General features: G+C 41.1%; 1 protein-coding gene across 4 annotated transcripts; it reads right to left on the bottom strand.

Moving 5' to 3' along the window:
- Window positions 1–5,850: 5,850 nt before the first annotated feature.
- On the bottom strand, window positions 5,851–74,622 carry LPAR1 (lysophosphatidic acid receptor 1). 4 transcript variants are annotated; one of them, XM_041486349.1, is made up of 4 exons: window positions 74,570–74,622; window positions 49,617–49,788; window positions 37,419–38,166; window positions 5,851–6,905 (listed from the first exon to the last, which is right to left on the bottom strand). In XM_041486349.1, exons 2-4 carry the CDS (start codon window positions 49,674–49,676, stop codon window positions 6,604–6,606), a joined length of 1,110 nt encoding a protein of 369 aa, XP_041342283.1. In that variant the 5' UTR covers window positions 49,677–49,788; window positions 74,570–74,622; the 3' UTR covers window positions 5,851–6,603. The 4 variants fall into 4 exon arrangements, with proteins under 4 accessions (XP_041342283.1, XP_041342284.1, XP_041342285.1 ...); XM_041486350.1 differs by lacking the exons at window positions 49,617–49,788; window positions 74,570–74,622 and adding an exon at window positions 48,845–48,878; XM_041486351.1 differs by lacking the exons at window positions 49,617–49,788; window positions 74,570–74,622 and adding an exon at window positions 46,601–46,661.
- Between the last annotated feature and the right edge of the window lie 69,557 nt (window positions 74,623–144,179).

Here is a 144,179-nt window from a genome sequence, read left to right on the forward strand (position 1 = left end):
CACTGCAGGCTCTGGGCACTGTGATCTCAAATGTGCTCTGCTCTCAGAGCTCAGCTCTGCGCGTCTCCTACTGTGCGCTGAGGCTGAGAGCTGCAGCGCTGCACGTGTTGTGTATTTAATGTTAACAGATCGCCATATAAACAGTCTGGCTTTCCCAGCAAATGGTGATCCAGGGCTCAAGCAGAAAATCCCAGAGGTATTGCAGTGCATTTTCATGAGACATGATTTATTTTGCAATTGTATGTTCTGGCTTTCTGCTCATTATGTCCAGTAATCAAGCTCTATGGGGCTGCTTTACATTACACACGCCATGCCATGGAAAGCCCAGCAGCAAGGCATTAGCCATGAATCACCAGGATCTGGGGAGATGAAAAAACATGAACTCTTCTCATTTTTTATTTTTGTACTTAATAATGCTTAGAGTGATTAGGAACAACAACTTCTTTTTCTGTTGTTTTGCTGAAGCAGACACTTGGCTCCCATCAGTGTGTAAGTGACTGGCTTCTCTAACAAAAGGCCGGGGGCTAATGAACCTTTTATATAAGTCCTCTTTTCTTCAAAATGTGAAATAGGATTTAGCAGAAAAATAGTCATAAAGACCTATACTCAAACAGCACTGAAAGTATAATTTTATTTCACTTCTGTCCTCTTCCTATGGCAGATCTATGTGTGGACATATCCATTTCTATACATAAGCCAACCAGATTTGGTTTAGTTAATCTTCTGTGGTTAAATCCAAACTGGGGACACATTGTAGAAGAAACATGTCCATGCACAAAAAAAAAGGAAAGGAAGGTGAAGAGCAAAAGGAAAAGGAAGAAAGCAGAGGGAGGAAGGAAGGAATAGGAAGAAGGAAAAGAAGCAGTAAGCTTGTTTTCTCTGTGCAGGAAATGTTTTCTCTATAGCAACAAGATGAGTTCTGAGGTTAAACAGTGCAAATGTGGACTTCAAAGAAAGAAGGGTGGGCATATAAGAATCACAGAGTGGATTAAGTGATTTACTAGAAATAACTTGTCCCTGTGCTGCCCCTGTGTTTTAGCCCTATGCTGTCTCCCAGAAGAGACAAGCCTGTCTCTTGATACAGTTTTTGATTAATTCCGCTTCACATTCAAAAATACCAGCTCTCCTGAAAAAGGGTATTTCTTTCACACTCCATATTACACATGCCAAATACTTTATTGTACTAGATACAACCTCTAAACATTTACAGTAAGTGCACTTAGTAACAAAATTGTTTGCCAAAGCTCATTGGCTCTCTCAATACTTTTGAATTACAAACACTGCTTTATTTAAACAGGAAAAATTAACAGATTCCTGAGTCTCCCACATACACTTCTGGTTATCAGAATTTTATCACAGGCAAAAGGGAACATTTCATGGAGGCTCTTGTTAAAATGCTGGCAGCTACCAGTGTGTTGGATTTCCATGTACCGCAGAAGACAGCAGCATAGCTTAAAATCCTTGTGCTCCGTGTTTTTTTGTGGCTTTTGTTTTGTGAGGTTTTTGTTGTAATTGTTTTGGTTTGGTTTGGCTGTTTTGTTTGTTTTCTTTAAATATCAACCTCTTTTTAATCTTCTTGATAGATTTAAAAAAGAGGAGCTGGGTCAATAGCTTCTTAGAAAATCCTCTAAGAGAGGAAAATGGAAGGAAAGATAAGGGCACATTTTCTTAAGGAGCTGTGGCTGGACAGGTGTGGATGTCAGTAAAGCTAACTCTCTATTGGAAGTGGCCTTTCCAATCAAATGGAAAAGCCAAGCAATTTGTCTGTACAAATCAGATTGCAGTTGCAAATCCCCTCCTTACAGACATCAGTGTATAGCACAGACTGATGCCTCACAGCAAGAACTGGTTTGAAAGGACACGACAGGTACACTTGCAATAACAGGAAAGCCCTTAACAGGACCAGAAAAAGGAAAAGCCTGTATTTCCCTCTGCAGCAAGTGGAAAAAATTAGCCAGTTTACTACTGAACTTTGCCAGCTACATCCAGTCTCGAGGTCAGAAGAGACCCAGAACAATGACAGGGACACCAGGGACGGGGTCACACCTCCGTATGGGGTGGGGACAATGCCCTAGAGAAACGCCTTTGCCCACTCTGCTTTGCATCACCTTTTCACACAGATTGAAAGACAGACCAGGGGTGTTTGCATCAAAGCCTCTCCATTTGGTGGTGTTCTTTTTAATCCCACCTGGTAAGACCAATCTGTATGGTGAACTTTTATTTCTTACACAGAAAAATCTGCATGTTTTTTGTCTGTGGATACCCACTGCAGACAGGTCTGGCTGCTGCAGTGTGTCACAGACAGAAACCCTAGATGGCTTTACAGTAGTTAAGTAAGGTATCTGGTAGTTAAATATGGTATCTGGTAGCATACTTCTGGAGCAACACAAAGGTCAGAAAAAGCTACAAAACCTACTTCAGAAGCAGAGCCCACTTCGGTTTCCCTTGAGACACCACTCCTGGGACCCAGACTGGCCATGGTTAAACCCTTGCCCACCACACTACTACAGACCAACAGATAGTCCATGGAGCTTAATTTCAGTGCAATCCTATACTGGGACAAATTTATGTTGATATCCAGAAGTTAGCAGAGGAAGGAGAACGAAAACACTGGACATAAGACATGTCCCCTCCTTTCAGACATCCAAGTTACCCAGGCTTAGTTTGCCCCATGAAGGTAGCAGGCCTGCCCTTACCTTTTCACCAAGTGGCCTTCTCCGAGCCTTTGTTGCCCGATTGTTTAAATGCTGCTACAGCTGTGACTATTTGCAAAGGCAGAGTTAAAAAAACCCCATATGGCAACTATTAAAAAAAACTCCATTACTGGTGCACTATGGAGAGAGAGAGGTATGCTTAACTTTAGGAATCAGCAAAAAAGCCTTTTTTCGGTCTGCCCTCTCTTCTATCTGCCCAGCTCTAAGTATCTCAGTCAGAAGCCAGCCTGAAGCTGCCAAGGGATCCCAGAAACCTCAAAACAAACAAACAAAAAAAAAGGTGCTGAAAAAAAAAATCAGTGTGTCAAACATACATAGAATATATTTTCAATCTTTTATTAAAAAAGTTGTGCTTTTTCTGACCAATGGGTTACCTAGCTACTGTATACATCACAGCAACAGGGAATTAAAATACAAAGGCCATCTTTTTAGTTAGTTTTCAGATTTATACTGCCACTGAAAATACAATGAAAATACATTTTCCTTGATCTGCAAATGATATACCTTTTAACACACAACTTCCCACCACTACAATTCTGACACAAACACCATTACATTTGAACTTCAAGAGGATTTACTTGGACCAGAAGCAATCAGCAACAAAAGAATTTTAATGACTGTGGGAGGATTGTTGGTATTTTAAGAAGTCTTCTAAAACCTTCTGAAGAATTTGAGATAAGTAAAAATAAGTGGGGCAATCTTTTTCCCTAAGTACTTTGCACCATGTTTTCACATAGCAGAAATGAGTTCTACAACTGCACAATGAGGCTGGAAAATCTGAATAGAAGTGCAAAAATTAAAAAAATTCTGAGATGACAACAAATGGCTGGGAATCATTCTAAGGAACACAGCAAATGAATCCTTCTATTCCAGGCTCTGGTTTTTATTCTCTTTGCTCACTGGAGCTTTAATTTCATTAGCTTGCAAAGAACTACTCAATTCACAGATCAGATTTCTTAAGGATATAGGAACAACATGGCAACAACACAAAACACTAATTAAATTGTTACACAGCAGCCATATGCTCAGCGAGTTCCTCTAGCAGAATTGTACAAGCAATCTTCCTTCTGCTGCATTTGATCTGAAACATTGCACGTCACCTTTTAGAAGAAAAGCCACCTGTTGTCAGACATGCTACTGGATTAATATACCTGACAACTGAAATTTGACTGCTGCTAAAAGTTCAAAAGGTTCACTTTCTTGAACTGTTGAGTGCCTCCTTGGGTTGAACTATGTACCTGGACAGCAAGTGCCCTCTGTCACAACCACAGTGATGACAGAAAACCTCCTTGGGCATCTGTCTTCACAAGAGGCCTTTGGACCCACCCATGTTCAAACAGCCACACCACTCCTGTTTTCAAGTTATTCACCCCTGGCTTCTCAAAATCCACCAGACTTCCAGCAGGTTAAACTAGGGTGAATGATTTGCTGCTGTTTTGTAACATCATCCTCCCACACTATCCGGATGAGATTCAATAAAAGCATGCAAATAGCAGTGAAAAGAGCACTTGGAAAGGGCAACCCCTCAGCTCAAAAACCCTCAGACCCTAGACTAAAGTGTCTATGATCTTCTACTTTTGTGGGGATGTTAGGGACAGGAAAAATGTTCTTGCTGGGTCCAAGGAAGAAAGGTACTCCAAGCACTCTTGACAAAAAGAAATTATTTTTCACTCAGATAGCCTCTGTCTTTGGAGGCAGTCTTACCCTCTCCTTTCTTCTGCTTACCTTCACTAGTTCAAGCATCAAGCAGGCACTAAGGAAAAAATATGAGCAGATTAGCAAGCAGATGCTTTTAAATGAAAAGGTTCATACAGCCTATTCTTCTGTTTCCCAGTACAATTCTGTGAATAAAACCAAATCAACCTGTACATTCACTTGCTCTCAAATACAGTCAGAAGAAAGACTGGTTTTGTTCAAAGCAAGTGGATGTATTCAAAACCTTGGTCAACTGGCAAACAATGTAATGTCTACCTTCTACTCCACCTTCCACAGTGTCCGCACAAAACTAACTTGACAGTTCAGGTGGATTTCAGTTTGACTGAAAGCAGCATCATAACTCCCACTTGATTCAGTGGAGGCAGGATTTGTTAACTTGTTTCTCTTTCCTCTCTCAGGAAGGAACTGCCTATTCCAAGCAATTTTCTGCTTGGAAGCATAAAATCCAAGCACCTCCTCAAAGCAAGAGATGCTGAAAACACTGGGTTTTGCTGAGCTGACCCTCCACTCTCCATTTTTTCCCTGCACAAATGGGAGAATATCATCCCTTAAGTTACATTCCAGTATGGTACAATGAAGGATATATATATCTCTGGGTTTTTTGTTTTGTTTTGAGGGATTATTTTTTTGTTAGTGTGGGGTTTTTTCTTGACTTTTTTTTTTTTTTGTTTCTTTCCCTTTTTTTTGGTGTTTTTTGTTTTTTTTTTTTCTTCTTTTTGTTATAGAAACAAATTATGACAAGAACAGTGCCAGGAATTTACTGTTGGTATATTTTACATTGTTAGGAGAACACACAGTTTCCTGGACAGAAGTCCCAAGTTTTTTTATCAGCAAGGTCCCACCTTTGCCTAGATTTACCTCTCTTGATGAGTTTTGTTTACTATCAGTGATTCTTGGTAACTGATATTTACATGAGTGACATTTCTCTTCAAAACAGTCTCATACGAAAAAACCACCTGTTAGCTTAGGCATTTATAACAGTGTACATGTATGGCTCTGTAATATGGTCCAGTCATTTGCAATGGATTACTATCTTGCAAAGTGTCGACTTTACAAAATAAAATTGTGCCTTGGTTCTTAGTAGCCCACTGCTTTTGAAATGAAGGAGGCATAATTTGAATGGTACCCTACAAATACTTCTCAGTGCAAAAATGCAGAATGTGTTTTGTTTTCAATTACCAGAAAGGTTCCATAAAAACATACCTTTTCTTTTTCCCCATTAGAAATGTTTTTTGCCATGAACAAGAAAAGCATTCCAAGAATATGCCAAAAATACAGTTTTTGCAATCTACCAACCTGACTGTAGCCCTTCAAGGGCCTTAGGGATGTGTCCTACTTTAAGAACTTATCCATAAAAAACTTGGTACCCCTCACATGTTACAAATTTCATACTGTACTTCAAAGAAGAACCTTATATACATTGTGACTAAAGTACTGTTTATTTCATAATCTAAACAAACACTGGAATACAGTCTATGTTTTTCTACTTTCCGGCAGACTTTACAAAGAGCTTTTTTTTTTTTTTTTCATAATTAAAACAATCTGCATACACACAGAACATGCATTCTCTAACACCAGTAATGAAGGTAAGAAGAGTCAGTTTCCCTCATCTTCCTCTTGCCTGTGTTAGAAAAAAATACTTTTCTTTTTACTGTAGTTATGACAGTGTGGCTAAGGATACAAAGACTAGAGCACAGTTTTACTCCCTGCACAGAAAATGTTCATCACAAGCATGCTGATGGTGATACATATTACATGTCTATTAAATGATAGGCATAGTTTTATCCCCTTTACTCCCTTTTTAAAAATACTAAGTGGCTACATGTAAATGCAGTGAAGCAGGTATAAGCTTAATTAATCAGAGTTGATTCAGACTGGCACCAAGATGCAGCAAAGTCCAACAAAGTCTCAGCAAGGCTTTCCGTGGTTATTGATGGCCTCTTCTGCAAAGCAACTACTTTCTACTTTTTCAAAGTAGAAATCAAAGGCTTTGCAGCATGGCCAATCCTGTGGACAGGGCAGTCTGCGCTGGTACGTCGCCCCCAGAAAAGATGCACTTGTAGTCCATTAGTGTTTGAGAAAACGTGAGTGGGTTACCTTCCCTGGGGCCACGCACCTGCCCCGCCCGAGCGTCGCCCGCTGCTCTTTGTCGGTGAGGCGGCTGGCTGTGGCTTCACACCACGGAGTGGTCGTTGCTGTGGACGCCAGCCAAGATGGTGTGGTTGAGGGAGGAGGCTGAGCGGTCCGAGCCTTCGGTGGGGCCGTTGGCGCTCTCGCTGCGCTGGCAGCACAGGATCTGCTTGAACGTCGCACTCATCTCCTTGTCCCGGTAGGAGTAGATGATGGGGTTCATGGCAGAGTTGAACTCTGCCAGGAGAAGGAAGAATTTTTCATAGGCCAGGACGTTGCACTGGGGACAGCAAACATCGAGGAGCAGCAAGACTAATCCTGGGGTCCAGCAGATTATGAAAGCACCTAAAAAGAGAAAGAATGGAAAAAACACAAAGTCTACAAATATACTTATGTACCATTACTTGTCAAAATATGACAAGAACCATCCAGACAGAAGCAGCAATGGTTAATTTTCTCTTTCAGGAGCATTGTTCCCACAGTCTCTTTTCACTGACCCGATGAGAGGGATGCCATTCAAAGATCTGTAAATGGTTATAGGCAGCACATCAAAAGAGCAAGGAACACCCCCAAGCCCCAGGCCCAGCCCCCCACCATCTGAAACTCTGCTTGGCGAATACATTTACATTTAAAGTTGATAATGAGGAACATTTTTTCCCTTCAGCTAGGGACCTCTGACTAATCAATCTCTTGATCAGAAGAAACAATACTGCAATTTACTTCTCAAACTAATAACAACAAAGAAAACCCTTCTATGAGTGACTGCAGCATCAGTAATAGAAAAAGAGTGGTGCAGGCAGCAATTCTCAAGAAAAAGAAAGCCTGGGTCTTGTTAACCCATTTCAGCCCCATTATGTAATGGAAAGTCCTAAACACACATCCTTCTTGCACTGAAATGCCGTCCTTCAACGGATCTACTTCTTTTCTTAGGGCTCTATTCAATCAAAATTCAGAGGCTCATCAGGCTTCAATAGTGTCAAAGCCACAGAGTCTAACACCGATTAAAATGCTTCCCCCCTCCTTTCTCTGTTTTCCAAAGCTCTGAGGAGAATAAAGCCCAGAATTCAGAGCTCAATGCAGAAATTAAATCAAATACTTTGTACTTTATTGGGAGTACTGAATTAAAGGAAGATTGTAACTCCTTGCAGGAGTTACAGGAGGTTAGAGAGGCTTTAAATATAAGCTCTGCTGGGGAAACCCTTACACACCAATCATGTCAGAACAAAGACAGGGCTCCTGTGATTTTCCAGGCTGCTTTACTGAGGTGGAAACAAATGTCTTATCATCGCTGAGCAGGATTAGCATGGGCAGCAGCAATAAGACTTCCCAGCACTATGCTGAGAGCGCTGTTTTCAAACTGGTTCTCCTGTCACTGTGGTATTTATTTGTTTACGTACTGCTCCCGTTTTTATTACAGTGATGGTCTCTTGCAGTACTGGCACCGAAGTCAGTTCCCACACCAGGCAGACTTTGCCATGCCTGCCAAGAAGGTACCAGCAATTTCCAGCTTGGGCAGTGACAACTGTAAGCTGTGCAGCTGTGCAGCTGTTGGACAGCAAACCCACCTAGATCAAATAGAAGAAGATTTTCCAAAGGGGTCTGCAAGCCTGCAATATACGCCAGGTGACAGACAAAGGTTAGCAACCAGGAGACCACACACAGAGGCTTTTTACACACCAAAAAGCATCTCTAAACTGAGTTTTCTTGCAGCTAATGGTGCCACTCAATGCCCATCACTTTGCTGACCAAGAAAGCTCACCAATGGAAAGAAGCTGGGGGATGTGTGAATTGCCAGCTGCCAGGCTAAAGCGTCGAGCTCTTTCACCAAATGACTCTGTTAGGGTCTCTGGCAGCAGTTTGACAGCACGGGGATGAAACTCTCCACGCTGAGGTGGCATCAAACATATGAACCCACTTCATAGCGTTTGTCTTTTTGTAGCTGTTTCAGATTCCAGTAGTCCTAGAAAAGGGTATTTGAAACCCATGCAAAGGACTACAGGCTTTTGTCCCTTCCTAGTACCTGTTGCCATAAGAGTAGAAAACTGTATCTCTTTATTTGCAGTATTGTCCATGCTCATGGAATCTTCCCCCTGCACAGAAAACTCTGCTGAGCTGCTTTTTGCAGAAACAAAGTCATCAATTCAAATTCAACCACTCACTGTTGAAATTGTGCATGTTGTGTTCAGCCTCCTAGCTAGTAAGGCAGCAATGGACTTTGTTCTAGCTTAAGCATCTATTTTCTTCACTGTACGCTGCCTTGGGAGAACATCAGAAATGGGAACACTGCAAGTCATGGGATCTACAGTGAAGGACAAAAGACAATGACAGCATCCTCACCAGGCCTGTAGCAGAAAAGTCCAATGTGGAAACAATGGAGCTAGCAGGAAAGCTCTCATAGCATTGTTCAAAGTTGCAATTGAAGGCTTCCAATTTTCCATTTTTTTTTTTTTTAATCTGTTGCTAAGGAACAACAGAACATTCTGTTGGCATAATTTTTGATATGTTAGAAACAGCAACAAAAAGCTCTATAGTGAGGCAGATTGGAATTTGCTCCTGAGAAAGCCCCAAAGTCATCCAGAAAAAAATCCACATGCAGATCACTGAACTGAACACTTGTCTCAGATGGAGCTCCTGAGCTCTTTGGGCTCCTCAGTATCTCAGACAGGTTCTGACAACCTATGTGCTGAGGCTTGATTGCCTGCAGTCAAGAAAAAGTGGGCTGTGGTTGAGCAACCAACTAATTGCTCTGTGCAGCTCAAGCTACACTGAAAAATGATAAAAATAAAAGTTGCCTTCCTGCCCAGCTCTGGAAGGAAGTCACCACTGTGCAAGTTGTCACCTTTCTGCTCCTAGCAAAACATCCCCCCATGCTATCGGCTCTGGCAGCTTATTGAGTGCTTGCAAATGGTGACCAAAAAATGCCTCAGGTTTGCTTACTTTTTATTTACTGTCGGTACACTGGAAAATACTGAGAAGCATCACTCACGGTAAGGATGTGTTTGAGTTAGGTACAGAGGAAAACATAAATGTCAGGCTCTTAATACTTCAGATTTAGGAAACTTCATCCATTAAACATGGAATTCTTTTTCTGCAAGGAAAACAAGGATTGAATTTTTTTTTTTCCTCTTAGAATATTTGTTGAACTCAGCTGGAAGTGAGATTAAATTCTTCCCCTCCCAGAAGTCTGTTGTGAATTGACTTCACCAAGAATGAAGATCTAAAAATACCACATTTAATAAACCAGAGACATCCAAAAGCTTCCTGCTGCCATATACTGGAAAGCCTTAAGCACACACCAAAATATTGATGTTTTTCTGCTCAGAATCAGAACTGAGAGCAGTCTAAAGTACAGTGTTAGTAATTTCCAGGTGCATCTTAACATTTTACAAACTTGGTCAAATCTAAATTACAATGACATACAAAGCAGATCTGTTGCATTTAGTGCCTTGAAGCTTTGTGGACATGCCATAGTCATACCATGGCATAGGAGAGCCCAATGTACTTGAAAAAAAGTGCAGACTTTATGTCTTTGGGCAGCTAAAGAGCACTGTTCCCTGGACAGAGAGCACTTTGGGATATTACCTCTAGCCCTGGCAGCTCTTCAAAGGAGATGGAACTGCAAGAAGCTAAATGAGCTCTTCAGTTGCAGCAGAAGGAACATTCCCATGGAGCATGGCCAAGGTCTGTCCTGAGGCTCAGGCCACAGAGGGCTGGGTGAAGAAGAAATGCCAATCAGGCTGAAAGCCCATCAGGGGTGAATGGCTAGCCATTAGACAGGAAAGCTTGAGGAAACCAGAGAAATAGCACATCTTAAAAGACTGAAGGGTCCCTACAGACTAGAGAAGCATGTCTTACATCAGGAATGAGTTACAAAAAAAGCATTTATGACCTAATCTAATTTTCTGCTGAGGTGTGATACCTCTCATCCCAGTAAGAAAAGAAACTCCAACTCCTTGTGCATTGTCTGTCTTGCAGAGTTGTGGTAGAAGTCTACTGGAGGCTTTTCAAGGTCCATGATATGACTACATCTCATCTGTCTTGAACCCTTGTCTGTTGCATCAGTGCAGATTATGTTTCCATGGTAGCTGGATGTTGGAAACCCTTAGGTAAGTGAGACTAGGCCTCACAGCAAGCTTTGATTGCAAGAAAAACTATTGTAGGCAATAGGCATATGAAACCAGCCATGATAAATCACACAAAAATCAGTGAGTGCAAGAACAAAAGAGAAAACAACTCCAAAACCCAGCACCAGAAAAGAAATAAGATACACAAGAATAAACACTGATGAGCTAGTCACTCATTACTAGGATACCAGACTGGATGGCTACTCATGAAACTTCTTGTGTTAGCAGGCAAAGTGTTTCCTAAGCAGCACTCTTTTTTCTTTTTTCTTTTTTTTTTCTTTTTTGTCTTTTGCCTTGGAGAGCCTATGTCTGTGTTTATTCTGTGAACATTTGTTTTCCTCTAACTCAAAAGAGCAAAATAAAAGAAGCACTTTTGCTTCTGCCAAGTCATACACTGCTGTCCTTCAGAGGCTCCAGAGGGATGCAGCTCTAGTCAATGCACACCTATTCTGAAACACTCCTCTGCCTTAGCCACACTGTGTCCCTTTCATGTGCTCTCTTCTATTCATCTTGTGTGTTAACCCTGATATCTGGCATGGGCTCACACTCACCCTGCAAATTCCTCAGTCTACGCAGAGAGGGAAAATATTGAAAGGGCCTCTTTTAGGGAGTGAGGGAAGAAAAAAAAAATCTCTCCTGTATTTGCAGTTTTTTAAAGATTACAGGAATAGGATAAGGAACTAGCATATCAAAGACAGAAAAGATCCATTCCAGTTGAACTGCAGGAACATTTATAACGTGCTGCTGTTGCCCTCCTACTCTTGTCCATCTGCTCTCCTCAGAGTGGTATTTGACAGGCAGCTGCAGCCCCTCTTTCTCTGGGACAACGTGACTGAGAGAGTAAAGGACATTGAACATCACTGCTATCATTGTTATCACAGCTACCAACAAGGAGAAGAGTCCTTCTGCACTTGGTGCAGGCTAAAAGCAATGCTCTGGGAGAACGATTTGTTTTAATTAACAAAACCATAGCAAAAAGGGGCTGCAGAAGTACCTGGCATTTTCCACATTCTGATGTAATCCCACCCCCATCAGGGAAAGCCACTTGCTATGCTAGCTGAGGTGCAAGCTCATCAGCTGCAACACAACTGCACTTCTTCATGTCCTAGCCATCTGTAAACTGTATCAATAGTCCTCCTTATCACACTATGCATTATCTTGTGCATAGCAAGAACAGAGATAAGTACTTCAAGCAATAGTGCCTATTTACAGCTATGTATTGTTTTCCCCTGACACAAACATGACAGCATGAAATTGAAAATGAATGAATGATTATAGATGCCAAAAATCATGAAGAGCATTTACCATGCTATAAACATACAGAGTGTAGGAGTGATTCTTCTAATTCTAGTCTGACCTAATTTTTCCCAATTTTGACACAACACTCTTACAATATATGCTAATTGTTCTTGGTGGATGAAAACACTGTTGTTGTTTTTTGCATTTTCTGCTGGAAATAATTAACATAGGGGTAATGTTTGCTTTGACCCATGGAATTTTCACGTGAAGAAATAAAATGTGACTACCACATTTGGATCAGATAAATAGATTTAAATAATTGTGTGCTAAACTTGACAAATTCTGAAGAACTTTATATAAAAAAGGTTTGCCTCTCCATCCACAGCCTCCAAAAGATTTGAGGAAGATGACAGTGAAGGAAAGTCCTTGAAAAATACCCCAGGTGGGGAGAGCTGCCTACAGGGTACAGGTAAGAAGGGCCATGTTGAAAAAGGTGCCATCAGAACAGCTTCATTTATTCAAGGTGTCTTTATTTAAGGAAGCTGTACGAATTCTGCAACAGTGAGAGATTCATGGCACACTCCTGCAGTTTTTGATTGATTGCAAAATGCTGCCTTCTTTAACATGCCTCTGGGAGACTTTAGTACTATGGGTGCCTTTGTTTTTCAAGCCAAACATTCATCTGGTGAGGCTGTGTGTGAAAGAAAGAGGAAATATATCCAGTAAGAAAGATGGGATAGCAGTGTAAAACAGGAAATGAGAAACAATGCAAACGTAAAAAACCCCTACATTAATATTAATGAAACACTATATTACATATACTTCTCTAAGATGATTTGAAGCAAGAGGATGTGAGCACATAAGAGAGAATACACAACTAGAGAGCATATGAAAGGAGCTGGGTGATACAAGCCAGCAGCTTGTCTTTCATAACACTATATATGCCCCATCCCTAGGGATCCATGTTCTATTCTCCCGAGAGCTGAGCGGCTCTAAATGTGCAAGTTACAGATAAAACCCCATCCTCAGCTTTATTAAATAACTCTGCATGAATTCCGTAACTGTCAGGTTTGGGAGATTTTTCAGTCAACTGTACCTAAGGTTTGTAAAGGGATTTTAGAATAAACTGGTTATGCTAGTATTGCATCAGATCCCTGATTTCCTACCTTTTCCACAGCTACATGAAAGTGCACAATTCAACCTCTTCCTGAATCTTGTTTTGGGAATTTCAGCTAGCAAGTTTGGTCAGACTTTGTACAAAATAATGGCTAGATTGTGTAGGAATAGAGAAATTATGTCTTGCTCAAAAATGTGTTTCCTCTTCTCAGCAGAAATTCAGAATGTGTCTGCTTCAAACATCTCTCTTCATCTTTGAAGGTGCACAGAATTTTTTGGTGTTTAAGGCAAGGCTATCTTTGTCAGCAAACCACCCCTTCTCTGAGGAGCCCATCTGCTTCCATCTTCACACATTTCTCTGGTTTAAAACATGTTAATGACTTAACAGCTTAAATGACTTAACGAAAGCAGCCTTGGGGCTCTGCTTATGCTCTGACTGGGCTGGGAGGAGCAGCAAGCCTTGATCCCAAAGAGTGAGGTGCTGTGTATGTTAGCACCACCTCTTTCTGGGCTTTAATATTTAGTATTTCATGTGTGTCCGTTCATCTAACCAATCCTAATCACCTTTTTTATTTCAGAAAAAATAAAGTAAAAAACTCTTTCTAGAGGGACATGCCATCTTGACTCCCAATGATACTTCTGCTGGCACCTAGACTCCTTTGCTACAGGCTGGCCTCTGCTCTACCTGCTTTCTTCCAGTACTCACATCACCACATTGCCCCTGTTTTGAAAAACACACAAAGATCTTGGCGAAATCTTTAGGTCAAAGCCTTCATTTTAAATCAGACACACTTTGGCACCTATACCTGCTACACAAAGGGTCAACTTAAGACACAATGGTGTAACACAGGGAGCTGACAACAACCATTAGCCAATAATTCCATTGTCATCACTAGCTGCATGACCACCATCTCTGAGCAGCATGGAGACAAGCAGACACAAAATGCTGTGGTCGTAGGGCTGCATCCACAGTGATCATACCTTCCCTTATCTCAGGGTGAGCCAACACCTTTCATCTTTTCTTCCTGCCTCACTTTGCAAATCCAGACCAGAGGTGATGAAGAGCAGGTTGCCCCTCAGCCAGACTCCAAAGTACCAGCTGTGGGAATCTTTGTGAGCTCGTTCTCTGCAGCACCTTGTGCTTACTGTCCCGAGTGCTTACTGACATGGGCTGGAGGCAGGACATGCTGACACTCAGACTCCTGGCTTTCCTTCTGGAGATCCTATCTGCTGCATGTCTTCCCACCTGGACACCACCAGGTGATCCTTCCACAGAGCCTGGCACCAGATGTGGGTGTTTCCAATACCACATGGTCTCCAAGCACTTTTGTATCCCTGCAGCATCTAAAGCTTTGACAGTGTGAAACAGCAAAAAGAAAAGACTGGCGAGGACCAATAATAAAATAAAACTAACTGAAGAGAAAATGAAACTGGGCAGTAGCAAGCCATCAGAAGTGATCTGCTTATTGCATGGGTACTTGCCAAACTCTAGCCCAGGTTAACACTTGACGTAATTCCCCACCTGATGCTTGCAGTCTTGCAAATGAGTGTACTGGTTTTTGGCCAGCTCAACCAGCCACCCTCAAGTATTCCACAGCTGACATCTCTGAAGGAGAACTCCAGTGCTAATGCAAATGGAGGAGACCAGGAGGGTTTCTCAATTGACATCAGCAAACCAAAGGTGTTTGAATAGTCCTCTTTCAGAACATACTTGTAATAGTTTTAAAGAACAACTTACAAAGAGGAATGTGCAAAACGCATTCCAAAAATAAAAGTAAAAGCTTAATCCTGTTGCAATTTATCTGTATCCATTTGAATCCTTTAAAACAAGAAAAATGGAATTTGCTCCTGATCTAGTAACTGTAGGAGAGAAATACTGCACTGCCCCTCTTCAAAGGGAGAAACTAAGGCTTTTATCTATAGAAAGCATTTTAGACAAAAACAGGAAGTCATTAAATGCCAGTGGTCAGCATTTTGACTGATTTCTAAATTCATAAAGATATGTGAAGCTCATCTGAATAAAAGCTTAGCTGTTGCCAAAGCAATCTGATTATTTATCTCTGTGCAAAGACAAACAGTAGTCCTCATGGAGTTTCTCTGTTGCCAAAAAAACTGACACACAGAGGAAATTTCAGTGCCTTTTTAATTTTCTGGTGTTCTAGACACGTCTTTATGCTCTAACTTGAAAACAAATACTCTTACAGTCCCAAATCAGTGCTGGTAGCTTGGCTGCAAAATGAACACGTAAGCCCAGCTGATAAGAGGCTCCTGGTACTGGTCTCCCTGGGTCTTAGGACAAAGAAAAGCAAGGCAAGAGATGTCTGGGGAAAACTAGAAGCAAGAATCATAGAATCCCAGAAAAGCTTGGGTTGGAAGGGACCTTAGACATCTAGTCCTAACTCCCACCGTGAGAAGGGATGCCACCCATTTCACCAGGTTGCTCAGAGCCCTGTCCATGAACACTTTCAGTGATGGGACAGCCACAGCTTCTCTGGGCAAACTTTCCAGTGCCTCATCACCCTCATAGTAAATAATTTCCTCCTAATTTCTAATCTTAATCTTCTCCTTTTCCACTTAAAGCCATTCCCACTTGTTCTATCCCTCCATGCCCTTGTAAAAAGTCCCACTTCAGTGCTCTTGAAGGCCCCTTTCTGGTACTGAGAGGTGCTATAAGTTCTTCCCAGAGCCATTTCTTCTTCAGGCTGAACAAGCCCAATGCTCTCAGCCTCTGCTCCAGCCCTCTGATCATCTTGGACCTTCTCTGAACCTGCTCTAATGGGTCTAATAAACAACCTTTAGCTCATACCTGACAACCTGTTTACACCTCCTAGTCCAAACTCAGGATTCTCTTTAGGGGCCCTGACTGTTCATTCGAATGACTTGGGACTTCAGGTGGGGGACATCCTCTCCCTGAATAGCAAAAGGACCCTGTCTGAAGGGTCTGGGTGAGGCTTTCAGGTCCCATATGTGGAGCAGCTGGAGGTCACCAGGTCTCCTGAAACATGAAAATGCTTCTGCAGAAGTGAAGGCTTACTCAAGAGGTCATGTGAGGCAAGGGCAGGACAGCTGGCACCCTACAGGGTTTGCAGACTGGACTCTCCTCTGCCTGCTTCTGCAAGGTATGTTTAGTGTGCTCGGGACTTGGGTGTTTCACTGCTTTCTTAGCAGCTGCAGTTTCCAATCACAGAAAAATAATTCACAGCCATGGTGAGAAAGCCCTGCTCTGCCCACTTTTTCCACAGAAATCCATAGAATTTCTGTGGTACTCTGCTACATAGTCAGAATGCTATGCTCAAACAATACAGCATGTTTAGTAGATATCAAACAACTTTGCTATGTGAGATTGTTTAATTGTATTTTCTTTTGTTGTTAAGGACATTAAGTGATACTGGTATTATGCTTGGATAAGCTCCATTTGCAACACAAGATTCCAAATGAAGCCTGGCTGGATGCAATTTAATATGTAAAGGACTGCCTTGATTCTTGCATAAGATTAAACTAATAATATTAGAAGAAAAATATTAGCCTCTGTTGGTTCCCTTAATAGGAATAAAACTTGTTTTATTCAACACGCTACTACCAGACTCTGAGTAGGAGAAAGTGTTACAAGTGTTACCAGCTCTACCCCAACTGCAAAATCTGTGTGTGCTTTTAATTTATATAGCCATACTAACATTTATCTGATTATAGCTATCTGGTTAAGCTGTGGTAGACATCCTTTGAGGGAACTGCATTAAGATCAGTCAAATAAAGTGATTTTAAGAAGCAGAATCCATGCTGACAGCTGTGCCTTGCTGAGAAAACAAAGAGCACAAGCTCCAAGTGAAGTGGGCAACAGGGTAAGCCCCCAAGAATAAGGGAATGCCCCTCTAGAATAAATCTGCTCAGAAAAATCTGCCTGCCTTTGGACAAATTGAAAAGCCTTTCTAGTCCTCACCTGAATATAACAAAGCAAATTACTGCCTTAGAGCAAAAGCAGCCTTGGACAGACTGCACATGAATGGCACTATTACCTGAGTTGCCTGCACACCTCACCACCCAAGCAGTGTTAGCGTAATTCAGACATTATTCAGGCTATCAGACCATCAGGGAGACACCTACAAATGGCACTGCTAAAACAGACGGGAGCAGACAGATGTGGCATTGCACATCACAGAAGTACTGAGTAAAGAACCACCCATGTTTTGATTGTGTTAAGTATATACTTACCAATTATCAAAAGGGTAAATTCTAGGTTTTGGCAATTAATTCTACATGTACCTGTTAAAAATTATCTAGATGAGGCTGGTATCTAGGGCAGAAAATATAGGTTTTGTTCTGCATTTCCACACTGTGAAAATGAGACATTGTTGAAAGGGATGCAGCTACCTTTTGGCTCTCACAGATTTCTCTGGATTCCCCATTGGGATGCTTGCTGTCTTGCTGCCTATAATTTCAGTGTGGTAACAACAGTGTTTCCCATACTTCAAATGAGAAATTCAGTGAACAGGACTGTTTCACTGCTGCTGATGGATTCCAAGGGCAGCTCTCTGTAATTTTTTTTTTTTAAATAATTTACCATATCAGAATCTAGATTGATTTAAAATTTTCAGACAAACACAGAAGAGAACTCTAATAAAATCTAGCCTTTCTTTCAAGTCATATCATCAAGAATCACATTGCCATGCATTATGTGGGGGAAAAAGGTGTATCTTCAGCTAGCTCCTTCTCTCAGCAGTACACACTGTGTAAAACCCTGGGTATGTAACTACACCCTCATGACTACAAATGAGGGCATCCCAGTCTCATCCACTTAGAGGATTAGTCACTAAAACTGCTCCTGGGTTAGACAAGTGTTATGTGTCTTCTCCCTATGACTTCTCCCTTCTCCTTACTACTAAGCTTTCCCAAAATCACTGCATTTATTGGAGAAATGAGCTTGATTCGGCTTACAAAACAGATCCTTGTGTTTCCATTGGCTTACATGAACAGTCTTCTACCTTTGGCAATCTGCTATCCTGTTCTAAATTTAACCTCTGCTAACAAAGTATGGCACCTAAAAGCACCCAAGAGTAGCGCTTGGACTATGTTAGTACCACATCCTTGGTTGCTTGGCTTAAAGATTGCCATATAAATAGCCTCTGAAACCACAAAAAAAGCACACTATCATGCTTTTTTGAAGGTTACTCAGTCTGTGTATTTCCGAGGATGTGACTCCTTTGACCTCTGGCAGAGAGTTTGCTTCAGTGTCCCTATAAAAGACTGTAGGTTTTGGCTATATATAACAAGGGACAACAATGATGAAGTCTAAAAAAAAAGGTGCTAAGTCTCTTAACTTTCAGTTCCCTTACTCCCACCCTCTCATGAAAGAGCAATTGAATAGCAATGGAAAACTGAAATAACTGCCTGTGCCGAAAATGGGCTGACTCCCAGCCACCTTCATCTCTTTCAGGGGTGTCCATGAGAAGTGCCAGACAGAGGTCGTTTAGATCCAGCCCCTATCTACCATGCAAGGAAAGCAGAGGTGTTAACACTGGTGCTTTCTCTGCAGCATGCCTTGCTTGCTGCTTGGCTTTGTCCTGGGTTTTCTGCTGCGCAGGAGCTCCCACTGAACTCTTGGCCTCTCTAATGAGGCTGTCAAAGACAACAATCATTCTCTTCTGTCACCTGTCTTCAGCCCAAGAGCAATGCTTGTTTCTCACAGTGACACAGAGAAGAGATGCTGCTGCCAGGGCAGAGCTCATGGCTGTGCTCACACAGGGGTTGCTCCCCGTGGATCTGCCAGTGAACGTGCTGCTTCTGCACGGCAAGAACTTCAAAACTCTTCCTTTTTAGCACTCTCTGTTTGCCATGAACTTCAGTCCTCAAGCGATGAGGGATTTACATGCCATCCAAAGTAAAATCTTTGCCAGCTGAAAATTAAACAATCTAGAATTTTTCAAAACAGAAAAGCCAGTTTAAACAACTCTTTAAGACGCAGACCAAGCTGATCTAGTAAAAAACCAGATCACCATTATGTACAGCAGGGTAGAACTCTACTTTTAAAAATAACCACTAGTAACAGTTCCATCAGATGTGGCAGATAGTGACATACAATGCAGATCCAATGGCTGCCAGAGACAGAAAATATTTGTGAAAGCATTTGCTTCACACTTGAAGTGCCTGAGACTTCGTGCAGACAGTGATGAGGCATCCAGAAAGTAAGCCTAATATGTTCTGTCTCATCTGATGGCCCTTATAGCTGTCTAATCCCCTCTGGCTGATCCTGTGCCATCTCCAGGCATGTCTGTGGAGCATGCTGCCCTGACCCCTCCGTGTGAACAGGCTCTAGGTGCAGGGCTGGGATGTCGGCTCCAAGGGAGGGGAAAGCATACAAGCTGGGAGTCAGCCATCAAAGACACTGTAACTCCACTGACTCCCACAAGCAATTGCAAAAACAAACAACTGCAATCGCTACAGCTGCATTGAAAACTAGCCTCTGAAAGGAAAACAAAAGGCTTCTCCACACTCTGTGGAAACCCACAAGAAGCTTTGGCAAAGTTATCAGTCCTCAAAAGGTCTTAGTATGCATAGGCTATCTACTGTATTGTGTCCTGCTTTAAACAAGAGAGTTGATGCAGGATTGTGAAATAGAAAACTAAACTAGCGCACATCAGTTGTTGTTGCCTGATGGAAGAGGAAGCAAAGGACCAAGACTGCTACCAAACCACAAAGACCATTTCCACTTGCATTACATTCAGCAGCTGCACATGTTTGCAACCCACCCAAGGGGCTGAGGAGGCAGTAAACTGACAGAGTAGCAGAAGGGGTGAAACAGGATCAAAAGCATTTTGAGAGGATAAAAAAAAAAAGACACCTCCTCAAATCCCTGCTCCCAGCTTTTGTACTGCTCCATGTTAAAAAAAAATAAAAGCACCACACCAAGCAGAAAGGCTGTGCCCAGCAGCACTACTTTATATTACCAGCACATGCCCAGGAGGTAGAACCTGGGGACATAGGAAATGTTTTATTGCAATGCTAACCAATCAAAACACTTCCACTGAGTACTCCTCATCCAACACCCCCCCAAAAATAGTACCTGTGGGATCATTCTTAGTTTTAATCCATGTTGATGTTTTAGTTCATCATTGCCCACAGTAGTTCAAGTCAGATTATTTTGGGACAGACATGCTGATATATGAATCCGAAAGACTTCTCCAGGATTGTGGTTTTTTATTTTGTTTTTGCAGATACTTGTAGGCTTGCGCCTAAAGTAAACAGGAAACTTCATGAGATAAAATGAGACCTTCCAGGCAAAAAGGCTGAGGATTTTTTGGGTTTAAAAAAAAAAGAGATAAACAAGCAATTAGTACATTGTAAGAAATTCGCTTGCAAAATCATTCTACTCAGCAAATTAATTGCTTCTAAGAAGTACCTCTGCTGTTCTAAATGAAATACAAAGCTTTTTTCTATTTTCAGAAAAGATTAAAACTCTCCTAACTACTCAACAATGCACTGAAGGGCACCACTCAGAGATTACTTTATTTTCTTTTAAAATGTTTTAACAATGGAATATTCAAGCAACACTGAGGTAAACTCCAACACAGCAGCAGTGTGTAGGGAAGATGCATAAAGAAAAAGTCCTGAGGCAAACTCAGATCAGCTTTTGCTGGACTTCATTTGAAGTTCCTGGTGATACTTGCTGGCTTCTCCTCATTTTTCTACAGAGCTCAGAGCTGCGGCCACACCAAAGTCAGGCTAGCTAAATGAGGGACAAACGCAAGGCAGAGGGGCCATTTCAGTGCTGTAGGAAAAGCCCACGCTTCCAGCTCCTTCTTATAAACTTTTTAGCCTGGAGATTGATCACAGCTGTGCCTTAAATAATAAGCTACACCAACCACCACTGCAAGCTTTCTATCTGCTGGGCTCTAACTGTTCTGCAAGCTACAAGGGGAGAAAAGGACCAGAGATTTCTTTGTCCCTGGTGTTTTCTAGGAGAGACAAGCAACAAGGGATGAGCCTGCTTATTTGCCCTTCAAAATAATGAGCAATCAGTTTCCTTAGGCATCCCGTGACACCACAAGCATTTTACTGTCATTGGTGCTCTTGCTGTTGTATGCTATCCAAACCTTGATACTGTAATCATGCTCATTAATTATCTATGAGCATGAGAATATGTAGTTATGAACAGACTGACCTACTGCAAATTTGTTGATTTCACAGTATTTCCAGTACATATTCTTCTGAAAACAAGCACTCACTAATTTTATTTTTTGTTGTCTGTACTCTTGTCTTTAGTTGTATTTATTAGAGAAGGCTCATTCAAGCTTCACCACCTTGAATTCCTTTAAGAATGCAGTGTCAGTGGCTAAGCTACAGGTGCAGGGCAAGTAACATGGTCTGTGCAGGACAGTTTTCACTCCCTGCTACTTTAATCCATTTTTTGTGGAGCTCCTGTACGAAGCTGGCTGAGCACTCTGCAAAGCCTGCGGTGCTGGGATGCAACCTCAGTCTCTTGGGTTGGTGAGTTCCGTGCTCCACTGCACAAGATATCATCCTGGTTACAATCCAGCCACCCTTCCCCCTTGTTGACACAGCTTTCATGTGAACTTTGCTCTCCTCCCACCTGAGCCATGGCTGGAGAAGCTTGCACCAGTACCTGAACCATGGGGTTTTGTAAAACCTGAGGGGTGTGTGCCTGGGGAAGGGAATGAATGAGAATGGGGAGAAGCAGTATTGCTGGACCCTCTTACCCTCGCCAAACAGGAGAGTTTTGTTCCGGTAAGTTATGAACAGTGTTACTGTCTCAGATGGTACTGGATCTCGTATTTTCTCTGTGGGCCAGGGGAGCTCCCTACAGATTAAAACTGCACCATTTTTATGTTCACTGGCTTTGATGTGATCCATGTTTGTGCAATTATGGCAGCATGTTACTGCAGGTAGGGCTATATGTTTCATTCATAAAAGAAAAAAACAAAAAACCAACAAAAAGGCACCTGTAACTGATCCACAGCCTGGATGTTCTTCACCTCTTATTCTGCATGACAAACTAATTCCCATATCCATAAGGGTTACTTTGTGCAGGAGTTCAGGGCTGATGGGAGAGGGCTGAATGCAGAGATCTCCCAAGGTTCAGTTGTGGCTGTAAAACACTGCAGCTAGCTGTGAAGTCTGAGCTTGCATGTTGCTGCAATGCAAGCTTTTTTCAGTGGGAAATTCACATGTTCACAGTAGATGGTGCAGTGCAAGGCAAGAGCAAACTCACCAATAAGTAAAGAAATGAGCTGGTTTGCTGATTGCAGTAGACATTGCCAGGAGGCTTTGATCTCACTGATAAGCAGTGAGATGACCATATACAGGGGTCACCATATGAGCACTGTCCATGAGCACAAGGAAAGAGAGAGGCAGAGGTAGCAATACCTGCAAGAGCATTGCACATCACTGCAACAGTCTCATGTAAAAGTTTATGGATGCAACAAAAACTCAATCTTTTACAGAGAAATGTTGTGTTGAGATGTGTCAGCCAAGTGGAAAGAGACAAACCCAAGAGTTATTTTATGGCAGAAGAGAGCCATTTGTAACTTGCCAACTCTCCATCTTTATCCATCTTTATCCCTAGCTGTCCTTTCTCAAAGCATCCAGGCATGGTCAATGGGCTGTACACATCTCCTCGCCCACGGGAACACCTACTGGGTCAAATTCAGCTATAAGGGGAAATTCAGAAAGCTAGCTTATGTTGTCATCACGCTTCTAGCACATCTCGAAACTTAGTGCATTTTTTGTCAGCTGTATTATTTGTATTTCAAGTATTCAAGCAAGCTTTCACAGAAAGTGTATTGATTATGAGCAATCCAAGAAGAACCCACATCTCTGTTGCTCATGAAATGACACTATTTTGTACCTGGTCATGAGTGCTATTGAATGCCATCAGACCTTTTTGTTCTGGCTGTGAGGGTTCACTGGGCATGACTAGGCTTACAGTGCATTGCATGGTATTGTTCTGTCTGTGAGTCTGTAACAGGAGTAGTGCTTATTGGACGTTGCTGGATTTAGAGTGCTGCATTCTTCTGCATTTCTATTACTTAGTGTGGAATTGTCTATGACCCCAAATCTAAACCCAGCTGCCACCACCCATTTGACATCTCAGGACCAGCTGGAACATAAGGGTGTTTATTTCTCTGTTAAATCTCTGTACTCTTCATGTGTCAGAAAGGTTTGCCTTACTCTTAATGTGATAGCACCACAGAGGTGCCTTTATCAGCTCTTGAATGCTCTGAACTCTAAGCAAGTCCTGGAACCAGAAGACACTGCCATGAATAAGGGGTCTCCTGGAAAACCCTCATACCAAGGACACAAACTGCAATATGCTTACACACCCTTTAATCAAAAAAAGGTGAAAATATTCTAACACAAGTCCTCCATCTAAATTAAAGAACAATTCATACATGAACTGAGCTACTGAATCTGAAATACCAAAATATTTCCAAATATTTCTCTTACTGATAGCTCTCATGTTGGTTCATCAAGTTTCCAAACATACTGCTAGCCTAATAACTGTTTTCACAGCTCTTAAAAAGCTGGCAATGTGCTTGGTGTTTCCAATAACTTTGTGTTTCATTTTTCTGAGGCATGAGAAATAGTGTTTCGACAACAAAAAAATACACTACCCATCTTCCAAGTAGGTGGACTTCTCTCGTTTTTTTGAAAGCGGTCAGTCTGTGCCACAGAAGTGGAGGATATTGTTTCAAGATGTGTCAACAAACATCTCTTACTATCACAGATGTCGGCACACACAGAAGCTCTACCATAATACACTGCTGCAAAATGCTGCCTTCAAAATTGCATACATGCAGATATTTAGGCAATTCTATCAGGGTACTAAAGCCTGTGCACTGTACTAACACTACTTCCTGTTAAAAAAATCCAACTTAACTGTTTACAACAGTATCAGAAGCTTTCTGCTTGGGCTGGCATTCTTACTCATTGCGCTTTCTGCTTTCTTACATACACCTGAGGAAACACTCAGCGAAACTGCTGCATCTGTAAGACATTTACCTCTTCTGTTTGAAAGTAACTGCATCAAAAAGAGGCAGTGAATGTAAATTTCAAATGGAAAAGATGTCAAGCTTCTCTAATAAAGGCAAGTATAATATTTTCTTTGTTATTTTGGGGAAAATCTGCACTCAACAGTGCAATATGCCATGAAGACATCCCATAAGAGAAGCTTTGCAAGATTCCCTGTACTGTAGGAGTCAAGGGTAATTCTTGGTAGCCTGTGGATGCAGGAGACCACTCTGCAAACTTTGAGAAGAAAGGTGAATTGTTTTAAAATGAAGTGCATAAAGCACAAAGCTTATGAATGCTTTGTGATCAAAGTTTTAATGTATTTCATCACTGTTTTCAAGGTCAAGGCCAGGTTTGAAATCTGGTTCATGTCCCTGCTAAGATTTCAACAGTACTTGTGGAGAAATCTGAGTGTTTATACAGACAAATGCAGAACTTGTGCTTCAGCCAGCTCTCTCAGCTCATTTTAAATGCAGGAGATTTTGAAATTTGAGGCACTGTTGTAGGCACTGCATCCTAGAAAATTGCTGCATCTCTGGGTGTGCATCCCTCCCAATGGTAAATACTCAAACAGGTGCAATTTCCTTATGAATCAAACCTTAATCGACCATTATTTCTGTGCAATCTACTTTTTGATTTACTGATGATCAATGAAATCCTGGACTTGGGAACTGGGAGTACAAGACAACTATAAAATGAAATAAAATTAAATAAAATAAAATGAAATAAAATAAAATAAAATAGTATCTTTTTGATGTTGAGTTTCCCAGGGCACTGAGAAGAGGTTATAGTCCTGGAAGGTCATATATCCTCTGCACCTTTAACCAGAGGATGTGTCTCAGCCCTGGTTCATTTCTCTGAGCTCCTGTGGATGCAGAAGGAGCTAGCCAAGGAAAAAACCCCAACCCCTACATCCCCAAAATCTCAGCAGCGATAGTAAATTGACCTGTGCCTGGCCAGTGGTCAAAGACAGCAGGCTATTTTGCATGCTGGTGCCCCCCTTTCTTGGATCAGCACAGTCAGGGAGGCTGGGAAGCAAATGGCTCCCTACTCAGCAGGCAAAGTACTCAATACTCCTCCCGCTGAGGTACTTGTCTCCTACAGTCAGAAAGATAAATCAATCAGAGGCCTAAATGGTGAACTGGCAGGGTAAAAATGGAACAGATGGGCCTGCCATTTCACAACCTGGTTCAAATAATTCAGGACCAAAACATTTGTTCTTTCTTCTAAGAGTAAATCTCTATATACGTGATATTTTTGCCTATGATAGTGGCTTGCAGGAAAGTGGCTACAATTTCTTTTCTGGAAACAGGCCTGGAATTGCTTTTCTATGCCATGCCACAAGCCAGGACAGTCTGGCAGTCCAATCCAGCTCAGAGGCATGTGAGATGGGGCACCAGTGCTCCAGGACAGGGTGGTCTCTACTGTGAAGGCTCCAGAACATCCTTTGACAGCTCAGGCTCCCACAAATTACCCTGGCAGTTAAGCTGGCTGTCAGAGGTGCTGATCCTGCCTGCCAGCCAAACAGGGGAGAGGCAAAGCAAAGAAGTAAAGAGAGTGGAGAGATGGGAACAGAGGGAAAGGAGAGGCAGGAGGGTGGAGGAAAAAAAAAAAAAAAAAAAGGAAAATCTCATGGGAAACAGCATCAATCAGTACTGTGTTCTCTGGAACGTGCTTAAAAGCTAGTGTTTCTGGAGTGCATATGGCTTTATCCATACCTCTCACCCTCCTTGCTGGGGCCAGGCCAGTGTACCTGAACGCCTTCTGCTTTATAACAGGACTACACATAGTGAGTACAGCACTAAGGTATTTGATGGGTGAATTGGCTGAAAGTTCTTCTAAAGAATGCTACATTACTTATTTCAAGCTAAGTACTTTGTTTGCTTACTTAAATTGATCCCTCCTCCCCACAGAGTGAACCAAGCCAAGCTTTCCTGCTGGAAAGACAGAAACCCACACAACTCATTTTGTGCAGAACTCTGGCTAAACAGGCAACGTCAGATGCAGATCACCCTCAGTGAAGGCCCATTTTCAGTCCCCATGGTTTACAGGGGCATTACAGTCTATTAACCAATATGCATTCACTTCACCTTTTCTTTGTGTGTGTGCCTGTGTGTGTGTGACAGCAATAGGAAAGAAGTTAAGCTACAATATACTCTGATATTACTCTCTCCTTGCTGTAGGAGGGTAAATACAAAATGCAACTGGAAGGCAAGGTGTGCTTACAAGGCTGGGTATCAGAGAGCAAGCAGGCTGCCAGCAATGATCCCTGAGCACCCAGGACCCTTAGAGCTATGTCCCCCAACATAGCATCTATCCATTTTCAATTTTAGTCTATGGAAAAAGTAGCAACCATTCTAAAAAATCACAATAGTTTTATGCAATATTTTTTTTACTCTCTATATACTGAGCTTTTACTTAGAAAATCAATCTATAAATTACTCCTTGTACTTTTCTAGAAAAGTAAAAAATGACCACCTTAAAGCAACTTAAAACAAGGGAAGATGGGAATTATCAATGCCATATGTCAGAACAAGTTCTTTCTAAGGTTATATCAATACCAGAAGATGTGAAACAGTTCCCTTAAAACTGCTTTTAGAAGAACAAGAAGGGTACTGAATCCAGGAGAACTTGGCAGCTTTTCCTCCTTTTAACAGCTAAATCCACTCCCTTTTCTTCAGGAGATGACTTCTTTAATGAAGGAAGATATTTCAAAAATCTTAACTGTTCTCACATATCTATGGTTATATTAACAAACTTGTAATCAGATACCAAGTACTTTATTAAAACAGAAGACCTAGGCAGATAGCTCTTACTCAAACACAAAAAAATGCAACAGAATTACTCTCTCACTCCTCTCAAACATGTCTCAACCTTTTTTCTTTATAGTAACCTCATAGGCTTTTAATGCCAACATCAAGGAATTAATTACTTCAACCTCTGCAACACACAAGAGGCTACTCTCCCAACAGCAGCAGATGGCCACCCCATGGCAGATATGTCTGGGGCAGTTTTACATACCAAGTTCTCACTTTCCCAGTTGAAAAACTTTACATAACCCTATCCACAAACTTCAAAGCACTCATCCCTGTTCTAATTCCTCCTGTTTGCTAGTGGGTTTGGAAATCAAGGATTTTCACTTTGAGCAATTCCCTTTGCTCCTGGTACGTCACTAAGTAGTGCAGTGGGATGGACAGCACCAGAGCATGCAAATTAAATACCTCAGATTTACAAATGATGTTACAGCTTCCAAAGTCTCATGACCTTCCATACAAGCTCTGAGCCCTTGCTGCTCTCTAGGCATTGAAGGGAGAGGATATGTGTCCAGCAGTGGACCTGTCATGCTACACAAGCGGCACACTTGGACATATCAGCATTTCTCCACATGGATACAGGAAAATGAACTTCAGAGACATTTTCTTATGCTGAGGAAAGTAGAAGTGTGACACAAAGTTTTCCCAAACAAAAACTACAGAAAGGATGAGGATCTTCTGCTGCGATTGCTGCTTCCAGCTTTAAAGAAGGGCATCAAATGTGTAAGTGTTTGAGAGAAACTTAAGGTGGACCAGCTGGGGAAGGAAAAAAAAAAAAAAAAAAAAAGGGAAGAAAAAACGCCTAAAAATATATTTGAATGAAAAAAAAGGAAAGCAAAAGTAATCCATCAATGAGGTCAGTGACAGCATCCCCATGAGTATGAAACATGAAAATAGGAAACTATTCTGCTGCCACCAGAAGAACTCAGAATCATATCTTCCTTCTACATTCACATTCTAAATACCTTTATTTCAAAAAATGCAGAAACTAAGCCTTTTTGATGAACAATCTTTTTATGCTGAGGCTAGAAGGATGGAACCATGGCTGCTGTCTGAAAGCTATCAATCACTGCTGACCATTTCCCACTGCACTGTTTGCTGTACCTCAAATGTCTCAGCAAGTTTTGCCATCAGCAGTAACTCTGTGATTTGATGTTAAGAGCCATAGTTTCATTGAAATTATAAAAGTAAAAATAATTTGATATTGAAAATAGTTTTTCTTCTGTTTTCATGGATTATCCCAGAAAAAACAAGCCCAGAATACTTAATCATACTGCTCATGTGCAATGAAGCAATATAGAAGGAGGACCACTGCTTCTCTTGCACAAAACAATCTGTTGTTGTCAGTGCTTTCTTTCCACTGGTGGAAACAAACAAGAATTCAGTGCCTCATTGAATGCAGTTTTACAATGAGACCAGTTAACAGCTGGCATTTTTGTTCGCTTAATTTCTGAAGCTGAGGTCCAGCTGTAAATTTGACTTAGCACTTGGGTGGTGTTTGCTGAAACACAGGAAAGACAAATGGTATCACAAAGGTGAAAACAGAAGCCAGTGGGTGGACATGGACCTTACCCCATACCTCCAGACTGCAAATGCTTTCCTTTAGGAATTGCCAAAGATGTATCAGTTTTAGCTGAGGGGGCAAGAAATATAACCTGGAAACCCAGTGAACAAAATAAGCAAAACATTTAGAAGCAAATTCTCCATGCAACTATGTGCTTTCTAGAGGACAAAAATGTTGTGTTGCGAGTAGCCATTTTTAAAAAGCACTATTGTTGCCTCTTCTAAAGAAAGGGACGGGTTCCCATCTTCTCTTCCAAAAAATTCAAAATCCAAAATTCTCAAATTTTGAGAGATCAGAGGGACTTGGTCATGTGCTGGCATTTCACTGTAAGCCTTCTTGCACATGCTGATTTTCAAAATTTCTTCTTGGTAACAACTTCTGCCCTGGGTATTCAAAGTTTACTAAGGCCTCTATTTTAGGGAAAATGTCCCACAAAACATGCCCATCTGCACTGTTTTGGAGAAGCCCAGGTTGATGATTACTTACTCGTGGATGAAGCACTGCTAAGTGGAGTCTGATCCCAAAGCAAGATAGGTTAAAAATTAATTTTGATTTGGTGTGGATTTTCAGTAAGTAAATATCGCTCTTTAGTTAGCATTTTGTTATTTTACCTGGATCCAAGTGAAAATCTTGGATTCTACTTTTCAAGGTCAAGATGTGATTTCCAAATCCTGTTATTAAATTAAAGGAAAATAAAAATCAATTCTCAGGGCCTGTTGAGAAATATACCTACTTTTGCCATTGCAATTAATTTTTAGAAGCTTCTTGGAAAAGGTCAAAACCTGTGCAAGCAAGAAGAATTAGCTTTTTCTTTATAATTTTTTTTAAAAATCAAAATGTGAAGTGTAGGAACTACTTAAGGTTTACCCCTTTCTGGCCATTCCTGGGCCTGGAAAAATGAAGAGAACTTTCATCTGCCCTTTAAATTTATTTTTTCCCTGAAAAGGTAATAAATTATACTGAAGTGAGGGGAAAGACTTTTATTAAACAAGGCCTCATTTTCATCATACTTAAAGGAATGTATTTACTAGAGACATTTTTCCCTCTCAAGAATAAAATAAAATAAAACCACATTCCTGTCTTGGGAAATGATGGAAGGTCCTCAAAGTGCGTTTTCAAAGGATTCTGAATGAAAATAAATAATTCTGATTCTTAACTGAAGGGGGAAAGAAGGAGAAAACTTCTAAATTGATTCCCCAGGGCAAAGCGTTGAATGCTGTAGGAATACCTGGAATACTTTAGAGAAAAGACAGTTACCTGGGATGTATCGGGTTTAACTGTGGATACAATAACATTAACTGAGTCAGCGAAGAAATTAAGCAAAACATTTAGAATGAGACTTTCAACATATCCAGCCATACTCTGGGTTCAGAGAGAGTTGCCTGCATACAAGACATCAGTAATTTCTGCTTCATCAAGTGGAGCTTGCATGGGCTTGTTTTGGAAAAGAAAGCTACTTATGAAGTTTATCCCACAAACAAACTGACCATACTCTAATTTCCAGATCCTGTGCTTCCTTTGTTTTTCCTTTCAGCATTCTCACCAGCCAACCAGTAGCAGGAAGAGATTTGGTTTGGGACTACTAGAAAAAATTCAAGAAGATCCACCAGAATTCATTTGCCGGACTGTAGATGACAATAAAAATGATCAGTGACTGAGACTTTGAGACAGAGCACACATAGTACTGCTTCTGCCAGCAGCATGAAATATATCAAGCAATCAAGAAAAATCATACAAAGGGTGCTAAATTTAAAACACACTACAACCACTGCATGATTACATACATATTGTACATAGGTCCTTGGCAAGTTTTCATGCCTCCACTATTTTAACTGGAAAAAGAAAACCTGACTGATTTTCAACAACTCTTTGTGGAAATTTGTCTTCCTGTTAGAAAACAGTGCTAGACCTGTCTAATGTAGTAATCAAGCTGTATTTATCAAGAAAATAGAATACAGCTATTTACATTTACACACATAAAAATATTAGTACACTTGTTACGAATCACTGACTAAAAGTTAAAGTTCTTGTTATTAAATCAGAATGATTTCACAATTAAACCTTCTAACAAATATATGCAATAACATGAAGACTTTTATTCCCCTTCATCTACTGCCAAGCTGTAAGTACATGGTTGCTTAAGTCAATTCTAAAATGTCATTAAGATGCACAGGGGAAATAAAAAAATACAACAACAAACCCAAAAGATAATACATAATTCACAATAAGTGGAAAATGGCAAGGCCTGGAAACCACTGACTCCCTAAACTGCATGTTTTTTCCTGCAAGGAGGCTTTTGAGCAGCAATCAGAAGAACTACTCCTAAGGCTGAGAGAGGGAGAAGAGGGAGAAGTCCAAGTCATCCAAACTCCACTAGGATAGATAAGATGTGCTATAAATAATAATAATAATCAAGATTTCACTTTTTTCATGCAAATATCTGATGTGTCTAGCAGTGGACCTGTCACGGTCAAATATTTGATGATACAGCTTGAATATTGATGCACACTGCATCTCTGAAAGCATTTGTTACAAACCTTTGCTCTCCATATTATGAAACAGATTTTATCCTTTAAACTTATGAGCTCTCCATTTAGGCTACATCATCAGCAACAATTTCCCAGTTTACTTGACTGTAGGGTTAAATTCACAGTTTATGCACATTTAAAATATACTGATCTAAAAACACTGGGACTGCACATAACTGCAACCTGTGTGCTAGAACAGAAAGTCATTGATGCTCAGACATGTATTGCCTGCACCAACTACAGAGTTTATTGCGCTGTTTTTCTGTCAGGATTAAATCAATACACAAGTGATATTTCTGTGACCTGGGGGTCAGGCAGGGTTGGTGACTCTGAACTGGCCCCCTGTGCAGACCACAGGGTAACACAGTATTCCTGGCTTCACATTGCACCACTTCCAGACAAAAAGCTGTGAAAATTGCTGCTCGCATCTCAACTCCAGCATGATGTTACTGCCCAGCACAATTCTCTATGGAAAATGTAATAATTACAAGGAAAACCACCTGACTGGATGCTGCTCTTCTCCCCATGAGTCCACTGCTACCTGGTGGAAGGATATCTCCAAGCTAAGACAACATTCTCAATTTCAGTCATGTCAGGAAAAATACTGCTGCAAAGCTCATCCCTCCCAACAGCAGCAGGACTCCTAAAGGAGGAGGTAAATAGGTGAAGTTTTCTTCTTACAGTAACGGGGCTCAGAGTTAAACCCTGGCTTCTCCAAAAGATCATCTTATAAGCTGCACTGTGCTAAGAGGGCTGATGCTTCCTTTGGCCCACAGGAATAATGTTCCACAGGTAGGGAAGCTGTGTCAAAGTTTGAGCGATACCATAATCAAGCTCTGTCTAGACATGATCATCTCCATCTCAGTCCAGGACCACAGCCTTGGTAACTGATGAAATGTATTTCATACTGTTTAAGCCTTAAGGCCAACAAAGATAAACCATTCCAGTTAATTACCTGACACTGCATGAGGGATATGGAAATAAAGACATGCCTCTGTCAAGACACCATGTGCTGTCAGTCAGGTTGCAGCATTATTTCAGTCTTTCTATATTCTACTGATAATCAAGTGCTTTTACTGCATGAGAAGAAAAATGGAGTGAAGATGCAGACTGCATGTCAAAACAACCATTCAGAAAAGTTAAAGTTGTCAATAATGTACTTTATTTGCTTCAACAGTGTAGCTACAGCATATGTGAACACTCATGTGCATTAACAGTTTTTTGCTGTTTTCCAACCCTATTTGGAACGTAGATGTGAAAGAAAAGCTACAAGAGTTCAAAAATAAGTCTCATGCAATTCATAACTGCTGCAGAGAGGGCAGGAAAAAAGTCCTTGCTGAGAAGTTCTACCCTTCCAGATGTTTATGCTGAACTTCCAGATGTTTTTCTTACATTTAGTTCTTCATTATAATAAGTAAAGGACTGTCTTCAAGCACTGTGACACAGACTCCTTTAAATCAAAATTTATAAAAAACTCAGAGTTTATACAAAAAGAACCTTCACCTTTTTTATCTGTGCCCACATTAGTGTCCCAATATTACAGAGTAAACCACATTCCTGCAAACAAAGTGGATGATTCTATAGGCAGGAAAGTCCTAAGTGTCTTTTTACTTCCCAGGAACATAAATGGTAAACAATTCTGAACTCATTGTTTGGTCTCCCTACATCCTGGGGGCTAGCTGTGGTTCTTGTCTCAACAGGCATGCCTAATTTTGGCCCAACAACACTGAGAACTCACCCAACATAGAAGGCTAATCATCAGGATTAGTAAAATACAAATAAGGAGGGCTGTTGGTATCGTGCTTATTTGAAATTCAGTTATAAACCCTCAGTATCACAATCTCACAGTCTAAATTCTAAATAGAGAGGAATGCCCAAAGATGCATATGGAGGTATATGGCAGAGTTATCCACACTGTAAAAACGAGAGGTGACAAATTAGGATGAATACTTAATCAGCATTTAGGCAGGAGAAATATAGGCTTTCTAACTAACAGCAACATTCTAAGCCAGTACTTCTCTAGAAATGCAGGTATACACCTAAAAATACCTGAAAAACCCTAGCTTTCATAACTGATTCCAGGCCAAGGAAATGTAGGCCAGAGCTAGTTTATCCAGGCCTCGAATCTGATATCCTTAATTTCGTGCTTTCACTACTTCTTAAAACAATAGTTAGATATTGTCTTCCTTTTTTGGGCCAAACCTACGACTGGCCCGACAAATGCTTTCAGAGTCTAACTATGATCCCCAGCAGAAAAACAGTTTAGCTTTGTTTTTAAATGCAACATGAGAAAAAGTGGAGAACAGAAGAGAGGATGCAAAGTTTCAGCTGATGTATCTGCTCAGTTTCTGCCTATTCCCTGATTGCTCATTTAAAGGGAACACATGGTGGTGGTGAAAGGCAAAGTGTCACTGAGCTGCAAGCCAAACCAGACATGATTTTATGACTATGTGCAGTACACAGATCAGTTCTTCCTTAGTTCCAATGCAAAGGAAAGGCATGGTTTAGAGAGAGAGCTTTATGTTCCTTGTTACTTTTGAAAGATTTCAAAAGCAGCCTTGTTAAAAGAAAAAAGGGCTCAGCTATGAAATCACTTCCTTCTGTTTAAACTATTTTACTCAAGGAAAAAAACAAGAGGGCATAAAAAAAAAAAAAAAATCTGTTCTCTGCTTTTGACTTTTTCCTAGGATTCAGCATCCCACCCGCTCTGTGGGATGACGCAGTGTGCCAGATCCCGACCGCTCCAGTCAGTGCGTCAAGCAGCCATAGCCCTCCCCACACAATCACCCTCTTGTCAAGAGACAGCTGGCACCCTCCCTGCACATGCTGACAGCATCACTGCCTGGAGGACTGCACCCCTTTTGGGGCAGCTCTTCTCCTCTTGGAGCAAGGCAGCAAGGCATGAAGGAGGGCAGGCCGTGTTAGGCAGCTAACAAACAAGAAGCTCTTGTGTTATTCCCTCCCCCTCCTGCCCCCAAACACAGCGAGAATGCAGACAGGGGAAAAGATGCTCTTCTGCTTGCAGCAGCAGCAACATGGCTTTGCCTGGGAGTACAGCCAGCAGGACAACTCCAGGACACCCGTTTATGGAAGTTTAAAAGTCAAATGAACAGTTCACTGCTGCCCAATTCACAATGGAGTTACTTACGGCTGAGCAGCATTTTAACAAAGATTCTAAAATGAGGAATGGTTGCCTCCCTCTGCCAATGCTCACAGGTTTACCCAGAGCCTCAGTTCTGTTTTCCTTTCAATCCCAGGGCACCCTCCCTCTCCTCCAAAATGAATTGTCTTCTGTGTATAACAGGCTGACACAAACCAGCTCCCTTCCCCACTCAGCTGTGGGGAAGGAGAGGAGGGAGAGGCATCTTCAGAATAAACTACTCTCCTTCCCAGCTCCACTTCCTGCAAAAAAGTTTGTTTCTGTCTCAAACCAATGTATTGACCAATGTAGTATTACCCTGATCTGCACCATTAAGAAAGGGGTTCTTCTCCATGTTTTTGAGGTTCACTGATGTAGAAAAAGCCAGATAACACGAGATAAATGATCAGCAAATTGCTCCATGCATACTGACACACTCACCTTTTCTGCCCTTCCCAAAGCTCCAGTAGATAAACTCGAAGCACTACCTTTTCAAGAAGGCACTCAGGAGATATGACCCTTGAAATTAAATCTTCTGCTTAAGAAAACTTTAAGCCAGACTTACAAGTAAACTGCAAACAGTTATAGAGCACCACCACACCTGCCTGATCAACATGCTGACCACACTCTTTGCTTGAGAGATACCTGCTGATATCTGAGATATCTGTTGCCCAGAAGTGCTTTGAAGTGATGCTTAGCTTTTCTTCTTTAGAACCACAAAAAAATCCTCCCCTGAAGTGCAAATTCAGCAATATGGGATGATACTCCCCAGCTGATGACAATTAATGAAAATTTCTCATGGTGTACGTAGCAGTCTGGTAACACCTTGATGCACAAATATTTAACTCCCCCAATGTGTCTGCAATTACCCCAAAGCCTAATTCTTTACTTCAGTCTCTTCTTTCTTTATTTATTTCTTAAATTAAAAGAATTTACACAACAAACCCACAACTGTTTCCCAACTATCTTTATCTTGCAACTGTGCCTCCCAGGTGGTAAGGAGGTGAAAGCACTGCTACTTCTTTACACTACAGGCCTACGACTGACCTCCGCTAGCTTTCCTCTAGAAACCAAACTGCTTAGGGAAAAAACCAAACTGAACCAAAAACCCAAACCCTTTGCAAAATAATACCAAGGTGGGAGCTGCAAAAATGATAAAGAATGTCACAACCTACGAGCGCTTTTGTTGCCTTTGAACAGATTTAATAAAATAATAAGTTATTGTTTTCTGTAAATGGTATTTTATGCAGATTAGAAGCGATACTTAAGTACAATGTGTGCAAAGCACTGAATGAAGTGCAGCAGTAACAAGAAATAAGATCCTGTTTGAATTTTATAGAAAGCTTCAACATGTGCCACTTGCAGTCCTGAAAAATCTCACCTTTATGAGGAATCAGAGGTATTACTGAACTACATCTGCAGCTAAACTGAATTCACCTCCAGTTTAGCTAATGCCCCTTAACCCCTGGAGTTGTTTCACTCTTTCTAGAATAATACCTGAAAGAAATATATTTATTAGGGAAAAGAAAGGGGTCACTTTACATTCTTTGTACACCACTACTGTTGTGGCCACAGTGAGTGGCCTGTATATCTTCCCTCTGACCTCTTTCACAGGAGACTGATCCTTCCTGCTGCATACACATACCTCTAGAACCATACATGCTTGGGATTAGCTGACATTTGCTATTTATTCAGTGACTGTTTATTGCTACAACTCCACATTGCACTGGTAGAAGTGCCTACTATTTTCCATCCACTTTTTTTAGTAGCTGTTTTTGAGGTCTTTTTTTTTTTTTTTTTTTTTTTTTTTTTTTTTTTTTTTTTTGTGAAGTCTGAGCCAGTCTTTCACCTCATTGGAAATACTGTATGAACAATAATGTCTTCAGGAAGGAAAACAGAGAACTGTTTCCTAAAAGAGGACTGCAAAACCCAAATTTTCTTGGTATTCTTAACTTCATCTTGCCTTCTGCCATGACAATCATGGAGATTGGAAAGGACCGATTTTTGAAGCACCAGGAGAGGTTTCACCAATCACTAGAGTCTCCCTTGGAAATCTCATATAAATGCTTTCCCTGAAGACAAGAGCAGGACATGGAGGAATACATCTTATCAATGGTTTAACAGGTTAGTTAACTGCACAATTCATATTCTGGTCAAAATGCAAATCACTAGGTCAAAGTACAACATGTAAATTCTTAAACTAAAAAGTGAGTTGACACAGTGATTCACACTGAATCTCTGCTACAATTCTGGCACGTTTGTGATAGAAAGCTCAAGTCACAGCATAAACCTATGGGAACCATAATGTCAAGGAGAGAAATGGGGCTAAGTTTTGGGCTCTGTGGACTGCATAACAATTGCATTTATGAACTGTTAGGGCAACCATCTGATGCAACAGGGTAGTGGGATACCTGGAGACCCATGTACTGTAGTGGAGGACCTAATAGGTGAGAACACATATTGGGACAAGGAGACAACCTGTACCATCCTTGCTGCCTTCAGCTCACTATCATCTGCAGGAACAAAGAACAGAAAAACAGCAAAGAAGATCAACAGGGAATGGTACTCAGCCTTTAGACTGTGCTGCATAAGGAAACTGGGAATCCCAGACAAAACCCAAGTAAAACTATTCACAAAATTACAATAACCTCCTGAATCCAAAACGTGTTATGGTATTTCCCTCATGCTAAGCACTGAAGCCTATGCACCTCCTGAGCAGTGTGCTGAAGCACATCAGTATCTCACATGCTACTTTCCTGTATTAGCAAATGCACCAAACACTATAGGACTGGGTACATGCAGTCCTGCTTAACACACAATCTTTTTGTGAACAGCCTGACTGTAGCTCGTGACTGTTCTCCATATAATGGAATTTCACATTAACACAACACCTTTCAGGTGACAAAAAGGAGACAACAGATATTTCAGTGGAACACCGAGCCTTCCCTGTACTATTTTAAGTTTGAAGCCATTTGGCATCTTCAAAGGCAAAAAGACAAACATTATATAATAGGTTGCTACAAAAGATTTTAAACACGTGTTGCTGCAAAAAACCACCACATTACATCTGGATTTTCACTGGTTTCATGTTACAGGGCTAAGTGACCATGTCACATCAACTTCCATAAATAAGCCTGATAATCCCAGTGGTCTTCTTAGAGCACCCAGTGGTGAACTCTGTGTGCTCTTATTGTCTGCACCTGCTCCAGTGTCTTCCACATTCTGCTGACCCCCAGGAGCTGACCACGCATTACTGAAATCACCTGATAAGAAACAGAGCAGGAAGAACAGGGTGGGCAAAGTAAGCACTTACCAAGCACAATGACCACAGTCTTCAGGAGGCTCATCATGGTGTCCCGATTCCTGCGGGGTCCAGAACTGTGTCTGGACATTCTCATAGTCCTTTGGCGAACATACCCAAAGATGTGAGCGTATAGGACCACCATGACCACAAAAGTGACCAGGTTGAAAATAGCCCAGAAGACCAGGTAGGAGTCACTATAGAGCGGTGCCATGTTGGAGCAGTGGGTGATATCACAAATACAGTTCCATCCGACACTTGGTATGGCACCCATGACGATGGCCATAGTCCAGATAACAACAATGACAACGACCACTCGGCGGTTGCTCATCCGAGTGTGCAGCTGCATTCGGAAAACTGTAATGTGCCGCTCAATAGCAATGGCCAACAAATTGGCTACAGAGGCTGTCAGACTGGTATCAATGAGACCCTGACGGAGAAGCCAGGTGCTTACAGTCAGTCTTCTAGTGTTGGGTCCTGTGTTGAACATTAAGTAAAAGTAGGCCAGCCCTGCAAAAAAGTCCGCAGCAGCTAAGTTGGCCATTAAGTAATAAATAGGAAAGTGGAATCGGCGATTCACATAAATAGCCACCATAACCAAGAGGTTGGCGAGCATTATGAAGATGCAGACGGTAATCCCCAGTCCCATTACAAGCTTGCTGACAGTGTTCCATTCAGTGGCTAGATATTTTCCACTTCGGTTATAAAAGAAGGCAATGGTTTCATTGTAGTAGCACTGTGGTTCACTCATGGCTGTAGACTGAAAGAAGAGAGAAAAAAAAAGAGAGAGAAAAAAACCCAGAATGACATCAGAACTGAAAACATATGATTGCCTTCATGGCTAAGACATAGACAAAGAGCGGGGAGGGGGACGGAAAGGAACACACTTCAGAACAAATTTATTGTTTCAGACCAAATGGCATTCCAGAACTCACAAACAATTGCTTTGAGGAATCTAGTAACAGCAACCAGATTAGAAACCACCAGAAATGGCTCCATCTGCTCTTGGAGCCAGCATGATTTCTGATGTAGTTGTAAATTGCATAGAAAACAAGCTTCTGGCCAAGCAGATCTGCTGAGAGATTCAGTTAAAGGCATGCAATTCATAATTAAGAAAAATTAACTCTGCTAGACACATTATTTATGTTATTAGTGCACAGAACTGTTGTTTGACTGTAGCGGAAGAATAGTTCATCAAAGAGGAGGAAATGTTTGTTACATTTCCAAGTAGGTTTTAACTTATTCCATTTTCCGTCATGGGTATTCCTTCTTGTCCTGTCTTAAAATGTGGGAAGAACACCCTAAATAAAGATTGTCAATATGTTCTGAGACCATGAATTACAAAGGATAACATATGTCCATAAAAAGTGCGTGCTTTTATGAACAATAAAGGAAGCATGACATAGCATTTCTATGAGCACCAGCCACATTTCTAGAAATGGTTTGAAATACACAATGCTTTTAAACGTAACTCATCAGAACTGACTTATTCCAATTTGAAATAGGAGTGAGCCAAGAAATAAGAAAAGCAATATTTGGCTTAACTAGTGTTAAAAGCATCCAACCTTATTTCCTGCATTAACTATTGTTGTGGCTATGCCAGAGAACACATGACTATTTTCTTTTGCAGAGTACTTCGCCGAGAACAGCTAGGGGGGCAAAAAACCAGCCCATATTCCACTAGAATGTGGAAGTTTTGGATACAACTGTTGGCTTATAAGAAAATGCCTAATGAGTTTCCTTTTTAAGTTCCATGCAATTACTCAAGGTGCAATTCCCAAAAGGCAAACCTTAAGAAAAGAAACCCCTCTGAATAACATCCTGGTTCCTTGTTTAGCATGGGTAAACAACAAAGATATAAAAATAATAATTAAAAAAAAAATCAAACCAATAAACACATGTCAAAAAGTCTCTTTCTATATAAGATCTTCCTTTTCCTCTCTGTTTTTATTGTTCTGGAATGCTATCACCTAAACTTGAATTTTTACAAAAGCAGGACCAGTTTTGGCAATTCAGGTAAGAAGCCCAATCAAGGAACAGATCAACAACACTAAAAGGCGGTAATTTCTTCCCATTAAAACATACAAAGTTAACCATAGATTTTGGACAGCTCCAGTTACTCTGCAGGAAGTGCTACAGCTAACCTAACCTTCTTGTGGAAAACAAAAACATACAGAATTGGGAAACTGAATTCATAACTTGACTCAAGTGAAAATAGTATCTGATAAAGATCTCCTTAGAATTACCCAAAACTGTTTCTGTTTCTTTTCATGTCTACATTTGTCAATGCAATTAAGCCAATTCCAATAATGCAATATACAAAACTTTCCATCTATATCCCAAATGGACTACATGACATTTAAATTTATGTTAAAGAAAAAGGTCTTTTAAGAAAGATTTTACCTCCAGCCTAGACATTGACCAGAAACATTTGCAGTCCCAGGATAATAAAAAAGCTAGAATAAATAGTATTCTAAGCCCAGTGAGTATAATGCTTTTATTGCTCCTCTAGGATACATCAACCCTTGGGTTTGAAGCCTTTTAGCCTTAATTATTTAAGAAATTTTGGAAGTTCTCATGTAGGATCAGTTGCATATAAAAAAAAATTATTATAAGGGGTGTTTAACAAAGGGAGACCTAGCTACAAGACATCTGGCTTTAATTTTTTGGTTAAAGACCTTGTGGTAATAACAGGTCAAGTATAAGAACCCTTGAGGGAGAGAGGAAGTCATATGCATGAATTAGTGGCTCTTATAAAAGCTTGCCAACATCTGCATTAATTATGTAATGCACAGGATTTTTAGTCTCTGTAGGAATATCTGGATTCAGGACCTAGTTGACACTTGTGATCTTGAATAAATTCTCTTTGCCTGTGTATTTGTCACTGTTTTTTTCTTTCAGATGTCTGCTGCCCACATGTAATGAATGATTACTGCTCCTCTGTTGCTCCTATGGAAAGAGGCCTGCTACACCTGAAAAAACATGTATTTTTAATTCAGAAGTTTAAAATGTGGCTGGTATTATGCTTTTACTTTCTTTTTCCTTCTTTTTTCCTTTTTTGTTTTGCACATGGGCTTAAAATGTGAATTATTCCCTGATTGTGCAATGCTCTCCCCAACCTTTTAGTTTGAAATCTGAAACAAAATATGACAAAAAATATGACTTAATCATGAAATGGCAAGGTGGAATGTACGTACAGACATAAGGGTATGTAAAATGCTACAGAGCCAGACTTGTTCAATTTAAAACTATGACAGCACTTGAGCAATCTCGGAGAAGCTAGCATGAGGCTCACTTGCTACTTCTCTCATTTTGAAGGCAGAAAACCAAAATGCTGTGTTCATGTAAGGAATTTTGGAGAAGTTTTGTTTCTAAGGTATTCTAATCTAAAACCTGGGACCTCCTGTAAAAGTAATCTTTTCATGCCCTGCACACCCCACCCACCTTCCCAAGGGAAAGAAGAGAAGAAGATGAGACAGTTTGCTGGCAAAAATTCCAGCAGGGGACTTCCAGATGATCAGCTTTCTCGGATGCCACTTAAAGGAAGGTTTTGACCTCCCAGGTCACAAACATAAAAATCCCAAGGCATCACATTTAGCTGTGATGCTGATTGGAAAGGCTCAAGCAGGAGAGAACTGCACTCTATCTCTCAGTACTCAAAGTGTTAACATACCACAAAGGCATATGCAAGCAAGCAGACCCCATTCCCCTCTCCTGCCCCTGAAGGAAAAGGGGCAGGGAAGTTTATATTTTAATTTCCTGAAGTTTCACTCTGTGTGTTTCACTGCCTGTGTAAGCCAGATGTGTGGTGCCCGGAGATTTACCTCATCCACCCAGTGTATCTCAACAGAAGTTTAAAACAAACTGAGCTGCAAATTGCCCATGTTAACTAAATCTCTAGGACAAATCTGTGTGGAAGAAGTAAACATTGAGCTGTAAACCAATAAGACAGATAAAGAAAAATGGAATAAAAGCAGGTTAAAAACAAAGTCTCCTCCTGCTGCACCAAGATGACCCAATACATATTTGTCCCAAATCAAAGAAGAAGAAAATCACAAGTACATGGAATTCAATCTCTTAATCCCATGAGACATAGTTATAACTACAGCCCAGTGCACACAAACCAGGAAATGTGGCATCAGGACTTAATAAATAAAACTCACTCTTCAGCAATTAGTCATTCAATTCACCTTGGCGCTGGCCTTTTCAGGCACTATTTGCCTGGTTGTCTCCCCTCCTCTGGTTAGATGGGTGCCAGTGGGAGCACTGGGAAGAAGAGCCCATGTAAGATTTCCCATGTTTTGTGCCTGACTCATCTTGCTTCTGCGCCACCTCTGCATCACACCCTGAAGAACAGGGTGAGGATTTAGATCCACAGCAGCTTGACCACTGGATGTCCCTGGGAGAGCAGCTCATTACTACCTGTCCCTCCTGGGGCAGACACAGCAGTGGAGAGCACACTGTCTGCCTGGAACAGAAGGGGGATCTCTGAATCCTGCCAGCTCCGTGGTGAGTTACAGCTCACCCGGTGAGGGCTGCTCACCTGGTAAGGACTGTGTATGGAGAGATGCTTGGGGTGGAAAACAAACATCAAAAAGTCTTCAAATACCATTGCCCGATCCTGCCTAAACAAAGCATTAATTAGCACGAGGTGCCTGAGGGGAAGATGATCAGTTTACAATCCCCTCTGCAATCTCAGAGTTTGGAGAGTTCCTTGATCCACGAAACAAAAAAAAAAAGGCAAGTCACTGTCTCCCCACCCCCAGTACCCATGGGTGCACCTATTTCTTGTCGAGAAAAGCACGGCAGAACATTCTTTGAATATTAAGGTCTGACTTTTACAGCACTTTTCAAACTTGTAAGCCACAAAGAAAGAATCCATATCCAAGAAATCTCTTAAAAATATTTTAACCTAGACTCTCCAAACACACTCTGCTCTTCTCTTTTTTGTGTTTTGCTGAATTAACCTCCACATGCCACTGTTTTCTTACCCAGAACATGGAGGAGAAGAAAATCAATTTATTTTTCTAATATTGTTGTGGTAAACTAAGACTACAAAACCATAATAACTCTCTTATATCTTTACATTTAGAGCAGCAGTGAATGGAAACCAGTACCACTGCTTTCAGCTTGCGTAAATATCTTAAGTTTACTGACATACTGGAAGGGGTCAAGCTGAAAAACTTCAGGGAACTGCCAACTTCAAAATCCCCAAAGAAGGGTATAAATAAAGAATATATTTAAAATAAGGACAATCAAGTAAGTATAGGCATAATTGAATTAATATGTAAATACTTCATCAATCCACAACTGCTAAACATGGGGTTTATGAAAGTAAAGTTGTAACAGATGAGGGAAAAAAAATCCAATTTGCAAACACAGTTGTCTACTACCTAATGAAAAACACACATTACTTTTCAAACTGCAGAACATGAAAGAAAAGCTTTAAAATAAAGCAGAAAAGATGTGTTTCCTTCAAAGATAAAAGTAGAAGTAAAAAAAAAAAAAACAAAACCATGAAGTCACAAGAGTCCTGATTCATTATAACCTTATGCACAGACATGTTTTTCGTCTTCACAATGGAAGTAGGAAACCCTATTGCCAACACAGAATGGCTCCTCCTCTTCAGAATTGCATCTCCCAAAGTAACCATTCCACAGACTTAAAGATAAACCTATATAATAAGATGGGGTGGTTCTGTCACAGCAGGTTACTTCATTTCACTAGATTCATTTTGGCCTTCACAAAGGTGACAAGACAGGAGGAAATTAATCTCTCTGCAAGGGGATCCCTTTAATGCTATTAAAACATTCTAAAGCATAAAGTTACTTAAGGATCATGTGGCAACAGCTAGTGCATCCAGTAATTTGTAGGATGCTTTTGTAGCAGACTATATTACTACAGAGCCTCAGATCTGACAAATGTCCCAACTACTAGAAAATTAACTGAGAATTTCTCTGTATCCTACAGTTTATACCTGAAAATGCAGCTCAACATTCTAGGCACTCAGTGTATTAAAGAGACCCAGCCACCAGCAACAGTGAGAAAACAGGCAGCGTTACTCTTAGAAGGTATAATTCACAAGTGACACAGATCCCACTGATTAACTATGATTATGATCTCCACGGATTGGCTATAAAACCAGTGAGGTTGTTGACCTTCCAAAATTCTGCAAGTCAAAGGAGATTTAAGAAATTCAAAACTAGAATTAATTAAAAGAAGAATTGGAAAAGACAGAGTGACCTCATCTATCCACAACTTAGCCAACAATTCACACACTGTTGTATTGCTGCTCCTTTTCCACAGATCCAACATTTTCAGATGAGCTGCGTCCCTCACAAGTACTACATAAATGTTCATAGGGAAGTTTTCCAGTAGAGGAAGAAGTGAAAACTGTTTGAATCAGGGCACAGTCCTACATCATCACACCCTCACTTACATTCCTAGAATGGCTTACATATGTTGATTACTAAGGATTTATTTTTTCTCTGCCACCCCATATCTGTCTTCCCAGCTCAAAGGGAGATCCCCATTGTAATGTGGAGATACTGCAAAAAAAAAAAAAAAAAAAAGTAATTAGCTGTGGTGAAGGTAGAGCACATTGAGCCCAAACTGGGTATTTAAGCCCAAGTGTTCCAAAGTACAGAAAAGGCTTCTGCAAAGCTGTTAAAACTTCTTTTCTTTGGGGTACCTTTCATGACAAGCTGAGCTTCACAAAAACTAGCCAAACACGGGCACAGGCTCAACACTTTGTGGGAGACACAGGAACACAATTATATTCCATCATCTCATTTAGTGACTGAAATATTCTACCTCCTATGCCTTCAGAAAAGGTCTTTGCCGTGATGCTGATTGGGCTGCTCCACTTTCTTGCCCAGCTCACTCCCAGCTGCCCAGTTGCAAATGGCTGTGCGTCCCTGAATGCTGCTGTGAGGATGAGGTCTCCAGGACAGACCTTTATCGAACACCCCCACCTTGGGAGGGGTTTTCTGGAGAGAGGTGCAGCACACAGAGTCCTATCTGTGCGCTTCCACTTCCAGAGTGGAAGCAGTCGGAGGGGAAAAAGAATCTGCACAATAACATCCCAAATGAGTTTTCATGCATAAATAATTTCATGATTTACAACGTGCATCCTTTAAACCGAGTTAGTAAACCAAGCTGGGAGTTAATTATTGGCTACAGCAGCTCAAAGACAGCAATTTTATGCTGAAAAAAACACTGTGGGCTACACTGGGGCTGCTTCCACCTCCAGGGCACACCTCCCATAGATCCTCCCCAAGCAAAAAGTGAGCACTTGGGAGAGTTTAGCCTACAACCAAAATGCATAGCAAATTTCATTTTGAGACTGAAAATAGAGATTTACAGACAGAAATAAGAAGACTATTCTGTATTTTCAATACAGAAAAGTAAAGTACAACAAGCACCTTTGTTTAATGAAATATATGTTAGACAATTTGGGTTTCTTTTGCTTTGATATATTGAGAGATTTGTGAAATATATAAACAGAATATAGAAAAATCTTTGTCTCAGAGCTTTGGAAACAATGGGGTCTCTATAACTAACTTGTTCACACTTTACTGAGCAGTTGCCTTTAAGGCAGTATTGGTCTACTTTAAACAAAACAGATTTGCATTTTGAGCCTCCAGTAATCTCATCTAGTAAAACAATTTTTAAAAAAAGTGTACTGGTATTTCAGTTTCTCCTATGATGTCTGTAACTGGATGTGATGTGATACTTCTAATCACAAATTGTTTTTTCCAGCCTCACCATTTCCTTTTGTTCTGTTTGCTCTATTTACCACCACAAGAGGTCTGTTTTGGTAACAAGGCTAATTTGTTTATTCAGCTCAAGCGGGACAAAAAAATCCACACACTTGTTGATTGCAGAAACTTGGGCACCAAATCCAAAATGCAAATTGTGTTGTGCTTCACTGGGGAAAGGGGTGACAACAGCTGTGCCAGCTCAAAGCAGCCTGTTCTCAAGCATATTATGAGAAGGATAACCATTCTGTGGCAATGATAGCTTAAATCTCTTCCATTCCAATTCAAACAAAATGAGGAGAAATAGAGATGTATTCAATGGCACAGAGTGGGAGAAGTGGTTTTTGGCTCTGGCCATGAAAGGCCATCCTAATGGAAACTGCTCTGGATTTCTCTTTGGAACAGCTGCAAGGCAGTTATTTAAACATACTCATTTGCTTCGAGTATTTGGCTAGTAGGATCCACTGCTGGCAAAAGCAGAGAGAATGATGAATTTTTTTTTTTTGTTGCTTTCTTGTTTAAGCATTTCTGAGGCACTGTTGGAAGTCCCTGGTTCATTAAGTAACTTGAGCTCAAATCATTACTTCTTCAAAGCTTTTACTGCAGAATTCATCTCATGCCATTCATAAAGAGAGAAAATACTAATTACTTCAGAGAATACTTTCATCAGTATGGGTCACCACTTGTGATGTTTCTTTTTTTTGCAAACAGCAAAGCCCTCTGGGATGCTAAACACTTCTTACAGAATTACTTAACTTTGTTTAATGCATCATCAGACTAGCCAGGTTTCTGTGGAATCACTTTACTTATCCATATTTGAGATATGAAGTCATAACATGTATACAAAACATCGTCAAATTAAAAATCATAAATTCCTGTTACATTTTGTTTCTCTCTCTTTAAGACCAGAATAGTTTATCTAATCAGAAGTCACTAGATTGTGATTTACTGTGATTAATTTGAGATCTTTTATGCCTTACAATGAAATCCTGTGGCAAAAAGCTCAAAGCATATTTGGGAAATTTTTTGTTTCATTGACTTCTTTGACATTTTGTGAATGCTATCCCCTAGCTATTTTCTGTTTCAGATCACAGCTACGGACAGGTAAACTACCTTAGAACTTTACTTATCCTTCATCTTTACACATGACCAGGATGCCTCTGCTCTTACTCACCACTTCTTGTGTCTGGTAACACGATACTGGGTGAGGAAAAGAAGAGGGGAGATGTGAATAAATTAGTGTGGTGGGAGGGTATGAAGAAACACTAGTGTGGCAAATGCATTGCTTCAACAGAGGGTTGTAGAGCAGCACCAGAAGCAGGCCCTGTGTTGACACACTAGCGGTAAGAATATTTAAGACAGTATTAGCAATTTCACATCTGGTACCCAGAAGTGACTTTCAAAAACTTTTGCAAAATGTGAGCCTTTTGTTACCTGACTCAGAGGACAAATCTTGGGAAAATGCCATTTGCTACTAAATTAACAGGAACTTCTCTTATTGCGGTGCCACAATGAGCAGCTGTACGATTGAAGTCCAAGCAAAAACCTATCAGAAGAAGCTCTGGTTTAAAAAAAAGGTCCTGCTGAGGTCTCTGAGATTCTCTCCCAGGGGAAATAAGCTTGTTTGCCTGGTAAAGTTAAAGGACTGATGATAAGCAGAGGAGTATTTATTACTGCAATGTGTAAAGATGTATGCCTATACATATATAGGTATGCAAAATAAGTAGTACTTACTTCTGAGCTTAAATTGACTAAATGTGAAGGAAGCCAACTATGCTGGCAATGCCAAAGGAAAGTTTAAAGATAAGGATAAAAAATAAAGAAAATTAAAAGTAAAGTCACAAAAGTCTTCTTTTGCAACTAAGATGCTGTCTAGCTCATGCAAAAAGCATGCAAGGTTATTTCCAAGTTTAAAAAAAATCCTTCCTTAAAACACTAGTCTCTAAATTACTTCTGCAGCACACCATGGCACCTCCTCAATTCCAAAAAGCAAAATAATGTCCTCTGGGGGAAAAAAAATTTTAGTCGATGTTGTTTTCTAAACTGTATCCAAAAATTCATTACAAACATGAAAGGCAAAAGCTGCCCATGCAGTCCAAGTATGAAAAGTGCTTTACTTCAATATTTAATCTAGTAATTGTCTCTTAACATACGTATTTCACTATGTCCTTGTCTGTTAAAAAGGTCTTCCTTACTCTCAGAAACATATAGATGGCTCCCAGCAGATTGTCTGGAGATGCTTGGAGATATTTATATACAATTGAAGACTTTTATAAACTGTTATATCCACAATGATTTACTGAAATCTGTGGGAATTCATGTAATCATTTAAGTCTTCTTGTACAGATACCAATTTTGAGCCTACTTTTGCAACATGAGGATGAGAGTGGTATTTTTTCTACCACAATCTCCTACACTGAGATACCAGTCTTTCCTCTGCTTCTTGTTGTCATTTATTTTTGGCTCCCAAGTCAAATCTCATTGAAGCAGTTTCTAAAACTTGAGTGTGGAGAGAGACCTCTATATTACTAATCAATGACCACAACCACCTATTTATTTCTAGTCTTTGGCCTAGTGATCTAAGTCCAGGCAGAATTTATTCAGTGAAAACTCTCTGTAGGCCCAGGATACCTGCATTTATAGAACACAATAGAAAGGTGACCATGCTGATCATCAAGTCCCTTACAAGTGATAGCTTTTCTTCTGCTCATTCTCACACTACAGCTGCTCTTATTCTCCTTTTGAGAAGGCATTTGTCCTGAACAACAATCCTTAGATGCATGCAAATATGAAACATGCTGCAGTCGAGCAAACTACATGAGTGAAATCTCCTTGGAATAGAGGGTGGTGGATGGGTTTCCAAAATGGTGAGGGCTGGCAAGTTAACTACATTGGACCACTGCCACAAACACACCAAAGCAAGAGCTACATACTCACCGTGGCAGAGGCAACAACTGTCTGGCTGCAAGCATGCCCTGTAAACCATTTCTACACCTTGGTATGCCATCTCAGACCTTGAGAGACACATTTTGTAGCAACATGGTACACCAGAGGGAATTGAATCAGACAATGGCACTCATTTTCAAAATAACCTCAGAAAGTCTCAGGCAGAGAAACACAGCATTGAATGGATACATCACATCCTTTATTGCCCATGAGCCTCTGGGAAGATTCAGAGGTATATGAACTGCTGAAAACCATATTAAGACCATTAGGTAAATAGGGCATGGAAGCACTGGGATGCAAATTTAGCAGAAGCCATTTGGCTGGTAAACACTAAGGGATCTGCTGACTGCCCTCGCCCTAGCCAAACAAAATCCCTTCACACTGTGGGAGGAGATATGGTCCCTGCAACACATAGGGAAGTGGGTGGGGAAGTCAGTGTGGGTTTCTCCACCCACTAAGACGAATCCATTTGTGGGCTTGTCTTTGCCCCAATGATCTAGATGTACTTGGTGGGTAATGACTTGGTGGGTAATGTGGAAGGATGAGGCGACATGGTGTGTGCCTCAAGGAGATTTAATCCTGGTGGAAAAAATATTCTGTGGTGTAAATTGTATGTTGCAGGAAGTAAAATAGCAGGAGTGACATTAACTGATAAAGAATGAATTTTGTGAGGAGCAAGGAGAATGCAATGACCAGGCCAGGCTGGTGTTGGTGCTCAGTGATCCAGTATACCATTGGGTCCTGTCCTGACCACTCATCCGATGGACTGGAGATCTGGAGGGATGAAGCCCATGAAACAGGAAAATAATAATAGGTATCTGTCAAAGAGCAGGGGACAGTAGTTAATGAAAATGTATGTTTGGTAGAGAGATAGTTTAAGGATGTAGTTTAAGGTGTGTGTGTGGGTAAGAAGGGGTTCCAGTAATGAGAAATAAATACAAAGGAACAGTCAGAAGGTACATTATTTATGTGGGATCTGAGTGCGACATAAATGGTATGGAATAAGGGGTGGAGATTACAATGAGTCTGGCTGAGCAGGAGGTCATTTCCCCTTAACAGCTCCCACAGTGCTGCTGCACTTTGCCCTGATAATTGGAAAGGTGCTGATAACACACCGGTGTTCTGGCTATTGCTGAGCAGCACTGGCACAGCATCAGCGCTGCCTCTCCAACATTCCTCCCTCCATCCTGGGGGTGGGGGTGGGAAAGATCCTGGGAGAGGACACAACCAGGCCAGCTGACCCAAACTGACCAAAGCCATACCCTGTGGCATATGATGTCAGCTCAGATATAAAAGCTACAAATAGTACTATAACACAGCAGTGTCATGTCTCAAAGTGTAACAACACCCTTAGTAAGTGATGAGTGTCTTTAATATAGTATTTCCAGAAAACTCCCTGATTACTCAAAATGAGACAGAGAGGAGAAAAAGCGAGGATTCCATGAGGAAATGAAAAAGAGGTTGAATCAGTTCACCTGCTAGAGTTTCACTGTGGTGTACTCACCTCAATCACCTCAGGCTGGGACATCATGGACGATGGCACCAAATCGGTGGGGATATCCATGGTAGCTCAAAATGCCCTTGCTGCTCTCCTTGCACTGTTCCTCTGCACCAGCAAGCTTTTGGTAGGAACACAGAAGCCCTTCCTCAGACTGCAGTCATACTGATATTTACTCCTAACAGGAAAGAAAAAAAACCTGTTGAGAATAACAAGAGAACTGGGTAGCCAGCCAATACCCAAGATCCTGGGCTGCTGCAAAACTAGTCTGGGTTTGTACAGCCCCACTTGCTGACATGACCGCTCACAACAGATTTGCCGAGAAGTCTCAAAAGGTGTACTGGAATTTGATCCAGAATAGGAAAAAAAAATCACTTGACAACACAAACTAGACTCACACTGAAATCAAACTGAAACCAGCAAGAAGGCTAACACACAGATTGCTTTGGCTTTGCAAGAAAATATGGTTACCTACAGAACACTGGAACTGTGTTGACAGCCCCCCTCCCAACAAAAGGATAAATAAAATCTCCACAAAAGAGTATTCACAGAATTACTCACTGGACTTCAGAATACATTTATTCCCTCAGTTCATGATCACGTGAACTTTCTTTGTTAAGAAAAACAGGTTACACGTTGTGACTTAAAAATATGACAGCCTTTTTTCCCAGGTAGCCACAGATGTGCAGTACATGAATAAATCAAACTGTAAAATTTGCTCAGCTGATTCAACAGAATGAAGTTATCTCCATAGCTATCATGTTTATCAAGGTCAGTTTAGCTTCCATATGTATGTTGTTTTCTTGTGTGCAAAGAAAACAAACTAACAAAGAGGTGGAGGGGGAAACCCCTGTAAATGTCCATGATAAAAATTCCATTTAAAAATTCTAGACTAAGACAACTGCTGGCTTTTTCCCTTAGTGAGACCAGACATGTACAACACAACCCACAAATTAGTCACCACAGAAAGGATTTTGGAGAGACACATATTGCTGTCTTCATCTGTCACTTCCTATTCTGCAAGTCATGGCAGAAATCTACTCATGCAAAGTGTAATCAACATCCAATAAACATATCAAAAATTACTCCAAGCTTCTGTGGCATTTTTCAAACTGAGGACATGCTATAGTTACACAGACAATGCCAGTAACTTTCCTGGCTATAAGTTCATTTTTTCAAAGGCAACACTTAGCAAGCCAAGAAAGAACAGATAAGTGCTGTAGGAAAGTTATGCTCCACATGCTTTTCTGATTCAGTTATGTCTTTGTTTTTGGTCTTGTTAATTTAAACTCAGCCTTTGCACGCCACCATGGAAATTATTCCTCCTTCTTAAAAAGCATAATCTTGAAATGCCTGCTTCACATTTCAACACATCCCTACATGCCTTACGTCACATGTAGCAGTCTCATCTTCCAAGCTCTAGGATCACTTTTTCCATTTTTATATAGCTTTCCAGTGACCCCTATTCTTTCCTACTCAGTTCTGGCTAGTAACCTTTCATTCTTTCCACTCCGTACTCCAAATTTCTTCTCCTATACTCATGGGGAGGGCAGAAAATGGAGCTGCAGCATCTCTCCAAGATAGTCTTCACAAAGTAAAAGAACAAACACAGCCTTCAGGTTTCCTGTTTTCTTTAAAAAATGAGAGTTGAACTAATTTTTCTATGGACAGATGAGGGAAATCTATAGCATCAGCTTGGAATTCTGACTTAGGGAAGCTTCTGCAACTTGACAGTCATTTTCAGTAAAGCTCCATCAACAGCCTGAAATCCTCAACCAACATATCTCATCAATGTCTTGTGAGCTGTTGCAACTGTAACTTAAATATGATCTCAGAAGACATTTTTTCTGTTCTTCTCATGGCATGCTTAAAAGCAGCAGTTTCAGTGCACCTACTTTACAACAGTCATTGTTAGTTTATTTTAAAATCTTTTTTTCTTAATTCTGAAATACTGCCACTTTTGGATAATGAAGATGGGGAAAAAAATTACAGTTAAAGCTGACTTTAGAGAATACTGCCTGAACCAAAACCAAAGGTATGCTTAAAATTCTGTCAAACAAAAAGGCGAGAAAACAAACATTTTTACTACCAAGCATCATAAAGAAAAAAAAAGTGAAAAACTAAGAAAAAAAAATCTGAAGTCTGTTCAGCTCATAGTGTAAAGTACTAATTGATCCCAGATGAATAGGTCCTGTAAACTCATCAAAGAAAATAAAGCATTTGAACACCATGTAAAAAAGGTGAGAAAGTAAGAAAAAGATCTCACACAAATGTCACACTTCCGGATGTCGCATCTGAATTTTTTCCATCTGAAAGTATTCATTTGGCATCACTTGTCTCTGGCAGCCTTCACTGAACAATTCTGCTTGCAATTAATTCATTCAACTCACAAATAAATGCATCACTCCACCATGGCAGCCTTACCAGTCACAAAGGAAAACTAATGCCATCCAGGGAAGAGCAACAGCAATGACTTGTCCTGCCTAGCATTTCATTTTACTACTTGTTGAATTGATAGGTAGCACAACAGGTGTTTTTCTGCTGTCTCAAGTTGAGATAAGACCAATTTACTGGAAACAGCAATGAGATAAGAATACAAACAGTAACAGCAACAATATTAATAACATAAGTATACATACAGAAGGTGATTTACATGCAGGAGTGCTCAAAGACGAACCCGGTAGCATGCTGCCCCTAAGATGATGAACCATACACAGACCCTTTATACCCATGTTTTTCCTCCTGACTGCAAGCCCCTCCTGTTTCATGGAAGCAAAATTCCCTTACTTCCAGCCCTCTGTAGTGACCTTTGGGGCATAGAACAACCACCTAGGCACGCCCACAGGGCTCCAGAATCTGACCCCTCGCGGCTACTGTGAGAAAATTAATTCTGTCCTGGCCAAAAAAACAAGCACTATCCACCCCTTAGGCTATGCCATCTACATCATGCCCCAATCCTACACCTTCCAACTTTACACACATACGTATACAGATACACACAAACACAGGTATCATTTCCACAGTCAGTGGCTGTCCCTCCAAGATGTCTGTTGTGTTCATTTAGTCCATGACTGTGGGCTCTATGAGGAGCTCACAACTAATGTATCTGGAGCATCCATACTCATTGTCCTTGGTAGTTATGGCATATAGTGGCGTCATTCAGCAACCAACATTACAGACTCTTCTCACCCAAAAAGCAAATCCTTTTGAGGTAGACACCATTGTTCCCCACCCCTCTGCATTATCCAAGTGCACTCAGTCCTTGAACAAAAACAATCCCATGGATGGGTTTGCCTTTTCTTGAGGAAGCACTAGTCCAAATTGTCTTCCCTTACACATTTCTCATATCCACCACAGCAACTTTATCCCCTTCCACAGTACGTGAAGGTTTGTATTGGGCAGGGCCAGCTCAAATAGTAGAGCCTCTAGTACAAGAGTCTCTAGTGTTAACTAAACAGGTGGCCTTTGCTAAATGTAGATGCCAATGTTTGAAGGTCCCACTACCCGTTGCTTTCAATGTGGTTTTTGGCAGTCCATTGCACTGCTCAATTTTCACAGAGACTGGTGCATGATAGGGAGGGACTATGATAAACCTACTCAATCCCATGCTCTCTGTGCCAGGTGTCTAATTTTGAAATTACTCCTGTTGTCAGACTTAGTTCTCTGGGGGGTACCATAACTCCAAAGGACTTGCTTTTCCAGGCCCAGGATGGTGTTCTGGGCAGTAGTGTGAGGCACAGGGTAGGCCTCCAGCCATACAGTGGTGGCTTCCACCATGGCCAGCACATAGTGCTTGCCTTGGCTTGTCTGGGGCAGTGTGATGTAGTCAATCTGCCAGGCCTCCCTGTACTTGTACTACCGCCCACCATACCATACCTCGTGGCCTGCTTGATCTCAGCATGTCTCACAGTCATGGATAACTTGGGAGATACTGCCATGGTTAGATCCACCCCTAGATCACAAGCTCAACTGTGTGCTGCATCTCTTCTCTGATGATCAGAAGTATTATGGGCCCACTGAGCCAGAAGTAATTCTTGTTGCCAATCCAGATCCACCTGAGACACTTCAATCTTGGCAGTTCATCCAATTGTCTGCTATTGCAAGTTCTTCACAAGCCTGACTCTTGGGTGCATGAATCTACAGCACACACTTTTACAGCAACTCCTCTACCCAGACAGAGGTGTCTTACCACAATTCAGAAGCCTAGATGTGTTTCCCTCTGTGCTGCCAGCTGTCTTTCTTCCATCCTTCCAGCTGTCCCCACAGAGCATTTGCCACCATCCATGAGTCAGTGCAGAGACTGAGCACTGGCCACTTCTCTCATTCAGTGATATCCAAAGCCAGCTGGACACCTTCAAGCTCTGCAACTTGACTTGATCCAGCTTTTCCATCAACAGCTTCACAGCTTGCCATACAGGACTCCACAGAGCAGATTTCATTTTTGACATATCCATAAGATATGGCACAAATTGTCAATAAAGAGAGAATATAGCCTCCCATCTTCAGGTAGCTGATAATATGGTAAGGTCTCCTCAGCACATCACCACTATCTTCTCATCTCCTCCTCCGCTTCTGATGATAATCTGAAATTTTTGTTTTTGTACCAGTCCATGATTACTTCTGGTGATTTGGATTTCCTATTTGATCTTGCTGTATGATCAAGCGCAACCAACTTATTCCACATGGCATCAGTGGCATGAGGTCTGGAAGGGACTTTCCCTTTGAATATCCAGCCCAGTACTGGGCAGCCAGGGTGCCAGGAGGAGCTATACTTTGGCGCCAATCACTTCTGAAGCACATGATCTCCTTCATGAGCTTCAAAAGCAGATATGCTTTTTCAGCCAGGGTGTAAGATGCCTTGGATCCTTTGTATCACTGACTTCAGAACCCCATGGGTTGTCCTTGAGTCTCTCCAGGTACTTCTTGTGAGAGATTCCAGGAAGGTCCATTCTCCCTGGCTGCAGTGTAGCACACACTTTTTACATCCTGTCTCATCCTGACTGGCCCAAGGGCTACTGCATGAACAATCAATTGTTTAGTTTGTCCAAAAAATTGTCAAAAAATTTTTCTACGTCACCTGATAGAGAGGGCTTACAATCTGACTCTAGTCTAGAATATGGATCCTCAAAAAAAATGAAATGACTAAGAAAGTTTGTGCTTCCTTCTTGCTGCCTAGTGGGGACATAGCTGCTATTTAATCAGCATAGCTGATTTTGTCCACTGGAAACTGACAACGTCCATCTTGTCATTTTACTCCTAAAAACTGAATTTCCTGGGCAGATCCCTTAAGCTTACTTCACCAAAAGCCATGATACCATCAAAGCATAAGGACAAGCCAAACTAATTTAAGTTGTTTTGAGGACTATATTTAATGCAGGTAGCTCAGTATGTGCAGGTTGCAAGCTGAGCTACCCTGCATGTAGTGTATTCCTCAGTGGAAGTTGTTACGATCTTTACAATTTCCTCCCAATTGTGCCCTCTCTCTGTTCCACAGGGTTTTGTATCTGCAACTGAGGATAGCCCCCTGCACTCTGTTCAGTACTTAAAAGAGCTTCAAGAAGGTAATAGCTGTGATTCAGTATTGGGCAAAATAAGCAGAAAAGAATAAAAGGAGATTTCCAGACAGATGGTGCAGCCCATTGTTGTACACTTGTCCTAAAGTTCTGTCGTGGTTTGACCCGGAAGTGAGGTTTTGGAAAAGTTATGGTCAAACCAATCAGTGGCCAGATTTTGGATTGGCACCTCTGGATTCACTGTTTGTGTGAAAGGAGGGTATTGGAGTGAGAATTGATGTGTTAGAGGGGATTTGAATATTAGAGGACTGGGAGGAGGAGGAGGAGTGTTCTGAAAGTGTTCTGTTCTGGATTGTTGTGTGTGTAGTTTTTTTCCCCTTCCTTTTTGTGTCTATGTAGATTAATAAAGTGTTGTTTTTTTCCTCCATCCCCAAGTTAAAGCCTGCTTTGTTCTGTTCCCGGGTCACATCTCACAGTAACCATTTTGGGAAATACACCTTTCATGGGGGCACTGGCACTGTGCCAGAGTCAATCCATGACAAGTTCTTATGAACAACAGTGAGCAATTTTTTTTCCATTTAATGAGACTCCCGTCTCCCCATCAAATTTCTGATGTCTGAGCAGAGACTACCTTTTCTCTTGCCTCAGCAGATGCACTAACAGTTTGGTAGCTAGCACAAAGTTAACGGTCCCAGTCAAACTTTGCTGATAGGGTGTGTTTGAATACACATATTTTACAGCACAAATTCTGCACATTGGTTGGTATCAGCCTGGCTCTATTACCCGACACCCCTCTCCAGAAGGCAAGATAAAGAAAGCCATCACATCCACTATCTATTACCATGGCAATAAGTACAGAAATAGATCTAGTATATGGCATTGATTAAACATGTTCGATAGTGGTGACAGCACTAATCAGTACGCCTTCTGACCAACTACTGTCTTAGGTTACAATGTAAGATGCAACCAAAAGTACATATTCTACCACCATTTTCATATGCTGTAAAAACCAGGTGGGGCAGTGCTCTTTATCTCTTTCATGACTCATCCCTGATAGCTCTCTTTGAGGGATATCTTCTGCTAATGGACCATCAAGGTCTCACTGCATGACTCCTAAAATTACATCATTCCATTGTGAGATGCTCTGCCCACAGGGAGGAACCAAGCATTCCTTCCTGGACATAATCTGAGGCATGAAACCCCAGAGAATCTACCACTGGATTCCCAGAGATCAAGAGCTCCACAACCACCACTGGAGCAGGACCAGACTTTACTACAGGATCACCACTTCAACAGAACCACATCCACCATTTAACTGGACTGCTATCACCACCCTGACCAACAGGGTGTCAGGTTGTATTCTGACTCTGTCAGTTTAGGCCAGTGTTTTCTGCCTTTATTTCAATTTTCCTATTAAATTGTAGCTCTGACTTGGAATCTCTCAATGGTTCGCTGTCAAACTGGTACAACTACCAACAAAATGCACAAGTTACATCTTTTCTTACAGCACATTCAACACCTCCACTGTCCTAGTGAAGACCAGTTCTACAAATATGTCCACCCCCAAAGCCTTCCTGTCTGCTGTTTCTAATCACTGGCCAGACTGCTTAAAAAAACTACAGAGCTATATCTTCTCACCCATTTGGAAGCGCTTCATAAGAATGAATAAATTCACTGTGAAAACATACTTGTGAAGTATTGCTGAGGGGTTGTGGAAGTCTGGAAGGGGAGTGCCAAAAATAAGGGACAAGCTCACCGTGTTTCCTGTGCTGGCTGCACCATAAGCCCCCCTGGAAACAGTCCCTGCCAGTAAAGCCAGACATTTCTTGAGTCTAACTTCATTGTCTAGAAAAAATAGAATGGAATTTGCTAACATATGAAAAGGTTTAGATACAACAATAGGAAATCTCTACCTTGCAAACACTGAAATAAAAACAAAACCAAAACCCATAGTAAAACATACCTGATTCTGTCATTTTCTGTTATCAAAATATTTTTTGCAACTAATACTTTTGGTATTAGTTACAAAAAGTTACAAAATTAACAAAAGTTACAATAAGCCCTAAGAAATTGGCCAGATGTTAAAGTTTAAGACTAAAGATCAAAGACAGACTGAAGGTACAACAAAACTGAGCTTATTCGTTCACTTCTGCAGAAGAAACTGAGATACTCACAGGAAACTAGGTGAATTTTTCATGCTGCTGTTGGATTAGCATGCTATATAGGGGCAAAAGCTCTTATATATGCACCAAAGACAGGCAATACCTACATAGAATAACAGATGCTTATATAAACAATACTTCATCCCCAAAACACAGTGCATATATTTACCCAAACCACAACTCGAAATCAATTTACATCTAGAAACATTTTTCCATCAAATCCCTGTCTCTGTGGAGGAATCCCCTAGGAACCTACTAATTTCTTCGCAGTTGTCAATAGTTAATTCACGTTGACATTTAATGTAAATTCCTTGCAGATATTGTTTAAGAGATCAGAATTTTCTCTCACAGTCTGACAGTGTGATTCCTACAGCATCAATTTCTATCCAGGCCGCCTCTGCTCACAGAACTCCTGCTGTTGATGAAGCATTGCACTGTTTGAGCATAAACATACCCAGAGCAATTATTAAAAATTATAATTTTGCAACCTGACACAATAAATACACAACACAGAAAGTGGCTAAACAAAATATCATTAAGGCTTAGAAAGGAGGGGAGGACAGGGAAGGAGACTCGCAACAAGAATAATGTAGTGTTTTAAATGTTTCACTGTCACCAAAAAAAAAAAAAAAAAAAAAAAAAAAAAAAAAGGTGGTGAGTGGGTTTTTTATGTTTTGTTTTGGTTTTTTCTTGTTTTTCTGTTTTTTTTTTTTTTTAATGTACAAGTGTGTGTTTTTGTAGGATTTTTTTTCTTTATTTTCATCAATCTGAGCACTCAGGACTTTGACAACCAGAAAAACAGGACAAAAAACTCTCCCAATTACAGATCAAACCTAATCACTGAACATGTCAAAACAGGTAATGCCTACACCACTGCTGCCCCTTCAGGATGACAGTGTCCTAAACAATATCTTGGAAGTCACAAAGAGTCAGGGATTTTATTATGGTTCCATGCTATGCTATGGTTCCATGTAAGTAATACATCTACTTTAGTATTGGTATGATGACTGCTTTGATTGCAATTTGTCAGCCAAAGCAGGCATTAAGCTTAATACTAATTGCAACCACCTCTTTAGCCATGAACAGCATTAAAAGCAGGACAGCAGCATGTTTAGCTCTCTATCAGCTTTCAGATTGCTTAACTGAAACAGTATCAGCTGGCCAGAGCACTCAGCTTTTATTTAAGCAAATCAAAACAAAATAACAGACAACACCTTGGAAAATTTAACTTCAAGATGCCCACGTAGCTGAAAAGCATCCGACAAAAAACCTGAAACCAAAACAAACATGAGAGCTCACTTAAAGTTCAAACTAAAATGCAGAAGTCCAAAGTGTATTACTAACCAGAATAAAAGAAAAGAAAAGAAACTCTTGTTTCCAATATTCCCTTCTGCCTTCCACCAAATCACACCTGTACACCTCAAAGACTTTTAGACTTTTTAAAAGCTGCTGCAGGGATGTTTGCAACATCCTGGGGCTAAAAGAGATTTCCAGTTTCCATTACTTCAGTCTTTACTTTCAAAATACAGCTCTTAGCCTTTCTTAGGTAAGGAAAAAAGATTAAGAATTCAGTAGTGATTTGAGGCTAGAAATTTATTTCTAGACAAATTTTAAAAACTGCCCTTAGATTCAGCAGGACTCTTCCACAACACAAGGTTCCACAGAGGATCTCAAATCTAATCCATTTGCATTCACAGTGCAGTCTGTGCTTCAAACAAGAAAAAAATAATTACGTCATTCAAACCTTTTTGAATAGAAACTCTGTGGCTAATCTGGGGAAGATCATTGTTCTGGCCTCAATAATACAAGTACTACAAGATTGCTCCTAGAGGCTTCCCATGACAGAATAGAGCTTGCAAGTTCAGCAAAGATGCCCCAGGCAGAGCCTCCTTAACCAAGCTAAATAGTTTCACGAACCCTGCAGAGGGAGTGTGGTGTGAAACTGTCCTCTTTCCCCACTGTAAAATTAGGGATATGATCTGTCACCTTAATAATTTATCACACACTGAATTAATTTGCAACAATAAAATAGTACTCCCTCAGAGAAATCATCTTCTGTCACAAAGAACATGGTTCAGCAAAGATACTTTCACAGTGACCCCACCAGGGCAAGGTTAGAGAGCCTGCCCACATCCCCAAATGAAAGCAGAAGAGCAATCTGAATGTATAAAAGGACAGAAACCTCTCTTCACAGATTTTCTATGAAAATAGCCAAATAAACCAGTAGATAGTACAACATCCTCAAGCCTTTACTCTGCAGGGTAATCTTTTCCATATGCCACTCTAATTTGCTTCATACCCCTTCTGAAGATGACAAAATGAGACTGACCAGAGTCACGACAGGGGTTCCACCAAAGGGCAGACAGCTCAAGAGTCTGTAATTAAACTACACATGTCTACCATTCTCCTTTATGTGCTCTGAGGTCCCGCTCCAGAAAGGACCTCCAGATGATCTTAAGTGAGTAGATTATTCCCAAAATTACAAGCTGTTATTCTTTCAGAAATTGTTTTTTGTCTTGGAGTTGTGTATTTTGTTATTTTGGGCTTTTTGGAAGGAAAGGAAAATGCCATATTTTATTAAGTGACAGAAAGCATACTTTGAAAGGACAAACCCATAGGATATGGCATTGTAATATGTATAGTCATGAACACAGTCACCCTGAGTCATGTCAGTTATGATACAAACTGGAGTCACATCAGGAGCAGGCTAATCCACCAAGTTTCTCTGCATAATGATGAAGAGAAATTTACCAAAATAAAAGAGACACACTCCTAATTTTCTATTAACATCTTAACTTTTTTTTTGCTAGTACTGTCATGACTGTGCTCTCAAAAACTGAATCATACTCCTTTTCCTTGCTAAACACAGAATACCTTTTCCTCTGCTACAGAGTGAGGCAATTAATCTCATTTGCAGGCAGACAAGACTTTCACTTATTTTATGTAGTTGTCCTTTTCCAGAATCCTTTCCGTACTTCCCTGACCTAGGTCAGTTTGCACCATCCTGTGCAATTCTCTCACTTGCTAAACCTCCTTTCCTCATTATTTCCATATTGTATCTATTCCACACCCATCTCTTGGGGAGCATTTTGTTGCTGTTTTCTGAACCCAGAATGATATCTCATCTTCTCTTGAAGCCTGTACTTCTCTGAAAAGCGGAACTTTGTCTGAAAACTCAAAAAAAGTTCTGTATGGCTTCCTCAGTTTTCCCATTTTCCTGCAGTTTGCCCTTTAAGGCCAACACATCAGTCTGCCTCCCCATTACTATCCAGCACCTTTAGAATTATTTCAGTCATTATCTAGTTTCTCCTAATGACTTCCATAAGTGTATGCTTGTTAGGAATTGCTTAGAGATTATTGTTACTTTGCCACTCATTAAAGCTGGAGAACCTCTTCCCATCCTCTGGGGGAAAAGAGCGAGCATCTGCCTTAATGCAAGGGATGCTGGCTGGTAGATGCATGTCTCTTGGGAAGCATTAGGAGCTTCTTCAACACAATGAACAGGTCAGTGTAAAAATAATCACAACAAACACACAGACACACAAAAATTGCTTTAAAACATCAGCCACAGCACCATCTTCAAGAAACAACTGCAGCAGCAGCTCCACAATGTTTTTTTTTTTTTTTTTTTTTTTTTTTGTTTTTGTTTTTTTTTTTTTTTTTTTTTTAACTGGTAAATACTGGAACAGGAAGATATCCCTGAAAGTGAATTTTTAATTTTTGCATTTCAAGTAAAAGTGACTTAAAGAACTAGAATAATAATTCATGCAATCATATGATTTCAACATTATCTCACTGCTTTAAACTTCCAGAATCACAAGAAAATAAAGATGAAAAATACAGCTAGACACCAGCTCCAGGAGAATAATGCCAGTCTGCTCAGGCTTACGAAAACAAGTCACTACAATATGGATGGTGTCTCATTGCACAATGACAATGAAGCTGCTGTCATGTGACTGTATTTTCAAAATATACACTTTCATCATACTGACATCTATAGTACCAAATACTCCTAAAACAAGTAATTTCAAAACAGTTTCTGAAACTCTTTTGAAATTGTTTATTTCTACTGACAGACATGAAATTTGAACTAGCTAATGAAGAGGCAGAAAAGTTCAAAGTAACCATAGATAGCTCATAATTTAAGATACATTATTAACTGTTGCCAGCACTGTGTGCACATGTGTATATAAAAGAAAGTATGGTGTGTGCTTTTGTCCTCTTCTGTTACTAAAAAGAATAAAAAAAAAAAAAAAAAAAGAGAGACAGGAAAAGAGCAAGGAGCTGCTCATTGAAATTATTCTGAACACTGGAATTGCAAGGGTAGTGGATATAATTTAGCTTCAAATACATTCTCATTATTATTTTGATTATTAATTAATATAATTAAAGAAGATAACAGTGGGCAAAGGCTTTTGTATCAACTTTATTAATGACATAGCTGCAGGGATAGAGTGCACCCTCAGCAAATTTGCAGATAGATACCATCCAGAGGGACCCAGAAAAGTTTGAGAAGTGGGACCATGGAAATCTCATGAGGTTTAACAAGACCAGGAACAAGGTGCTGCACCTGGGTCAGGACACTCCCAGTACCAGCACAGGCTGGGGGATGAAGGGATGGAGAGCAGCCCTGTGAGAAGGACTGGGGGATGCTGGTGGATGAGAGGCTGGACATGACCTGGCCATGAGCACTCACAGCCCAGAAAGCCAAACATGTCCTGGGCTGCATCCAAAGCAGCGTGGGCAGCAGGGAGGGAGGGGATTCTGCTCCACCTGGAACCCTGCATCCAGCTCTGGGGTCCCAGCACAGGAAGGACATGGACCTGAGGAGATGTTGAGAGGGATGGAGCACCTCTCCTATAGGAAATGGCTGAGGGAATTTGGATTGTTCAGCTGGAAAAAGAGAAGGCTGCAGGGTGATCTAATTGCAGTCTACCAAGACCTGAAGGGAGTCTTCAAGAAAGATAGAGGGACTTTTTACAAGAGCATGTGGAGAGAGGATGAGGGGGAATGGATTCAAACTGAAAGAGAGTAGATTTGGATTATATTAGAAAGAAATCCTTTACTGTGAGGATGGTAAGACACTGGCACAAGCTGCACATAGAAGCTGTGGATGCTCCATCTCTGGAAGTGTTTATGGTCAGGTTGGATGGGGCTTTGAGCAACCTGGTCTAGGGAAAGTGCCCCTGTCCATGGCAGGGCGTGTGGAACTAGATCATCTTTAAGGTCCCTTCCAAGCCATTATATGATTATGATTCTGGCTATATCAGAAATCAGGATGTTTTACTGCAAACTAACACTCCTCAGCAGAAAAAGCACAGGAACTTAATCTTCTAAACAACTTACAAAAAGAATTTTAATATTTGTTTCCAAGAAGAAGTAACAAATTCAACACTTCCGTGGATCAGCAACAGAGACTCCATTTGTAAACTCCACGTTTTGTTTTAAACTCAGAAAAGTAGTAGTAGGCTGGCACTCTTCTGGAACAAGTTTGTATTTAAACATTCAGGCAAATATCCTTTTGCTAGATAAAAAACCCCATCTGGATGATAACAAAATGTCAGAATTCTCAAGCAGCTTTGAGGGGGGCCAGCCTTAAAATGAATACTTCCTTTTTACCCCACATCCACAAAACAGATGTTCAATCTTCAGGCAGAATAAACCACCACAAAATACAATAATCTGGAAATGCTGAAGCCAAGGAAGTTCACAATTAAGCATGCCAAAACCGAAATCCCAAATTACAAAGGCACCACCTCAATATAGATCTACATGTGCCATGACCAATGATACAAAAACAGGAGTTTAATTTAGTTTATCTGAAATAGAAATTTGCCAATTATTCCCTCCACTCACAATACAATGTATTGTTATACATTGAAGACTGTAAGGCAATAGATTAACATGGTTCAGGCCACCACCAATGCAGACACAGGAACTATTTATCAACCCCTCAAACCAGAAATAACAGTCATGCTCCTTCAGAAGTATTTATGCAACATCTGCATTGGTTCAACTGACTGTTCTCCAAACACTTTCTGCTAGGCTGTATTTCGCAAAGTTAACCTGAATGAAGTTTGAAAGAACTTAGAATTAACAATAAGAAAGAATTACCTTAATGACAGGATTTAATTCCCTATTCTCATGTCACTGCTCTTTCCCAAGGCCACAAACAAACTTATCTGATGGACAGCAGTGACCCAGAAATAAGATCTTACCTTTGATCTTGTTAAAATGGAGGGGGAGCAAACCCACTAGCTCAAGACAACAAAAATCCTGATGTTGACAAATGAAAGGGAATTACTTCTTGCCCATCATGCAAGTATCGGGTGTGCTCAGAACAATTCACCCAGAATTTGTGAATCCCTGCTGTAAAATTTGGGCTTGTTACTAATTTCTTGGCAGAGGTCGACAGGGCTTCCTAGCACTCAACAGTCTGCATCATGTTCCCTGCTGTCTACAGTATGCCAACGCAACTGGTTGGACTTTTTGTGGAATAGTTTTTACGGATGATCAAGAAGTAACACACTTTGCAAAATACCCTGGGAGCAGCAGCAGACTGTCAGGGATGCTTAGTAGAGAACTGCAGCAGAGTACTGGGTTTTGGCCTTGGGTAGCTTATGCTGATCATTCTATGAATTCAAGATTTGTAAATGCAAAGCACAACTGAAATATGCCCTGAAAGGAGAAATATGAAGAAAACACCAAGACTTCATCACCTTTCCCTCTGATCCTTCCCCTTTCAATTATCAAGTGAATTGTAAAGCAACTTAGGCTGCTGGCTATCTGAACAAGCAGGTAAATACAGAGGATTAGCTCACAGCTTGACTAATTCACTTTAAGAATAGACTTGGATTAACTCTGAGTTGTGTTTAGCAGACAGGCTCTTAGTGCATGCAAGAGGTCACATGAATTAAGTAGGCTGTTGTAAATTCACACCATACTTCAGTGATTATTCAGCTTCTCTGACTAGGTCCTCAATATATATAATGCCCAACAGAAACAACAAGTATTCAATCAGAATATTTGGGAGATGCCACAAATTCAAGTGAAAACAGAAAGCCAGGAGGCAGAATGGAGTTGATGTAAAAGCAGAACAAAACAAAATCCTATCCTCTAACATGTATGATGACAGAAAGGTTAGTGTCCAAGCACTATCTAGTCTGTCTCACCATTTTTTAGATAAACTAATTTTGCAGCTCTTTTAAAGAGTAAGCAAGACAAAGCCTCAATTCTACTGGACAAAAGCACAACTGGATATCAATGAATTATTCTTAAAGAAAAAAGAAAATAAGAACTAACTAGTAGTTTGCCTCCAGCTCTTCCATTGGAACTTGGTGCACATTAGCATGGGTACAAACTTTAAACACATACACACTTCAAAGCCTCCTTCAGACAGTTTTGTAACAAAAGCATAAGCCATAAAGCATTACTTGGGAACCACTAAGACTTTTTTTGTGACCACACAAATAAACTAAGAAGTTCAAGGGATCCAGGCCACTAAAGGAGAACGTACTGAAATCCACCCACAAACCAGACTTTTTAGGCATCCCACAATTGCACACACCAGCTGCGTCTATGACACCAAAGCTTGAGGCCCATGCACAGCTACTCTCATCCCTGACACAGCTCACTTAGACATGCTGTGTCTGATTTTCAGCCTCCCACTACTGAGTGGCCTCTCTTAGGTCAGCCAACCTTATACTCCCCTCTCAGGAGATCCCACCTGGACTGCTGCATCCGGCTCTGGATCTCCGAACAAAAGGAAGAGCGAACAAAGACAGAGAGGGCCATAGAAATTATCAGAGGGCTGAAGCAGCTCTCTTATGAAGACATGTGGGGTTGCTCAGCCTGGAGAAGTCAAGGTTCTGGGAAGGTGCCTTACAGCAACTTCCAGTACCTAAAGAGGGCTTATAAAAAAAGTTGGAAAGGGACAAGTGTATGTAGTGATAGGAAGGGGGTCATTGACCCAGAAAGAGGGTATATATCAATTAATATTAGGAATAAATTATGTAGTGTGAGAGTAATGAGACACAGGAACAGGTTGCCCAGAGAAGCTGCGGATACCTCAATCCCTGGAACTGTTCAAGGTTATGCTGCACAGCACTTTGAGCAACCTGGTCTAGTGGAAAGTGTTCCTATCTGTGGCAGGGGCTTGGGACCTAGCTGATCCTTAAGGTCTCTTCCAACCCAAATCCTTCTATAATTCTATACAAAAATGCACTATGGCATGTTGGCAGAACGGACAGTGTTTTGGAGTAACCCAGTGCCTACTACTTGGTCAGCTGCTGCCTTCAGTCTTGCAGCAGCCTTCTTCCAAGGCCACTCCACTTAACCCAATAGGCAACACTGCCAGGTGAGAAGGAAGAGTAAAGCACCATAACTTGCCAAGTCCTCAAAATTTCTCACTACAGCAATACTGGCACCCCCCTCTAGTGGAGACACAGCTTATACAAGCAGGAGATGACACTTGCAGGATCTTGGGAGGAAAGTTAATCAAACCACAAGAGGAACAGTCAGAGGCATATACAGAGCACAGGAAGACTTCTGGTGCAATTGCAGAAGGCAGATGTATGGTGAGTGCACATTTGGGTTTCCTACCAACTAAGAAATGTCACCTCATCTTGGGTGCTCCAAGAAAAGTCAGTATTTCTCCCCCCTCCTTTCTCACATGAAGAACGAAGGAGCAGGGTGTGGCTTCTTTGCCAAAGCTGTTCCTGCACTTTTATGCCAGTTTTCTGTGGGAAGAAGTAACTGTTTTCACACAAAAATTATACCAAAGATCTCCACATAGGTCCCCTCCTAATATTCATAACATATAGAACTGAAAAAGCTGTAAACAAGTCTCTCAAATAGAACTTGGTCATAAAAATCTGGGCAACTGATGGCAAGAAACTCTGTGGAAGAGACATTGGGAATGGGAATATGCAGGATCATGGCATAAGCCTTTGCTCAGGCATATTATTTTAAGGCATTTATGTTTTCTAAAATCATGTAATTCCCTCCTGTCATCAGATTGTCATCAGCTTGCACATCTCCTCCTGAATTTTTTTCCTCTAGGCTGAATCTCCTAGGATTCTTTTGCATGTGAAACTCAAGCAATCCAAGGCAGGAAACAGAAACACACTGTACCTCTTGGAGAAGCAGGCATTAACCTATGCTATTCCTATCAACTGTTTGCAAAACCAAATAATTCTAAAGACCCATTTTTAGTCCATTCATTAATACCAGAATTGTTCTGATTATAGTAATGCCCTGAAGTCTTAGTCAGTTTCCAGTCCCACTAGCATGGGCTTTTGAAATAGGACACTTAACTGCTGTAAACAAGAAGCTAAAATACTAGGGGAGCAAACACTAATTCAGAAAAGTCTTCTTTTGTTTGCAAGGTTTCTGTACAGGGAAATACACTGCTCTGAGGTAAAGTTTTCAGTAGTTCCATCAAAATATTTAGGAGTTGCAAAATAATCCTGATATGCTTCCTAGCTGCATTGGGACAGCTCTCAAAGCCCTGTGCAGAAACCATGCCCAGGGCAGCTCAAAGATGCCTGGATCATTTCCACAGAACTGCTCTCCATGTATGACACATTTTTGGGAGGGACAGAAAGGAAAAGGAAAGACCGAAAGACCAATAAACTCGATAGGCATTTATAACTTTCAAGTACAAGTCACACTCAAGATGATACTCCTTGAATGCTGGGTACCTATCCACACATCCATTTCCCTAAAGTTGTTTGTCCCACTGCAGTATCTCAGGAAAATTATTTGTGAATTCCATTTGCTTGGCAACAGGAATGAAGGGGCAATGACCTATTGACACACTGGACTTGTGTCTGCAGGAATGTAACAACAAACAGGGAGACACGTGGATAGAAACGGCTGAAAATCCCAATGAATTCTTCACTTCCCAATGAATTCTTCAGGCTTTGCTCCTCAATCAAATATAATGCTTACATGGATGGTTGACATAGGCTCAAACATAACTCCTAGTACATCCCAGTGTCACTGTGGCATACAGGACGGACATCATGCTCTTACTAGCTGGGTGGCTCATCCCAACAAGACAGAAATTCCTGGAGACATTCTCAGATGGACGCAGGGAATGTTCAGGTTATCCTCCTGCACTAATAATTTACCAATACAACATACAAAACTTTAGCAGGGCTAAAGACACCTTCCAAGTGCAATAGTCACGGACATGCAACACAGTAGTAATATAGACCTTGCTGCATTTTACTCTCCTTTGGGATTGACAAGCTTATCATTATCAGTCAGAATTTATGCTTCTGTATCTAACATTCCCCTACCAATTTCCCAAATGCCTTTTACTTCAATAATTATTTTTATATATTCAAAGTCAGCATGCAACTACAGAAATGTGCCACGAAGTTTACTCCTTTAAGCACAACTTTAGGCAAGGTAGCCAAATTTCCCCTTTACATCCTACATTATAGGTTCACTACTACATGAAACCATTTCCACTGCAACTCATATGAAGACTGTACATATCTTGTAAAACTACTGATCCAGTCTCTACACACAATCACTGAAAACACACCTGTCACAAAAGGCATTGAAACAACAACTCAGTTATGCACAAAAGCACACAAGTGACTTACGTTAGCAGGAGTATCAGTGAAAGAGCTCAGGAGTGTCCAGATAGAACATCAGGCACACATACACACTGCCACCCTTTGCTACTTCACATTCAGTTACAAGTAACTGAGAAAATGGTTAGTAACACAACCATGAAACCTTGAAAGTTCCAGGACCCAAGAAGTGACACCACTGTTGCAGTAATAGATTGTGAAAAAACACAGTAACCACAAGAAAACAGATCCCACCAAGAGAGTCAGTGAGCGCCTAACACAGGCACACAAACAAAAAAATACTGACCATGATAACGACTGCCACAGGCCCTCCTAGGGCAAGGCAACAGCTAGGGAGGGACAAGGTGACCTTTTCCTATCACTTCCATTGGCTTGAGGTACTAACCTGCAGTCCTCCCCGAGGTCTGCCACCAGCCATCCAGCTGACAATTTGACAGCTCTGACAATTTGCTTCTCCTTGATCCAAAGCAGCAGGAAGGTAGGGGTGCTCACCACCCACTGGGGTTCTGTGTTGTGAGCTGAAGGGACAGCGACTGTGGCACTGGTGCCATCCGCAGAGCCTTCCACCCCTCCATCAGCCCTTCCACCTCACTTGACACCAGCAAAGCTGATTCAAACTTGAGCAGCAAACAAACTTGAGTTTTCTTCTGCACAAACACCCTGGCTGTGGATGCCCACATCCTGGCTGGCTGAGGCATGCTGTCCTTCACACATTGCAGCTATGCAATGCCACCCCAGTTCCCTTGCTCTGCCGCCAGCAGCAGCTCAAAGCTTCAGGACATTGTTTGGCAGATCTGACAACCACAACAGGTCCAAAACAGACTGTGCTATCAATGACTAAACATTTAGTGAAATCCAGCAGCCACAGTCCCTTTATCAAAACTCCTTCACAGTAGACAAAACAACACTTGCCACACTTGAAATCTATGTAGCTATGAAAGCTTCAGAGTTTACCAGTCTTTCTCCTTTCCCACAAACACCAACCTGAAGTATTACCACTTTGAAAACAGGTGTGACCTGTACAGCATCTCTCTTCTCTGCTTGTATTCCTGTAAGTCTTTGCTAGAGCTCACGTTCAGCTCACTGCTATTAAACAATCACCCACTTACTCAAAGAAGATACAAATTTCTCTACGCTGTAAACATTCAATACTCATCCAACATTTATTGCTGTAGCTAACTTCTTCTTAATAAAAAATGGATACTACTTTAGCTAGATTTTTCCACCCAGGGTGAAAACAACGATCCTCAAATGGCAAAAGTACTTCTAAGGAAAACTTCTGCTCCCATAAATAATGAACCAGCACCATTTCATATCAGCCACACCCACCCTAAAAAGATGGGGAAGAGGGAGGGAAAGGGGCTTGCAATGAAAAACAGTATGCATTTCCTTTGCCAGATTTTTACCCCTCTTACAATCTCCAGCATTCTGTGCAGAAAGATCTTGCCTTTGATGTCAATCCAATGCTTTCAGGCTTGCTCCTGCAAGCACTGCAATATGCAATACATTTTCTAGCTGGCAAAGAAATAGATGTACTACATTAAGTGCCTGTGAAATCCATCCTACTCCAAAGGTCACTGTGGCATGAAAATTCCTACAGAAAAGCCAGAATGGTCTGTAATATGGCAACATGAGGCCTTCACTGAACTGAGAATTATCATACATGACTATCAAAGTCATAGACATTTTTTCCAGCAGTTTCAAAAATCCACTTCAGAAGGTGTTTGCCTCTTAGAGTCAGAAGCAAAACTAGAAAGATAATATTGGTCGCTCATATTTATCACCTTTGTATTTTTAAAAAGAAAATGTGAGGACCTCTGAATTTTGTCTAGAGTATATGACACGGAAGGAAAAAAAAAAAAAAAAAAAAGCAGTTCCAGTGCCTTTCAAGTTAAAGAAATATAAATTAAAGGTAATTAAGTTGGCACAAAAGTCTACATATAGTTTACTGCAATACAGTAGTCCCAAAATATGTTTCCTTCTGAAAAAGATCCAGCTTTCCCCACTTTTGCAACTGAAGGCATTTCTTGTGCCACTGATCCACACTGCCTACTATCACTTCAGCAGCAGACCACATTGCAATCTATGAGTGGGAAACAATGAGTAAGGCACAATGATTTGCTCCTGTTTCCCCAGCAGCCAGGCCACCATCCATCACAAAGTCCACCAGCACAAATCTTCAAGGCACTTGGAAAGCAAAACACTCTGCACACACCCCCAGCCAGAACCCTGTCCAGGCTATTTATCCTGGGAGTGGCTGGAGGAGGAGGGATGTGGCTCCCCCTCTCCGGCTGTGCTGCTGGCAGGGAAAGGCATGCCTTACCCAGACTCCTTGAAGCACAGCAGCCCCGCAAGTCTGTGGCTGTTTTTGCTTGCCAGAAACAAAGGGAGAAGATTCACTTTCTTTTTAAGAAGAAATACATCTTTACTTGGGGGGTAAAGGCACCAATGCTCTCCCCTTTATATTCAGTAACCTAACTGCCTACAGTATCCGGGTCAAGAAGGACCCAGATCCAGTAGGAAATCAGGACAGGACTGAAAAAAACATGGTCCACAAACCATTCCAGGCTGTGCCTATCAGGAAATTCTGGACACTTTGCAATAATCCAAGCTAGGCCATTGTTATTCTGTAGAGAAATACAATGCCTTAACAACCTCAAAGTTGTTTGTCAAGAGCTTATAAGAGAAATGCCATGGTCATGGAGTTGCCATGCGAGATGGGGACACACATACTACCCAACCCAGCACATAGGCTCTTTTCTTTTCTGGTGCTCAATGATGCACAAATAGAAACAGTATTTCAACAGTTAGAGACACCAGTCATTAAAAAATGAAAATTGATCCTAGAGTGCAACCTTCACTCAAACAATTACCAAGATTTTGCAAGCCAGGTGTGCTGTTAATCAGCTTGGGAGTGTGGAAAGTGTGTCAGGCAGTCAAGAAACACCAGTGGAGGAGAGAAGGAGAGGTCTGGGCACACAAAGATAGGCCCTTCTCAGAATTCTCCCCTGCTTTCAACAAAACCAAACCAAGGTACCAGACATTCAGATGTTCACTGTCATATATACCAGCACATCAACGGAAGTGCAAGAATGCACAGGCAATGCTTCCACACGCTTTAAAGAAACTAAGCTTGAAATGTAAATGAAGAAAACCAAAATTCAGGTTCCCTGACATGTAGGTAGAACATCGGCTCCCATTCCTTGACAGAACTTTCTTCTCCCCAGGGAATAATTCTGTATTTCTGTCAAAGCAACCCATCAGCCGTGCACCTGATCCAAAGTCATTCAGTGACAAAACAGATTTTGCCATTGACATTTATGGACCATGGTTGAAGCCTTAAGCCTCTGCTTTGGCTATGAGGAAAAACACATGGGGGAAAACAAGAAGTGTGTAAGTTCAGCCCTAATGCAGCACTGCTGAGGAGTGCCACATCTCTGCAGTATCACCTCGTGACACCTGAAAAAGTCAAAAACACATCAGATGCTAGATAACCCCTGCCAGCTGAAGCCATTACTGCCTCAAGTCCCTCACGATCAAGCGCTTCTGGAGAGCAGCGTTCTCCCTTCAAATTATCAATACTCCTAAGGCAACAAATGAGGACCATACCTAAATTGAAATCAATCTTAAGGAAAAGGAGATGGAAAAAGAAAAGACATACTTTATTTTCTCAAAAGTTGGTTTTCTTTTCACCCTACTAAACTGATAGAAAAAATAATACAGCCCATTGTGAAAGATGAAGCAGTGAAATGCCCAACATATAAAGAACTAATCCAGTAACTGAAGATGCTGGAGGGATCACGAATTGATTGCTCTATTCTTCTTTCAGTGAAAGAGTTGTATGTATTTTTCCCCTGGCATTATGTGTAGCAGGAGCTCTTCAAATACCCCATTTAGATGGATTTAAGCTGAATTTAGTGTCCCTCAAATTACATGCACTTTTGTTTCTGAAAGGGAGGAAATTGCACTTATGTAGCAAATTCTAATTTTGTGAAGGAAACAACAGTGAAAGGACAACTGCCACACAGTACCAGTTACCACTCCCAAATTCTTCCTCATATCCTTGAGCATTACCAAGACCATAAGTGACGGCCTGTGAAGAGTTCCCCACTCAGCCCTGATGGCAAAAGAGCTGCATTCAATTACCTCTGCATCCATATGATAAAAAAAGCCAGATACACAGCAACAGTGCTCAGTAAGTGCTGGCAGGTCACCACCTAGAGGTGCTCAAAGCCAGCTCTTCTGACATCTGGAGAAGGCAGCTCACCTCTGAGAGTGCTCAAACTGTTGGTTATTCAAAGAGAAGACAGTGGTGGTGTTCTAAAGGAATAAGTGCTCAGAAGAATTACTTGCCTTTTGATTTAAACCTCTGAATATGAGACAAAGCAAGCTCAATATGGATAGGCCACTGAGAAACAGCTAACTTCCATTAACGTGTTATTAAGGGCTCATCACAGTGATATCAAAGTGAATCCCATGTAAGTACAAAGCAGAGCAAAACACTTTCTTCAACAACCTCTCCTGGATTCTCCAAACAGTTTAACTGTGTGACACTATAAAACCCAGTTAAAGACAATTTTTTTTCCCCATTTTTAAGCAGGGAAGGAATTATATTTTAGTTACAATCTTCCAGAGCTACTGATGAAAACCACAAGACCATAAAGTATTTTTGCTCACAATGATAAGATTGTCTGTTACACGTGGAATTCACATATTAAAGCTGGGTATGCAGTGTAGCATTACTTTAATTTTGCATTTTCCATGTGTTTCATCTCAAAAGCTGTTTAACCTTTTGACCCTCAATATTTGTTTTGAAGAGCAAAGGAAGAGAAAGCAGACACCAGCCAATGTTTTCCTCTCTTCAACCAGCACCACTACTGCTAAGTTCTCAGAACAAGGTTTATAGCAGCCAAGGGTCTAACTACTACAATCTGTAATAGGGAGTGATAAAGACAGAAGCACACTGATCATGCAGCAGTGCTTCTCAGTACTCCTAAGCAACATTTCCTTGGTTATTTGATGTACAAAAAGGAAACAACCACCATTCATGAACAACTGCACAGGATGAGACAGCATCAATCTATTCTGGAGCAAAACAGCATTTAATTTTGTGTGGTTAATATTTAATAAAAACAACAGTAAAACACAGGCCTATCAAGTTGCTTTGTAAGTCCGAGCCCATATCAGTTAAGGGAAAACATGCGGCACGCCTATAGCCAGTAATAGCAAGCTGCAGGGCAGAGCCTCACTTACGCCTGTGCACACAGTATTGCTTCAGTCCGCTGCTGAAATTGCCAGAAATATTATTTTATACTGCAGTGTATCCCATCCTCACACAAGAGTAACAGGCTGCACGGCACACAGCCCTGGCCGCCAAATTGAAACATGACTCCCAGACCTGAAAGTGATTCATTTTAGACCAAATGGTACAACACAGCAAACCTGAACTAGCATGCAAAAACTTTCTTTGAAAAGATAAGAGTTGCAGCAGTTCTTAGCAGCAAAAAGATTGCAGCTACCCCAATTCCCCCACGCTTTGAGAACACAAGTTGCTGACAGGGTCTCCCCCAAGTTATTTTGCCTTGAAACTTCAAAAAACCCCAACCAAACAAGCAAACAAAAACAATTAAGAAAACTACACACAGAAAACCAACCCAAACCTGGAGCAAATGAGGATTGGAAAAAAAAAAAAAAAAAAAAAAAAAAAGAAGAGGGGATTTAGGCAGCTTCTAACATTCAAAGACAACTGAAATCTGTGAAGGTGTGAGCTTGTTTCACAGAGATATCCCCAAGAAAATTAAATGTAGACATTCCAAAATATTATTGTGATAATGAAAACTTTGCACATATTTCCATAGGAAGCAGTATTTTGGTATTGTTCCCACTGTGGAGCTATTTTAAAAGAACATAGGAAAAGAAGTGAGAGGAAGAAACTTGGTCCCTCTGGTTCCACCTCAGTCTTCTCACTTCAGTTTGCTAACGGCTTTTGTCCTCTGGCTCCCCTTCTGCTCTCCCCCGCTCCCGGTCTTTCTCTAATAAATCACACCCTTGTGCTTGTCATTCATCTTCTGCCTGTCCTTTACCTTTGTAAACATCATGGATACACCGACACTGCTCCCATCGGACTTGAGCAGGCTCTTCGTCCGAAGGACTGAGAAAGTCAGGAGAGAGAGGTGGCAACCATTTTTTAGCTAGGACTTTTTCCACTGCCTTAATTTGGTATAAATAAATCCAAAGTGAATTCGGGGTGGAAGGGGTGACGAAAGGCGGGGGGCGGGGGGGGGGGAAGGAAAAAAGAAAAATATGAGGTCAAACCCTAAGTAAGTCCTGTTAGCGTTCCTTAATCAAACAAGTGCCCATCACTTATTCCAGGCCAGCCCCGGAGACGTTAGTCCAGCAGGAATAGCAGCCTGACCCGACGCCTCGAACCCAGTCGAGCCCATCCCGAAGGAGCCCTTCGCCGGAGAGGACCCCGACGATCGCGCCGCCCGGCACAGCACTGCGCGCCTCGGGACCAGACCAGGTTCGGAAACACGAGAGAAACAGCCAAAGAGAGGAGGCGAAGAGCGCCGTGGGCACGGAGCGCTCGGGGAATGGGAAGCAGGCACCTTTTCGCGGGCGAGAATGGTGGGACCCCCCCGCCCCGCTCCGCCCCCGGCCCGGCGCGCTGCGCTTACCTGCGGGGGCTGCGCGGGCGCGGCTGGAGGGAGCGCGGCGCCGCCGCCGCCGGCGCGCATAGAGGGAGGGAGGGAGGAGGAGGAGGGCCTGGAGGCAGTGCGCCTGCGGCCGCGCTCCATCGCACTGCCCGGCCGGCCGCGGAGCCTACCGCGGGCTGCGCGGCCGTGGTATGCAGGTGTTTCTGGGACAGCCACGGTTCTCGTCCTGTGAAACTTTGGAATCTCCTGCCGATGTCGGCAAGAGGCGTTTGGGAGCCCCAGTCACAGGAATAGTCAATTTACAGGTTCACCGAGCCCTCATCCTTGGAAAGGCTCAGGGTTGCACAACAGATAGTTTTCCAGATTAGAATAACTATTTTATTATACAAAACCAGGTTCAAATTGCTTTTTCTTCCCCACCCCCTGCCCTCCATAAATTTTTAGTGTGAAATAGTCACATTTAATTGGATTGCAGGAGCATCTAGAGGCCACTTTTGCATGTAGTTGCATCAAGTGAAAAGACAAATGTTGCACAACACTTAGAGTTCAGCAGCTAAATGGCAAAGCACTTCTATCTACAATCTGTAGTGAGATTTCTGGGGAGGTTAGCTACAGCTATGCGAGCCATCAGTGCCTCCAGCAGCACAAAAGCCTAGTATGAAGCACCAAGACCACTTAAAGCACTCGTATTTCTTAAGGACCCAAAAAGCAGTAGAGACAATTCTCAAGTCTGATGTTTGCTTTTGTGGCACCAACACCGTCTGCTACTGTCAATATCTGCTGCACCACAGGTATGGTTATTAACAAAGGTTTTGGCATCAGTGAGAGCAGGTCTCTTGCTGTCATGGCTGGTGAGATGCTTTCTCTTTAGGAAGTTGTCACCACACAAACCTTGTTTTTGTACTCAGCGCTGTAATTTTGCTCTGAGACTAGTCCAACATGCTGGAAAGTTTTGTTAAGTACTCAGCAGGCTATTAACTTTGGAAAGTGCTGGATTTCATCTTCTACCTGTTCAAAGCAAGCTACGAAGTGTTTGCAGGAGGTGACCAAAAAGCATGTTCTGTTACAAGCTCTAATAGATGGTTTAGCATCCACACACCAGTTATGTGACAGGTCTTAGTAGTTTTCTCACCTATGCACAGGCCACATCTGGGCTGGACAACTGCAGTCTTGAAACAATGTGCTCAAACTCCATGTGTCCTCTCCTGATGGTAGGAAAGGGATGATATACACGAGTCACTGATTAGAGAGCAGGTCTTCAAAATGTAGAATTGATTATTCCAGTCTTGTGGCAGTATATCTGCTGTAGCTTCATTATAAACCAGATTTTACTCATCTTTTTGGGACACAAACTGCCTGTACATGTGTACAAAATCTGTCCTGTCCTCAGCCAGTTGCCCAGATACCACTATAACAATCAAGATTAACTTGAATGCAATCAAATCTTCAAGCAAATGGTGATCTGACAAGATTTACATCTCTGTGGGTGAGACCTACAACCGCAGGCATGCAGGAGTCTTCTTCAGCAGGACAGTGCTTGCTGCTAAGAGCTAGTATATCTGCAAATTGGAAATCACCACTGCTTAGCATCCCTATGGTTAGTCAAAACGTGCTGGTTAGGATGTCCTCTGCTGCAACTCCAGCTACTGACCCCTGAAGGAAAATAGCAGAAAATAGCATCCTGAGCTCATGGGAAAATGAGCATGAGATGGAATTATATGAAGGTAAAATGATCAAAAACATTTTAAATAAAACTATTTTTGAGTCCAGTTTCAGTGAACTGATGTAGTTAAAGCAGCAATGTTTTTTCAGTTCTTATGTTTTCTGTTAGTGACTTCAGGCGTGCTCGCTCAGCCCTGAAACATTGACTTGTAATTTATTCAAGGATAATGTCATTAATTCTCAGTCAGCCACTCTTGCTCTAAACAGAAAATATAGGGAATATTCAGTAAATCTTACAAACAGGCAAATATTGAAAGTCCAGGGAAGATCACATGGTCTGATGTTTAATGAATGTAACTGCTATGAGACTTGGCTGTGGTGCTCTGTGGTCTGAGACGTGTTTATGTAATCACACACAGATGTACTGAATTGCATTAGATAGGGAAGTAGTTTTCACATCCTTCAGTCTGGAAAAACTTTTGTTTCCAGAACAAACCATGTAAGTTCCATGTGCTCAATTTAGTGAATTGATTCAAATCATAAGTATGCTTAACATGTGCAGACACTGATATACTTATATTTCATTCTCAGCATTCATAAAGTTTCAGCTGAGTGGCAGCAAGATTAGTCATACAAACCCAGAAAAGTTAAACATCTAATTCCTCTTTGGTCTGGGCCTGGAAAGTACCTCTGGTGTTTTTAATTAAAAAAAAAATTCTGGGAATTTACACTTAAGATGTCTCTTCACTCTGTCACTTCTCTAAGCAGCATACTCTGGTGAGGGTAGCAATGGAAAATTTAATTTTGGATTGGAAATGTGTTGAAATTTTCAGTGCAATGGATGCTTTGAATGAAACATTCGGTGAGATCACTACTAATTCCTGTGGAAAAAAATGGCATGCTTCAGCTCTATCCAAGATAGGAATAATTAGAGACCTTGAACAGTATATTCACTTTTTATTGACCAGCTTTTATTTCTTAGAGTCCCACCATTTGTGGAAGTCCCAGATTGCTAAAACATGTGTACATTACAAAGAACAGCTCCAACAATTCACAAAGAATAAAGCACTCTCTGGAGTCTGAATTTTTGCTCATTTGTTACGTACATACTCTCTGAAGCCCAGTGCTCACATGCTGGGGATCTCTGTTCAGTACAGGCTGCAGAGGAAATAACATTACCCACAGTTAGAAAACTGAGCAAATAACATTACCTACAGTTAGAAAACATGCTGTTTTCCAGAGAAACTTCAGACACATCAGAAATCTCACAGAAAGAAAGCATCCCTATCCATAAAGCTATGTCATCTTTGTTCTGTGGCAATGCTTCTGCCTTGGTTAAGTCTCCTCGGAGCTCCTGCTATGATGCAACTGCATTGCTTGATGTTCTGTGAGCCACAAACTCCTCTAAAACCTCCAAGTCCTCAAGGCAAAAGAGCAGCTTTTTTCATGGGAACTCGGTCTCTCCCTGGTTCAGCCTCCTATTGTCTGGACCTGAGGATATCTTATTCCTTCTGAAGAGTAGCAGATTGCTGAAAAGCGAATGTGATAATAGCTTTGGCTCTTCATGGCTTTCTGCCCATGCCCAGCCCCTAACAGCAGGATTGCAAGGCCAGGATTGAAGGAAAAATAGGTGCCTGAGCATGTTGAGGATTAGGAATATATCCACAAAAGCAGAGGAGGTGGTTGATTGTCACAGCCTTTATGGCAAAATCTATCAGATCAGGCTGTTTAGACAATGCCTGCACCAGAAATAAGAGCAGTATCTGTCCAAGTGACCAGGGCTCAGGGCTCTTCATGAAAGAAGGTATGGGTTTGTCCTGGCACTTGCAACATCCTTGTTGCCTTGAGATAACTGGACTAGGTTTTGCAAGATGCTTCAGGCAGTTCCCACCAGAGATGAAAAGGAGTTCAGTGCATTAGTTACTAATCCAGAAACAACTCATACAGAACCATAAACCTCTGTGTTACTGTTAAGAGTCTTACGGATCACATGCCATGGGATGCATCAAAGAGAGATGATGGCTGTGTGAAGCATATGGGGTTTGTCTGGAGTACGCATGGAGCAAAAGGTTGCCAGGAAGCTCTTGGATGGGAGGCCAGGAAGCTGTTGGTTGTGGCTTCACTGTAGTGAAGGAGGCGAGACAGTGACGGGGAGCTACAGTTTTGTGGTAAGCACAGGCTCAGGGATAGCTGCAGGTTTCGTGGAGGAAGGTGTGGGGGGAGGCCGGACAAGCATCTCCCATGGGGAGCATAGAACACTCCCACGTGTCCTTCAGCTCTGTGGAACACCTGCGTTGGAGCCTGGGGCTGGGTCACCACTGCTGTTTCAGGGAAGCTCTGTGTTTATGCTGCCCAAACACAGCTACTCATTCAGCCTTCTGTTTTCCAGGTTGTTGAAAAAACCTTTGTTTGTAGGGTGTTAAGGGATGACTAGATAGTGAATGTTCTGATTTGTCTTTTCATCAAGCACAAGGCTCTGGTCTGCCATAAAATGAATGAAATCCCCTTTCTAATGAGGGGGGAAATGAGGATACAGGGAAAACAAGGAAAGCTTTACCTCCAGAAAGTGCAGTGGCAGCTGTTAGGTCCATTGCTGCAGTACCTGCCCCTTTGGTTCTAACTGCAAGGTCCAATGAACATAAAATCCTGCTCCAACAGTGATTCTTAGTCAATAGACAGCATCTAAAATCCATAATTTATCCTGTCTGTGCCCTTTCATTTTGAACTGGATGATATTTTTGCACCAATAAATTGAGTGCCATGCCTCTGTGCAGTATATAACTTTGTGCATCAGTTTGGTCTGGTTAAATGCCAGGTCTTACATGGACCTCCTGGCATGAATCCAGCAGAGGACAGCAAAGGAGCTGGAACATCTCTCTTACAAGGAAATAATGAGGGAGCTGGGCCTGTTCAGCCTCAAGAACAGACATTTGAGAGGGGACCTCTTCAACATCTATAAATATCTGAAGGGCCAGTGCCAAGAGGAGGGAGCCAGGCTCTTCTTGGTGGTGCCGGTGGTGCCAAGCAGTAGGACAAGAGGCAATGTACAGAAACGGATGCTCAGGAATTTCCACCTGAACATGAAGAAGAATTTCCTTACTCTGTAGGTGAGTGAGAACTGGAGCAAGCTGCTCAGAGAGGTTGTGGACTCTCCCTCACTGGAGAGTATCTGGACACAATATTCAAGAAGTGTCTGGACACAATTCCCTGCTATGTGGTCCAGGATGACCCTCCTTGAGCAGAGAGGTTGCACCACATGACCTGCTGTGGTCCTTTCCGATCTTACCCATTCTGGGATTCTGTGGGCTTTGGAAAGCTGCTGAAGCTATCACTTGAAAAAATAAATAATGCCAAGTGAAAAACTCAGCACTACATTAGAATTTTTCCTTCAAGAGACAGTATTTCTTACTAGTGTCTTAATGTTTTTATTTTTACTGAAATAATAATTGACCCCTTCTTTCTTTTCTAGAGCTTCAGCCGCAGAAGTCACTAAAAGTTTTCCAAGAGGTGCCATGTGCACAATGGGATGAGTAACACACACACAAACCCAAAGGGGAAATAGTGCGGGACTGAAGATTTAACTGACCAAAACTGAAGAAAATCCCCCAAAACCCAGCCTTCCCAAAACACAGGATAGGACCTGTAATACTAGCTGAGCAATAAAGAATTTGGATATATTTAGTTAATGAAAGCTCTTGCTGGAAGGTAAGATTGGGTCATTTATGTCTGCACAATAGCAGCGCTAGTGTAGAACATATGAATACCAGATGGCTGGAACGGTTCCATTAATGAACTGATGCATTCATTGTTCTGAATTTGATTTTGTAGCTTTTTGCTTATGATGATTTGATTGCACCACCATTAAAAACCTTCAATAACCTCAGAACTCCTCAGAATGCAAAAGAGGAGATGCCTCTGTCCCCACTTTCCACTGACCTGCAGGTGTGCAACACCTCTGTCAGTCAAGCTGATGAATACATTTCATGCTGTTTTCTTAGTTCTTCAATTTAAATAATATATGCAGGACCCATGCACAATATATTCTTTCTTCCAAGACACAGGAAAATGCATTCCAGGTGACACTCCATTATAGTCAACGGGGTTATCCTGTGATGGACATGTAGGACAAAAGAAAATCATAGCTGTAGGTATGTAGGGAAAAATTCCTTCCAGATATGTGCAAATACAGGAACAATGTCAGGCACTAGGAGATACACTTTTCCTCCAGAGCAGATGCCTCCTTTATTAAACATAATTCCTATTGCAATAATCTTTCTTGTCTCCAAGCTTAATTAATGAACAGTCTAGGAAACCACTTCATGTGTATGTTTCCACAGGTAGTTTAATTTTCTGGCTTACACAGCTCCTCTGCTTTCCCTCTCCAACATAGGCTCTATCTTCACTGTGGCTCTGCAGGCACTTTTTGTCACAAAAAGGCCTGGTGTAGTTAGGTGACAAACATATGTCTATCCTTTGTGGCTCATCACTGATCCTCATGTCTGAACAGACCTAAAGGGAATAAGAAAAATGTAAAAAATCTAGAATATTACAATATTATTATCCGTGAGTAAAGGATTTCTGTCAGAGCAGGGCTTTTGCTATACACCTGTCTTTGAGAAGCTGGAAAGACTCCAACCCCTAGTGTCAGGAATGACCCCAGTCTCTTATTTCTTATTTTACTTCCATTTCAATCCATTTGAGTTTGCACTTATTAAGAAAGCTAAAATTAGAGTAAAATAAATAAATAGAACCCAAAAATCAATGACTAACAAACAGGAGGGAAAAAATGGAAGTAGATAAGTGTGGATGCAGACTGCTCACAAGACCCTTGGAGACAAGTTCTTTTCCCTGGGGGTCCTCTGCCTCCTTTTTCACCTAGCTACTCCAAACCCCTGATGGTGTTGGTAGAGATTAGTTATCTCTGATACTGCTTTCTGGGACAGGGCCACACCAAGAAAGAAACAGAGGTCAGGTAGCAGGGGGAAATTCTCATGCCAACCCTCCTTAGCATGAAGGCAGCAGACATGGATACCAGATAACTGAGCTGGAATCCCATTTTTGAAGGCACTCAATTTCTCTAAGAAGAACATCCCAGGTTTTCCTTGGATGCTCTGTGAAGTTTGCTTCTCTTGAACTTCAGCATCGTGTCTCAGGGACACTAAAGGACAGGAAATGATCTCCAGCTATAAGAATGGTATTCACACCGTCCTATTCCTTGTTCTACAGACACTGTTAGGATTATCCAACACCCATCCTGCAGGTGTTGGGCACACAAGGAAGCTGCAGGACACCCTTCTGTGTCTTTCTGGAACAGGGGGAGAGGACACTCTGGGGCACCCCAGATGGAAAGAGATGTGTAGGTTTGGATTCAGTTTCCCACCTACAGAGAGTAAGCTAGGATGACCAAGATATCTGGGGGCTTTTCTCAGCTCCCCAGGAGCAAAGCCCGTGTAATCCAGCCGCTGCACCCTCTGGAGTGCTCTGGTGGCTGGCTGCCACAGCACTGCTTTCCCAATCATGCTGATGCTGTGCACTCGGTGAAATGCCCCTGCTCTGCCTCACCAGCACAGAGGAAAACCTTGGGATCAGTCCAGCCTTGTTCGTTAATAATTGAAGGCCTGGTTGCCTGCTACTCCCTTTGCCATTTAGGGCTGAATTGCTGCTTGTGTTTACAATCCCACAGATAGTATTTGCAGCATTTGTTTGCAATTGTTCCTGTAGTTCCTTTGTGTTTCTTTCACCGGGCAGGCAGAGTAAGGGCTTCAATGGAAAACAAGTAGAAAGCCATTTGTTTAATGCCAGCAAACTAAGGGGACACAGTACCTGACCTCATCAACAAAGCCACTTTAAAGCCACTTTAAACCTGATGGAAGTCTAACCCCATATTTTCAAAAGATGAGAACACCTTTCTTGGTGGCGCTTCTACTTTTTTGACTAGCTGCCAGATTTTGCCTGGCTTGGTCTGTGGTTTCCCAAGATTTCTAGATGCCCAGCTCTCCTTTCAATAGGAAAAAGGTGTTCAAAGTGCATGGTAATTTCCATAGTAACTCTTCGGAGACATACTTGCCCTGATGGTGACCTCCTCAGCAGTGGGAGAAACAAAAAATAGCTCCAGCTCTGTGCCATAAAACAAACCTGGGGCCCCATCAGATTTTGGTTTTTAATTTTTCTCTTCAGGAGCCTCTCAAGCAGCACAGAACAGAGTCACCCAGGAGGGGCAGGGAGGAAGCTCAGGAGGGCATACTGCCTGTGCAGGACCCTGTACTGGGGCAGCGAAGTCAGGAACAAGAAAAGCAAAAGTAAAGGGACCAACCAAGTCCCCTGTGTCATCACCCATGTCAGAAGGGGCACAGTGCAATGAAGTGAGTAAAAAGGGAGGAGGAGAGATGTCAGGCACAAAGCTGAGATGTTTCTCTATGTGTTTGTTTATTTGTTTTTTTCTCAGTACACAGTTGGTAACTAGCAGGTCGTTAATTGACAATAGAATATATTGGTTGAAATTTCTTGTCACAAAACTGGGGTTTTCAGACCATGACAGAAATAAGCTGTTTGGTAGGCAGAAGAATACTGGGTGCTGATACCTATAGTTTTGTTGATGCTAGTAATGGCTATCAGGTTGTTCACGATTAGCAATATTTGAATTAAAGTCCTTGCTCTACCATGGCTTAAGATTTTCAAGCCAAGAGCATGTATATATTTTTGTGGAAAACATGCTGTATCAGTCGTCAATTTTGCACATAAAGGATGAGTAGACAAGGCAACTTCTGTGGCAGCTATTACACTCGTGGTCAGACTTAATTAATTTTCCCTGAGCCTTCAAGTGCAGAAGTACGTAATATATTGAGTGAAAAGGGCCAGCTTGATTGTGCATCGGTCTGAACAAGAAACATCCTGACTTCCAGAAAGTAATAACTGTGTCAAAATGGAAGGGAAAAAGGTGTGCTGCATTACAGGAACGAGGCACTGACCTCTACAAAGGTTAACAGGCAACGTACCCAATGGAGATTTTTTGTTCATTAGGAGGAAACATGAGAGTATAATTAGAAACAGTCCATGCTGTATGGTTTTACCCACTACTACTATTCAACAGAGTAGAACAGATGAAGGTGTTCACTAGTTTTGGGATTGAATTAACAACCAGAAAGTTAACAGTGAGTGATTAAAATGGACACCATAGGAGTCAGGAGATAAACTTGTAATTGAATATTGGAGCTTAACATCAGCAGAATAATGGTAATTTTTATGATGATGATTTTAAAAATTATTTTATAATTAATGAAGAACATGCACCATTTGAATGATTGTTAAGTGGATGGAACAATCAAATGCAATAGGAAATCTTTAATGTGCCACCTGAGACTGAGCCCTTCAAATTGTTCTGGAACCTGTCCACAGAAGATCCTGGGTCAAAATTCAGTCTCATAAGCTGCACATGAAGTTTGAAAACAAAGAGATTTTCTTCCTTTGAGGTAGGTGCACGTGTCCTGTGAAGGTTAATGGGAACTGCAGAAGCATTTGCCCTACAGGGAAGGGGATTAAAACCCCACACTATTAAATTGCTCAACCATAAATTTGGTCTTTAGCAGTTACACAGATATATTGAAATTTGGAGTTTTCCTTTCTCAGCAAAAATTCTCAAAAAAAGTTGCAAAATATTGAGGTTGAATGGGAAGAAATAGGTCAGGGTGCAAGCTTGTTTGTCTCTATATACTGGGAGCCTTAGTGCTGAACTGCACACACTTGTGGCCACTTTCTTAAAGCTGTGTAACATTGAGGCTTCACAAATCTGCCCTGTTCAGACTGTTGTCTGTTGAACTTGTTCTAGCTGGGAAGAACTTAAGCCATGGATTTGACCCAATCTTTTGGTCAAAGAAATTATTCTTGACTCATGTGGAGTAAGGCTTGAATCACTGGAAACAGCGATATCACTGTGCCTCTTTCCATTTGGCTGGCATCTATTGGACAAAATTCACAGTCTGAAAAAGAAATAAGAAGAAAAAAGGCAGAAATAATTCTTCTTTTCAGAAAAAATCCCCCAGCTACCATTTTGAGTCACATCATCCCAGAAATGAATCTCACTTTCTGACACATAGTAAAAAATACATGTCTTTGAAAATTGCAAGGACAAAAAAGAAGGATTCCCTTTATGTGACTGCAAAGAATCTATCTTTTTTTCTTTAAGGAGTGTCTGAGGACTATGAGCAGCTGGATGAATCAAGTGAAATCCACTTCTCTGGGCTCTTCCCAGACAAGGGTGAGCACTGTTGCATGGTAGTGAATCTTCTTGCAACTCAGATAAGGTGAGCTTATGTGATCCTGTAAGCACTGAATAAGAGAAGTTACCTATTGTGTGAGAGACTGGAAAAATACTGATGCAAAATTATTTTAAAAAATATTTATGAGAGGACTGGCATTTTGTACATTCTAGAAATTTTAAATAACAATCTATACTATGTGCTATGTAAGATTTTTGAGTACCATGGTTTATTACACCTTCCTGAACTTTGTGAGGATAGCTTTTAAATTTGTTGCATTAAAGAATATATTCTCAGACAAACTGTTTTGGACCCTATTATTGTCCTTTTTGGATTGTGACCCATTCTTTGTGCCTAGCATGATTCAGCCAAACTTTTACCCACTGCAGTAAGTGAAAGTTTACATTTTTTGGAGAGGTAGTACCTAATAATAAGAGGACCATGAAGTCATTCACACAACCACATGCATAACTTGCATGAACTCCAGAAATCAGTAACTACCACAAAGTACAGAGGTCATATAGGCAATGATGAGTTAATGTTTGGAGTCAAAATCAAGTTCTCAGTGTCAGTAAAGGGCCAATATAATTTAAGGGGCTTTTATATGAGAGTGTCCACACCACTGTCTGCATGCCTAGGTAGGTTGGCCTGTGACTCCCATTAGTACCTGAAAGGAGTGTGACAGAACAATATCCCTCATATTCAAAATGGGAACACAGCCTGTATTTTAGCACATTCACAGGAAGCCTGAAGCTATGTGCTCCTTGTGACTCAGGACTGGTGGTTTTCAGATGCTCTTTTGGTCAGTCATTCAAGCGAGGACTACGCACAGCGCTGCTCCTCAAATTGCAAACCTCCTCACACTGCCCATTCAGCAGAACAAATACCCGTGCTCCTTGGGATGAAGCCTGAGAATAAAAGGCAGCAGGACTTCTCTGTTCTGCTCCCTACTGAGTCAGGAGCTTGGGCTTTGTTACGCCAAAAATTTATTGGCTTTACATTGCTGGAAGTACAAAATACTCTGAGTACAAGAAATAGGTTATGTCTCATAGTAAGTATCCTGCCTGTGCAGAGCAGGAAAAGCTCCTTTCAGCATCATTGGCATGATGAGAACATACCTGTCTGTGTCTGTACCACCCCATTCTAGTTTCCACTCTACCTCCAAGAGTCTACCAAGAAGAGTGAATCTGCTTCTCTTCTACCTACATATGGATTTTATATGGAGGAGGATTATCTTCAGGTGGATAGTGAATGGTTGCCTTTAAAAAAAGTATCTGTTTCCTAAAAAGTCACCATCCTTAGAAACTGTCATCCACATGGAGTAGTGGAGGTTAGGTTGGAGGGAGAAGGGGGGAGAAGGGTGGGATGTGCAGCTCTGAGACCCATCTATGAGCTGGGCACCTGCTGCACTCCTGAACAGCTCCCAGGATTTCTGGAGCATGCCAGGGTCAGAGGTTTCAAGAAGAGAGTCCCTCAGAATACGGAATGAAAAGGGGAGCCTTGAAAACTCTGAAATTAGTCATTCTCATTTCAAATGTTCCATTTAAATGAATCAATGCAAAACTTGGTCAAAGTAACACTAGGGATTTGTAAACTCTTTGAGGTAGAAACCAGGCTTTGACAGTCTCTAGAAGAGTGAAACATCAGTTTTAAGTGGAACACACAAGTACTATAGTTTAAAGCAAACAGCAAAAATGCAGCTGGTGCAGAGCCACTCCGTACTTCTTCAGCCTTTGTAAGCATGTGACTCCTGGCATGGAGATTTAAATAACATAAAAGGTACATTGGCATAGAGTATCCTCACTACTTACCACGTCTCGCTACGCACTCTTACTGACACAGATATTGTCCTGGTCTCAGTCTGTGCTGCACACTTCCAGCGCTGTGCAAACTGCCATAATGACAAAAGGACTTGAACTGGAGCTCCTTGATGACATGACAGCCACCAGAGTGGCCTTGCTCTGCCAACTGGCAGTGGAAATGTCAGGCCTGACTCTCAGCGATGCAGAACACAGGACATGTGATGCAGAGTCACAGAACATGGGGCAAAAATAGGAGCCTCCATTACAAGAGGCAGCCTATCTCCAAGAGCAAAACAAATCCTGTGGTGGGATTTTAAAATGATCATGTCACAGCTTGGAGCCACTCTGTAGAAGCTCCACCCACCACTGTGCAGTGGCAGACTTGGTGGTTCACAGGTGGCAGAACTGTAAAAAGCCAGGAAACCATCAAATAAGCACAGCTGTGACCCATAAAGTTCCACTTCCACCGTGCAGCAAATCGGAAAGGAGGCTAACTCTGAACATTCCTCCTCCTCTGGTCCATGAAGCACTTGACATATGGATAGCTTGGTGCTGGGGACAGCACCAAAGATGCAGACCTGGCTATCAAACCCTCTTCTAACTCCATCACTGTCAGTGTGCTGCTGCCATTAAGGAAAACTGTGTTAAGGAGATGCCTTTTGTTGAACCATATGGATAGACCAGAAATGTTGGAAGGCTGTGTAGTGTTCTGAGATTCCAGAGAAAAAATTTACCAAAAGGCAAGAAAACTGAAGTTGGCAAAACCAAATGTATGGCATAATAATAATAATAATAATAATAATAATAATAATAATGCCTTTTGTCTTCAGTATCATTCTGTGGGTTTCATTGTTTCCTTTTGCAAAAAACATTATCTGGAGAGCAGTCAAAATTTGCATTTAGTCCCAGAATTGTGGTGCTCTCCAGCCATCTATATGGTACAGGAATGATGACTTGTGCTTTTTTTTAAAAAAACAAGTTTAGACCATACCTGAAGGCCTTACCTAAGATGACTGTTTTAAAAGAAAGTATATTTCTCTTTCATTTTTGTTAAAACTGGAGTCATTAGTGATGCCATAAATCTCTCCTGCCAGCAGTAAAAGACTTGTTTTGTCCTATAGGCAGGACTGATTTTAGATTTCATCTAAAGATTAAGATTTGATCATTACATGGTTTGTGTATCTGAACATTTCAGTGAGAAGAGGAAGGCTGCCTTTCAAAGGCTGAGGTAACTGCTGGAAGCAGAAATGTACATGCCAAAGGACACACATTCCTCCTTCTCATTTGGGTCTCTTCCTTTCAAAGTAAACTGACCTCCTTTGTCTGTGTCTACTTCAAATTGCCAGTCAGTTTACTATGAAAGAGACTTCTAAGCTAGGTCTAATAAACACCTCTGTCATACTGAATCTCTCTTGTAGTAAAAGTCCTCCAGTGTTGTTTACAGACAATACCACCTTCCTGTGTCTTTGAGAGGTGTGCTCTTACAGAAGCAACCTGTACTGACCTTGGTAGAAGGGATCATTTATCAGTAGGAATGGGAGAGCCAAAGCTACAAACACGTAAACAAGACCAAACCATAGCAGTGTTAAAAGGCTTGTGTCTGTGTAAAAAAAACCCCAAAACCCAAACCCAAACCTACCAAGAGTTACACATCTCTGCTCTTTTGTTTAATCTTAGACTGCATAGCCCTTGCCTCATGCTGTTAGTGAGCGAGAGGTTTCATGAAAGCTCCTGTGAGTCATGGCTACTGAAGTGCTTGTTTCTTGCCCACCTTCTTGCTTACCCTTCACTGCATCTTAGTCATTTGCTGGTGGATCTGGAAATTCTTTCTACTGCAGCAGCATCTCTCCTGCCTCTGAGGTTCCATCCAAGGGGATCAGGACTGTATTGCACCAGGTATGAACAGATATTCATACTTTCTAAAGCTTTCAGCCTAAATAAGCAGAGAGCAGAAGACAGGGAAGAGGTGTGTTGTCCATTAAGGAATGAGGGATATAGTGATTTGCTCAAAGCTGTTCATGTAATTGCTGTCAGAGCTAGCAGTTGAAAACCTGGGGAACTCCCAAGTGCCAGAAAGAAGAAACTAGACTTGTCCAAAATTTTCCCAGCTTTGATTAAATGAAATTAAAATATTTCCTAAAAATAAACTCAAATATTTTTATGATTGATATGTATCAAAACATGCACCAGTAAAACCCCTCCTTTCTCAAATGCAGATTATGTGTACAGACACACATGAAGAAGAAGTCAGAGTTAAAGTGAGTGAAATTTGGTTTACTCATCTGAAACTGTGCCTGTTTACATATGGCTGAATTAGAGGTATTATGTCTTTGACAACGTACTTCATTAATATTTTTGTACAAGTGCATCTACACCACAATCTCCAATGGCTGTCTATTACCCTGTTTTTCACTTGTTTAAAATTTTCACCTTCCTTCTGAGTTCCTAATGGAACAGTTTCCTAATGCTCTGGTTCTGGGGTAGTGTTTTTGGTCTTTTTTTTTTTTTTTTTTTTAAGGTTTGTGAAGATTGTCCAGCACTTCGAGCAAAAGCTTTAGTAATAAATATATAACACTGGGACTGATCCCTTTGCCCTTCCTCATTCTGAGGTTCCTCTTTTGATTTCAAGAACAGAATCAGCTGAGCAACATGCTACGCAGCACAAATAATATTGGCAGGAAGACCCACAAAGCAGAAACAGAACTCCTGTCCTTCAGCCAGAAGGCATTATAATTTCTGTGACGAAGAAGATCATGTTGCACTTTTGTTCCTACAGTCACAGTAAGAGGAACAGTCAGTTCTCAGAAATACATGATTTTATTTTAAGGAGTGTTGCATGGTAGAGAGAGCTGAGCTAACAGTGCAGCTAGGCTCCTGCGAAGAAAATTCAGATCATGGAAAATGCAGAGTAGGTGCAGTAATATAAGGCAGAACATGTACTGGAAAAAAAGGACAGTGCTGCAAGAAGCTCCTTCTTTACTGAGGAATGGACTGAGAGAAAGGAGAAAGGGCACACTGGAAGAATAGTTTACTTTATCTAGATACAGCAGATATCAAGCTGTATATGGAACAACTGGATATCAGTCTAGTGAGCAAGAACTAGAGAAACAGAGAGATGTAGAGAACTTCTCAGGAAAGGAAAAAACCACAATGAAAACTCTTGCAAAGCTCACTGGAAAACTCCAGGTGAGGGAGTGAGGGGCCTGAGGAAGCAGACAGAGCAGGCAAATGCAAAGCAAAATGAATAAGTTAAGAACTAATGATTGAAGCAGAAACTACAGTGAAGTGGGTAAACGCAGAGCCTTCTCCCAAGTGACAATCTGCAAAAGAAGAAATGGGTGAATAGAAAGCAAAGGTGCAAAACATCCTCAGAACAACAAATAAAAAAAATATAAAAGACATGGGACTTCTAAACAGAGTTAGTTCCACCTTAATACAATTTCCAATGAAATGTGGGAACTTAGCCAAGACATCATTAATATCACTCTAATAGAAATGTCAGCAATACAAGCTGCATTGAGAAGATGAAAAACAACAGAGCAGCAATCAAAAAAGCTGTAGCACTAATGCTAAGGATATGTGACATCCACAACTTAAACTATGGCAGAGCTCAGCAGTGATGCCTGAGGAAAAAAGAGATCCCTCCAGCATCCTGAAAACACAAAATGCTCCAAACTGGGATTGCAAGAACCATGATGTCTGGAAACAAGTAATGAACTCTATCTAATCTGAAAGGTTTTCTGCAAGTGCTGCACTCCATGAAATAAAAGGAGCAATGGATGGAAAGTTTTGTGAATAGTTTGGATATAGGCTTAGTCCTGTACAGACTAGATACATCCACTTAGCCCACTTTAGATATATGCAAAACAAATCACTGGCTTTCAAAGCTTCCAAAATATCTAGAGAAAATCTTTGTTATTGGCTCTTTTGGCCCTAGAGGAGCTTGCCTGCTGGTGTTAATAAGGAAGAGAAAAGTCAAGTGCTGCTGACAAAGAGTAAACAGTCATTTAGCATAAACACCTCTTAAAAATGTGGCTGCTTTTCCTTTTAATTGATATTAGGATTTGTCATGGACAGTGTCAGTGTGCACTGACAATATTAATCCTGGAAGTATGGAAACTACCTCTACACTTTGACAGTACAAATGTCCCTAGGTACAACTCATTGCCACATTGTGTCACAGTGCCCAGCTTCTCAGGAGTGGTCAAAAAAGAAAGGCTGGATCATAGAATCGTTAAGGTGGGAAAAGACCTCTAAAATAATCTATCTGTAAAGGTAGAACCACCATCACGTTCACCACTAAACCATGTCCTTAAGCACCATTACCACACATTTTTTAAACATTTCCAGGAATGGTGACTTCACCATTTTCCTGGGCAACCTCTTCCTTGCAACTCTTTCAGTGAAGAAATTTTTCCTAACATCCATTCTAAATGTGGTGCAACTTGAAGCCATTTCCTCTTGCACTGTCACTTGTTACCTGGGAGAAGAGACCAACCCTCACCTGGTGGCTTGCCCCATTCAGGTGGTTGTAGAGGGTGATAAGGTCTCCATCTTTTTCTCCAAGTTAGACAGCCCCAGCTCCCTCAGCCGCTTCTCATCAGACCTGTGCTCCAGACCCTTTCCGATCTTCATTGCTTTTCTCTGAACACACTCCAGCACCTCAGTGTCTTTCCAGTAGTCAGGGGCCCAAAACAGGACCTAAGGTGTGATCACCAGTGCCAATTACACAGGGACAGTCACTGCCCCGGTCCTGCTGGCCACACAATTGCTGGTACAGGCCAGGATGCCATTGTCCTTCTTGGCCACCTGGGTGCACACTGGCGCATGTTCAGCTGGATGCTGACCAATAAGCAGCCCCAGGTCCTTCTCTGCTGAGCCACTTTCCAGACACTCTGTCCCCAGCCTGTAGCACTGTAGGAGTTGTTGTGACCCAAGACCAGGACTTGGCACTCGGCCTTGCTGAACTCATTCATTCAGCTGGTCTCAGCACCCTGTGTTTGCATGGCTGTCTAGAGTGCATGCACTCCACATAGATGTTTCTTTGGTAGGATGTAAGCAAAACTAACCACCCTAAAATTTCCAGTGTTTCTGGCCACGTGATGAAAGGCAAATGTTATGCCTTGGCTGTGACCTGTGATCATACCTTTTTCATCTGCTCAGCATCTATTAGTTTCTTGAAGGAGTGGACCATCATGCATCCTCAAGTTGCCTGGGCTACACGTGTGCAGAGCTAAGCTCCAGAATGCTTTCAAGGGCCTCTGGGAGAAGCTAAAGGGCAGACAGCCATCAGAATAACACATGCAAGCTACTTCTTAAGGACCTCTTCTTATCTATGCACCTGATAGTAGGCTGAATATATTTATCTTGTGGCAGCAGCACACATCAAGTTGCTATCACTGTGGGGAGTCCTGTAACCCCTCCTTATTCACATGACAGACTCATTTTCTGGTTATAAAATAGTATCAGATCCAAGTAAGACTTAAATTGCAGCTATTGTTAGTTGATTGTTGTCTGCATTCCTCTGCCAGAACCAATGGAATTGTGCTTATTCCCCTGGAGGACACTGTCATAAATGCACTTCCTGATTTCTTTGCCACCAGTCACTGACAGGTGAGCTGCTATAACTTCATGATGGCTCTTAAGGCTCTCCTCCACTAACTTTTAGCCAGTTACAGAGCACAGACATGGCTCTGTAGCCAGGCTACAGAGTACTCTTGTCATGGATGCAGCTCTTTTGCATCCATCCCACTGCTTTTCCCATCCATTTTGCAATGTGGCATTTCTGAGCAGTTTTTTTGTAAATTCATAGAACAGGTGAACGTGTATAGGATGTGATGGTTAGCGTCTCGTATTCATTTTGTGATCACTTCAGTGCACCAGGTCAGCTAACTCCTTATTAACACACTGGTATTTGTAACGAGGTCCATAGTTTTGGAGAAAAGTTATCTCAGCCCTTCTGCTGGTGCTGCTTAACACTGGAGGTCTAAGTCAGTAGCAGGTTGAAATTCTTGCAGAGTTTGCAGGGTTTGACTCAAGGAAGTGAGAATTCACTGCCTCCTCTGATATGGACAGGAAACATTTACAGATGCTCCCAGCAGAGTCTTCAAAGGGTGAGGCAGGAAAACATGTGGTGTACATGTGGACTTCAGTGGGAGGTGGTTCTGCTTGATGGATATTTTTCCTCTGTCAGCTTGTAATACAGACAGCAGACCCTGAGGGAAAAACGGGGTCACACCTAGGACTGAAAGCTCTGCTTGTGCTGAAGCAACAGGCGGAGCTGCCATTGCAAGCATTTGTAGTTCCAACACTTAAACACTGCCAAACCACTGACAGGCTTTAGTGGGACAAACACGGAATTGCAAGGAAAGGTGAGCACATTCTGTAATGGACGTTTCCTCAGCCTTGAATCTTTTCATTTTGTGGAAGCTTGTCAGCAGAGGGAGAAAGAAAGGCAACTCCTCCTGCTTTGCTTCACTGCTTCACCAACTAATTATCACTTATACGTTGCACTTGTATAACTGACTATCCCAAAATTAATTAAATCCTTCCAATCCTTAGAACTCCAGTTGGGTTGCTGTATTTTACCATTGTATTTAATCAGTCAGTAGCAGAAGGAAATTCTTGTTTAGAACAGAAAATTGTCTGAATTTTTCAGCCTCTGCTCTTGTATCTTCCAGAACCCAGATTCTTAACAGAAAATCTCCTTATGGTTTGAAAACAGAAGTCATATAAAGAATATTCTGCTTTTTCTTCGGTCAAATAACACCACAAGAGCCCTCTCTTTGTCACTCATGACCCTGCACTGATCATAATGTGTACACAGGGTAATTTCGTGTCTCTGGCTCATCTCATGAAGAAACAAGACATTCCTTCCTTTCTGCCTTGATCTTCAGCCCAAAGAGCCAAGCTCTGCCTATTGCCTGCATGCAGAACTGTTTCTGATGCACTGGCATGACCTCAGAAGGTTCTGCACAGCAGATTTGCAGGGAAACTTTGTGCCACCAATGAATTGAAAGAGGATTCCAAGACACTAGGAAAATGTGAAAACTGCTCATGTGCCTTAGCAATACTTTCTTTAGTTGATCAAAAACTGGGAAGGATAGGAAGGGGCTGCTAGTTGTCAGCACAAAGAAGTTTTTCACTCAGTGGAATGCTATATGTCCTTTATGACATATGTAATTTTCCTCCAGCAAAGAAGACATCTTTTTTTTTTTTTTTTTTTTTTTTTTTTTTCTTTCTTCCTTCTTTCATCAGCTAAGATGGTTAGTATCTTAAGAGCACGGGCATCAGTCAAAATTTTCTCAATATTCTCAGAACCAATAAGATGAAAACAAGCCCAAAATCTTTCATGCACAAAGAAGTTAGAAGTCTGTTTCTCCAGATATTTTTTGTCTCAATGATACAGCCACTTTGGTATTAATTTGATTGATTTAATGAGCAAAGTAACAAATCACAACATCACAGAATATGTTGGAATATATTCCAATATGAGTTGGAAGGGACCCCCAAGGATCATCAGGTCCAGCTCTTAGCCCTGCACAACACCACCCCTAAGAATAACAGCATGTTCCTTGGAGCACCTATTGTGCAGCAAAGTAGAAAAAATAATTGAATGTAGCTCCTTCTCAGTTACCCTGGGTGGCTCATGAGTGCTGGATAGAATGAGAGCCAATGAAAAATAATAATTATGACACTAAAGCATCCTGAAGTCTAATGAGTCCAATGAGTCTAAGTTCAGACCAGGAACACAGCAGGGAGGAATGGAGATGACAGTCTTTCATGTTCCAGAGCAAAGTCAGATTCCAAGCAAGGAAAGGATGGGATAATCTACAGATAGATTAGAGATTCCTCAGTAAAGGATGTGATGCTGCTCAGGAACTGTGATTTCCAATATTTTGCATCTTGTCAACAATATTTTTGATATACTAGGAAAATAAATCATGCTTCCAAGTGGAACACAGGACAAAGACTCTTACCACAGGATGGGGTCATGGGTAAGAGTGAGCTCTGTGCCTTCAGCATGACTTATGAGCAGGTCAGAGATAACAAGTGTAACAAATCACAGTTCCACAAATACTTTTCATGCCATTTAATGTCCTGCTGCTTCATCATTCCATGAGGACACAGAGCAATTGCAAACATGTGAATGCAGCAAGTTCCATCTGACTTCAGCAGTGACTTGTATACGGTCTGGAGTAATCTGCAGCCTCAATACATTCGAGGCTGTTTGCAAAAGCAATTAAATATCCAGATGCCTAACAGAATCTCTTAGTCTGTGCAACTGGGCTAGGACAAAACAAATCCTTCCTTACTGGGCTTTTCTATAAGACTAATTTGTCTGGAAGCACAAATTGCTCCTGTCTAATGGAAATAATTCCCTTCCCTATCTTCATATCCCCATCTTGAAGTTACTCAAAAGATAAAGAAAACTGTAGGAGAATTCCAGAATTTCAGCATGGGGACTTTCTGAGTAAATTTAGTTTCTTCGTCCTGTTAGAAGTCCAAATCCCTCTAGCTCCCTGTGTCCTCCTCATCCAATATTAATTTAAAGTCTTGCCCAGTCTGAGGTACCTTAGACTTGCAGCCTATATCTAAGAAATGCTTTAGAGACTGTTAGTATGGAAATAACAACTTCACCGATACTCACAATCCACAACTGAGCAGCTTCGTGACTAATATATTCTAGACTATATCTACGCTTATGCTTCCCATTTAGCCCTAAAAGCTCATAGCCAGAGTTCCAGTCACATGGGATGCTTTTAAGAAGAAAAAAAAAAAAAAGGAAAAAAAAGTAACAGTTTTTTAGAAAATAAAAATATATTCCATACAAGTTCTCTTCCTTCTGTGTATGGCACAAACCTTTTCAGCAGAAATAGCTTCTACAGCAACAAACCCCTTTTGGAGTTGTCTGGACTCAAGTGGATACTAGATGCAAACTGTAAGGGTGACTCTGCATAAAATTGGATATACAGCTCTTCCATTCTAATCCCTAGGTGGGAGTTTTCCCTCAGTATAAGAAAAAAATTACTCTGAAGATCTGATCCACATTTCCCACGTTAAGAGGGGAATAAACAACACTAACAAAAAAATTTATATTTTGCTTAATAAACACATTAGGTATATAATAAGGATCAGCTTCAGTTGATAAAGAGTTAAAATTTTTGCTTTTGCTATGAGAGAAAAAAATGAGCTTCAGGAATAAGAAAAACCTGTGCTTTTAACCTGATGTGTCACATGACAAAGAACATAATTGTTCGCAGAGTTATTGAGAGTATGTAAATCCTGGTGCAACAGAGCTTCCATGTCTCAGCTAAATATAAATGTAATGTAACCTTTTGAAGTCACAGATTGGCAGAGAACAAACTAAGAGCAGTTTGCCCTGCAATTGCATGCAGACACATCATAGCCATCTTAATCATGTTTGCTTTGGAGTCAGAAGACAGCATCAGGAAACATGAAGCAAATACTAGATCCAGCCCTTTGGGGAATTTTGCCTTTTATTTGATTATGAAGCTATGTAGCTTTTTCTGCTACAGAGGATGTACTTCACCAATAGCTAGTTTTTTCTCCTCATTGAGATAGACATTGTCATCCATCTGGCTGCAGTACTGCTTTAAGGTCTAGAGCGGTGGTGTGGGGAGTTCTTTACAGGGAGTACATAGTGTGCCCATTTGGTGCTCCACGGTAATCCGTGGGCATAATCCATGTGTCCCAGATATGTTTTTAAAAAAGAGTTTTGTCACTTTGTCAGTTTTTACTTTTCTGGGTTTCTCATGACAAACAGCCCATTCTCAGACATAAATTCACTATCTTGGAAACTGCCACAGCTTAATTTTTGTGGCTTTCTTAGAGCTTCTTCATTTTATATACCTCAAATGGAAATGTAAATTTAAACATATGAGACTAAAAAAACAATTTACTCTGAATGTGCTTTAAGGACTAGTCAACAAAAGGAGTTTGGCATAGTTTTCTCTATCGATCACTTATATATCTCAGCCCAAACCTTTAACCTATGATTCTGGCTTCCCATGATATTTTTACTATTGTAATTCTGATTGTTCTTTAATGTACCTGGACTAACAGTAGACATAGACTCAGACATAACATAGTGATGCCTAATGAAATTTGTATTTCTGTCTTTTGGAAGCAGAAATCTACTGTCATGGATTTACTGCTTGCTCCTTATTGCTGCCATTGTTCTTTAAATATCATTCTAGTAAATTACAAATAAATCTTAAGCTAAGTATTGCATGAATTGAAGTGGTATCCTGTAGAATGAATCTACCTCTTCTACTTGGAGGATTGTCTTCAGGGTAATCCCTGACATGAATACAGACTGGGACAAGAATTCATTGAGAGCAGCCCGGCTGAGAAGCATTTGGAGATTCTTGTGTGTGAGAGGCTGGACATGCCCCAGCCATGGGCACTCCCAGCCCAGAAAGCCAAACGTGTCCTGGGCTGCACCCAAAGCAGTGTGGGCAGCAGGGGACGGAGGGGATTCTGCCCCTCTGCTCTGCCCTGGTGAGAGCCCACCTGGAGCCCTGCATCCAGCTCTGGGGGCTCAGCACAGGAAGACATGGACCTGTTGGAGTGAGTCCAGAGGAGGTCACCATGGTGAGTAGAGAGATGAAGGACCTCTGCTATGAGGAGAGGCTCAGAGGGTCATCCTAGAGATGAGAAGGCTCCAGGAAGACCTTATAGCATCTTCCAGTACTTAAAGGGGGCTATTAAACACAGGGAGCGGGGCTTTTACAAGGGTAGAGAGTGTTAGGACAGGGCAGAATGCAATGAATATATGAATGAATATCCCCTTGCTTCAGCTTCACTGAATATAACCTTTATCTTAATCCTTGCCTGACTGATGAAAAAAAGATTGAGAAGTTTCTCAGAGACTCTAGAAATGAAATCTACAGTCCTAAATTTTTTGATGAGGGGTGTGGGAACATATCTGCCTTTGTCAGGGATGTTCCAGAGCACCTCCCTATGCACTATAGAGCCAACTGCATTTGTCAATTTGCCCCAATCCCTTTTCAAAGCTTTCCTGTTGTTTTCATATGAGTAACCTTTCCATTTTTCAAATGCCATGTTTTCCTTTTGAAAGATTTTTAACTCTTACAGACTGTGAATGATGAAGAGTTTATTTTGCTTTGTTTTCTTTTGGACCAGTGGTACAGAGTTTACTTTGGCTTCTAACTCCCCATTTTTTAAAAGCTCCCTGTCTGATTGTAAGCTTCTTTTCTCCCTTCCCCCCACTTTTCTTTTCTTTTCTTTTCTTTTCTTTTCTTTTCTTTTCTTTTCGTCTCTTCTTGCCTTGTCTTTTCTTGCCTTTTCTGCTTTAAATATTACTATTTGCTTAATAGTTTGCTTCATTTTCTACAGTTCCTCTCTTAAGATGATGCAGCTTTGTACCACATTTATTTGGTATGCTCTCTTCTTCTGTAAACTTAATGCTAGAACTTTCAAATGCAGTTCTTATTCTAGCTCCTAATTTTGTTATTGTAAGACCTAAGATCTTGTTCTATGAAGTCTATTGATTGGCATGCTGAGTGCTTCTTCCTGAACTCTCTTCCTAAACTTATGCTTGCTCTAGAGACAGAGATACAAAATCTTTAATTTTTCATTTCGATATCTAACGTCTGCTCTCGTGAACTTAATGTGGATCCGCTTTGCAGTTGCACGATAAATTTTGCTCTACAGCCCTGACCTTCACAACTTGCAAATTAATCTTAATTCCAGCCATAATTTAAGCAGTGACACCTTCGTTATTTCACTGATAAACCTAATTTTGGTTGTCCCAGAAATACTCTATGGTTAATTTCTAAAGAATTGACTTTGAAACATCTTTACTGGAAAAGATAATTGGAGAACAGAACAGAATGATTACAGTTATTGAATACTAATATTTAATAAAAAAATAGCCAGGAAATGTAATTTTATATACAAAAGGAATTGAAACTTAGTAATTAAATTCCTAGAAACTTCAAAATATGAAGAAAGATGACTATTCTATTTACCATTGCATCTTTTCCTTTTTCTGAAGGGAAGCAGGGGCCTCAGTGTACCTGCTGGTGAGAAGTTCAGCATGCAGTGAACCTAAGGTCAGAGGAGCATTTTTCCAGATGAGAGGAGGTTTTTCACTGTCTAATCATTATTATTATTGATTTGTGTTGTCATAAGCGACTGTATTTAATTAGTTCCTCTTTTTTTTTTTTTTTTTTTTTTTTTTTTTTTTTTTTTTTTTTTACCCTAGGAAGATTCTGTCTGTGTTTACCCCACTTTTTGGTTTCTGCTAATCGTCACCAATGCAGTTTTGTTCTGTGGTCAGTTGAGTAGTTGGGCAGCTCTTCTTGTTGCTCTGTCACCAAGCCTCAGCCTACTGGGTGCTATCTACATACCCTGTGGAAAAATAATTGCCATTTTCTCCCTAAGAAACCTCATGGACACAGTGCTCAGTACATCTGAGGTCTCTTATCTAACTGAAGTCCAGTTCTCACTGTACAGCTTCTACTTCACTAAGCTGTAAATATATTGTTTATTTACAAACAATGCTTTTGTGTAGATAATACATACCTAAGGCAGGTCTTCCTTCTTAATATCTTCAGGAATTACTGTGTCCAAAACTATACTGGGATTTACTGCCGCCCCCTTGCTTTGACCCCGACCTTCCATACTTTGGTGGCATTGTTCTCATGGGTGAGGGCTGTTCCTGGTCTCTTTGTGCTTCCACTGCTTCAGCACGTGAGTATCTGGTGAGTTTATTCTCCTACAAGAATACTCTTACAAGACCCTGCACTGCTGTGTTGACTCCTGAGTTACTTTTCAATGGTTATAATGGAGATTTTTGCCAGTGCAATTGTTCTCTGTCTTCTAAATCTGTGTGCTTCCTGTCTTGGACAATTAAATTCCTTTGAATGGCTTTCAGGGATAGCCATCAGAAGGGACTCTGCGAGCCCTGTAGCTTTGTGATCAGGCACAGAGGAAGGATCATCCAAAAGCAACTTCTCCTCATAATTTTGTTGTTCTTTCCCAGTACTTTCCTCTGGCAATCCACAATTAAATACTGCAGGACCCTGCAGAACCCAGGGAACCACTGCCTAAGTGCTGCAAAGATATTCTCTGGATATCTTGATGATTGTGCCTTCATTTCAGGGTGTCCTTTGTACGGGAGGGCTATTGCTAAAGTTGACAGTTTTGAGTGGTGAAAGCCAAAAGTGACTTTGTCTTTGGGTTTTTAGCAGTGATTGGTGTTCAGATAATAAAGCAATTTAACAGTTGAGACAGAACATTGTCTTCACTGAAGCATTACCAATATGTCAAATAGAAAACTGTGTTGAGTCAACCTCAGTTATCTTTTCCTGTTTGATATTCCACACTGATGGGCTCAGGGAGGCAGCTACCTGCTTGGTGCTGTGCTTTGCCAAATAATCCTTTGGAAGAACACAAGCTAACTCTGTTGACTTTTCCAGCAGGACTTCAGGAAGGTAAATTTGATTAATTGTTAAAGTAACTGAGTATTTCTAGGAAGCAAATTCTCTGCTATCACTTGGGCAGTTGTTGCCTGCTGAATGGGGTTACTGGGAGTGGCCTGGGACTCAGCTCTGCTGGACAAGTCACAGCATTCCTGGGAACACAAGTGTGCTTCTGAATACACACATACGTACCAGTGTGCACAAGGCAGCACATTCACAATCTCCACGTTCAAACAAAACAAAAGTATAACCAAACTTCCCACAGGGATCCTCCCACTGGGTTACAGCTCTGAGTTAAGATGTGACATCACATGCCAAAGAGAATGTTGCTGCTTTGTTCCCTGCTTTTACAGACAGATATGACACTAAACACTGCCTGTATCTAGCTAAGTTGCAGTCATTCATTATTTATCCCTCTCAGTCTCTAGAATTTCCCTTAGGATTTTAAACTTAGCTGACCTGTCTGAAGCACTGTGACCTCTCCACTGCAGGGCCTGAGTGCTTTTATGCTTGTAATGCCACTCAACTCACACCCCTGCATGCACTGGAGCAGCACAACTGCCCCTCTTGCACCAGAAAAAGTGGGAATATTGGATGGTAAGAGCCCTGCCAGAGAAGTCCACAAAGTAGGTGAGTGCCTTGCCCCTGTACAATCTTCATGCCATCCTGTCCAGGTACTGCATGGAGGACCTCCTCATACAACAGAAAGCAGTGACAAAGAGCATCAGGTCAAGTTTTACTGCAGTGGCCAAACTTGGGGGTGGGGTGGCATTTTGCTGAAAAAGCATCAAAGGGTTGATAGATAGTTCTTTTACTCTTCTTTCCAGGGACAAGGAGTAAAAAAAGGATAAGGAAAGACAGAACAGTGCTGGCAAGTCTGGTTTGGGGGATATAAAAGGAGATCTTTGCAATTCAAGACCAATAAAATCCTCTTATCCCTTGTTTGCTTGCATTTTTTTGCAGAATACTGGACTACTGAGAGGATGTATGAGCCACATGTCCTCCTGCTGTGTTCTTTTTCTACCCTCACAGTTTCAAGATAATCTCCATAATAAAATTTAAAGACAATTAAATGTCTTTCCAAACAGCAAGATATCAGCCAGAGGCAAAATTCCCTAGTATCCAGCTCCAGTGTGAGTTTCAGATTGAGCCTTGTCTTCTCCCTGAAGCTCTGCGTTTCTCCAGTGTCAGATTAAAAAAAAAAAAAAAAATTTTTTTAAAGAGTGTTTAGTTCCTGTCAAGAAAGCCATATCATATTTGCACTGTCAGATACATCAGCCATGACTGAAAAACCAGAAAGTCCTACAGTAAGGGAGCTGACCAGTCCTTTCAACATGTTATTTAAAAATGGTATTTATTGGTTTTGTAGATTTCAGCTACATAGACAAAACACAGCCAGTTAAAAAAATAAAACTAAAAAAAGTCTGAAAGATGTCTCATGGGACTTAGATGTTTTCCCTTCTGTGCCTTAATTCTGATTAACAGGATTCATTCACAAAGCATAGGGCATCCTTTCTGCTCTGGACACCAGGAGGTACACCAATGACACACTATCCCTGGGGGTTTTCTAGACCTCCAGACACTCTTCTGTAGTTGTTCTGCTAATGCAATAAGACTAATTTGTTCCAAATTGGATCCTCTTAATCCTACTGACTTCCTGCTTCTCTTCTGTCATTACTGTACTCAGAAACCTTCAGGTTTGCACTAGTAGGGCCACCTTCCTCAAGACAACCTATCATTTCTTTGGCCATATGAAACATGAATATTATTTCAACTGTCTCCTTCAGTATAATCATGATGTTCCAATTCCATAAAAACCCTAAAAGAACACCTGCTAAAAAAAATTATAATTAAACAAACAAACAAACAAGAAACCAACCAAACAAAATATCCATTATAGGATCCAAAGAAAATTATTATAGGGGAAGGAAACCTACATGGTTTTTTTTGAAAAAAACCCTATTGTGGATACCTAGTTCAGCATTTATCTTCCACTGGCTGTACAAGGGAGAGGCACAAATGTACTCAGACAGGAAAAAATACAAGAAATAGCATGTGTTAAGAATGAAACTCTTCTGTGGTTGTTTTTGTCTATTCCATCAGGTGTTTTTGTACGTCCTATATTGTGGCATTGGGCGTGGGGGGGTTATGCTCTGGGGTACTTCAATGAACTGGTCTGCAGAGCTGTTCTGTCTATTTATACTCTTGTAAATATCTCTCTGAAATGGTGCAGAGCTAGCTAAAATTAAAATCATATGTCTTTCCAGTTGTAGCCAGTCAATGAGGATAAAGGCATTCCTGTATCCCATTAGAGGATCCCTGTGGTATTTCAGACATCTTGAAGTTGCTGTCATCAGGCCTGTCCCTAGTAAGAATCACTGTAGCCCTCTAAAAAGCTCACCCTTACAACTGTCATTACTGCCATGCTAATTGCCTGAGGAGGTAGGTGCTCTCTTGCTCCTACACCATGGAACAAAGGCTGCTCCCTTGCAAATAACCTCTGATGGAAGGCTCCCAGAGCCTGGCAGGCAGTCATGCTCGAGTGGAGGATCCAGTCCTCTGTTCAGAGTACAGCCCAAAGGGTGAAATACACCAGAAGGGGCAGAGAAGCAAGAGGAGCAGTCAGCAGAACTCCTGTGGTTTTGGACAGACCAGTTTAGCTATGCGCAGAACATTAAGCACATAAAACTTCATATATTAACAGTCAGCACGGAAGGAAGGAAGGAAGGAAGGAAGGAAGGAAGGAAGGAAGGAAGGAAGGAAGGAAGGAAGGAAGGAAGGAAGGAAGACTTTGAGACAGGAGGAGATAGAGACACATGTCATACAAGTCCCTCCAGCACCATTCCATGAAATTGGTAAATTTTCTCAGACTCTATAAGGCATTTCAGGTTTTCAAATATGATAGCATCATCTGGTAAATCGCCTGCCATCTCATTAGCTTACTGTCACTGGAGAACAAAAATGGCTTTCATTTGCAAAATGATGTATGACCAAGCAATTGCTCATGGTTATTACATGGCCACAGTGCACTTCCCACACACAGAGCTGCACGGCAGCATGAGTATTTGCACCACAAAAGGAAGTCTTGTGTATCTGAGACATCAACAGCTCATCTCACATTAGGTATCAGTTCCTTTGCCAGTGAGGCTTCCGTGGCCTTTAATATCAAGAGATGTTTTCAGCTGCAGCCTTGGACCCTTGCTGTCAACTGTGCAGACAGGCAGGCTAAACCAGGCGAGCCAATGTGGGCAAAGTGTTCTTCCACACTCACCACTAACTAGTTTTCTTGGTTAAATTGGAGGATGCAGTCACTGAGATCTACAAGCCAGTGATAAGTGTGGAGGGTGTGTGGTGTGAGCAAGCAGTGACTTCCCTGCCTCTCTTTCCAAACAGCTGCCTCCAGAAACACATCTGCAAACTGTTTCAAAAAAGGCAGTTCTCAGCTTGAATACCACTGCCAATCAAGCTTATTTAAGCTTTTAGCCACAGAAACAGAACTGAAGAAGAACCTCTCTCCCATTTTTCCTTCCAAAATGTCTTGTTGAATCACAGTTCTCTGTTTGCAGGTGAGGATTGTGACTGCTGTGTTGAGACACAGTGATTAGCTGCATGCAAATAAGAAAAAAAACTATTGTAAAATATAAAGAAGTAAGAATTTTTATTGAAGGGTGTTTTATTCCTCATTTTAACTGAGGAACACAGTTTATATTCTATAACAGAAAAATGTTCATTTCTCTTCTTATTTTAGACAAGTTTAGGGTATTTTTTATTTTCCTTTCTGTTTGAAGACCTTTTCTTACCTCAGCCTATGAAGGTATCCAGCTGTTGATTTTCTTCATCAGCCACCATTACCACAGGCAAAGAGATCCAGTTAGGAATTTCACCAAATTAATGTTGCAAAGCAAATGCATAGGTTTATCTTTCATCTCATATTTTGCCAAGCCTAAACAAGAGAGTGCTCTTGTGAAATGAAGCCTGACTTTGAGACAGGAGGAGATAGAGACACATGTCATACAAGTCCCTCCAGCACCATTCCATGAAATTGGTAAATTTTCTCAGACTCTATAAGGCATTTCAGGTTTTCAAATATGATAGCATCATCTGGTAAATCGCCTGCCATCTCATTAGCTTACTGTCACTGGAGAACAAAAATGGCTTTCATTTGCAAAATGATGTATGACCAAGCAATTGCTCATGGTTATTACATGGCCACAGTGCACTTCCCACACACAGAGCTGCACGGCAGCATGAGTATTTGCACCACAAAAGGAAGTCTTGTGTATCTGAGACATCAACAGCTCATCTCACATTAGGTATCAGTTCCTTTGCCAGTGAGGCTTCCGTGGCCTTTAATATCAAGAGATGTTTTCAGCTGCAGCCTTGGACCCTTGCTGTCAACTGTGCAGACAGGCAGGCTAAACCAGGCGAGCCAATGTGGGCAAAGTGTTCTTCCACACTCACCACTAACTAGTTTTCTTGGTTAAATTGGAGGATGCAGTCACTGAGATCTACAAGCCAGTGATAAGTGTGGAGGGTGTGTGGTGTGAGCAAGCAGTGACTTCCCTGCCTCTCTTTCCAAACAGCTGCCTCCAGAAACACATCTGCAAACTGTTTCAAAAAAGGCAGTTCTCAGCTTGAATACCACTGCCAATCAAGCTTATTTAAGCTTTTAGCCACAGAAACAGAACTGAAGAAGAACCTCTCTCCCATTTTTCCTTCCAAAATGTCTTGTTGAATCACAGTTCTCTGTTTGCAGGTGAGGATTGTGACTGCTGTGTTGAGACACAGTGATTAGCTGCATGCAAATAAGAAAAAAAACTATTGTAAAATATAAAGAAGTAAGAATTTTTATTGAAGGGTGTTTTATTCCTCATTTTAACTGAGGAACACAGTTTATATTCTATAACAGAAAAATGTTCATTTCTCTTCTTATTTTAGACAAGTTTAGGGTATTTTTTATTTTCCTTTCTGTTTGAAGACCTTTTCTTACCTCAGCCTATGAAGGTATCCAGCTGTTGATTTTCTTCATCAGCCACCATTACCACAGGCAAAGAGATCCAGTTAGGAATTTCACCAAATTAATGTTGCAAAGCAAATGCATAGGTTTATCTTTCATCTCATATTTTGCCAAGCCTAAACAAGAGAGTGCTCTTGTGAAATGAAGCCTGCAAGACTGAGATCACAGAGAAGGTAAAACCAAGAGCCACAGTGACTCTAGATTATACACAATATTAAGGATAACAACCAAACATTTAGAAAATGATGATAATTTTTAGACATATAATTTACTTACAGACTCGGGTTTTTTTAAGGGGATACAAGTTATGTGTATTTTTGTGTGTATTTTTTAAGGAGATTATAGAAGAATTGTTTTTCAGGGAACAGGGTGAGAGAGTTTGCTGCCTTGTGAGGACCTTGGGCCTCTCTGAGGTCATCAGTAGTCCTTAGAGGTAGAATTGACACCTTCTGTGGGGCTTCTTTATTTTTATCAGGCAAGGGTGACAGGGTCACCACCAGTAGGTGGGAGATGAAAGCAAAGATATATGGGGAATGGATCTCATGGGAAAAGGAGAGGAAAAAGAATGGCTTTGAAATACAGGTCATTCCCAATCTGGAGTTTCTCACATATGTATTTTAACTCTGCTTTCTAGAAGTATAGTTTTCAAGAAACAGGCTTGGGCCCCTGTAGCACTTGCTTTGCACAGACACTATTTTTGAAATGTAACTCCCTCTTTGTTTTCTGACTTGTTAGGATCTAGATGCTACAAGTACCATACTCCTGAAAGGAGGCATTGAACAGTATGCTATACAGACCATATAATGGCATTATGTCTAAGAAATTAAAAATACATTATGTGCAAAAAGTGCTTAAAAAAAAAAAAAAGGCTTTTCACTTCTCTGGAAATAAGGAACTCCACAGCTGAGAGAGACCTGGATGACAGGAATCAAGTTCAAATTGCAGTATGCTCAAAAGCTGGTGATGTTTGGATGAAGAACTTTTCATTAGAGCACTGCTACCTCAGTGAATACTGAATTTAGCACCACATGCAACACTAAACTCTCTCAAATCTCCTTTGGATGCAAAATTTTGGGCTGGGCACATCTCTGCTGAGCATCTCTGGCAAAACCTGAGGGTATCAAATTTGTGCCTGGTGAACTATTTTTGAAATGTAACTCCCACTTTGTGTCTCCCAGATTTGTGCCTTGATTTCTGCCATCTACTGGGAGTGAATCCAGAGGCACTCACACAGTGACAGCAAACTGGAAATGTCGTTGGTGATAGAAAAATATCTCCTTGCACACACACATGGGTGATGCCACTTATTTTATGCTTTTGTGACAGCTGAACAGTTTCACCTGTTAAACTGCTACTTTGGATGATGATACAGGAACTGAAATAGCTGTGTAATCATAGGTCCAAAGCACTTTTGCAAATGCAGTGAGGATTTTTAGATCGTGGGTGAAGAATAAAAAAACCCAAAACATCACATTGTGTAATTTTTACATTCAGTAGTTCAGTGCAAATTTGTTTCTTTGGGCCCTAAATAAGTGGTGTGGCAGTCACACATGGGTCACGGAAGCACATACCTATCCTTTCCTGCTGGACTGGCATTCAGGGGACAGCTATCATGGGCTTACCAGTGACTGCCAGATTTCTTCTAAGTTATGTCTATCATTTTATGGCTGTGCTGGCTTGTTGGTATGTTCTGCTTGAGAATGGAAGACAGTGACTTGTTAGATAGTTCTGGGAAAAAAAGGCAAGTAAACATGTTCAGGAAAAAGTAACTGTGAGGATATAGATGAAATTATGAATGACACTGTAAAGTTCAATATAAATGAATGGAGCTATTACAAAGAGAAAAAAAAACTTGGACAAGAAAGCATTGTATGGTGCAGTATGTTCTCATAGTATAATCAGCTCAAGTGAGAATCTCAGTCCCTTTCAAGATTTCACTGATAACCCCTTCTCTTTGACCATTAAAGGGTTTTGCATTGCAGTAAATCTAATTAAAGGCTAGTAGCTGTAACTTCTGGTGCTTTCTCCCTCTTTTTTACATGTTTTGTCTACATAGAATGCTGGGCCAGTGTTGCTTGCTGGGTATTTATATCTAAACAATTAAATCAATATAGAACCCCTGTAAATTGGACGAATGGACAATCTCTTACTTCTAAACTTTCCAGTTGTCCTTTCACTGCTTGGAATAGCCCAAAAAGGGCAGATGGGGCAAAACCAAGCCTCTGCGCTGGAGTCTTGCTTATATTCTGCTATTTTTCTTTTCTTTTCTTTTTGTGCCATTTCTATCCATCAGCCTAAGGAAGCATCATACACAGAGCAAGACTGTGGCGTTCAAGAACAAGTACTCACTGCAAGGAAGTGTTCCCAATGTAAAGAGCTGCTGAAAGAATGAAGAGCTGTAATGCATTTTCCTATTAACTTCTAATGAATATTATGAGTATTTATATATAGGAGGATGTGTCCTAATAAGCATGTAGTATGCTGCCAAACAGAAGAAAATAGCAGAGGTTTTCATTTAAAGTTTGAGTTAGTATTTTTTGGGCTTTATGGAACTTTAGGGATTTCCTGTTAATAACCATGTCCTGTCTTGAACAAGATACAGGTTTTCCCCATTTCATTAGCCTGCCTTTCATTCTTTGTGGCTCCTCAGACTTCTTTCTACCAGCCCTTGCAGACGTGAATTCTCTTGCAAGAACAGTGGAGAATTTCAAAGCAATTAGGAGGTGTGTGGTTAACCTTTGGGAATCTTCACAACTGGTGTCACTTAACATTACTCTAAACAGCTTCAGGGTAATTAAGCCAGTACTTCTGCTTTTCTGGTTTTGCTTCTGCTGCTTGTAAGTTTAAAATCTTAATTGGAAGCTTTGTGTTTTCTGAGCTGTAGCAGCATACACATTCAAGCTAGTATATGTGAATGAGTGGGCTGAGAAGGAGGCAGGGAAGCAGCTGAGAAGGCTTGTGGAAAAACTTCAGGCCCAACAGAAACCCACAGCATACTTTCCAAAAGCAAAACCCCAATAAAACCTCACTGGATTCGTGGTCTGATTTGATTTCTTCCCCTCGGAGCTCCATGAAGGCAGGGGGGCTGGTGACTCAGTGTGCCGCCCCGCAGCCCCAGCGGTGGTGCCGGGGAGGAGCCGGCTCTGAGTCACGCTCCCAGCTCCTTCGCAGCATCAAGCTGCGTTTCAGGAGCAGCCTTGTGCATCTCAGCTCCACTTCAAGTGTGTGTTCTCATCACTGAGTTGTGTCAAATGCCTTTTACGAGCTGTAATTTTTACCCTGTTCCCAGGGAGGGAGGGAGGCGGCTGCATTACTACACCCAGGCTTCACCAGCTCTAGTCGTTGCAAATGAGGGGTCAGTCGCAGCTCGTGTGAAACACCAGGGTGTTTCTCTCTGTCCCCCTTTTTAGGCCAAGGAGGGCGTGTGCACATTTCACAGCCCTGTGCCCAAACCTTTGGTCAGCAGCCAGCCCCCTTCTCCCCAGACTGCTGAGCATTTCTAGTTTATGCTCCCCACGCTTCAGCTGCTGCTCCGCGAGTCCAGCATTGACACAACTGTCGGCTTAACCCTGAAGAGGAGACACTGCCTTGTTTGACTTCAGCTTATTTCACTTATCTAGAACAAGCACTGCCCTTGCCAGTTTTGGGTTTGGTTTTTTTTTTTCCTCTCTCCGCTCTTCACCTCATCCCAAAAAGGACTGCAGAGGAATTCATTTCCAGCTGTGCAGGAAAGGAAAGAGAAAAAAAGAGCAGAACAATTCACAGTGCAGCCAAATTTCAATTGAAAGATGCATTGCCTTTACTAGAGATGTCAATACAGATGACATGCTGCTCTTTTATGAAGGAATGAGGAAAAAGAAAGCATAACTCTACCAAAATGAGTAAAGATATCTGCAATATAATGAATTTAACAGCATTTCACATTATAGTATAGAGAATGCTTAGCCCAAGCTCTAGGAGATGAAAGGGCTGAAGCAGGAGGAAATTGCCTCCACTTCTGAAAAGACCACTACATTACTAATAGACTCCTGGGCAAAAGCTTCTTTATTGCTCTGGGGTTAGAGGAAGTCCAGTCTTAAGAAGATGGGACTCAGACTCAGGATACAGCAGTGTCAGAAAAGGGAGCTAGTGGAAAGGTGTATCCTGCTCATCAACAAGATGTGAGGCAACATTGTAGAAAACTGCTGTGCACTTACAGTTGTAAGTTTGCTGTGAATAAATGTACAGCCTAATTCATTCTGATTTATACTGAGCTCTGCCTGACCTAAAGCTTTCCTTTTCCAAGTTTTAAACCATGAAAATTAAGAGTACAGCTAGCCCTCATTTCAACCAGGTGTTTCTCTCTATTCCTTTGTTAGGATCTACCCTAGCTCAGAGGGTTCTTGGCTTAGGATTTACATGCCAAGTGGGCAATTTACCATCATTCAGAGCTCAGATTCCTAGCCTGTGGTTCAAGGCAATATGCAGGACTTGGAGTGATATCATTTCAGCCCAAACCTTTCCTTCCTGTCACTAAACTGGGACCATCATTCCTCACCTCTTTGCGGCTCTCAGTCTGTTGTTGTACGTGCTCTGTTGGTACTTCTGTCCTGCTCGGGTACAGGGACATCTCTGTAGCACAGACATGAGACAGCATCACTGTTTTTTATGCCGAGGTCAGCGTGCAGGTGCGGACAGGCCCCAAAGGCCATGGCTTGACTGAGTGCCTGGGAGCCAGTGCATGGCTGTGCCACGCTGGCTCTGGGAGGCACCCTGCCTTTGGGCAGGAATCCCTCCTACCTATGCAGGCAGATCTGTATCTCTGCTTCCAAACAAACTTCCTTTCTGTAAGACAGCCCAGTTGCCAGAAAACCACACGTGGCCGTGGCTGAAATACCAAGAGTGTGATTCTGTCTCAGGGATTTGCTGCCTTCATGCTGCGCTCCAGCTGTGCTTTCATGGCAGATGACATCAGCAGCACTCCTCAAGACCAGCACATAATATTCTCAAAGCAATGCAGAAACTAATTAATTCCAAGTATTCCCTTAATCTCATAACACAGTTTGAATATGCCCTTACTTTTGCACACGCAGGAATCAAGCCTTCTTCTTTCTCCTCATCCTAAGTGGTCTTGAAGTAACTAACATTAAATAAACATGCAATGTTGTATGTATTCCCTACAGACTGCATGACGTTTTTGCAATGTGGGTCTCATTAAGATCAAATGGGCAAAGGGAATAGCAAACCTGGCATTGAATAATAAAACAATCTTGACAGTCCTTGTGTAAGCCTAAGCTTTTAGAGAAATTTACCATGAAATTCAACATTTCAAAAAGTGTCCTTTATTTTCACATGTGCAACGACATCACTTCATCAATTCACATCCTGAATATCTCACACTGAATACAAACTAATAGGAGAACCTAAAAATCAGGAGACATCAGTCTCATCTAAGTCCTGCAGCTTCGGTAAGAACTCTACAGAGTTGGTAAGAAATATTTTCAGAAAATTCAGCAATTCCTAGATCACATAATAAAAAATAATTCCCCCAGACACTACATCTCTTTTAGGGCTTGTTTTAGATGCAAATCCATGTAGAAAAGTTAAGTATCTGACAAAGGTGCTGTATCTGTTTTGACACAGTAAGAAATGGATTTGGTTAGATTGATGTAATTTCACCAGAATAACTTTGTGGTGCTATGATCCTGAGCTGACTTCCCATCATCACAAATGGTAAGTTTTGCACCTTTTCTCGAGTACTCTACACAGCCCTGAGCACACCTCCGCTCATGAGGCTGTTTCTTGAACTTCACAGACTATGCATTGCTGCTGCCATTGTAGCCTTCATAATGATATGCAGCAGTGGGCAAAAGTGGTTAATAAATGTACTCCAAAATTCAAATTTAAAATTAAATGAAAAAGAACTGTTTTACATTATTATTGAGTTTTTTCCCCTGTGTGGTTTTTTTTTTTTTTTTCTATCAAACTGAGTTGTATTTCTCTTGTTTGTCTTCCGTCTCATGCAGCTGTTTGCTTGAGGCTACACTGAATGAATGAACATGAATGAAGCCCCAGGAAATGCATTTTTACAAGGTTTCCACTGTTCATGGAGGCAAAAAAACCTTAAAAATGTGAATAAAGCAATTGCTGCAGGGTTAGCAACTGTAAAATAAAGAGAAGAGAAGTCACTACATAGTACCAAAAGTTGTTGAGGGTGTTTTCTTCTAATCTAGCTGTCCTGAGGCTTTTTTTTCAGGTTTTTATGATGTTTTGGAATGATGTCTGCTGCTGCAGGTTGGATAGAGTGACAGCTGAAAGATCTGGGAAGACCAAAGGAACATATCACCTGGCATCTGCTTTACTTGCCTCCCAGTGTCCCTGACTTCAGCCACTCAATTAAGAGGGTCTTTGCATGAGGCTGCTGATTCCCTTCCAGTGCAGAAACGGCTGGAGGGGCACTCATCCACGTGAGCCTCTGTTAAGGGTTGTGAGATGTGTGCTCCTGGCCTGCTGCGCAATTTATTTAGTAATGGGGTAATATTGGGGTAACCATTAGCAATTGGGGCCATGGTGGTGGTGTTGGACTGACATCATGCTGACACCACAACTGGTAACATGCTTTGATGGCAGTGACTTTTGCAAGAAAAAGTGTGTGATTGACAGCCTCAGCATCCAGCACTGGTCTGCAGTAATGAGGCATACCTTCTTGGAAACTGTTGCAACTCTTGAATTCTTAGGGGGTTTTGGGTTTATTGGCTTTTTTTATTCCTAGTGTTTTCATGATGGGCAACATAATTTGCCAAGGACTTGTTCCATTTCCACCTCCTGTGTGTACTCCCAGGCTGGGACTTTCCTTTGGTCAGAGTGCCAAAAATGTCTTTGCTTGAGTAAGAAATTGAGCACAGGGGAGTCTGATCTCACAACCGGTATCACTGCTCGCCAGAAAAGTAAAAGCAGCCTCAGGATCATCAAAGTCTTCTGTGGGATGTAGGGCAGAAAACCTCTCTCCTTTGCATTGGAATTACAAATACCCACGTAAAAAACCACTTTCAGATGTTTTACCTACAAGACACAGCCCAAAATCACATCTCTCATACACAGGTAGGTGGTGTAGCATCTGTTGGCTTTGTAGCATCTGTTGGCTCTTGATCCAGCCCTGAAGAAAACCACCACCCCATTATCCATTTATGAAATGTTGCCTCCAAGAGGGTGGACAAGTGGGAGCTGTCTCATCTGTGGATCTGGAAGTGACCTCTCTGCTGGTTGCAAGGAAGCAGCAGCAATGGTCTAAACATCTGACATACACAACACCACAAAGCATAGCAGGGATTCAAGCAGGTAATATGGACAATATGTTAAATATTTCTGGGCTCTTAGGGTACAGTGGATGCCTGTCTGGGTTTAATACAATTTAAGGGGAAGGCACTCCAAAATGAGTTAGCACCCCTCTTATTTTTAACCATTCCCCTTTTTACCTAAAAGGAGCAACTGCTGCAATGACAAAAACTCCCACTTCCCCCAAACAACAGGGAACAAGGACCAAACAAAAATGTCAGAACCCAGGATATCCTTCTGGATGCCCTGGATGGCTCGAGCCCCTGGCAGAGCGCTTGGAGACCTTGGCAGGAAGCCAAAGACACTTGGGTTTTCAATTTTAATCCATAGAGCAAATTACCAACCTTGAATGAAGAGTTACAAGTCACAGAATTTAAACAGAATGATAGTTAATTTATCACAGGGTGAAAAGTGGAATTTTGGGGATTTTTAGTATAGGGGTCTAGGGGGCAAGATGGAGGGATTTGGGTGTTGCCTTTTCCTTCTTCCTTTTTCTTCCTAGCCTCCATCTTCTGTGTGATGCTGGCACTTTTGGATTGGTTCAGAGTAGAAGTAGACTGTCTAACATAGGTGATAGGTATTGAAAAATAATGGTAAATAAAGTACACGTAGGTTTTAGTATAAAATATTGACACCACCCCAAGGGCAGTGCAATGTGCCACGAACCAACCTGCAGGACAGACCTGAGCGGGTCAGGAAAAGAATGTATTAGATAAGAGAAAATAAACAACCTTGAAAAGCAGAGCCAAGGAATTCCAACTGCTTCTTCGACCACCGGGCTGGGAAAAAGAGACTTCCTAACATTCTCGGGGTCACCCTGGTTGCAACAGCTCCAAGACAAAAAGAAAAGCTGGAGTCCAAAACCAGGGAAATGCCCCCTCAATCTCTCTGCTGGTAGCTGTTGCCTGCCAGTCTCTCTGTTGAACTGACAGAGAGGCTCTGGCGTCTGGAAGTCAGGAGCAGAACTCATCCCATGCGCAGTGCCAGGCTCCCTGCCTCTCCCTCGGCCAGCAGTGGTTCCGAGCTGCTGGGGTGCTGCCGTGGAAAGGGAATGGTCCCACCGAGCACCAAGGGACGGTGGCCTGGCCCTGAATGGCCCCAGCTCCAGGCTGTGGACAGGGATTGTGGAATCTGCCTGAAACAGTTCAGGATGGCGAAGTTCAGCCTCTTGCGTTGCTGCTTGGGGATCCGCCTGAAGCAACCTGCTCTGGAGCCCAGAAGGAGGAAAAGCAGGCTTGTGCCTTGCACTATCCCAGCTTCCCGACAAGAATGAAAGATAAAGGCAAGAGAGCTCCTGCCTGAGCAGCCCTGACCTTAAAAGAGGTCCTGGCATTTCCGAGCACCACAATTCCCTTTCCAGCTGACAGGCCTTAAAGAGACAGTAACAATTTCTGGCGTATGACATAGCACAGAGACATATGGAATACAATAATATTTTGAATTATCCAGTGCAGTCCCAAATTTGATAAAGTGTTCATTGCATTCAACAGTTCAAGTGCAGAGCTAAATTATCCCCATGGGTTTATCACTCTTCTCCCCTAAATTATCTTTTTATTCCAAACCCATTATATTATGAAACTCTTAAACAGTTATTACATGCATTGCATTATCTTATGTTCAGTCTTCCAGGATTGCAAACAAAGCCTAGGTCATGCTGCTTATTTAACTTCAGCTAGGCTTACATCCAGCTCCATGGTGTTTTTTTTTGGTTTTTTTTTTTTTTTTGGTTTTTTTTGTGGTTTTTTTTGGTTTTTTTTTTTGTTTTGTTTTTTTCTGATGCTACTGGTTTTGGTTTTCCTTTCCCTGGAATCTTATTATTTTTTATTAAAATGTATTTTTTCTGAAATAATGCAGACTATCTAAAGAATGCTACAGTAGTTATTTTCATTCACTTCCTTCTTAAACTTCCATTGTAACTGGAACATGCTTTAAACCACTTCTGAAGTTCCTGTCTAGTGCTTTCCCTTTTGAATATTTTACATTATTTATTTCATTGTTTCCTTCCTCAAGTGCTATCAGGCAGGCTTTCAAGTTAGAGGCTGCTGTAAGTAAAATGTCTGGGTACTTCTCAAGGGAGGAGGGTGTGTTAGCGCTCTTGTTCTGCCCTTGTGCTGGGGCACACCTGCAGGACCAGCAAGTGCCCAAGGGATCTGCTGCAGTGGGATGTGTCATAGAGCTGAGACCAGGCTGAAGGGTTTTCCTCTCATTAACATACACATACAGTATCAAAATGCTTCTGGCACAGATCACTTAGCTACTTGGGCTATCTGTAAACAGTTGTATTTGGTTTGATTCACTTTTTGCTTGGATTGCAGGTAATATTTGCATGCCTCTGCCCTTCTGTACTGGAATAATCTACTGCCTTTTTCATACATATGAGCTGTTTGGTGCAGGGCATATGCAGTTGTTGTCTCTGTGCAAAACACACCAAGTCAACAGAGTGGTTCAAAAACATTGCAGAATTCATTTACAGAGTGATACCAATATGTGAAGTTTGGCTAAATAAGAAATGCTTAAGAAAAAAAGCAGAGAAGATACAAAAATACCCTGTGTTTGAACTGCCACAAAATCAGAAATGGATGAATACTTTTGCTAAAGTTCAGAAGCAGCATCTGAAGTGGATCAAACACAGACCTGTTGTTAGAGACATAGCTCATGCTCTTCAAATGCTGCCTGCATTGCTGTGATGAAAAAACAATTAGGTAAGCTTGGTGGTTCCTTAACTTTCCCATAGAATTTTTTGCTTGTCTAAAGCTGAGTTTGCAGTGAATCTCAGAAATTCCGACTAGGTAAGGGTCGTAAGGCTGAAGTAATTGCTGATTGTAATTTGCTGAAAATGACAAGGACAGAGATTCTTGAAGTTACTAGCACCATTCAGTTACATCATAATTCCACATGACTGAGTTCTATCTAGAAGTTTCCTGAGATTTCTGAACAAATGTCATAACATTAAGGACTCTGATAATATCATATAATTTCAAAGAAATCTGCACACTAGTGATGCTTCTTCATTACAACATGGAATGTTTTACCATGTGTAGAGACACAAGGTAAGCTGCTAAAATAAAAAGGAGGCCACCATAGTGATTGAAGAGACCAGTCACTTTCACAGAGTGCCTGACAGGTTGGAACCCAGCAACACCCCAACTCTAGAAAACCTCCTGATTTATGCTGTGGACATCTGCATGCATTTCATGATGCTAACCAAAACCTCATTGCCTCAGAGAGAGACAAGCACCATTCCCAGCTCTGAGAGAGTCTACAGGTTCCTAGGCCAACCTAGTGATCCGACCAGTGTTTGAGAGCTGCTTGAGGCTCATTGTGCTCTCCTCTGTAGTTAAGCAATGCTGGCTACAGCTCTCTCCTCTCTTGCTTTGCTGCTGCAGCTCAGATTTCAACCACTCTCAGGTATTTCTTCCCCACTCTCACAGATCCTGCATCTCTCCCCAGCTTTTTGAGATGTGGGGTTTTAGCCCAACCAGCTGCACCTTCACTCACTCTAAACATCTTGGCCCTTTGTGACACCCTCTGCAAGTTCCAAGGAGTCATTGGGGAAAACACTGGAGTGGCAAAGCAATAAAATCACAATTTCCTTCCTACTGCCTCTCAAAGCCACTCCATCAGCTTTGCTAGGTCCCCTGTCCTACCTCCTAGGCAGGCTTCATGTCTCAAGTTTTTGAATGAAAATGAAAATTATTTCTTCCCATCTCCTTAACACATGCACAAAATAACTGATGGCTGTATCATTTGTTTGAAGGTTTATATGCAAATACACCTTATCTTAATTAAGCACTCTTAGTTGTCTGCAGGAGAAGCCAGGTAATATTTTCAGACTTTTTCGTGGGTTTTGTCTGTGTCTTTCAGAAAGTGAGGAAGCAAAAGCACATTCCTGTCAAGGCTTCCTGAGCTTCATGTAATTTGAGGGATTTGTCCCCCAGCTGAATCTGTTTAGTTTGAAGTGTCTTCTTTCACTGTTAACACCTTCTAAACCTCTCCTGAAAATGCTTGCATATATGATCATTTAACTGCACCGACAGTGCAGTTACACAGGTTTGCTTTCATGGAGAGGAAAAAAGTCTTTGCTGTTTGTTGGAAAGAGTTTAAATGCACTCACTCTTCACAGAAATAGGGCCACTAGACCTTGTAGGTGTCGAGGAAAAGAAAATGATGTAGTAGTTATAATGACAAATAGACAGTAAATATCACTGTCAAAGCCATCCTTATCTCCAAAGGGATGTCTTTGGCTAGAAAAATTCAACTTTCGTGACCTCTTCCTTCTGCCTTTTTTGTAGGTAAGCAGCTGGTTGCAATTACCCTGCAGGAATGCCGACCCCGGGGTGGTGCAGAAGTGAATGTGCTGCGTGAAACCTGCAGCCTTAGTGAAGAAGGGAAAGGAGTGTCCTGCAAAAATCATTGAATAATAGTGACTAATGACCCATTTCCTATGTACATGATCTATCTGGAGACATTATCTGATCGGCTCGTGTTGTTTCAGCTTCCTGTCTGAAAAAAATGTGTTTCAGAGCACAGAAGTCACTGGACTGACTCAGGGAGAATGCATGCTACACCTCTATAGCCTTCCCCAATCTGTATTAAAAATATAAAAAAAATTACAATGTTCTCCACTTCAGGAATGACTGCCTAGAGGCAAAAATTAATCCCTTCTCTTTCTGTGTCCCCTCCCAGGCATTAAGAATTCTATAACCTTGTTGACATTACCCTGTGCCACAGACACAAAATGTCTTTAATTATGGAAATGGAACATTAATTTCCACACGTTTAGCTTCTAGTCTGTTGTTCTGGTTTCAGACTTATAGAGAAAGCTTGTGTGCCTGTCACCTGTTCTGTTTTTTGGTCAGTAGTGGATATGTTTGTCTAATAAGAGGTGCCACCCCTCCCAGTAAACCTTGCACTGTCAACCATCAATAAAGTCACACTGAGGTAACATATACTTAGCAGCAGTGGCTCCAAGCAAACACACAATTATGTGAAAGACAGCTGGCTGGTGGGACATGCCACACGTATTTAATATATGTGGGAATGTACTGAACAACCAGAAGGGTGTTAATTTTCTTTTGTCTTACTTGTGAAAATGAAGATCTTTCAGATGTAAGGTACATTATGAACGGTTTGTTTGAATTTGGAGAGGGAGGCTCTCCAATTCTGCAAGAAGAGGAAAAGGGAATACCTATTCAATACTGGATGAGTTAAAAAAATTCCCATAGAGATCATTTGAAAAATGGAAAAAATGTAATGGCTATTTTACATTTATGTGTTCATTTTTTCCTGTATTATTTTTCATTTTCAGAACAGAAGTGTATATGTACAAATTTTAATTACCTGCAGGCACAAAACCTGCCAAGTGACACAGGAGAAAAAACAGCAGGAGGATTTGTAAGAAGAGAAAATTAGGGAAAAAAAGAAAGATTTCTGTCTTTGCAGATGGTAAATAAGCTAAAATATCATATATCAGCTAAAGAACAGCTGAGAAATCCTTTACAAAACTTTGATATTTTCCCTCTGGAAGATCCAGATGCCTTGGGAGACTCCTGACAGCCTTCCCAGAGCATGGATCAGTGGTGCTCAGGTGTTTGAGCTCTGCGAATACACCCACATCCAGCTGTCCCTTATGAGGCCATCAAAGGTCACACACGAGCTTAGTAATGGACAGGCATATTTCATGCATCATCATCATCATCATTCTGTAGTTTCAAAAAACCTGGCTTGGAAAGTCATGCTGAGCCTCTCCAAAGACAGTTTTTCTGTTTTAGTAACCATCCTACTAAGAGAATTGTAATCAAAATATGGCCCAGGGTCATACATGCACACTGTTTCTAGGAGAGGTACACAGTTGACGGAGTTGGTTTCAGTGGGTTTCTCAGTGGTTACCATGAACTACCCTGTAAAACAACTTAAGGGGAATAGACCATCTCATTGGACTGCAAGATTTCTATTTTGAGCCATGGTATTTTATCAGCTGCCCAAGAATTTATGCAGTGTCAAACAAATGCTATCAGATCCAAGCAAGTGATGATCAACTTTTCACTGGATCAGTCTGGGAGACCCTAAAGCTCATTACCATTCTCAGAATAATCCTCTGGGGACCAGAAGACAAATTTTAGATAAAACTATTTCCTCCATTCTTATCCTAAAAGGGCTGCATTTTGTCTGGAGTGACTGCCTCTGAGCAGTGTTTGAACACGAAAGGATGGCACAAGAGGTAGTTTGCAGCCTTTGTTACCTGCATGATATCCAAATTCACAGCAGTAATGAAGAATTATTTTCTTTCAGACCCTGTACACTGTAAATCTCAAAATACTAAGACATCAGTCTGTCTGATCCTGTTCCTGTTCCTATTAGCAGAACTTTTTCTGAACTGTTCACCATGACAGCAAAATCAGCCTGGAAATGTGCATATTATCAGATATACCTGGACATACAGGATTTACTCCTAAGTATATCTTACACTTTCTACATGTTAAGCATTTCCTCTTCCTGGCAGCAGGTTTGACCATCTTCCCATGGATGAGAGTAACATGTTTCCTATTATTTTACAATGAAATAGTGTTAAACATTTCTGTGTTTGTAAGTGCGTACATGCATGTAGTCAGGTTTTTGTTCTGAGCAACAGCAAAGAAAAGACATACATGACAGTAAGACATATAGACACAGGTCTTCTGCCTTGTTAAGGTATTTTAGCTATGTCCATGAGACTGTTTTAGTCTTATGTAAGGTTTCTTTCACCAAAAGTCTGTTGCTGTATTTTAGTTACATACCCAGACTTTCAATACCGCAGGAAACTACAAGGCAATCTGCACAATCACTCCCAAGAAAGGTTATGCCCCATATGGAGCCCTTTGAATGCTTACACACTGGAGTCAGCAGTTGTGCTTAATATCTGTGAGATATTGCACAATGACATTTAAGGTCATGTGTATTTTCATGCTTAGAAGCTAACTCTGTTATCAGATTTCTAAGAAATACATGAGGATTTCTTCCAGGCTCCTCCACTGTCAGAAGATGACAGTGATTATATTATTTGATGGCACGGGAAGGTGACCTCTGTCATAGATACTGGAAATAATGGAAATGCTCTTTTGAAAGAAAGAGTGGCACTGGAATGGTCCATCCAACCAGAGGAGTCTTTAAATATTTTCAGTAGTGAGTGTCAAGGCTATCCAAAGCTCAGTGTTGCAGAACAGGAATTAAGTATCAACAGCAAGGAGTGTGTAATCCTCCCATGGTTGCACACCTCTGGCAGAGCCAGAGGGGCAGTCTGACAAATCAGGACTATGGCAGAGGTATTGCAGGTACAATGTGGCATTGCCTAGCTGCTTGCTCATCCCTCCAAAATCACAGAATTATAGAACGGTTTGGGTTAGAAGGGATTTTAAAGATCATCTAGTTCCAACTTGCCTCAACATGGACAGGGACACCTTACACTGGATCAGGTTGCTCAAAGCCCCATCCAACTGTTCTTGAACACTTCAGGGGATCCACAAGTTCCTCGTGCAACTTGTGCCAGTGCATCGAGCCCCTCACAGTAAGAATTTCTTCTTGATATCTAATTTAAACCCACCTTCTTTCAGTTTAAAGCCATTACCCATATCCTATCACTATATGCCCTTGTCAAAAGCCACTCTCCTGCTCTTCTCAACTCCAGGCTGAACAACTCCCATGCTCCCAGCTGTTGTCATAGGAGAGGTACTGCAGCCATCATCTTTGTGGCCCTCTGAATTCACTCCAACAGGTCCATGTCCTTGCTGTGCTGGATGCAGGGTTCCAGGTGGGCTCTCACCAGAGCAGAGCAGAGCAGAGCAGAGCAGAGCAGAGGGGCAGAATCCCCTCCCTCCCCTGCTGCCCACGCGGCTTTGGATGCAGCCCAGGACATGCCTGGCCTTCTGGGCTGTGAGTGTTCATTGCTGAATCATGTTGAATTTTTCATTCAGCAACACCTCCAACCCCTTTTCTTCAGGGCTGCTCTCAATCCAGGGAGAGCTGGAAGTGGGGGTAGGCTCAGCCCTGCCTGGCTTTTCCACTTAGACTTCTGCCTAGCAAAGGAATCCTATGAAATAATAGTGAGAAAATCAAATATCTTGTATTATGCCTCCAGCCTCACCCATCAAATAATACAAGGATATTAGAGATGCTGTTAAGAACACTAACTCAAGTTTATCCTAGTGGAACTTTATCACAAGCAACAGAGACAGAGCTGCAGTAGCTGAAGCTAACTTATTATGTCCAAAGCCCAGAGCTAATGATGTGTACAATATGTCCTGCTACATAGATCTCTCATTGGAACTCATGTCCTTACCTTAGAAAAGAACAAATTTATCTCGCTGGTAGAGTGAAGGCCAAAAACATTAATGTTAATTGAAATGGCACTCACAGCAGACTATTTGCTGCTCAGGCCGAAATGCCTGCTCAGCAGCAGCTTCACCTCACTGAGGGGAGAACTGACCATGTTTCTCCGGGAGGAGAAAAACTAAATTGATGGTTCTGTTTTATCTCTTTATTCGATAATGCCAGTGTAGGTTTTCACATGCAATGGGAGCCAAGCAAGACCTTAATTTTTCCTACAGCTGAATCTGTCATCAAAATTATAAAAAAAAAATCTTCTCAAATTTCAGACGAATTCTGCCTGTGGTTGTGATCTGGCCAAGGTTCCTATGAAACAGCCAGTTCTGGCTCTCCAGAGCATGCTCACGATGGAGAGCATGCTCCCTTGCTGGTCCCAGCAACTAGAGTGCAATGCCACAGAAAGGAAGGATAAATCACTTGTGACCTCACTGGTTTCTGTCTGGTGTTCCTGTTCCATTTGTGCTGCAGCAGACACAGATGGAACAGAAAAGGGGAAAGGCTGTACTGCAATGCAACAGGCACACATCTGACAGCGCTAAGGTTCTGGACTGCTGTTCTTAAAAGGAATGACGTGATTTTTTTCATAGTCTGCACAGAGACAATATATAACCATTCAGAGCAAAGCAGGCTGGGACTTTTACTGCCTGCTCTTACCTTACCTTGGGTGAGAAAAACAGCACGGGTCCTGCTGCCCAGACCCAATGCTCCCAGCATACTTACTTCTATTCTCACAGTCTCTTGGTGCAGGAAGACAGCACCCCTAAAGGGAAGGAAAAGTTTTCTTTTTAAAACTTTTCTATTGGGTTAATTCATGACTTCCCCACAAATTTTAGTGAAATCTAAATCTGTGCACAGGGATGACAATGCTGCTCCCCTTTTGAGTGCATTCCTCCAAAGTAAAACCTTCTAGGTGTGGTTCAGAATAACCTCTGACTTGTCTCATTCTTCCCTTTTGTCCTGTATAAGGCACTTTCCTACTTTGCCAGCAGTGCTCATAGCTAGATTGCTTGGATTTGCCCACTTATCAGGGTAAATCTCCTGTTATCAGGGGCAAAAATCTTTTGCTTTTTAACAAAAATATTCCAATAAGATTTTCCTGCCTGAGGGAATTCATCATTCCTGTACCCTTCTTAGCCCACTGAACCTGACACAGTTTTCCCAAAAGCCAGACAGATCCCTGAGATCAGAAAGGATGTACAGTTCATGAAAAGGAAGAGGCGCTGTATGTCTGGAGTCTGAATGTCAGTGGTGGCGAGTTTGACATATGATTTGGGTAAATGTTTATCTACTCTCTGATTCCAGGGCTTGGTTCATGTTCAGCCCAGAAGATGTTTTTGCTGCACAAAACCAACAGTCTGTAAAAAATAGAATTGTCTTTGCACATGCATCTTAGCTAGAAGAGAACTAAACATAGTAAAACATCAGCTTGTGTTGGAAATTAAATGTCATGGTGAAGAACAGTACATCAGTATATCAAAAAAGTGTCACAGGACATCTTTGCTTCTTGGCACCACAGGTTTTTGGAATGGGGGGGAATTTTTTTTATTTTTTTCATTACCTCCCGTTCCCCCCATTTTTGTTGTTGCTGTTATTGTTGTTGTTAATTTTGTCATGGATGGAGCTGTAAAAAATCCATTGTGATGGCTGGAAAATCCTGGTTTTGGCAAACCCGGTGGCTTGACGGGGCAACACACACGTGACCCAATTTTAGCGACAGCTTTGTGTCTCTTGTTTAATGGCTTGCAAATGAGTGCACTTGAAGAAAAACAGAAGCCAGTGGAGTATGAGTAATCCAGCTGGGAATGCGCTTTGTTACGGGGGATGCAGAGAATGCCTGCTCACAGCATGCATCACCCATGCTGGCAGCCAACATCCAGGGACTCCCCCGCCAAGGGAGGACGAAAGCTTCTTGTCACATGGGGCCCAGTGGAGGACTCATTGGTCTTGTTGGACAGAAATGAGAGCAAGAAACACAAGGAACACAACTTCTCTCTCATCTCCTGCACATCTTCTTGACATGCATCTTATGGGTTTGGCTTTTTGAGTCGTTTTTTTTTTTTCCCCTGGGGGATTTTGACCACTTTTCCCCCCTTGAGGATTTAGAAGTTTTTTCAAATTTTACAGAAATTTCACCCATCCTGGTTCTCATGTATCCACCCTGAAGCTCAGGGGTTATCTTGGTGCTATGGAAGCTAACCTTCACATCAGAGTTAGGGTTCAATCTGTGAGAAATTGGAGTTCTGATTAATGAAGGATAAAACAGATTAATTTGAGATCCTGTACATATATGGAATTTGGTACGTGTTTAGTTTTTTCAAGCTCCCAGGTTTCATGTCTAAATGTAGGCTGAGAAATATGTCCTCGCTGCGAGAAATCCCCAAATATTTTTTACCTGTATGGTACACCACTTGCCTTCTAAAAAAAACGATGTTTGCACAACAGGTGTATGTATTAACTTTTAAACTTAGATTTTCTACGTATTATTAGATTGAGGAAGAAATAACAAAAACCGTAGACTGGTGTTCTGTTTTTCTGAAGTCATTATAATACAAAAATATATTAATATCCTGGGGGCTGTTTCCAACAAGAGTGCATGCAATACTTTAACCTTCCTGTTCTCCTTTGCTTTGAGACCCAGATTAGGGCTAGTCTTTCCATAAAGCATGAGGATGTTAAAGAAGGAAATCTGTGATTGATCACAAGATAGTTCTCACTTTTACACTTGTCATTCATTGGCAAATCTTGGGTGGCGTGTCTAACCAGCATTCACTTTCAAGTACATTTCTGATAAGGAGAAATGGGGTGCACAGTGGGATATTTTCCCTAACATTTGTTTCAAATCCTTTTTACATATGGTATCTTTTGTTTATGTTAATTTAACTCTGATTTTCAGAATGTTGGACTGCTTATTCAAAGGCTCTAGTAAAGAAAAGATGGTAAGTGGTGTGCAATGAGAATTTGAGGATTGATGTCCAAAATTATCTTTGTCATATTTTAGGCTTGAGATTCTCAGCTGTCTTGAGACTACAGCTGTATCTAGCGGTATTGTGAGAGTTATGTCTTGGTTTAAGATTGTGATAAACACAAATCCCAAGTGTCATCATACCTAAAGGCCATTTAATTAACATAAAAGCTCCTTCAGCACTTGTCTTCCAGTGTTTTTGTATATAAAAAAAATGATGGGTTAGTTAACAACTAGGATCAGAAATCAAAGTGTTAAACTGGAATCAGAAGCAGAGAATAAAAAATTCAGCAGAATTGAGGAGTAGTGCAGAAGCTTGTCCCCTTACTATTTTTAATCCATAAATATTTGGGGAATATTAAAATATTAAATATACTCTACTTCCAATCTGCCTTAGACATACTCTTCAGCAGAGCCCAGGATCCTCCATGCCTGGGCCACTAACACCAGGAAAGAATTGGGAAGAGCCATGGGTCTAATGGGAGGGTGGTGGGTGCCCAGGGCTGGGCTTCAGAGTAGGAGAATGCAGCAAGAAAACATTGGCCAAAAGTTCAAACACTGTCCATGACCTGCTTGACCTTGACTTTTTGTGTTTTCTTATTTTGTTTTTTTTTTGTAGTCTTTCACTGTCTTGCTTTTCCTAAGAGAGTATCACCAATAATGTAGGACAAAGCCTCAACCACACCACAAACCCAAGAGATAAAAATATGCAGCAAGCCACACAAGGTCCTAACTTAGGCTACTGTCCTATTCTTAGACTTTTCCTTCTATGTTTTTTTCTCCCACCCAGAACTTCAACCTTAATCACAGCCCTTGTTTTAGCAACAGTTTTATGTTTGGTCTGGTGACCTCTGTGAAATCCAAACCTCAATATCATCCTGTGTTGAGGATTTTTAGCAAGTGAAACTCTAGTTCAGTGACATTAAAGTAGAACTCAACACTTCCTCAATGGTTTCTTCCTTCAAATACCACAATGCTGATAATTCCAACACTAGGAATACTCTAAATATGAGCCTTACATCATAGATGTGTATGAGCCTCAGACCAAAATGTCTTGGACACAATGGTGATACTAACTTCCCATATACCTAGGGACCTATTTTAAATTTCTTCCGATTATCTGCCTAAACCAACACGTGACACCTAACACTTGTCCAAGTCATACACATGAAATCCAGAATTACAAGTAATTTTGGGGCCAAGTGACTACCTGTAATTCTAAACAAGATTATCTGGCAATTTTGTATGCCTTCTTTGCTTCAAGTGGCCCTTTCTTGACACTAATCCCATTATAAACATGAAAGAAAAAAAACTAACTGGGGGATTGTTCTAAACACAACTGTCTTCCCAGTTAATCAATTTTATGAAGTGTTTATGAAGTCTAATTATAACCCCCCAGACAAAGCCTACAGACCACTAAAAGTGGAAGACCTAAAAGCATCCCTGTAACTGATGCATATTTCTTTGTAGGTCCCTTTGGAAATTTGTCCTGAAAGTCTTCATCAGAGGTGACCACTCGGTTCTAGCTGCCTAAATCACATTAAGATGCTTGGTCATTGTACTATAACACCACCAGTTTTTTTGAACCAGTAAATATGGACCCAGGCTGATGGCAGGTCTCAGCACAGCACAGCTGATCCTTCCTGAATTCCCCAGTTTCACTATACCTCTAGTTTTTCCTCATCTCCCTGACTCCTAAAAGTACTGCCAGAAACTTGTTGCTTTATGAAGCTCAAAATGTAAATGTATTCCAATCTGCTTTCAGGTCCTTCCTTCCCCTGTAGCCCAGCCCTATTTTTCATCCTGATCACTCACCAGAGTTACAACTAGTTTTATTCTTAATGCTGTATCTCTGAAGCCTCTGAAATTATGATCTTACCATTCCCAGTTTGCACAAAGGAAAGAAAAATTTAGAAGGCCAGTGAACATTGCCTGCTGTTTCTTTGCCTCCTTGAAACCCTAATGCTGATCCCAATGTCTACCCTGATAGCAGCTGTAGCCTGACATCACCCTAAATGTAAGACATGTCTATTTCTCTGAGAAATATTAGGAGACTACAAGGATAGTCTCATAATATTGTAACATGTGAGAGGCCCATATTTAAAAGAGCTCAGCAGCGTATTTTTGGTCAATTTTTTAATGCAGGAATCAATTGTACCTCCATTTCTCTCACTCAGTGCCTCTCTTTTCATGCAGCTTGCACTCTGTATAGAATAATCTTGCTTATGTTACCATGTAAAACACTTAGGTAAACCATGATACTCTTGGTGGGTGCTTCCTTACAGTACAGGAACTTGCACAACAGGAAAGAGGATAGAGAATGCTGAGGCATCCTGTTCATCCAGATAGAGCAAAAAGAAAGCTCTAATGTGCAGTAAGCTGCACATTAGGAAGGCCTTCTGGTAGGAAATGAAGAATCATAAATTGCCCTTAGGTGGATACCACCAGGGAGGGAAATCTGGAAAGGTCCAGCACTGATTTCTGGCTTGCTGGTCATAGCCAAGGGCTCCCTGGGGACCTGTGTCTGTGAAAGCAAAGATTTTGGCATATGTCTTTACCATGATTAAACAGGCCACAGCTGAAAAACATTGGAAGTACATAAGTGTTATTTCTGTAATGCATGCAGTAACTTAAAATGACAAAAATTGAGGTACTAAATATATTTTTAAACTTATCATAAGATTTTAAAAAAAGGCCTTCTCAAACTTTCAACAAAACACTTAAAGAAGGATATGGCAAGGAACTTTATTAATAGACTTTTACAACCTTTGAGAAAAAGATAGGAAATAGTTTAAAATTTAAGAAGATCAGAAGGATTGACTTTGGAACAATTGCTCCAGTAAGACACTTATTTTCTCTAAAGTGCTAAAATATTTTGATTGATCCCATCCAGCTACCTGCACCCACTTAAAGCTTTTGTTAATTTCTCACAGGGTCCTTTATGGAGAAAAAAAAAAGAATAAATGCTTATGATGGATGCTAAAAAAGGTGGTCATCCAGGGCTTCACATCAGGCACCAGAGAGATGATGTAGACCAGTCACAGGAAATCTCTTTCGAATGTTCTTTCCCCAAGGACAGAAGAAAAATTGCTTCCTTTTCCTATGCCCTTGTCATCCAGAGGTCAGGGAGAAATTCTAATGAAAGGAAAGCACCCCTGGTTTGCTTGCACTTAGCTTGGTCATGTTTGGATTTGGGCTACACAGTATGTCTTCTCTGAGGTCAGTGCTAGAAAGTTCTCAGTATTGTCTGCACTATAGCACAAGCTTTTGCTTAGACAGACTGCTCATTGTGAAGAGTAATTTGCCAAATATTTATACAGTTTCACTTACTTCATCAGTGAGCTACAGTGCACTGACTATTCTTAGCCACACTAAAAGGGGTATGACATCCCCTCATGGCTGTTAAAAATGCAACATTTTGATAGCAGCATTGCTCAAAGAAGAGTTTCAGTCATGAGTGATTTTTAAAAATTTTTTATTCTTTGAAGGTTGTCTTCTAAATCAATTTCAGGGCGAAAGGATGGTTTGAAGTTTATATTTCGAAAAGATGAGCTGAAACTGAAAGACTAATTTACCAAATCTATAATGTTTTGAGAACAGATACATGGGAAATTTCATTCTGTACCAGAATGATTTCCTGTTGTGAGCCTCTACATAGGCTTTTTTGATATAGTGTTCATCTCTGAAGGGTTTCAATGGCAGAAAAGACAGAAGCACCTCTGTGTTTGAGCTTCATTCTTTACCTTGGTTTATCAAAGTCTAAGGTCTTCCTTTGGGAATTGTTTTCCTTTCCCTACTGGTCACATCAGCAGGGTGACATCACTGTGTCTACTCAGCCATTTCAGACAGATGAAGACAGAAGGCAAAATTACTCTGAGGCACAGTGTTTCTTTTGAGTACCTCAGTGCACCAGCTCCTGAGTAAAAACCCTGCTGTTTCTAGTTCAGCTGATCAGATATCCCAGATCCATTTGTAAAAGTCAAATCTGGATAAAGACTGGATTTTAAATAGTTCTGTTGTTTAGGTAAATTGTAATGCAAAATATTTATTGCAGCCTTATTTATCTTCGTCTGTGCTGTGTTTATACACATGTATTCCATGAAGCTTCAGCTGGCCAATTACACAAAATGTTTTTGTCAAAAGCTGTTGGTTTTTCCTTCCTCCTTCCTTGTAACCTTGTGCTTGTTTCATGCTATTTGGTGCAGCCAATAGATGCACCAGTACTACAAAAAGACACTGTTCTTTCAGCTTTGGAAGGAAATGTTGTCATTGACAGCTTAGAGATATACACCTAGAGATAGCATATTTCCTAAAGCAAACATCCAGCTGACTTATATATTGCTGTCATTTCAGTTAAGTACTTTATGAGTCAGACATCTGGTCCTCACTGGGTGCCGCTGCATAAGCTCTTTTTTCAGGGCTATGAAGCAGTCTCAAGGCTGTTTGCAAAGACTGCAGAGCAAAGCCTTGTCTTCTCCATCTGGGATGACAAAAGCATGCACAAACTGAGGTTCTGTTCCTTAATTTTGTACAATACAACCCACAGGAGGCTTCTCTGAGAAAATCCATACACACCTTTCTTGTTTAGATTACTATACTCTCCGAGTAATACCATGAAAAAAAAAAAAAAAAAAAAAAAAAAAGCAATAGGAAAAACTTACCAGTAAGGGTTTTATTCAGGAATGGAAACTTTTTTCTAATGATCCCCTGAGCGGATTTCATGTGAGTGACCTTTCAGTGTTTTCAAGACAGAAACTAACAATGATAAGGACAACAGACGTACCCCTCCAAATTCACTGAAAGAACTGTTTTGATTCAAAACACTTAGGCTGCATTTATAAACCACTTACTGGGGCCTGATTTCCGTTGCTTTGATGTCAATCTGCTTAGTTTGAAACTCAATGTAAATCAAGTCCTCTTTCAACCCCAGGAAACATGGGGAAGGTGCCAACAGTGAGAAGTTCTTTGTGGGCTTGTTGGGAAGAGCAGATTCTAGACCAGGATGTGTAGAGAACTGGCCTTTGCAACTACCCTCAGGCAAGCCTTAGCTGTAGCCTCATAATTTTACATGGCCTTCAACAAACAGAGCACTGTGAGGGCTGAACTAAGTACCAGGATGCTCATGTCCAGGCTGCAGGTGTTTCACTGAAGAATTGTGCATGGACAAGGAACGTGTTTGACTCGAACAATTGCAATAAGCAGCTGTTCTGCATCCTGACTGTGAACTGTCCCTTGGGATGTGAAACATGGAAGGAAAAGGGGCCAGCTGAGTGACACAAGTTTCAGGGAAGCCAGTGCATGGGAACAGAGCTCCAAATTTTGGATAGAGAAGTGTAGATGAATATTAAACATATTGAAAGATTAGTTAAACACCTTAGCTACATGCTTGCCATGTTGCTAACTTCTTCATGAGTATTTCACGTCATCCTGAAATGACTGCGTGAAGGGGAAATTCATCCAGAATGGAGAGAAATCTGAACATTCCCAATACCAAGGATGGCACCTCAGTGCCATCAGAAAACCTGTTTTCTAGATTTAGAAAACTCATGGTGTTTTAGGGAGCTGGATTTCATAACAGAACATGAAATCCCCTAAGCCCAGGAAAGCAAACAAGACTGTGGGATCAGCAGTCCTTGAGAATACTGTCTCAGACCAACATGACAACCAGAAAGCCTTGCCATACCTACCCAGATCCTCTGATGTGCAGTCAACCTGAGGGAAGACCATGTGTTTCTCCTACACTGTATTCCATGTGTGGGAAATACAGCAGTGCTCTTTTCCCAAGTACACATGTTTGTGTCTGGGATATGTGCTTGTTTTCATGACAGTATCACCCTGTTGCTAGAACACCTTCAGCAAACAGCTCTTCTGGTGTCTTGTAGATAAGAATGGAGATGAAAACCAAAGGAATAATTTTGCTGCTTCTGTTTGCTTGAGTGTATTTGGGTTGATTATGCCTTCAGTAAGGCATAAACTATTTGTGTCTCCACGTCCACAGAGGCAGAAGCAAAGCTAACTGTCTAACTAAAGTCAATTTTTTTTGCTATTAGACTCTTGCTGATGGCATGAAAGTACTTAAAATTTTACGTTTTAATGACCATGCTCAGACCCCAACCCCCCTGACAGTAATGATTGCCAGGTTTGTCCCTACTGTGGGAGCCCAAGATCATCCATCACATTGCAGCAATTTCCACTCCATCCACAACCCTGATCAAAAGCCCAGGGAAGTGACCACAGCCGTGACCCCATCCTCTTAAATATGAATTATGGTCTTTGTTGCCATGCCACAGATTTTCAGTACATACCCAATGGCAGATAATTGCCTTTCAGCATGTTGGGAATTTTTTACAAGTAAACATAACAGCCAGAAATGGATTCCTCAGTAAACCGCACCACTTTTTCCTTCACCTATCCTCTTCATAAGTTGATGTGTTTGGGTGTACAAAGGACACCATTCCAGGCCATTAGGTGACTCATGATTACATTTAGTCCAGACATTAAGGAAATGAAAGCTTTTACAGGCATTATATAAGTTGCTTTAATATTTGCAAATATTCCTGAGTCAATAACAGACACTGTAACTATGTCAGTTATTTATTAACTAAAGACTAGTGTATTACTTATACTATGTAAAAACTACAGCTTATAAACCATAGACAAACTGATAACAGTTAACTTTGGACCAATATATGAATGATATTAAAAATTATCTATTATATATCCATTTCTGTCTAATCAGATATGCTGGACAGATGAGTCCTCAATGAGTTTTGTATTTAAATTCTACTAAAACTCTCACAAGCTACAGCATTTAATATTGTCCTCTAGCATGCACCAGCAAAATTAAAAAATACAAAATAGCTCCATCCACAACAAACCAACCCCCTGAATATATTATAAATTTAAAAATCCCATGCCTGTGTGTATAGATACAGGAAAAACCTCTCCAGCACTCCTGCATAAACTGTACCCCCAGCAATAAGTCAATTCAAAGCTTGTAGCTGATCCAGGTGCAGTCTTCTTAAACCAGATGTGAGCTCCAGTCAAATGCATTTAGCACTTTGACAGTGCTTGATATTTCACACTTGTGATGGTGAGTGTGGATGACCGTATTTTAAGGTTCAGGGTGTTCATTTCCATGTGGAGAGTACCAGCAACATCTGTGGGTGAAATATTGTGAGAATAAAGTGACTTAGGTAAAGAAGTTTGACCTCTTCAGGAAATGGCACTGAGAGGAGTAATACTGGAGGGCCAAGAGAGAGTGAGGTCACTGGTGCCAAAAGCACAGCATTTTATCCTGATTGATGTGATCTTGCTGTTTTGCAGTCTTTTCTTGTTGGTTCCCATTTGTGGTTTCTTATTTCTTACTTCCATTTTTGTCTCTTAAACATTATTTTTACTGTGTACTTCATTCATCATTGCTCACTGTGTGAATCTAGCACACTCGAGGACACTGGCTTCATACAAATAATCCCTACCTGCAGCAGCACCATGCTGCTACAAAATGCTACCAAGCTCCACAAAATCAGAGTCAGGCTCTCACTGCAATACACACTGCAGTGGTTTCTTTCCTGATTGCTGAAGGAAGTGCAGGATAATCATACTGTTAGCATCACTGGTCTCTGCGTGCCATCCCACCATAAATTATAAGATTGATGAAGTTGTCTATGATACAATGATTTTGCACCTCCAGGTAATTTTTGATACTCCTCTGACTATTCTTAAGTTGAAAAGTGGCTTTGTTCCTGGTTTTCAAACAGTACTGTTGCTACATTGTGGTGACAGCTTCTGAACTTTTTATTTTACTTCTGAAATGGTAATTCATTAACGCTTCCAGCACAGCTCACTGAGGAGTTCTGAAGTAAAAATAATTTTTTTTCCTTTCTCTGGCTACGCTGTTTGCCAAACCTATATTCCCAAACGGGTATTTAAGCGTACTTCAACCAGACAAAGTCCCAAGAAACACATACTCTACTTCCTGACATGCTCTGAATTGCTTTCAGTTCTGTATTTCTGTACAAATACACCTAGTGGCTAAATTAGAGGGTATGAGCTACAGCAAATTACATAGCCTGTTTAGACTCACAGGCCAGCTCCCCATAGTTAAGGGAAGGTTTGCTTTGAAACTGTTCCAGGTTTTCTCTCCTTAGTCCGAATTTCCTTTATCAAGCGTCCCTTTCACCTTTCTATTTATGTCTCCCTCTTCCCTTTCAGCACCTCAGCAGCACCTCTCTTACATTGCTGGAGGAAGCATAGAACCATTTGAAAAAAAGGTAAAATAAAAAAAGGCAGCCAGCTGCTTTCCTGTTCTGCTTTCTCCCTCTGCTCTTCAGCCCTCTCCATTACCCTCCTGACAATGTGCAATTTCGTTCTTTTCTCTGGAGGTCTGTTTGTGCTGCCTGTTGTAGCCCAGCAGCTCAGTGCAGGTGTGTGCACGGCATCTGCAGCAGGTTTGCATTTGCAGGGGGCTCTGACCTGGGCTGCTGGGCTGGGCTGGTACGTGTCACCATCAGAGCCTGCAGCACAAGGGGAGATGTGCAGGCTCTCCATTCCAGTCCAGACTCGTGTTGCACTCACACCTCCACTCACAGCCTGGTGCAAGTGTCTTGGTGAATCCTTTGGTAGCAGTGCCTCCTCTGCTCGCTCACCTGCACACAGCTGGGGTGGACTAGGGAGCCATCAATCCCCTTCGTGTTTGCAGTAAACATGAAACTGCTGGCTTTTCTGAGCCCCCAGTAAAAAGCTGCGCAGCAGAAGTACAGAAAATGGCACTGGGAGTCCAAATTATAAAACTACATACTGGACATTATATGGTATTCTTATTAGAGGAAGCAGTAAAAATACCTGTCTTAAATGGTTGTTAGACAAATTGACTTTAGCGGAAATACAGATTCCATTAGAAAAACCCCAAACCAAAAACCAGTAATGTGCAGTCTTCATAGCCCATTCTTTAAAAATATTTTCCCCATGACCTAATGTAGAACAAAACCATACAAATAAATATCTTCATGCATATTGTAACAGTGGGAACTTTTCTAGAAACGGCAGGCAAAAACCTCAGTCTCACTGGGCTTTGAGACTGAGGTAAATTTTGAGACACTTTGTTTTTGCAGGTTTTCTATGCCAGTGCACTAAATGCAGGTGGAATTGTTCAAAGACAATTTTCAGTGTAGTCTTTTCCTACCACTATGAGTGCTTGAGGTCCAAACCAGTTGCATGGTTATTTAAAGCAGCTCTAAGACATCTCAAAGTCTCATTGTTTGTTCAAAGAAATTTAAAAATCAGAGACAACAAAAAAATAATGAAATTTTGGACAAATTCATTTTTATTGCATTCTCTTCTAGCCAACAGAAAAACCTTTTCTCTCTGTCTTCTATCAAGATGCAAAGCAAGGAGGCTGGAGCAGAGACATCAAGCCCAAAGTGTGGCAGTCCGGTAATTGTGTGGAAGAATAAAACAAAATATAAACAAAAAAGAATCATTGACAGTCAAACATAAAGGTATGATTTTGAAAACCAGATGATGGAAATCTAGAAAGAAACTGAGAAATAAAATCAGCAGATGTGGTCAATGAATGTTAATAGTGGGAATTAATTTTGTCAAAACTGAAAGTAACAGCCCTGTTCCAAATCCATCTACCAGGACTGAAATGAGCAATGGCACCACCAGAGTCTTCATTTTATGAAATGTCAAAGGTACCTTGATCATTACAAAGAGTCAAGGTGTGAAATTAGCAAAAGGCTCCAAGGAATGTTCCTCACACAATAGATATGCACTCATGCTTGTTAATAATAGGGTTTCCACAAGATGACTGCCAAATGGTAGCACTTCACAGCTTGCTGCCAGCTCCACACCCACAAATCGGCCTGCTGCACATCTAAATGCTACCGTCCACTGAGCTACAAAATCACAGGAATCAGAGGGATGCTGTGTGAGTGGTACCAGCTGCACCCACTAAAGGGTTGCAGCAGAAAAAAAAGTTGAGAAATTAATGATATGAAAAGCTAACTGCAAGTATTTTGTTAGCCCTGTATCTGCAGCCATGTTTCTTTCTTGAAAGTTAACCTTTTCCTCACCAAAGCAGACCTTTTAATTACAATTGTTATTTTTATTTTATTTTATTTCAATAATTAAACTGTTCTAATCTCAGTCCACAGGTTTTGCCTTTCTGAGTCTGCTCTGCATTCCCCCAGTAGCAGCTGGTTCTAGTGACTGCATGGTACTTAGTTGCCTGCTAGGGTTAAACATCTACACTACCAGATGAAATTACTTTGCAATTACTTTTTAATGACAGCCTCATAAACTGGCAGTGATGAAAGTTCATTTTCCACTGCTTTCATAAGCATAGAGATAGCTTTGCCATGTCATGGTGACCTATTCAAATACTTCACCCGCTGTTTGTACTTTCTTCACTGTTATTTGAAAAGTGAAATTCCATTGCCTTGAGCTTGTGGACTTCTATTAAACCACACTCCCTCATCACCTTGAAATTTACCATGGCAGGAAGGTCTTGTAGGTGAAATGGTATTTTGCTTCACAGAATATTATATCCTTTCTACAACTATTAATAGCCAGACCAGAGTGTCCAGAAAACCTGTAAATTAAATTCTGCTTGTGGGCACACAATCCATACTTTTCTCAAGGGCAGCAAACTACACTACATATGTGTCTAATGGGATTACCTAAAACCTGGTGGGCTTAGTTCAGGTGAGGAAGAATATGGGGCAGCAAGAGAGCTGTGGCTGAGGAAACTATGACCAGTTTGGGAAACTGACATCCTGATGAACCTGAGAGATACATGAGACATTGGGAGTGTTGACATTCCCAGGTCTCTTCTCCAGGACAGTTGGAGTGTGTTGGTAGGGGGCTACACAGCTGTGAAGCCCACTTCTGCACTTCTGGGCAAGGAGATGTGAAGGGCCCTGCATTTGCTTCTTTGAAGCTGACTTAAATTATAAACATGTGCTTCTGTGCTTCTTTTTCCATGAGAGAGCACAGGTCAGAAAAAAACACGGGGGAGAGAACAGTGAAAGGAGAGAGGGCTCCCTCCCTGCTTTCGTTGCTTACTTCTGTCCCTCTCCTTCTAGGTTTTCAATGCTCTTTCCTCACTTTCCAAGATAAGTGTATTTAGAAAAAGCAGGAAGTAGAAGAAGAACAAAGATAAAAAGCAGATTTTTCTTAAAAAAAAAAGAAAAGAAAAAGAAAAAAAAAGAAAAAAAAGAGACAAACGAAATGTTACAGTGTCTTTTCTAAAATGGGAAGAAATGTTTTGGAAGTTTTGGATTTGAAGTGCTTTCATAAAACAAAGAGTTTTGGCAAAGCTACATTTCTCAAAAATGCTTTTGGACAAAAAGCATTCATAAACTTTACTAGAAACACAAACTTCCAACACCCATAGCTAACATGACCTGTAGCAAGGGGAACCAGAGTAGAGGAATTAGGAATGAGCTGGACTCAGAGGAGGACCCCTAGCAAAACTTGCAACAACACCCTGAAGTCAGAGAGGACACTGTGGGAGAAGGCTGCTGATCTGTGCTTTGGCATGCAGCCAAAGGACCTGCCAGCAGCAGCGTCTCCCTGGAAATAGGAGTGCACTGCACCTCCATGCTCTTCTCTCTGCTATGGAGTAATTCCGTAATCATTGGCTGTTCTACATGCAACAGAGGAGCATGAAGAGGTCCTGACTATTTATTTTCTTTTAGTTGTGGATAAAGCCTGCACTCTAGTGGATTGTCTCTATAGGAAAGTGTAATCCATTTATTTACTTGTGGACTATAAAGACTGAATTTCCAGAAATGCTGGACTCTGTTTTAGCTTCACTTCTCGAGGACTGTGAAGACAGAGAAGTCAAACAGAAAAGTGCTTTAAGACAGTCTTATCCTCGCACAAAGCCAGGTTCTCAGAGCACCTCAGAAATGTGTCATTTTTTTGCTATGCAGTTTGAAGTTCCTTTCTGGTAAGTAACACACTGAAGTAGCAAGGCTCTCTCTTTGAGGGTCCGTTTTGAAACCAGGAACATTAATGTAACCCTTTTTGTTGACTCCACAAGGCTTTGGAACAACTTCTACACCACTCACTCGTGAAAGATTCATGCCTATACTTAATAGTGAACATGTTTAATTTCAAAAGCACTGGAGATACTAGGAAGTAAACATATTCTTTGTTTTAGACTTGTCCCTAAGTCTTGTGCCAAGTCTGGCCTTGAAACATTTACTAATAGAAAAGGGAGCTGGAGATAGTCAAAGAGAATTTGTTTTAAAATCGGAGTGGTTGAGGAACCTTTGTTATACTCTCTTCTCATACTGCTGCCTAAAACTACAATGCTAAGCATGAATAAGGGTAAACAAGAGCCAAGTGTTGTACTGTTAAATATAATAAGAAATGTTTCTCTGTGTATACTTATTTTTTGTGCAAAAGGGTGAAGTAACAATACCTTTCCATACTGCACAGATCTCACAGGTAGAGGTAAAGCCAGTTCAATCTTCCAGCATCTCAACCCTAGCACAACTAAAAGATATTACCAGAAATGCATATCTTGTTTATTTGTTTCAGTGCACATGATCACATTCCCTCTGTGCATGATGGGAACAGTTAGATGACTGCTTCTGTTCTGCAGCAGCTTTAAAGGTTGTTATTCATTCTCATCTGAATTAAACAGTAGACAGCCCTCCATTGCAGCTGGTTTGGTAGAAAGAGGCAGCCTGTGGAAGCAAAAGAACTATACTCATGCCTTCTTTACAGGAAAAGGAGCAACTCAGTTTGCCTTCTTAAAGTGTCCCCTCGAAGAGTGGGGGCCTCTCACCATCAGCGAATCGTGGTTCTGGGTATCCACATATTTGCAAAAACTAAGCAGAGGTCATGTTCTATTTTTCAGGGGTTCTTTCTTACCTGTAGTTACAGGGCTTATGCTTAGATTTAGGCTTCCCTGAAGACAGGTTATGCGCACTGCTTGTCTTTCATGTAGGTGTTAGTATTCTGTCCAGCATGAGCTGCACAGTAATTATGATAGCATTTAGGCATAAAGTCAAAATGTGCAAAGTAAAAATCACCTGAAAGGGAGAGAATTGGCAATTAGTCCCAGAGCTTATGAGCTACTTCCTTCACATTGCCTCAAACTTAGATTCTGATAACAGCACAAGGTTAAAACTTGAAACAAGTTGGACATGACCAGAAATACCAATATTAAAAATCAGGTCAACATGAGTTGCTGGAGATCATGCCTGACAAAGTGTGGTTCTGCATCAAGTGGGCATTTCTTTATGGCACTCAAGGTTTTGAATCTTATTTGGAAGATCTCTGCTGATATATAGCTCATATAGTTAACTACAGAATATAGTAGTAAAATTAGTGTAAAATTCTTCTATTTTTTCTATGGACTCAAAGGCTTTTGGAAATTTATGTTTGAGGTGTCCCCATCTATCTTGCTTTATGACATTTAAAGAGCTGTATTGTAAAAACTGTAATAATTAGGATAACCAGATAAATGGCTTTTAAATTTAGATTTGACAGATCTCTACCAACAGATAACACTACCAAAACTAGAGCAACTACTGATTAAAAAAGAGAATTGTAGCAGAAATGGAAATGAAGGCAACATTTAATGGATGAGATGATGCTCTGGCTACTTATGTCGTTGTCAGACTAAATACATTAGTCTGTCTTTCCTAATGATCTAGCTTCTTCCATTTAGCAGAATTTGAAAATGCATTTGTTTTTGTAACCCAGCCTCTCAAGTATTAATTTTCTTCTATCTCTATGGAGCATCAGAATCATTCTGCTGACAAATGCTACCGCAGTCACCATTGGGAGTCAGGAGTTCAAGGAGTGAAGTTTGGATGTAATATGCTTGTATCAGTCTCAGTGCAATGTCTGATTGCTTTATGCAAAGCCAGCCATTGCTTACAGTTCATCAGCTACAAAAACAGGACTTAGAGGCACAGGCAGGTCAGTGTAAAAGAGAGACTGTGTTGTAAGTCAGAAGGGTTGACACCATTGAAAGTCATGCTACAGGTTCTCACCTGATAACAGAAACAGTATTTTCTCATTCTGCTCATTCTGTTTAAGCAAGACTCTAAGACTTTTTAACCCATACTAATATTTTTTATCCTTGATAATTTGGTTCAAAACAGGTACAAAGGAGATAAATTTTCCTTTTCCTTTTCCTTTTCCTTTTCCTTTTCCTTTTCCTTTTCCTTTTCCTTTTCCTTTTCCTTTTTTCCTCTTCCTCCTCCTCTTCCCCTTCCTGCTGCCATGTAACTCCATCCCGCAGGAAATGACTCAAATCTGGTGTACAGGGGGTCCTTAAAATGCATTGCCATGGTGCAGGTAGACTTCAGGTGTGTGGACAAGTTCAGTTTATCTCCGTTCCTCTAATATTTGATAATGCCACTTTGATAATTGTTTGTTTGACAATGCCATCTTCCACTGGGTAATGACTCCCCATTGGAAACCAGCAAGTTTTACAGTGCTGCTCTCAAAGATCCATCATCCAACCTACCAAATCTTCAAAGGGGATACTCCTCCAAGCCCTCTGGGAGGCTGGATGCCATCCAGCTCTGGAGATGGCTCAGTATTTTTGTTGAGCAGGAGAAGCTCCAGGGTGCTGGCCGCTGCCGACACGAGGCTGGCACGTTTTCCGAGGTAATCGAGATCAGATGGGGACATGCTGTGGCAGCCCTTTGTGAGGCTGTCTGGGAGCTCTGCTCCAGCACGTGGCAAGGCTGGAGCAAGGCAGGGCTGAGCACTGAGTGCTGGGCCTGCAAACAGGGGCAAGCACTGGAGGAGGGTATGTTTGCTCTCATTTTGCTCCCCTTCCCACTATCCCCTCCCTCCCTCCCTCCCTCCCTCCAGTCAGGGCAGTAAGTTCCACCAGGGAACATATTACTTGCAGATGGGTATTTTCTGAAAGTAACAGAGACCAGTTAATGTACAATTCTGAACAGACCCGGAGCTTTTAAAAAATTGTTACTTTTGTAGAGACCATAAAATTATTTTCTCCCCTGCTGTCGTAAAAAAAAAAAAAAAAGCAAAATTAAGCCACTGACAAACCTTATTTTCAGTATAAACCAGTAAATTTTTTAATTTGTGTATTTAAATTTTACAACAAAAGCTTTGGTTGAGAGGTTTTTTTGGTTTTAGTGCTTTTTTTTAGAAACACAAGCAGAAAGAATTAAATTTCAGTCAACAGCTGTTTTCTCTTAGGAAAATCCATCAAAAGTTTCAAGTCAGATTGTGGTGCTTGTGGATGATACTATTCACAGAAGTAATGGGGTGGATTAAAAATTTTCATTAATGTAATTCCATATAACTGCACCCAAAAGATCAGGTAAAACCAGTGCTATCACCATACTATGGGAAGAGATTGTGGATCTCTAAGTAGTGTATTTTGAATTATTTATATGCAGGCTTTAAACACCACAGGAAATTCTCTCCCCAGCCATGCAAACAATATGGTAAGGATCTTATGTCAGCTGGGACTCCAAGTATTTCTAAAATATATTATAAAATGTTATTATAATACAAATAACAGGGAAAATTTCCATACAGCTGGAAGGACATGTGCTGTAACTGTTGGAGACTATCTCCATGCAATTCCATCTAATGAGATATGACTGCCTATAAGGGACCTTTCCTAGACTCTTGTCTTGTAACATAATAATCAGCTACTTATTTTCCTGAACACAGGGAATGAAGGGAGGACTGGAAATGGTGTTTTGACATTTGTGACCTTTAGCCTGTTTTTTGTTGGTTTTGGAATTTATTATGCAGGGCATAAAAACACACCACCACCAATCTTCTGACTTCTGCTCTAGCTTTCATGATGCTTGTTTTAAGCACAGGATAATTCACCATCAGTCTTGCTTTCTTGGCACATCTTGTCTCCTCCTCAAAGGTAATTTTTCCTTCCTGGGGAGAAGAAACCTTTTCCTAAAGAACAAGCATAAAACCTGTGCATTAGTACCTGCCACTTCTTCAAATATAGCTTTTTGTAAGTCAGGACTTAGGTGTCTTGTGGCTCTTCCCAGGGAGCAGTGACTCCTACAAACACATGGTGGAGAGCAGGCCAGGTCACTTGTTTTTGGTGAAGAAGTTGGTGCTGCTGATTACTTCACTAAAGTCTGATGGAGACTTCAAAGGTGCTCATGGGAATATAGAAAAAAAAAATGCTGGAGTATCCAGGAATTTTTGAACATATGATGAAAGCAGTGTGTCCTGATGCTGTGGTGAAGCAAAATTCCTGTTCTTCAAGTGAGTGAGAAGAGGATGAGTGACCAGACTCAGAGCTGTGCTCCCTAGTGGTGCCCATGGCAGTGGTCTACAGGCAGGGCTTAAACTCTCATGGTTCTTAGACCAAGCATTGAGAGGAGATGATTAATGATATGCCATTGTTGCTGTGACCATGCTTTTTTTCTTTCTTGTGCTGCTAGTTTCCTGTCCAGGAAGAAATGCCCAGTAAAGTTACATACAAGTTATATATGTACAAGAATTTTTTATTTACTACAGTCAGGACCAACTGGAGAAAATCAGCAGCTCCCTGAAACAGCCCTGTACTTCCTCTGACTGCTTTCTGTAAGCTGCACACAAACCACAGTTTTCAGTGGAGGGGGGAGGAGGAGGAAGAGATAATCAGAAGCACATGTAGGAATTAACTAGAGATTTGCTGGATCTTTTTGTAAGCAACTGTTCAGGGAAGTTGCCTGGCCAGGAGAGAAAGATGAAAAAAACTAGACCAGCATCACTGAAGCTTAAGGGCTGGTCCTTTTCCTGCCCTCCTCCACTGCACTGTGGGGCAATTTGCTGCCAGGGCAGCAGCAAAACCCAGCGGCCCAGCCTGTGGCTTGATGTGGGGTACTTGTGAGGGAATGCTGTGTCACTTGTTTTTGGTGAAGTCAGCTCTGCTGATCGCCTCACAACAGTCTTGCAAAATAGTTCCCTACCCAGATTAGACTGGGTTTACACTTTCCTTTGTTTCATCACCTGCAAAGGTAGGCGAGGGCACTGCTTAATTTGTGAGAGACCAAGAGATTTAGTCACAGGGCAGCAACTGGGACAAACATCTTTCCCTGCCTTTGTCTTTAAATCTCATTTAGAAATAAAATCTCAGGACAGGGATCATCTAGCACCATGTGCTGACACACAGCTTAACACTGCAGGACTTGGGTTTCCACTAAGGATATGTGGTTTACACCTACAGTATAAACAATCACTGAAAATTTCTCCTATTACTTCCAGAGCCAAGCAATGACAAGGCAAGTCTTTCCTCTCCCAACCCTGCTGACGAGAAAACACTTGGACAGCCACTGGTGATTGCCAATGAGAATGCTAAACACATCTCTCACCCTCTTTGAGGGGAGGAATTTGGTGACTTTGTTCACCAGTATTATTTAGATACCAGTCTCTTACATATTTTGACACTAGTCATCTGCTAAAGGAGTATTTCTACCAACTCTCTTGGTTTTTAATGTAGAACATCTGTGTCTTCTTTCCTGAAATAGTTTGTCCTTTTTTTTTGCCCCCTTAAAGTAAATTGATGAATGAAATGTCTGCTTTGTTCTTCAGTTTGGTTTGCTGCTGTCCAAAATTTTACAGACACCTTAGCACACATAGAGTAAATAATCCCAGATTCTCTCATGGAAAAACACACATGCTGGCACATGCACAAAAAATCATTACAATTCATTTTAACAGAACAGAATGTCTCGTCTTGGACTTCAGTTTCAACCACATGACCCAATGAATTGTAGATTACCTGAGTCAGACAGCGCGTCTGACCAACTGCAAATAATTTTCCCCTCACTGAGAATGCCCTTGGGCCTTTGTATCTTCTCATAGGAAAAAAGCCTCCTTCCATCTGCATGAAAATGTTGATTTTTGACAGATCTGTTCTTTGGAAATAGTTTAAAGAAAACTGGTGAATATTTAGAGCATCCTGCATTGCTCAGCTAGCAGTAGTACACTTCCAAAGGAGTCAAGCTGAAAGGTTTTGCCCCAAAATTTTGACTACCAAAAAAATAATCTTGTATACTTTCCTCTGCTAAACTGAAGCCTAAGGCCAAAAGCAAATTTCAGTGGAAAACAGTCCTCTGCTAATTTAAGCCTTTAGTGCATACTTTGAGATGCTCTTTTAGCTGATATCACAGGGGATAGGAGATTGCTCATGAAAACAACAGGGAAATCAAAGGCAAGGCTGTTGTGTGCTTCTTTTATTCTCCTGGCTGACCTACCTAACTTTGGGAACTATCTTGGGGTGCTCAAGAAATGCAGGGTTAAACAAAATTAACTAACTAATGCTTTCCTTTCAACCAAAGGAAAAATCCTTCTTGCCTTTTCTCAGCACTACCCAAACCTTGAGGAGGAAGTCCCTGCCATTAAAGAAAGAAATTTCCTTCTTTTATTTAGTCTTTGTTTTTCACCTCATCAGGCAAATTTTCAAGGAACAATCACTCCAGCGAATGAAATATCACACATCCTCAAAACCCAAATTACTTTCATATTTATAAGTCCTGATAAGACAGACAGTAAATGAAATTTTAACAAGATAACTAGTGTTTTGCTTTCCATTAATCCTTGAAGCACTTCTCTCTGGGATAGCTTTGGAATCAAAAATGCATTACTGCACATCTCATTAATACCACGTGCTTTCCCTCAGCGAAAAGAGCTTCTGTCCTACAGGCGTCTTGGCACAGAAATCCAAGCTAGCCAGCTGTAGGAAAAGCAACCCATGGTTTTCCTTCTGTCTGCCCTCAATAGCAACTCTGAAAGTTCTGGAAAGAGAGAGATTTCAGCATCAGGTGGGACAGAACAGGAGATGGTTAGTTTCATGGACTCACACATAACCAAGTACTGTTCACCTATTAATATAAATATAAATAATTAGAACTAGTTTAATAGAGTGAAAGAACCACTTGCTACAAAAGACAGTTCAGGAATTCATAGATTTTGAAGGTCAAACTGGAGAACACAATCATCTTCACTGGTTTTCATGGAGCTTGATGAGCACTAACAATAGATTAACTTAATTGATTCATTAATAGATTAATGATTCTTTTGAAGAAAATTATGTTTTCCAGTATTAAGCCTACCTTGAAATTGATGTCTTCATTATATCCTGTAACCAAGTGTTACTCTTCTAGTTTTATTATAGTTTATCTAGCTAAACTAGCCAGTCCCTACCTAATAACTAGCTAGTCCCTATAAATCACTAGTGCCCATTCAGATCCTGGAAAAAGCAGAGGAAATGCAAAAGGTTTCATCAACACTGAAATTAGCAGGGGCATTCAAACTACTGCACACTTATGGCCCACTTCATCATTTCCTGCACAAAGTTGGAGTGAGTCCTGCAGACATGCTGTATTTCAATAATTCAAGGGTCCAGAAACTGATTCCCAGAGGCATCAGCTGCTTGTCTCTGAAACCAATAGCTTTGTACACAGAGTGCTGTGGGCATGAGGGTATGTGTGCGGCAAGCTGTTTCCCATCCCAGAGGCTGGATGCTCAGCAGGGTTCTGTCAGAGAAGTTCTGAAATCAGATAGTCCTTGAACTGTCATGTGTATTTAAAAAATTAAAAATATGAGTCAAAGCCCAACAAACAACCCAGCCCAACAAACAACCCTTTTTTTTTTTTTTTTTTTTAGCTTGAGCTACCTAGACTTTTCCATGCAGGCATATTGCTATTTGAATGTTTAACTAAAGGGAGCATCATACAGTGAATAGCAAAATGCTTGCTGCAGCATTTGATATCAAGGTCTCAGCAGAAAACTTCCTAATTGGTGAGTATTGCCTGACAGATTCAAATAGCCATAATGGTGAGCATTTATAGAGCACATTTTAGGCAAGGTATACCCTAGGTAGAGCAGAAGCACACTGTACCAGCCGGCCAGTGGACTGGTTCCTGACAGACACAGTTGCTGAGACTCAGAACAAACTACCTTCTGAACTCAGCAGAGTTCAAGCCCAAGCACTCTGAATGACAGGAAAGCATGACTCAGATGAAGTGCTCTTGTCAAATGTTGCTATGCCCAGCATTCCATACACAATTTGTACACCACAAGAAACAAATACTCAAGGAAGCACTGGTGATTTGGCCAGAAGTGCTAGTAAGTGGAGTACTTACATATTTCTAAGTATTTTCCAAATGTTTCATATTTTTCAATGGAGGAAAACATAAAAATTTTATGTACAAATCTCTATACAGGCTGGTAATTTAGTTGTATAGCAGTGCCAATTTATTTGAGAAAAGCTATTACACTATGCCAAGGTTAAGGACTTATGCATGGAAAGCACAATAGGTTTCTTGCAATATGTACTTATGTAGAAGTACTTATGTACTTCTAATCTTTCCGTATCTCCTCAGCATGAGCTCTGACGCTTGGAATTTGGTTATAAATCCAGCTTACAGGTGCTTCACCTATCACATGATGCCTGTGCTAACCGGAACAAAGTGCTACTAATCGTGCTTCTGCTTTTATGAAAAGCACCACAAGTAATAATTTTTGTCATCCAAAACATCTTGACTGCTATGACAAAGGGTTGAAAAATCTAGATTAGGTTTTTGTGCTTTCAAGAGAATTTTCAAGAGAATAATAACAAGTTCAGTTCCAATGAGCTAGAGAGGTCATGAAGCAACTTTATCTATCTCAGATACTTTGAAAAAAACCAAAAGCAATCTACAAATTTTTTTGAGAGTAAGATAGAATTAATATTTGTAAACATAACCTGTAGATTTTTATATGGCTGAAAAAAGTATTCATATATATATATTTGCAGTGACAACAAAACAATCTTG

Source organism: Pyrgilauda ruficollis, unplaced genomic scaffold (genome assembly GCF_017590135.1).
Source record: "Pyrgilauda ruficollis isolate IOZ18807 unplaced genomic scaffold, ASM1759013v1 scaffold75, whole genome shotgun sequence".
Lineage (NCBI taxonomy): Eukaryota > Metazoa > Chordata > Aves > Passeriformes > Passeridae > Pyrgilauda > Pyrgilauda ruficollis.

What these genes read in the sequence shown, in the direction of transcription:
- LPAR1 (XM_041486349.1), bottom strand. Translation starts at nt 49,676, where the DNA reads ATGGATATCCCCACCGATTTGGTGCCATCGTCCATGATGTCCCAGCCT. An exon ending in CCCAGCCTGAGGTGATTGAG is followed by an intron (nt 38,167 to 49,616) that starts GTGAGTACACCA and finishes CTCTTCTTTCAG; the next exon opens with TCTACAGCCATGAGTGAACC. An exon ending in GACTGTGGTCATTGTGCTTG is followed by an intron (nt 6,906 to 37,418) that starts GTAAGTGCTTAC and finishes TTCTCTTTTTAG; the next exon opens with GTGCTTTCATAATCTGCTGG.